The 137,003-nt window shown below is 38.0% G+C and overlaps 20 protein-coding genes, 3 long non-coding RNA genes and 4 other non-coding genes across 46 annotated transcripts in view; 10 read left to right on the top strand and 17 right to left on the bottom strand.

The window, feature by feature from the left end:
* The window catches only part of LOC105159644 (acyltransferase GLAUCE), a 1,795-nt gene extending 466 nt beyond the window's left edge, over positions 1–1,329 (bottom strand). The window contains exons 1-2 of the mRNA XM_011076769.3: positions 839–1,329; positions 1–654 (exon numbers count right to left, since the gene is read on the bottom strand). The exon at positions 1–654 is cut by the window's left edge and continues 466 nt beyond it. Coding sequence (XP_011075071.1) covers positions 1–654; positions 839–1,306 — 1,122 coding nt within the window. The 5' untranslated portion in view covers positions 1,307–1,329. The remainder of the gene's footprint in view (positions 655–838) is intronic.
* A 14,569-nt stretch (positions 1,330–15,898) lies between these two features.
* LOC105159642 (NADPH-dependent aldehyde reductase-like protein, chloroplastic) lies at positions 15,899–17,126 on the bottom strand. Its single transcript, XM_011076766.3, has one exon. It carries the CDS (start codon positions 16,826–16,828, stop codon positions 16,025–16,027), a length of 804 nt encoding a protein of 267 aa, XP_011075068.1. The 5' UTR covers positions 16,829–17,126; the 3' UTR covers positions 15,899–16,024.
* Positions 17,127–17,265: 139 nt separating this feature from the next.
* LOC105159643 (lipase (DUF620)) lies at positions 17,266–20,087 on the bottom strand. 2 transcript variants are annotated; one of them, XM_011076767.3, is made up of 3 exons: positions 19,773–20,087; positions 18,709–19,053; positions 17,266–18,099 (listed from the first exon to the last, which is right to left on the bottom strand). In XM_011076767.3, exons 1-3 carry the CDS (start codon positions 19,992–19,994, stop codon positions 17,572–17,574), a joined length of 1,095 nt encoding a protein of 364 aa, XP_011075069.1. In that variant the 5' UTR covers positions 19,995–20,087; the 3' UTR covers positions 17,266–17,571. The 2 variants fall into 2 exon arrangements, with proteins under 2 accessions (XP_011075069.1, XP_011075070.1); XM_011076768.3 differs by lacking the exon at positions 19,773–20,087 and adding an exon at positions 19,198–19,741.
* A 3,544-nt stretch (positions 20,088–23,631) lies between these two features.
* Positions 23,632–25,175, top strand: LOC105159641 (F-box/kelch-repeat protein At2g44130). The gene has a single exon (XM_011076765.3). It carries the CDS (start codon positions 23,922–23,924, stop codon positions 24,984–24,986), a length of 1,065 nt encoding a protein of 354 aa, XP_011075067.1. The 5' UTR covers positions 23,632–23,921; the 3' UTR covers positions 24,987–25,175.
* Positions 25,176–26,586: 1,411 nt separating this feature from the next.
* LOC148788229 (uncharacterized) lies at positions 26,587–27,330 on the bottom strand. The gene is made up of 2 exons (XR_016065366.1): positions 26,722–27,330; positions 26,587–26,633 (listed from the first exon to the last, which is right to left on the bottom strand). It is a non-coding gene; the product is annotated as an uncharacterized LOC148788229 (long non-coding RNA).
* A 919-nt stretch (positions 27,331–28,249) lies between these two features.
* On the bottom strand, positions 28,250–40,507 carry LOC105159640 (Cleavage and polyadenylation specificity factor (CPSF) A subunit protein). 8 transcript variants are annotated; one of them, XM_088879562.1, is made up of 15 exons: positions 40,087–40,501; positions 39,414–39,548; positions 39,242–39,324; positions 39,044–39,127; positions 38,830–38,917; positions 38,543–38,697; positions 36,379–38,383; positions 35,559–35,869; positions 35,120–35,399; positions 34,876–35,031; positions 34,535–34,676; positions 32,275–32,351; positions 31,411–31,550; positions 30,148–30,256; positions 28,250–29,005 (listed from the first exon to the last, which is right to left on the bottom strand). In XM_088879562.1, the coding sequence occupies exons 1-15, from the start codon at positions 40,276–40,278 to the stop codon at positions 28,811–28,813; spliced, it is 4,152 nt and encodes a 1,383-aa protein (XP_088735688.1). In that variant the 5' UTR covers positions 40,279–40,501; the 3' UTR covers positions 28,250–28,810. The 8 variants fall into 8 exon arrangements, 7 of the variants coding, with proteins under 7 accessions (XP_088735688.1, XP_011075061.2, XP_011075063.2 ...); XM_011076759.3 differs by having other exon boundaries at positions 39,252–39,331; positions 40,087–40,500; XR_016065159.1 differs by lacking the exon at positions 28,250–29,005 and adding an exon at positions 31,088–31,244 and having other exon boundaries at positions 39,252–39,331; positions 40,087–40,505.
* A 10,023-nt stretch (positions 40,508–50,530) lies between these two features.
* On the top strand, positions 50,531–54,175 carry LOC105159768 (IQ domain-containing protein IQM6). Its single transcript, XM_011076954.3, has 9 exons — positions 50,531–50,790; positions 51,258–51,748; positions 51,847–51,961; positions 52,047–52,112; positions 52,197–52,285; positions 52,368–52,455; positions 52,590–52,829; positions 52,938–53,039; positions 53,129–54,175. The coding sequence occupies exons 2-9, from the start codon at positions 51,279–51,281 to the stop codon at positions 53,825–53,827; spliced, it is 1,869 nt and encodes a 622-aa protein (XP_011075256.1). The 5' UTR covers positions 50,531–50,790; positions 51,258–51,278; the 3' UTR covers positions 53,828–54,175.
* Positions 54,132–59,629, bottom strand: LOC105159639 (homogentisate prenyltransferase). Of its 2 annotated transcripts, XM_088879591.1 has the most exons (10): positions 59,057–59,622; positions 58,566–58,687; positions 58,311–58,457; positions 57,891–58,116; positions 57,326–57,399; positions 57,052–57,144; positions 56,660–56,777; positions 56,485–56,547; positions 55,541–55,573; positions 54,132–54,499 (listed from the first exon to the last, which is right to left on the bottom strand). In XM_088879591.1, exons 1-10 carry the CDS (start codon positions 59,264–59,266, stop codon positions 54,425–54,427), a joined length of 1,161 nt encoding a protein of 386 aa, XP_088735717.1. In that variant the 5' UTR covers positions 59,267–59,622; the 3' UTR covers positions 54,132–54,424. The 2 variants fall into 2 exon arrangements, with proteins under 2 accessions (XP_088735717.1, XP_088735718.1); XM_088879592.1 differs by lacking the exon at positions 58,311–58,457 and having other exon boundaries at positions 59,057–59,629.
* A 1,021-nt stretch (positions 59,630–60,650) lies between these two features.
* On the top strand, positions 60,651–61,830 carry LOC105159638 (ethylene-responsive transcription factor ERN1-like). Its single transcript, XM_011076757.3, has one exon. The coding sequence runs from the start codon at positions 60,771–60,773 to the stop codon at positions 61,611–61,613; it is 843 nt and encodes a 280-aa protein (XP_011075059.1). The 5' UTR covers positions 60,651–60,770; the 3' UTR covers positions 61,614–61,830.
* A 591-nt stretch (positions 61,831–62,421) lies between these two features.
* LOC105159636 (tubulin alpha-5 chain) lies at positions 62,422–65,744 on the bottom strand. The gene is made up of 5 exons (XM_011076752.3): positions 65,495–65,744; positions 64,295–64,509; positions 64,007–64,206; positions 63,376–63,884; positions 62,422–62,901 (listed from the first exon to the last, which is right to left on the bottom strand). Exons 1-5 carry the CDS (start codon positions 65,605–65,607, stop codon positions 62,589–62,591), a joined length of 1,350 nt encoding a protein of 449 aa, XP_011075054.1. The 5' UTR covers positions 65,608–65,744; the 3' UTR covers positions 62,422–62,588.
* Positions 65,745–65,909: 165 nt separating this feature from the next.
* CSD3 (copper/zinc superoxide dismutase 3) lies at positions 65,910–68,476 on the top strand. Of its 4 annotated transcripts, none has more exons than XM_011076755.3 (7): positions 65,910–66,202; positions 66,310–66,429; positions 66,558–66,653; positions 66,743–66,774; positions 67,479–67,554; positions 67,654–67,707; positions 68,282–68,476. In XM_011076755.3, the coding sequence occupies exons 1-7, from the start codon at positions 66,115–66,117 to the stop codon at positions 68,308–68,310; spliced, it is 495 nt and encodes a 164-aa protein (XP_011075057.1). In that variant the 5' UTR covers positions 65,910–66,114; the 3' UTR covers positions 68,311–68,476. The 4 variants fall into 4 exon arrangements, with proteins under 4 accessions (XP_011075057.1, XP_020548926.1, XP_011075055.1 ...); XM_020693267.2 differs by having other exon boundaries at positions 66,307–66,429; positions 67,654–67,702; XM_011076753.3 differs by having other exon boundaries at positions 66,307–66,429.
* A 296-nt stretch (positions 68,477–68,772) lies between these two features.
* Positions 68,773–71,590, bottom strand: NCBP (Putative cap-binding protein). The gene is made up of 6 exons (XM_011076751.3): positions 71,384–71,590; positions 70,177–70,272; positions 69,949–70,053; positions 69,774–69,851; positions 69,180–69,299; positions 68,773–69,101 (listed from the first exon to the last, which is right to left on the bottom strand). The coding sequence occupies exons 1-6, from the start codon at positions 71,501–71,503 to the stop codon at positions 68,970–68,972; spliced, it is 651 nt and encodes a 216-aa protein (XP_011075053.1). The 5' UTR covers positions 71,504–71,590; the 3' UTR covers positions 68,773–68,969.
* A 608-nt stretch (positions 71,591–72,198) lies between these two features.
* Positions 72,199–73,262, top strand: LOC105159767 (uncharacterized). The gene is made up of 3 exons (XM_088879621.1): positions 72,199–72,837; positions 72,991–73,018; positions 73,231–73,262. The coding sequence occupies exons 1-3, from the start codon at positions 72,199–72,201 to the stop codon at positions 73,260–73,262; spliced, it is 699 nt and encodes a 232-aa protein (XP_088735747.1).
* Positions 73,263–73,299: 37 nt separating this feature from the next.
* LOC110011862 (uncharacterized) lies at positions 73,300–76,516 on the bottom strand. Its single transcript, XR_002286922.2, has 2 exons — positions 76,030–76,516; positions 73,300–74,607 (listed from the first exon to the last, which is right to left on the bottom strand). It is a non-coding gene; the product is annotated as an uncharacterized LOC110011862 (long non-coding RNA).
* On the bottom strand, positions 74,898–75,027 carry LOC148788228 (small nucleolar RNA snoR74). The gene has a single exon (XR_016065398.1). It is a non-coding gene; the product is annotated as a small nucleolar RNA snoR74 (small nucleolar RNA).
* Positions 75,175–75,254, bottom strand: LOC148788227 (small nucleolar RNA SNORD36). The gene has a single exon (XR_016065392.1). It is a non-coding gene; the product is annotated as a small nucleolar RNA SNORD36 (small nucleolar RNA).
* Positions 75,976–76,113, bottom strand: LOC148788226 (small nucleolar RNA snoR138). Its single transcript, XR_016065407.1, has one exon. It is a non-coding gene; the product is annotated as a small nucleolar RNA snoR138 (small nucleolar RNA).
* LOC148788225 (small nucleolar RNA U19) lies at positions 76,183–76,278 on the bottom strand. The gene has a single exon (XR_016065402.1). It is a non-coding gene; the product is annotated as a small nucleolar RNA U19 (small nucleolar RNA).
* Positions 76,517–78,539: 2,023 nt separating the features above from the next.
* LOC105159634 (uncharacterized) lies at positions 78,540–80,294 on the top strand. 2 transcript variants are annotated; one of them, XM_020693183.2, is made up of 5 exons: positions 78,540–78,656; positions 79,017–79,255; positions 79,465–79,825; positions 79,912–79,989; positions 80,108–80,294. In XM_020693183.2, exons 1-5 carry the CDS (start codon positions 78,555–78,557, stop codon positions 80,159–80,161), a joined length of 834 nt encoding a protein of 277 aa, XP_020548842.1. In that variant the 5' UTR covers positions 78,540–78,554; the 3' UTR covers positions 80,162–80,294. The 2 variants fall into 2 exon arrangements, with proteins under 2 accessions (XP_020548842.1, XP_088735951.1); XM_088879825.1 differs by having other exon boundaries at positions 78,576–78,914.
* A 492-nt stretch (positions 80,295–80,786) lies between these two features.
* On the bottom strand, positions 80,787–86,622 carry LOC105159633 (non-canonical heme oxygenase HOZ, chloroplastic). Of its 4 annotated transcripts, none has more exons than XM_011076747.3 (12): positions 83,886–84,121; positions 83,720–83,773; positions 83,403–83,588; positions 83,231–83,326; positions 83,042–83,107; positions 82,858–82,948; positions 82,165–82,232; positions 81,993–82,058; positions 81,849–81,899; positions 81,603–81,667; positions 81,098–81,167; positions 80,787–80,998 (listed from the first exon to the last, which is right to left on the bottom strand). In XM_011076747.3, exons 1-11 carry the CDS (start codon positions 83,898–83,900, stop codon positions 81,104–81,106), a joined length of 822 nt encoding a protein of 273 aa, XP_011075049.1. In that variant the 5' UTR covers positions 83,901–84,121; the 3' UTR covers positions 80,787–80,998; positions 81,098–81,103. The 4 variants fall into 4 exon arrangements, with proteins under 4 accessions (XP_011075049.1, XP_011075048.1, XP_011075050.1 ...); XM_011076746.3 differs by having other exon boundaries at positions 81,088–81,167; positions 83,886–84,110; XM_011076748.3 differs by lacking the exon at positions 81,603–81,667 and having other exon boundaries at positions 81,088–81,167; positions 83,886–86,622.
* Positions 86,623–86,759: 137 nt separating this feature from the next.
* Positions 86,760–89,193, bottom strand: LOC105159632 (Methyltransferase-related protein). The gene is made up of 2 exons (XM_011076743.3): positions 88,904–89,193; positions 86,760–88,790 (listed from the first exon to the last, which is right to left on the bottom strand). Exons 1-2 carry the CDS (start codon positions 89,069–89,071, stop codon positions 88,701–88,703), a joined length of 258 nt encoding a protein of 85 aa, XP_011075045.3. The 5' UTR covers positions 89,072–89,193; the 3' UTR covers positions 86,760–88,700.
* Positions 89,194–93,909: 4,716 nt separating this feature from the next.
* On the top strand, positions 93,910–94,729 carry LOC148788224 (uncharacterized). Its single transcript, XM_088879620.1, has 3 exons — positions 93,910–93,988; positions 94,132–94,261; positions 94,378–94,729. The coding sequence occupies exons 1-3, from the start codon at positions 93,910–93,912 to the stop codon at positions 94,727–94,729; spliced, it is 561 nt and encodes a 186-aa protein (XP_088735746.1).
* A 2,142-nt stretch (positions 94,730–96,871) lies between these two features.
* On the top strand, positions 96,872–100,644 carry GDH1 (glutamate dehydrogenase 1). Of its 3 annotated transcripts, none has more exons than XM_011076742.3 (10): positions 96,872–97,387; positions 98,166–98,291; positions 98,457–98,570; positions 98,719–98,940; positions 99,037–99,111; positions 99,232–99,348; positions 99,484–99,734; positions 99,837–99,912; positions 100,013–100,099; positions 100,185–100,644. In XM_011076742.3, exons 2-10 carry the CDS (start codon positions 98,184–98,186, stop codon positions 100,368–100,370), a joined length of 1,236 nt encoding a protein of 411 aa, XP_011075044.1. In that variant the 5' UTR covers positions 96,872–97,387; positions 98,166–98,183; the 3' UTR covers positions 100,371–100,644. The 3 variants fall into 3 exon arrangements, with proteins under 3 accessions (XP_011075044.1, XP_020548750.1, XP_020548751.1); XM_020693091.2 differs by having other exon boundaries at positions 98,153–98,291; XM_020693092.2 differs by lacking the exon at positions 96,872–97,387 and adding an exon at positions 97,699–97,886.
* A 12,348-nt stretch (positions 100,645–112,992) lies between these two features.
* Positions 112,993–114,835, top strand: LOC105159629 (H/ACA ribonucleoprotein complex subunit 1-like protein 2). The gene is made up of 4 exons (XM_011076741.3): positions 112,993–113,175; positions 113,291–113,439; positions 113,546–113,661; positions 114,547–114,835. Exons 1-4 carry the CDS (start codon positions 113,037–113,039, stop codon positions 114,707–114,709), a joined length of 567 nt encoding a protein of 188 aa, XP_011075043.1. The 5' UTR covers positions 112,993–113,036; the 3' UTR covers positions 114,710–114,835.
* Positions 114,836–119,471: 4,636 nt separating this feature from the next.
* LOC105159628 (patatin-like protein 7) lies at positions 119,472–121,857 on the top strand. The gene is made up of 2 exons (XM_011076740.3): positions 119,472–120,639; positions 121,053–121,857. The coding sequence occupies exons 1-2, from the start codon at positions 119,710–119,712 to the stop codon at positions 121,413–121,415; spliced, it is 1,293 nt and encodes a 430-aa protein (XP_011075042.2). The 5' UTR covers positions 119,472–119,709; the 3' UTR covers positions 121,416–121,857.
* Positions 121,858–123,615: 1,758 nt separating this feature from the next.
* Positions 123,616–130,529, bottom strand: LOC105159627 (casein kinase 1-like protein HD16). 2 transcript variants are annotated; one of them, XM_011076739.3, is made up of 17 exons: positions 130,121–130,529; positions 129,016–129,471; positions 128,740–128,865; positions 128,567–128,640; positions 128,413–128,482; positions 128,290–128,345; positions 128,078–128,149; positions 127,749–127,843; positions 127,485–127,551; positions 127,276–127,405; positions 126,966–127,184; positions 126,625–126,755; positions 124,955–125,129; positions 124,763–124,853; positions 124,400–124,557; positions 124,111–124,299; positions 123,616–123,861 (listed from the first exon to the last, which is right to left on the bottom strand). In XM_011076739.3, the coding sequence occupies exons 2-17, from the start codon at positions 129,418–129,420 to the stop codon at positions 123,802–123,804; spliced, it is 2,118 nt and encodes a 705-aa protein (XP_011075041.1). In that variant the 5' UTR covers positions 129,421–129,471; positions 130,121–130,529; the 3' UTR covers positions 123,616–123,801. The 2 variants fall into 2 exon arrangements, with proteins under 2 accessions (XP_011075041.1, XP_020548919.1); XM_020693260.2 differs by having other exon boundaries at positions 130,243–130,529.
* Positions 130,530–133,370: 2,841 nt separating this feature from the next.
* LOC148788223 (uncharacterized) lies at positions 133,371–134,978 on the bottom strand. Its single transcript, XR_016065321.1, has 3 exons — positions 134,908–134,978; positions 134,330–134,395; positions 133,371–133,589 (listed from the first exon to the last, which is right to left on the bottom strand). It is a non-coding gene; the product is annotated as an uncharacterized LOC148788223 (long non-coding RNA).
* Between the last annotated feature and the right edge of the window lie 2,025 nt (positions 134,979–137,003).

Below are 137,003 nucleotides of genomic sequence, written 5' to 3'. Positions count from 1 at the left end.
GTTTATCTCCAACCAGTCTATCACAGATTTTGAATACTCATCACTCACCCTTTTTGGCGCTTCTGACACCATCTCCACCAGCTTCGAAAATGGCCATTTTTCAATATCTTCGCATGTTGCCGACGAATATGCAACTAGTACTGCGTTGCCGCTGTATGAATCTGGCAATGGTGGATTCAGCCTTGACCTTAAGTCCACAACATTAAGCAGAGTGGAAACTCTATCTTTATTGTATTCAGCATCATTTGACAAAGCTTTGCACCGCCATATGAGCGCTGCCACCACGTTAAAGCTGGTGATCTTGGTGGTGCTATAACTAATATTCTCCTTTGCTTTGCCCTTTAAATAATTGATAGCTTTCGAAGTTAGGCTGAAAGTTGTATAATCCAATTCCTCCCTTTTGCAGTCGAACACTGGTGGCCCCACAACTTCAGGGAGATCGGGTTTGAAAAACTCGGGGTGCGGGAACTCCACATGGGGCGGAGATCTGGCGGCTAGGAGGTGGCGGTTGTTGCATGGGATGACCGCCAAGGGCTTGTCGTCGAAGGCTTGGGTGGCTAGATTTTCAATGAAGATTTGGGCGCTTGCGCCGTCCAACAATACATGATTTGTCGACATGCCGATGCAGAAACCCCCACACTTGAATGATGTTACCTACGAACCACAAATTAACAAAATATATATTACTTATAGTACGATCGAAGACTGTTCTCCTGAAATTATATATACACGGTAGAACTCAAGCTTTATAACATGTTATGTTATGTCTAAGGTTTCAGTAAACAATAGAATTTTGGCTGGGCCATCTACAATTTGGTTAAGAAGTAGTTTGTTTAACCTGAAAAACACATAGTGGCTGCTCAACCTCTGGTCCCAAATTATCCAAGGTTTGGACCGCAAGCTGCCGGAATCCGAGGTTGGGATAAACAAAGTCACCCAAGTCATCAAGTGAATAATCCGAAGAAGCCACCACAAAACCAGCTCCTGCGGAGTTACAGTCGATCTCAAGGCGGCCCAATTGCTGGTTCAGTTTGAATCTTCCAGCCATGAAATGATAGTGCACCTGCAGAACTCTTTGTAGTGCCATTTTGAGCCTTTTGGGCACAATTTGGGGAGGAAAATCAGGGTTGGCTTTGAAGAAATGGACAGTGGGAATATTGTAGTTGAGGATTTGGTCTATGTTAGACAGGAAGATGGATTTGTTCGGATCATCATCATCAGTTTGTTTTGATGGAGAAACAAGGATGGATTCTTGAAATGTGATCTTAAGATCTTGCATGGGTGGAATGGGCAAGATGAATGCCATATTGTGAATTTCTTTTGTGATGAATTATAGTTAGTCTCATATATACAGCGCGTTGAAGCTGCCTTGAGAAGAAATTAATTAATTAATTTACATGCATTTGTTTAACACGCGTGTGAAATTATGACTTTTTTGCAACTTATAATATTATAGGTGTAGGAGTGGGGAGAATGCCAGCACTACTTTGGCGTAGTCAACTATCTAACTACCATTAATTAATTAGGCATTAGGACCTTAAAAAAGTTCGTATACACCCCATAATTATATATATTAACATTGGATTATTAATTTTAAATGGTAGGGTGGGGACATTCATGCTTGCATCTGAAAATAAGTTACTTTTGTGGAACCAAGTTGTTGGGTCAAAAACTGAATTATTATCCAAATTATACTGAAAAAAGAAAAAAAAAAGTTAGTCAACCATGCGACATTATCATATTTAATTATTGATACACGTAGGTTGAATAAGAAAAATTTTAATTTAAATTGAATTTAATTGAATTTGAATCAGTTATACAGTAAGCACAATATATATACACTAATTTAAAAAAATAATTAATTATATAATAAATATATTATAATTATTTTAATTTGATAAAAAATATACAATCTTAAGTGATATCGGTAACAACCATGTACATGACATATATATATGATGTGGAGTAAGAAAAGGAAAAAGATTGAAGAAATGGGAGAAACTCCTTCTCCCTTTATCTAATTATCACATACAACTTACATAAATATATATGCACGATGATTGCATGTTCAACGCCAACACTTTGATAATTACTTGTGTGCAGATGTTTATCTCTTTCGTTTGGTTGTTTGTCTTTTGTCTCAACACCAACTCCTCCTCATCTCTATCTACATCACTCTTCCTTTCTGGATTCAATTACTGAACTGGGCTTGGGTTGTAACTTGTAATTGTATAGTGTATACTGCAGTCAACACTTAGACTATATCATAATGTTTGTTTTTAGTTTTGCTTTATTTTTGAGATGGCTCAAAGCATAATAATATTTATTTTGATTTCTTTTGGAAGTTTTGATAGTGTTTTAAAATGTTTTGAAACAATGCCTCATTTATTTTTTGTCAAATAAGTTTACACTAATTATAGGCCCTACATCTAAAAAAATTATATACATACTCATACATATATATAAATATATATATATAAGAGAAATAATTTGACAATGAACAGTAATTTTTGTTTCCTACTAAACAACATCAAACATAACATACTTATTTTGTATTATCTCCAAAAATAAATTCAAATATACAAACTATCTCTAATACATATTTATTTATCTTTATTTTTATCTCTTGATTTCCACAAAAAAAATTAAAATAAGTTAAAAATAAAATCAAACATAGTGTATATGTTTAGTTTAAGTGAGAAGAAAAAGGAAAGTAAAAGGTCGAGGGAAAGTTAAAGAGGGAGAGGGAGAAAAAGAATAATGATTTTCTATCAAATTATTTGGTATGAGAATATATCTCAAATATTTTTATTTGTTTGGTACGAAAAAAATAGATTGAAAAGAAAAAATTATATTTTATAATTTTACTGAACAACCCTTATGATTTGCATAAAAATAAGATGAGTCAAAAAGGCCTAAGCAGCCCAAAAAGAAGAAAAAAATGCAAGGCCTATGGTGTCCCGCACAGGCCCAGTTCGGAAGAAGGCTCAGACAAATGTCCCCTAGAAAATAGAAGTCCCACCAACCCAATCCGAGAGGGCCCTGATCCAAGAGGCTTAATATGTAGCACCCCCTACAACATTATACATAATTACCACTAATTATCATACACTTTCCTTATTACAACCCCTCTTATAAGATATTTTTATTTATCGATATAACATATAAACGTCACACGACATAATAGGCATATTCAAAAGATATATTTAATCTCTCCACATGTCCTCGTAAACAAAATCTCAAATGAAAATAGCACCACAACCAGCTGTACAAATTTTAAATGCAAACCAGGAAAGAGACTAGTATATTTAATATTCTCATAACCAAAAGTCTTGGCTTCAGATGTAATGCTGACCTACCTATTCACAAAAACGACACGACTCAAAATCTAATGTGACTAGTCAGTGTGATATATCTCCTGAAAAGTACATGACAAGGAGTGAGTTGTCTACTCAGTAAGTATAGCCAATCAATCTATATATATACATACATCACAATCACAAGTCAAACATAATACAATCATATCAACCAACCAATATTCGTCAAATAATATCAGCAGGTAAAAGAATAACATATGCTCTTAATCATATATCAGCTTATGTCATAATAGTGATATTTTAATTTATTTTTTTAGGGCCCTGCTTACCTAAAGTGGAGTGTATCACTCAATGGCCTTGCCAGCTGTCATCATAATCTCAATCATAATATTTGTTTTTTTTTTCTTCGATGTCACACAGCACACAACTCGTATGATATCTCATCACCAATCATATCACACAACACATAACTCGTATAATATGTCACATCATCTCCACTATCAATTACAACACACAGCTCGTCATTAATCATATCATCATAAGCCATTGCAGTATGCCCCTTCCCAATCAGGTAATCCATCTCTTATTTAAATTCACGAGAACAATATCATTAACTTTATCCTGCAATTCTATTTAATAATTATCTTCTCATCAATAAATTTCCTATTCAATTTCATTCACTAATCAATTTTATAATCACATAATCATTCATCTCACATCAATACAATACTATCACATATAACACATAATAACAATTTTACAAATATCAAGGTAACCAACAAGTAATCAACGATCAAATATATAAATAACCAATATACATTCTCCATATATATAAATATAAATCCAAGTGCATGATCAAATATATATAAGCATGAAAGCACCTCGAAGTGCGAGTGGATCGACTCGGGAACGCGCAAGCAAAAGCGGCAATAATAAAATGCATAAATTAAAATGAAAGCGTAATAAAACCATACGGAGGGATGTACCCTTGGAGTTCTCGGGTGTTCAATGTAATTAATAAAAATAAACGACAATGAAATTAACGGGGCTAATGGTTGAATGTAAAACAAGAGGTGCATAAATCATAAATCAAGAATTACCTTTGATTTGATTTATTTCGAACCTCCTTCGTCTTATCCGTTCATGCAAGGTTTCAATGTAGAAATCCTCTACAGTTGCGGCCGCACCACACCGGAACTTCGGACTCCTCAACTCAATTTGCTAGAAAAGAATTGAGGAGAAAAATAGATCAAGTGTGCACAATAGGTGGTTCGGCTGAGTGGAGTAATTGGAGAGAGGAAAATTATTTTCTTGCTTTGTTATGTATTCATTAGTTATTCCAAATAACTAACATACATATATATACCTTGTATGGATGCATTAAAATATGTCTAGGTTCATTTAACCATCCATAAGGTAATAAAATCCTTTATTCTGAATAAAGGATCACTAACATGACACCTTTTAAAAGTGAATTTGTTAGTCAATAATTTTCTTTTCTAATCATTTCCACCAACTTAATTAATGAATTTGGGCCAATTTTAATTAATTAAAATACAAGGCCCAATCAATCTTAATTAACTCCAATGTAATTAAAATTCACTTAATTAAGTCCATTATATATTTAATCCAATTAAATATATGAACCCAATAAGCATTTATTAAATAATAAGGGCAAGCCCAATATAAATTATTCTAATTAATTTATCATTGGGCTTATCCATCCAATGGATCCCTCTCATATATAAGTAATCCAATTACTTATGGAATTAATTCTCAATTAATTCCAATTAATTCCTCGTCCCTTCTCGGTGATTTATGTGTGGCTCTTGAGGTTCACATTTCAGCTAGACTTGGGCTAGTGCCCAACACTAGTATTAATTAAATTCAATTTAATTAAGAATTTTTTATCAATTCTTGATTAAGAAAGCCTGTCACCATGGTGGCCGTCTAGCAACGGTCTATGGCACTAGAGACTAGGCGAAAATCCATGTGAACTTTTAGGCTCCCGAGTCCATAAGGGTATGATCCTTCCATCTACCATTTTTCGATCTTAGTCTAGAGCATGAAATTGGGTGTCGGTTTTCATCCTGGATTAGGCGTCTATGCTTAATACTTGAGAGATTGCGTTACACCAAATTCCTGAAACTAGGAACCTCTTTTTCATATTCGACCAATGACTGTGACCACAGATTTATAGAGCGTTAACGCATCTCCAAGTGCATAGAAAATGCCTCTGTCACGTTTTGACAGGGGATGGATCCTCTTCTTGGAACTCACCGTCCTCGCTACATACTTTGAATGCACTAGACAAAGCTTATGATGACCATGTTTGAGATACGATCACCTCTCGCACAAATCTAAGATTCGCATGCACGTAACTGCCGTTATTCCTCTAGTCTGAGGACTACTCTCATAGTATCAGAGCCGGGGACTTGAGTATACCGATCAAGCCTATAAGGCTTCCATATAACGATCCCTGCATGTTAGTTCAGGCAATTCGACACCTAGTCAATCGACCTATTAAGATCGCATAGATGTCTCGCATCTGAAGCCAATGAAACACGACACTCATTAGATGAATGTGACTCTTAATACAAGTCTCCATAGGATACTTTGATGTCCATTTTCGAGGTCCTCGACTTGGAATATTCAAACCCAATCCTAAATAGTTTGGTTTCATGACCGCCATCCAATGCGCAGTCCAACTGTTGCACTGTTGTTCAAGGTGATCTGTGGGCTTTGTTGTGATGTTTGAAAAAAATGCAAACATAAATGTAATGAGCACGACAAATGAAATGCCAATAGCAATACTCATTTTATTCATTGAATAATATTACATAAAATCGAGTTATTGTCAGAATAGATTACAAGTATGCCAATCTAATTGGCTTTTAAGTCACATATTCTAACAAAGCAACCAATATATATATAATATATAAATAGGGCTTGCAATTTTGGTCCTCTATCTATAAGGGGTTGGCAATTTTGGTCCTCTAACTATGGAGTTGGCAATTTTAGTCCTATAACTTTTAAATATTCACAATTTTGGTCATTTGGCCCATTTTATGACCATTTTGCCCTTCTAGCTAAAATTAACCGTAGTCCATTACATGCTCCAAGTCATGTGCAACATGCTTTCGGTATAAATTAAGTCCTCATAAGTTCGTACTTTTTTTTTACCGCCTTGCTTCTAAGTATTCTGAGTCCTCGATTTTATGGACTTCTTCCAACCACACTACCATAACAGATGGTTCGCATGTACTTGGCTCCTTCAGCAACAAACAGCACAACCCTATTTCGTTTCCTACCTTAAGGCGTAGTTTTATTGAAGAGATATATGGAATATTACATAAATGTTATTTCCTCCATTGGAGGAGATAACTATTTAGTCTCTCAAATGATAGAGGACTTGCCTCGTTGGGAAATCCCCCATAAACTAAGAATTCAAAAATTTACAAAGATTTGGACACTCAAATATTATGTTTTGAAGAGTAGGAGAAAATTTCTGATGATCCCCATCTGCTTCATTGCTTTCTTATTTATAAGCGTCCGCGGACTTCAAACCCGAACTCCAAACTTGTTTTTTGATGACGTCACTACGTTCATCATCATCTTGTCTTTTTCGAATAACGTCATTGCGTTCATCATCACTGTATCCTTTCCAGCTATTGGTTATAATGGCTTGTCGGCCATGTGATTGCTAGCTGACTTTCCTGCTTTGCTGAGTGTTGGTCTTTGTCATTTTCTATCGACAGTCTTATTCTTGATTTTTACATTCTCCAACTTTTACTTCATTTTTTAAAAATTATTTCTTTTACCCTTGTCCTAATTTGGTTCCAGTTTCTTTTGAGTAACCCGAATTTTTATCCCGAATAGGGATTTCTCTTGTTTCTCACAGCAAGGGCATACACGATTATGCCATTGCCCAATATGCAGCATGTTGCACGTCTTCGTTCTTGTTGCTTTAGTCGCTGGTAGCTTATTTACCAAGATCAATATCCTTGTCTTTTCAAATAAGCTTTCTATGAACTTAGTACTTTTTCCCGTCATGGAGTTTAACAGGAATGATCTATCCACTTTATTTGAAAAAAATTTGAATGGATAATTGACTTTGTCCATCTTAGTGAGATAGACCCATAATCCCCAAGCTCTTCTAGTGAAGATATCGTCTTCACTAATAGTTGATACCAAGGGAACTTCTCTTAGGAAAGGTTTTAGTAATGGTAAAGAAATGTTACAAATCTAAATAAATGACCGTTCTAAATACCATTACCAAAACAGGTCTAAAAGTGTGTTCCTAAACTGCATTGATCACTCCAAATTCCATTGCTATAACCATTAAGTGTTCCTAAATAGTGGTTGACTGTTTCTAATACTATTGCTATTTCAGTTTTAAGTACGTATTCCAAACTCATAATGACCGTTCCTAATACCACAACTAAAACAATTTTATATACGTGTTTCTAAATAAGACTAGTCGTTTCTAAAATTGTTCCAATTAAAAAAATATTTTTTCTACAAATTCAATAATAGGAATTATTTTCATAGAGTGTTACAGTTTCCATCCCAAATAGGAACAGTCTTGCCTGAACCATTCCTAAAATTTTGTAACGCCATTCGTGAGCATGGATTTCCAAGCGTTCCAAAAAACTGCTCCATATAAGTTCGGTATCCTACAAACCGTTCCAAAGAAACACAAAAAAAAAAGTTCCTAAGCCCGCTTCAAATTCTAGTTTTTTTTTTTTTTTTTTTTTTTTTTGTAGCGATAGTCATCACTTCACCCCAAAGAGAAGATCTGGAATTCGCTGTCAAGTTCGGGTTTAAGGCCTCCAACAACGAAGCCGAATACGAAGCATGCATAACGGGACTCAAAGTGGCACATGAAGTGGGAGCTAGACACTTAATATCTTATTTAGATTCGTAGCTAATAGTCAAACAAGTGGAGCGCTCATACGAAGCGAAAGAAGAAAATATGATCCAATATCTACAATAGATAGCAGAATTAAAGATGGGGTTGAAAGTTTTCAAATTATCCGAATCCCAAGGGAAGAAAACGTCAAAGTTGACTGCCTCTCCAAATTCGCTAGTGCTGTAGAAGATTGTAGGACGAGGCATATTACCTCCCCAAGCCAAGAGCTCCAATTCAAATTCAAGCCATATCCTCCTCAGGAGATTGGAGGACCCATGTTATCCGATGGCTTGAAGAGGGGCACTTCTCAGACAAAAGATGGGAGGCCGCAAGACTTAGGGCTCAAGTTGCCCGCTTCCTACTACAAGGAGGGGTCCTTTACAAGAAATCTTACACACCCTCTACTCCGATGTTTGTCTCAACCAGAAGGATTGTATATTCTTAAAGAAATACACAATGGCTGCTGTGGAGTGCATGCAGGAACCTGGGTTCTCCCCAATAAAGTGTTGCAGGCGGAATACTTTTGGCTTTCCATGAAACAAGATGCGAGACAACTAGTGAGAAAAGCTAAAAACACTCTTCCCTCATACACCAACCTGTGGAGCCCCTCACAACTATGTTATCGCCATGTCTTTTCACACAATGAGGGATAGATATCGTGAGACCTTTCCCCTAGCTCCTAGGCAAAGGAACTTCCCTCTAGTAACCATTGACTTCTTTACCAAGCTGAGCTACGTTCCTGAAACATACACAACCTCAAGAAATATTATGCATGAAGAAGGGCGTCCTTCGCATTCAAAGAATCCTCCAGTAAGTCTTCTTGAAAAACTCCCTCTAAAAGTGTCTTCCTCAAGGGCATCCTCGAATAAGTCCTCCTAAAGGACTCCCTTTAAAAATGTCTCCTGAAAAACTCCCTCTAGAAATGTCTTCCTGAAAGACATCCCCCAACAAATCTTTTGGGAGACTCCCTCTAAAAGGGCTGCCTATAGACATCCAAAGTCAGATAATCATTCTCTTTTGGGGTCACCCTCTGAAAAGGTACTCTATATTAAATTTCTTGAGGCAAGACACAAAAACAACATAGGAGTAAGCCTGCTAAAATTCATGCAGACCTCCATTATCAAAGGAGCCTTTAGGAATCCCATTTTAAGCCCTCGTACGCCTCTCATTCATTTCTTTTCACGTAAGTATATTTCACGATATACATTATGGGCAGTAACCCTATGTCTAGTACTCAGGTACAACTAGGGTAAAGGAAGCATCCCCTACAATAGCTAAAAAGGACCTCCCACAAGAAGGGCAAAAGAGGCCTCCCCCAGGATAAGTCTCTCTAGTGTTGTGTCACTTTAAACAAAGCTTAAGGATTCCATCATATCAAGAAAGCAGTGCAAGCATAATGACGAACATCAAACACAAAGTGAAGAACTAAAAGCATCGTATTTCAACCCCTAGCCTAAAACCGTGGGCAGGAGTAGAGAGAAAAAGAAAGCAGTATCCAACAAAGCAAGGAAAGATAAATTATCTCATCTCTATTATGAATGGGGGTAAAAAAGAAGAGAAAGAAAATTAAAATTATTTCGACCAACATCCATGAGGAACAATTCAAACAACATCAATTTTTTTCTCCCCACAGGCGGGGTTTTCTTTCTCCTTCTCAAGGGGGGGCATCAGCAACATGCGCAGGGGTGGTAGGAGGCTCAGCATTGGCGGCCAAGGGAACTTCTTCTTCCTCTAATTTTAGGGCACCTTCACCCTGGAGATCCCCGGTATGGAATCAATTGTTGCTTTGTTAGGGGGACTCCTCACCTTTTCCTCGACCTCCCCCAATAAATTGTCTAAATCTCCTTCTGCAAAATTTTGGTCCCACTAGATAGGGTCCTTCTCACTTGCAGTCCCATGCTTTACGTGTTCAACACCTTTAGTCCCAAAATCCTATTTTTTTTAACAGAAATGGTCCTGTTCCGTTAAAAACTAATGGAAATGGCATGTGACAAGTCATGTGTTGTTAGTCAACTGGCAGCTAGCGAAAAAAACAAGAGGTAAAATATCACTTTTGGTCCCACTAGATAGGGTCCTTCTCACTTGTAGTCCCACATTTACGTGTTCAACACCTTTAGTCCCAAAATCCTATTTTTTTAACAAAAATAATCCTGTTTCGTTAACAACTAAAGAAAACGGCATGTGAGTTGTCACGTGCCGTTAGTCAATTGGCAGCTGGCGAAAAAAATAAAGACAGGCTTGTGTTCAGTTTTTGGAGGGAAAAAAAGGCGCCAAAAAATATTTTTTTGCTATTTATATATGTAGATAACCCACAAACACCACACAACATTTTCATCTTATTTCATCACTTAATGTTGATAGCAATAGTCCAAAAGATGTCACAAACATCTCAAACTACTTCAAATATTGAATGCTATTGTAATGGTGAATTATGTGTAAAAGGATATTCTTATATATTACTAGATGACCTTTTAGTAATGGTGAATTATGTGTAAAAGGACTAATGGATATGCCTAGTCTTTTTTTGCAAGTAATTATAGTTTATGTTATGTTTAAATGTGTAAGCATAAATCTTGAAAGCAATAAAAATATAAACTAAAATTGCACACCAGCAGTTGTAGTATCATTGCATGCTCCAACACCTTGAATAACCAGTGGTTGTTCACTATAGCAGCGGCTATATATCTCCAGCTGGAAATAAAGTTCGTTACTGATGTATTCAGAATGGTTTCCATACTAGTAAGGATTTTGGAGAGCAAATAATCATTAATTCTAGACTACTAATAGTAATAAATTTAGCAAGAGATAATTATAACAAAAAAGTAGTGTTTCTGGATTTATTATGGCTAGATTCAGTATAATCCTTTTTCACAAAAAGAAAATAAAATCAAGTTACGTCAATAGAACTTTATTATTACAAATATAACCAAATACAGAACACATCACGCAAACAAGAGCTACGCATGCAAGAAATCTTCCATTTAATCTTACTACGTTGTGTTTGAGAAAAATCATTTTCAGAACCTTTTGTTGAAATAGGAGATAGAGTCCTGGAGGTAGGTCAAATCTGGGAGTCAATCCTAATGACTTGGTGCTTGGAAATAATATCTTTTAGAGCTTTTCCATCGTCATTCTACCACATTTTGCAATCCCAATTTCCATTATTTTAGTTAATTGGAATGGTATAATTTACATTAACTTGTGACTCAAATTAAAAAAAAAACTATATCAAGAGTAGACATAATACAAGAATGTGGCAACATGACTGCCTGACAATAGGAAAGTGCATAATAAACAAAAATATCTTTACCACATTATCGCTTCCCTTCAATCTACCCAGAGCCGAGTCTTTTGCAACTTCTTGTATGCCAACTTCCCACCTAGCAGAGGTGCAAAAGGCATGTCATATGATGAAACTGGTTTTATTATAATCAAAGCATATAACTACTATGCCAGTTGCACAGACAAATAGACTTGATTCTTTACCAGCTAATCTATGCTGACTAGATTATAAGAACTAATTGATACAACATTCTATCTTGTAGCATTATCCAAGACTATAAACATAGAAAGCATATATGCATATCTAGTTATAAGTTAGTTTCTATATTTATTCATCCAACTGCAACACCTAATACGAAAAGATGAGATACCTGGACTAAAGGTGTTGAACACGTAAAGCGTGGGACTGCAAGTGAGAAGGGCCCTATCTAGTGGGACCAAAAAGTGATATTTTGCCTCTATTTTTTTTCCCTAGCTGCCAGTTGACTAACGGTACGTGACTTGTCACGTGTGCCGTTTCATTTAGTTGTTAACGAAACAGGACCATTTCTGTTAAAAAAATAGGGTTTGGGGATTAAAGGTGTTGAATACGTAAAGCGTGGGATTGCAAGTGAGAAGGGCCCTATCTAATGGGATCAAAAGTGATATTTTGCCATCTCCTTCTGCAAAACTTTGCAGAGTCAGCATAAAATAGGAAAAAAATACAAATAGAGGACAAAGGAGAAACCAACTTGAATCAGGGGGGTGGGGAGCTTCCATCCCTAGGGATGGAGGGCTCTGCAAAGGGATCAAGCGCATTATACAAGGTTGTAGCAAGGTCAAGGAAGGTAGGCTCCTCTCTTGAAGGGGGTGCCCTTGACCCAGAAGCTGCTCCTTACAAGCTATAAAACCATGTTTAAAGTAAGGGCTCGCTATCTTGGCCGCCTCCAGCTGATAACACTCAGACTTCTTGAACTCCTTAAGGCACCTTAAGCCTCCAAATAGTTCTTGCCTTCCTCCGAATGGGGAAAATCCATTAGCGCGTTCTCCACAGCTTTCTTAAGGACACCCTCATGGTTGGCCACCTCCTTCTGCAGTTTCCTCATATCTTTCTCCAGCTGTTGATAATGGCTTGTGACCTCCTTCTTCGCTTCCCGTAATTTGGCATTCTCATCTTCTAGGGGTTCCACCTTATCCTCCAACTTTCACTTCTAAGCATTGTTTGGAGAAATTGGGGGAACCCCCTAAAGCTTAGAAGAAAGCTTTTCATACATGGAGGCCGCCTACAGAAAACATGAAGCTTTAGAAAAAGTGTTGCATGAAGGAAAGAAACATAGCGAGAGAACAGTATCTTGAACAAATAATAAGCCCCCATTCCCTCAACCTCCTTGAGAAGAGGGCCTAGAAAGTGTTTGTCCCAGGAGATAAAATCCTCGTTCTCAGGTTAGCCACTAGGGGATTTCTCCCCCTCTATTGATCTAATGATTGGCGGTTGGGAAGACAGGCAGAGGGAGGTGCACGAAGACCTGGGGGGTATTCATCTCTTCTTTAAAGGAGGGGGCAGAAGAGGCAAAGATGAAGGACGTGAGGGGGAGCCCCCATAGAACCTGTACGAGGTCTTTTTGAAGAACTCCCAACTACTGGACCCGGAGAAAAGGAGGAGGAAGGCATTTACCTTTTGATTCGCTAGAGGCGCGGGTGCTCCTTTGAAGACTTTGGAGTAGGGGTCCCTCCAGCACGACCCCTCAACATATGGTCTCTCATGAGTTTACAAAACATGATGTTCTCTGCAAACATACAAAGGAGAAATTAATACTTCAAGAAGGCACAAGAAAGAAGATGCATCAACAAGCAAAAAAACAAATACCTAAAGAATCCCCTAAAAGTTTCGTTTGAGGGGCCAAGCCAAAATGCCCTAAAAGCCTCTCGTTAATGAGGGATTGGCGGTCATAAGGGGCTTCATTCAATCTAGCAGCAAAGAAGACAGAGTTGTTGTTCTTGGCCCTACATGTACAAGGGGTGGTGTCTCTTGAACCCACTGGCTAGGAAAGGACCAAGTATGAGGAGAAAGTACATAAAAAAATAGCTATTTTCCAGTACTTGGGAGGATTAGAAGGCGACAAGAAGGACACCCCCTTTCAGGGAACAAAACAGAAAAAACCTTTCTCAACCCGCTTAAGACAATAGCACTTAGCAAAGACATGTGTTGTTACAGGGGTACCATTCAAACGAAAAACTATAAAAAAAGGAGTTGTGAACTAATTGGTTCAGAAGAACTTGAAAAAGACGGGCGACTTCCAAATAAAAGAGGGGAACATGGAAACACAAACCTGAGCGTAACTGTGCAGCTAAGAAACATAAACAACTGGGAGGATGATGGAAAGGACAACTTGTTGGACAAGGAGTATATACAACGAAAGAAGGGGGGACGTAAAATTCTTGTAGCAACAGGTCTATAGAGGTGGTCTTCAGAGTAGAGGACCCCTAGTCTATCGGTGACTAGGGAACTCTATCCTCCTACTCCTCCTCTTCCTGGAGAGTCCTCCTCTTCTCTTCCATAGGAGGAGATCCAGACACCTTGTCCTCCTTAAAGGAAGACCTAGGCGTCCTTTCTTCCTCCACAGGGGACTTTGACTCCCTCTTTTCTTCCGGAGAATAACCCTCACCCTCGTTCTCCCCTGCCTCCTCATCAGTATCCTCATCTATCAAACGTCTGGCAGCAGTTGTGGCCTGTCTCAGGCTCCTCCTCTGGCCCAAGGCGAAGCGAGGTAAGACAGGGTCTATCTTCCTAGAGGTGACTTCAGAGGGATCATCGCCCAGAAAAGTTTTTTTTAAGGAAACACAAGAATTCACTAGAAGAAGACATTTGAGAAAAGATGATCCTTAGGAAAAAGGGAGAAGAATACTTACAAGAAACAAAGACGGAAAAACTTTGTGCTTCAAAAATGAACTTTTGAGAGAAGAGGATAGAGGATCAGAATTAGCCAGAGATAATGGCTGAAGGAGTTAACTCGACGTGCCTCTACTAATAGCTTGGATGAGGGCGGTTACAACGCACGTGGGAGGATGGTTACCAAACGCGACCTCAGCGGTTACCCAAACGTCGCCTGCCCTTGCCATTATTACGGTTACCAGGTCAATCTGACAAAAGTTGAGATACACTTTCCTAAAAATTGCAGAAGGAGCAGAAAGGAACAAACACCAGAGTAGTGAAGAAGGGTCTTTTTTTTCTCGCGCTACAAAGGTTCCTACTCTAAGGAGTTAGGGGGCCATCCTTCCTCCTTAAAGTGGGAGGGACTGAATGATCTGTATGGCTCAAAAGCTGTCCCAAAAATAGGTTTAAAGCCCGAACTAGGCTCACCAACCCATGATGTGGGCGACTTGCTGGAAGATTTCCAAGCTCGGCCCAAGAGGGAAGTCTAGTACAAGGCTTGCCAAACCTCAGGCCTGCTTTCCAAGCCCAAGGGAGAAGGGAAGCGCCCTTAAGGCTTTGGACTCCTTGCAGAATAAGAGTCCTCATGTAAAAGGAGTCATCTTCCAAACAAAAACGTGCTGATCAAGCTAAGGATAAGATGAAATTGTGCCTTATCCATAGGTTTCTTGCCTTTTTTCTCGAAAATACAGGTAATGGTTAGAGTCCTAACGAACGGGGGCGCCTTCTCTATAAATACAAGCAACATCCCCCAACGGGGACACCTTCAAGAAGCTGGAAATTACTTTGCTATTTTTGCTGCAGCTCTTAACTCTTGCTCTGACCATATTTTGCTTACGAAATTCTTGTTGTTATCTCAATTTCTCATTATAATTTATTTCTACAATTATTTATTTTTAAATTCGAAACTAACTTGGCGTCGGAGTGCTAACATATTGTTTTGCAGATCCTATTTCTCAAGTTCTTTTGCTCAATCAGTCCAAATCTATCGTCAAGACCCAAGGACATTGGAGTCATATTAAAATCACACACATCACACAAATCGTATACTTACACTTTTTACCCCCAAACCAATATACTTTAAAGCTCATTCATTGGGCCAACTACACTAAGTCCACTTCTAGCCATCATATGGGCCCTCAGCATCCGAGCCCACACTATAAAAACAGAGCTTGAATTCAATGATATGTACCATGTTGGCAGTTGTTCTGCATTGCTCTAAATCAAAACCCTTCATCCAATTTCAAGTTTGATTGATTGAATTAGTCACATAATAATAATTGTAACATTCTTATGAAGTGATTTTTTTTTTCTTTATTTTTTCTGAATCATAAATTATCACATCAGCATGCCAATTCTATTATACTTATTGTACTTGTAATATGTTCAAATCTAATAGATTCAATTTGGGTAAGGATTTCTCAGCTATGAAGTAATATTTTTCGATAGAGGCCAACTATAAATTACAAACACAAATGCATAATTGGACTCATACTCATAATCACTCACTTATTTCAGCAGTGGAGATACAAATACAATACACACAAACCCAGAAGAATCGGAAAAACAGAAAAATAAAATAAAATGGTGTTTTTTAAAAGTTTAAACAATAAATCCACCATTGACTCGAATGACCTGCCCATTAACCCACTCCCCACTATCACTAACCAAAAACCCAATTATCTGGGCCACATCATTGGGCTCAGCCAATCGGCCCAGTGGACACGCCTCCACCAATCTCTGCACCATTTCTTCACTTTTCCCCGCGAAGAATAGCTCCGTCGCCACCGGCCCCGGCGCCACACAATTTACCGTTATTCCACTCCCCTTCAACTCCTTCGCCGCTATCTTCGTCATTGTCTCCACCGCCGCTTTCGACGCCGCGTACGCACCGTATCCCGGCAGCGACGCCCCCACTATTGAAGTCGATATCAGTACTATTCTCCCGCCGCCTCCGCGCGCCAGCCGATTCGCCGCCTCACGGCATGTCAAAAACGCACCCTTCGTGTTCACATTAAATGTCGTTTCCCACTCCTCCACCGTCGTATTTGCGAGGGTTGGGTACTTCGGATCTAAAACCCCGGCGCAGTTGACCAGGATGTGAGCCGGAGTATTGAATTCCTGTTCTGCTCGATCGAACAGCAATTTGACGTCGTCTGGAGTCGATACGTCGGCTTTGACTGCTATGGCCACTGGAGAAGTATCACTTCTGTCAGCGGCTTTAGAGTTGAGCTCAGAGGCCAAAAGATCGGCTTGGCTTGAGCTGGAAGCGTAGTTGATGACGAGCTTCGCGCCGAGGGAACGGAGGTGGATTGCGATTGCGCGGCCGATCCCGCGAGAAGCTCCAGTTACTATTGCTACGCGGCCGCTGAGGGCTAAAGTAGCTGCGGTGGTGTTTGCTGCCATGGAAAGTTTCTGATGCAGAATCCAAACAGGTACTCCTCTATTTATGCACAAATCCAAGTAGTATATTTCCTTTGGATCCAAATAAGATATATATTGTAGTTGTTTTGACTAAAGGAAGATGATGTTCCAATAAAATCATTATTGTTGTAGTTTCAGAACATGTCCTTTACTGATCATGTAATATAATAGAGTGGATGTAGCTGAGGTAAGTGAATACGTTAAAGCGTCAGTCGATGATGCCAGAATATATAAATGGTGATGACAATGGATTGTAGTGGACTGAATCCTTACCTAGAATAGAAAATAGGCCTGTCCCAATTGCTATAATCCTTACCCAGAATAGAAAATAGGCCTGTCCCAATTGATGTACTTTGCCCAAAGATAGTCCACCTAGTTATCAATAATGTATTGTTGGATGAGGTAATTGGATAAAGATATGAAACAGCCCAACAATGAACTTAAATATTCATGGGCCACCAACTACATATGCCCCAACCCCTGCTCTAAGACATATTTGCTATTTCACTGTTTCACAAATTGGAAGACATTTTTTTGCTATGTTGGGCTCTTTGCAGATTGTGTTTACAGACAAAAAGCAAAAAGACTGCTGTCCTTTAACAGGCATAACGCATATTATGTATACAGTATACACCAAAGGAAGAGTCCAATGTTCACACCAAGCTCTTATGTGAACTCACAGCAGTTCAAAAATTAGTGAGAATCCCACAGTACTTAATTAATTCTCATCGATGTAAAGGCCATCTCCAGTCAAGATTTTTTTGCGGATAATCTTTCTGTAGCTCTTGGGGAGGAAGAAAAGAGTCCACGGAAAGGCCAGGGACATTGAATGCTAGATCATCAATTGCATACGTCTCTTCCATCCTCGTAACTCCAGCCCCGGCCCTCAAATTGTCTCCAAACCTGGTGATGATCACGCTTGATTGGCCGGAATGCGCGATCATGATCCCCTCCACAGACCGATAGTCCTCTACCTTGGTGCTCATGGTAGTTTCCCAGTATGTGGGCCGGGAACCAGGGGTCTGGATTCTGGTTAAGTATGAGTCCTCTAAGTAAACAAGCAACCCACTCCTTTGGCTGAAGTAACCAAGGGTTACATGCTTGATCATCTCGGCTGTGCTGTCGCTACGCTCCGCAAGATCAGCATGCGCTGCTGATAGTTTTAGCACAAAGCAGTCGACTCCTGATATTTGCTTTTCTCCCATGTACTCTGCTGTGGAGAATATCGATGATATGGCAACTGGATCGAGTCCCTGGAAGGGGAAGTGTTGCTATTGATTTCGTTAACAATTTACATAAATTGATATTCAATGTTAATGCAAAACATCAAAGGTGCTGTTCGTAGCCATTGTTTAGTAAAGAGAGAAAACGTGTTGGTATTTTTGTGAGCAAAATGTCCTATTCTCAGTGGGGATGCCGACAGTTGGAGAGATAGCTAGCTTTGCCCTTTTCCCAAAAAGAGTAAAGTTTGGGTCCGGAGTTATGATCAGTGGTTGGTGAAGTATACCAGCAAGCCAGTATGCAAGTGAAGAGTAAATGCTTTGATGATTAATAGTCCACTGGGAAAGGTGGCAAACCAACTATACCAGAAAAAAGCTAAACCGCAGTTGAAGTAATAAAATTTCATTGAGCAAAGACTTGTCAAAAAAAAAAAAAAAAGGTAATTTTGGCGTGCAAGTGATGGAAGGTTGGAAATATACACCAGCAATGAAAAAGAAGGTGAAGTTGAGGTACCCTTCTCCGGCGGAATACTCCAACTCCAAGTTTATAATTGACTTAAAAGTAAAATCTTGCTTGTTTTAAATTTGAAACTACCAAACTCTGATCAAATACATAAAAAGATGAGTTGACAGATGACTTGCCTGGAGAGCACGTCGGAGAGGTCGAACACCGCCTTTAGCAGCGTGAGCACCGAGCCAAGGAGTATGCCGCCATGCTACATTCCCATCACTGCCAGCCACAACTTTGTGACCACCCACAACTAGCTCAATCAACCATTTATTAGGTACCATTTGCCATATCACAAAGCAACCCTTCTGCTGCGACACACCAGAAATATTAGTAGCTCCGGCAGCCGAGCTGAGCTCATCCACCATGCCCATCGCCACTTTCCCTGTTGCATACATATTCTTCACCACTCCCTCCAGCTTCCGACAGCCAGTCGCCGCAGAGAAGTGCTGAATTATGTATTGTGCCGACGAAGATACCTACGTAGTATGAAGTCATTCAATTCTGAATTAAAAACGGGCGCAGTAAATATTTGACGACTTTTTTAAGTTTTTGGCAGAGTGGATTAAATGTAAAATGCGAGTTAATTGTCCGTTGAAAATGTAGAATAAGAACAAACTCACCCCTTCCCTCGAGATCTGACTGGGATCCAATAATTTAACAGGAAGAAAATTGAAATGAATGGTTGGAAAGTGCAGTAGGCGCATGCATTTAATTAGTATGGTAGTGGCATAATTAAGATTGGTATGATCTTAGTGTTGATGAATGTGGTAGTTGGAGAAATGAATTGGAATTAGATGGTTGAAAGTGAAAGGTAAATTTGGTAGGGAAGCATGTAGATATTAGTGTAGTACTAGTGCAATCTTAAATTCCGCCTAGGTTATTATTATTATTATTTTAGTAAGATGCATGGTAGAGGGAAAATGTAGAGTGGGGTGGGGGTCGACCACCTAAAACCTAAAAGCAATAAATATTAATGTTGTGGGAGGTGGTGCAGAATTATATTAATTAAAATGGAGATGGAGTAATGAAACTAAATTAACCTACAAAACAGCTTGTGCACTGCAATATATACTTAATATAAGTAATTAGCTTGGAAAAAGCAAAATATGTAGTAATTAAAGCAGAAAATAAGATGTTGAAGTTGAAAAGAATGATTTAAGTAGGAAGAGGAGAAGGAATATATAGATATAGTTACTTGAGAAAAATTAGAAATGGAGGTGGTGGGATGGAGAGAAACAGGAAAGAGAGGGCAGCCCACAACACTGAGAAGAATCTTGAGGTCTGATTTCTTGTGGAAAAGGTTGAGGGTGAGGATGAGCCAGTTTCTCCATGTTTGGGATTTCTTGATGGTGGTGGTGGTGGTTGAGTTATCGTCGGTGATGGGCTCTTCTGATACTGGTGCAAGACGAGGATTCATCTCATTCACTACCTGCTGCTGCGAATTGTGATAGATGGAAAGAGGGAATGCAGAAATGGGGGGGTGTGTGTGTTGTGAAGAATGAAGACTTCTTAAAGAGAGAGAGAGAGAGAAAGAGCACCTGCAGGGTGCAACTTGGGCTGGGTGTGGTGGTTGCTTTTTTGCTTTCAGCACGTGCGAATCATGCTCGTGTGACTCCCCAAAAGAGAAAGAAAAATAGCTCCACCTTTTTTTTTAAAAACTCAGACAATTTATTTATTTATTTATTTGATCTAGAGACAATTTATTTATATATGTCCAAGATGAAGAGTGCTTGTTGCTTCTCTTTGATTAATATTATATAATTACTAATCATCATTATCAAAAGTATTAAAAAGATGGATATATATATATATATAGCAATTTATATATGCTACGGAACTGATCAGAAGTAATTAATTAAGAATGCATGGGGTGTGTGTGTGTGTGAGAGAGAGAGAGAGATTTTGACAACACAACACATACAACAATATATTCCAATTAAGTTAGAAGAGGGAAAGAGAGGGAATGATGTTGATGGTTGATGGTTGATGGTTGATGGTCGATGGTTGGTGTTGGTTTGTGGAAGAAGGGGAAGGGAGCTTTGAAGGGAGGCAAAGACGACCACCAATGCGTCTCTATCTAATTATATATATATCCTTTCTACTAACTTTGGTTGCTCTCTCTATATATTTCAACTCTAAATATTTAATCATATACTTTTTCCCCTTCCATTTTCTTCAATTCAATTAATATTTACCAACAACTTCATTTCTACGTTATGTATATATATATATAAATAATTGGTCTCCATCTCAAATTTTGCACCAATTTACTATTAATTGTTGTTGTTGTTCAACCAAAACATTGGTGATCATAACATAGGCATAAGTTTTGACTTTAAAGTCATTGCGTTAGAATTATTATATGTAAAGTTGGGAGGGCAGTCAATGTCGTATTTGAGGCCGACTAGTATCAATTTTACCAGAAAAACCACTTCTTGTATTGCCCCAACATGTTTAAGTTGTCTATGGGCGTTGTATGTTATCAGCCCAACTAGCTACAGGCTGAGCCATCCTCAATTAACAATCCAATATGCCACTCTCATGGGCTACCCCATTTTAAGAACTGATCCAAAGCAGCAGCTATATATATATATATATATATATTAATAAAAGGTGGTGACAATTGACATGAATATTATATGTAATGCGACCAAAAAATTAGTGTTTGGGTCCATTTACAGTACAAAGTAGTGAAATAGAATGCTAGCTACTGCGAGCAAAAAGTAGGATTTATTTGAAGTAGAAAGTTGTCACACAAAATACTAGAAATAAAAGAGTATAAATTAGTGAAAATCAGAGCGTTATTCTCATTTTTTGTGTACAAATCATTGATTGAAATTGAAGTTCAACTCTTAGTACGAATTAAGGTGCTCTTTTTAGCTAAGATATAATATGAAGGAGAACATTTATTATACTATTGGGGGAACTCTTTATTTATAAGTAATCAATCAATCGGCGAGAAAATTGAGTCCTCTGCATATTTGCTAGAGCTTAATCCCTACGAATTCAGTGGAAGTTCATCTCTTAATAGTTGGGGATCCCCCTAATTTAGAGCAGGTTATCTCCCAGTGGTTGGAGGATCCACGATTCTCAGGGGCGATTGTTGTGGATGAATGTATTTTGGGGATAGGATGCCTTCCTAATTTTTCGGTGAGTTGGTTGAGGTGACGTCTTTCCCTACCTGAGGTCCAAATTTTTAAGGTTTAAGGATTACTTCCGATTAGGGGCTCCACGTGTCCCATAGAAAGCGGCTAGTTCTTATAGGATTCTGCGGGTTGTCCTTTTAGTGGTCCTACGTGGATGCCACCTAGACCATTCATGGACACCACATGAATATGAGCTTTGTTAGTTAGAAAATTCCAAGTCCCTAAACTTTTTTGTAGGCTTGTGATGCCCTCTTGGTTTTGAACCTTCTAGAATTTGAGTCGATTGGGCTTCTTTTAGCTAATTTATTTATGTGAACCCTTTTTGCTGGACTCCCAAGAGGCTCTATCAAAATTGGGGTGCTTGGGGCCACCCTAAGCCCTTACTCGTTTAAGCCTTCTAGTGGGTACCTTAAGTTTTGCATGCTTTTGGATTCTTACGATCTCTTTCTTCTTTTAGCACTACTTGAGCGTCTTTGGACTGACCATTATAATGGACATCAATATGATTAAGCGGCCATGTGGTACATAATTGTGAATCATCATTGATGTGGATGTAGTTTTGAGTAATGGAGTGCTAGAAAAAAAAGTACCCTCAATACACTAATACTTTTCAAGTCCAGTTTTTTTAGAAAGGAAATTTTTATGTTAAATTATGAATAATGGAGTTGTGTTGAGTATTTATAATGGTGTTAAGAATTTTATAATATGATAAAGTATATATAATTATTATGTTTGTATATAAAAATTACTTTACATCCTTATAAATAATGAAAATAATTAGTATATACATGAATCATCATTTAATTTTTTGATTGATTAGTTAAGGTTATGAACAATTGGGATGAGGTTTGTGAGCATCTGTGCATGGTTACGTGTGTTGTTGGGAAAGAATTGGAGGAAAGTCAAATGTGTCATTATTCAAATTTTGGGAGAGAGGTCGTTGGGTGACCGCATGTTTGGGATAAGTGATAAGGTTTGAGTTGTGTAACCAAAAACAAAGATAAGGTTCAACTTTAAATGTGATGGCTGTTGTTGCATGCAATTTTTGCAAAATTATATTTTGAGATGAAAAAAATAGAAAATGTAGTGAAGTGAGAAAACGTTAACAGTTTATTGGGAGTTGGGGGGATAGTTGTTGGGGAGGCATGTAAATAGATGAATGGTCGCCAACGCCAAAGCAAAAGAAAAAGAGATGATGATTGATGAATGCATGTTCCATTATTCCACTTTGTTCATACATGTAATAGATAATTTCAAAAGTGGGGCATGTCTCCGAGTCATCACGCCCCCCCCCCCCCCTAGACTTTATCTACTCATCCCAATTCCCATATATATAAAATATCCACTCCTATACATATAACTCACTCATAATACTAAAATATCAACATTACGTGGGGCTCTGTTTAGGCCCACCACTGCCACCGCCCTCCCTTATCTCAGTCTCTCTCTCTCTCCTATACTTGTAACTTCACTTCTGTTGGTGTGCAAACAACAAATTTATTATCCTTTTTCAACACTTGATTACTTAATGCTCAAAACTGAAATTGGATCAACACACACTAATAACTCCTTCATTCTCTTCTCACTATTATTATTATTATTATAACCATTAAAGATACATAATCATTACAAAAACAAAGAAATATATATTTAAATTTTTGTAATATATTTTAGTCGCGTGGAAGACCACTCATACAAATTATTAAAGATGCTCCAAAATTTGTATTTATATTATTGTTATTATTATAATATAAGATTATAATATTTGTATTGTATGAATATTTTGTCGTAATGGATGTAGATAGAGATAGAGGAGACATAATTTTAATGTCGTAGGAAAAAAGAAAGCCGACAGGCATTCAAAGTGATACATACATATATGTATATTGTATTGTATTCTCTCTCTCAATATCTCACCCCTCACCCCAATCAACACATCAACTTGCAACTTCTTCATCTCTACAACTACAGAGCTAGAAGCCCAATTCCAATTTGCAAGAACCAAATCCCAACCCTGTCTGCCACGTCTGATTTCTCTATCTTCTTCGCTTCTTCTACACCCGCCCCCCACTCCCCCTATAAATTCTTGAACCCCTCCCCCAATCTCACATCACTTATCATCATCTTTCCAAAAATTTCCCATTTTTAACCCAAACCCAATACCAAAAGGAGCTTAGTTATTCCTTCTCTCCATAATAATGGATGATGATCTAGAAGAGTTCACTGAGCTCATACCCGGTTTGCCAGAAGAACTCGCTCTCGAATGCCTCTCTCGACTCCACTACTCCGCCCACCGATTATCTTCCCGCGTCTGCAAACGCTGGCGCCATCTTCTCCTAAGTAACGACTTCTACTACCACCGAAAGCAATCCGGGTTTACCCACAAAGCCGCATGCTTGGTTCAGGCGCTTCCCGCCCACTCCCACAACAAACCAGTGGGTCAACCCAGGTACGGGATTTCTTTATTTGACCCGGTGACTATGAGCTGGGACCGACTCCCCCCGGTTCCCAAATACCCAGATGGTTTGCCCTTGTTCTGTCAAGTGGTGAGCACGGAAGGGAAGCTTATACTAATGGGTGGGTGGGATCCATCGAGTTGGGATCCGGTGAGGGACGTTTTCGTTTACGAGTTCACGACTCAGAAGTGGACTCAGTGTGCTGATATGCCTTCGACTCGGTCCTTTTTCGCGGTGGGGGCAGTTGAAGGCAAAGTTTTAGTGGCTGGGGGGCACGACGAGAGCAAAAACGCGTTGAACTCGGCGTGGGTTTTGGACATCAAGAAGAAGGAGTGGTGTGAGTTGGGGAGGATGAGGGAGGAGCGAGACGAGTGCGAGGGTGTGATTATAGGGTCGGAGTTCTGGGTGGTGAGTGGGTACGGGACGGAGACGCAAGGCGTGTTCAAGAGCAGCGCGGAGGTGTATGGAATGGGGAGGGGTGAGTGGAGGGTGGAGGAGGAGGCGTGGGGGGTGAGTCGATGCCCGAGGTCATGCGTGGGGGTGGAGAAGGGTAAAAAGGGGAATGCATTGATATGCTGGGGGGATGTAGAGTCGGGGGTACAAGTGGGGGCTTGCGCGGTGGAAGTTGGGGAGAGGACGGTGGTGACGGGGTCAGCGTACCAGGGTGCACCACATGGCTTCTATGTGAATGTGAACGGGAATGGGAATGGGAATGGAAAGGGAGGGCAAAATGGTAAACTGGTGAAGGTAAATGTGGATGTGGAATACAGTGGAATAGTGCAAGGTGGGTGCTGCGTGGAAATTTGATCAATGTACGCCCGCCGGCCCTCACAACCTCCTTTACTGTAAATTTTAGTTTACTCACTATTCCACCCCCTGAGGGAATGTCATATATATATATATGTATGTAGATGTGCAATGTAATATGGGGTGGGGGGTGCCCCCAACCAACTTTTAGTATTATTAATGAAAATGAAATGCAGAAGAGTTTTGTAATGTTTGATTTGCGGGGTCGGGCCATTGGCAATTGGGCATTCATTCAATTCCACTCCAATCACTCTCTGAATACACTCTAGCCTATAGTAGCGGTATTGTTGAATTTGATTTTTAATTGAAAATGGTGTGCCTTCTTTTCTTGCTCATTGCCATACATGAATCATGATAAGATGTGGGATGTACCATTCCATTCGGACAGCTTTATTAAGATTTTATTAAAATTTAAAAGTGGGGTGGGGTGGGGTCGGCGGTATGGTTTTTGAACTGATCAGTAGTACCAAAATGCTGTCTGTAGCTGCGCACTTCATCATTGCAAACACCACACTTTCCCACCCCTCACTTTACACTACAACACAATCATCAACCCTAACAACCAACTATTTTGATTGCTTTTTCTTAGAGATTTCATGTCTGAAAACAAGTATGGAGATGTATGTAATGCATATAAATTCCTATCCCTTGCACAAGAAGAGAAGAGGGCTCCTACAATGAACCCGAACCCCCATTTTCTCTCAATATTTACTCAACCGCCCCACCTTTAATACAATTCCATTCAGACCACTAGAGAGTAGATAGTAAGTAAATCACCAAAAAACACAATGCCTATTCTCCACATTACCTTCAGTGTAGGTAGTAGTGTTGGCTATGGCTGTCTGAGCCTCCAACTCCAACTCCTACTCCTGCCCCCCTCCTATCAGCCCATAAGGATTAAGGAAAGACCTTCTCCCTTACCTTCTGTCTCAACCCCAGTTTACTGCATCAGCCCATCTCATCTACCCAGCAATACTACAACTCTTGACTCCTGCCCATCCATCTCATACTTGGCTTCAGCATATCAACACACTGCACTATACCAAACCCATGCACTTCCCACCATAATTCTTTGCAATTCCCAGTCGGAATTGTAGCTCAAATGATGCAGACTTCAGCAAACTCCAGCCCACTATTATGCAGCTCCACATTAGTTATCGTAAAAGATACCAAAATCTGAGACAGGAATAACTCTGGCTTATCCCATGAGAATGCAATAAGTTACATAGTACCTTCCAAACTTGTGAGAGCAAAGTTAAGACTTGAAACTCTTCATAATTTATACTTGCTTTAATCTAATTCATGTTCATTAACATGATCCTGACCTCTAATTATCTCAACCAGAGTTACTTCAGTCTGGTCTTCACCAATTTCAGACAATTTTCATTTCACTTGATGGTGTTCCTTTTATCCCCGCCAAATTCAGTCCTATTCCCAATCCCATAAATGACTAAACTGATCCTATGTGATACCGACGGGGCAGGTCCACATCCTTAAGAGGACCAAATTCCCCCAAACGGCCTACCTACGCATATCTTGAGGTATGCAAAACAGCAAATTTAGCAGCAACCACTCTCTAAATATCATATTACACACAACATGATAAAGTTGACAGGCAGTCAATAACACATCTTTCCCAGTATTAACCTGAAATGAAACATCAAGCAGCAGCCATATTTACAAAAAGATTAGATATGCGTTCTGATTAAACACATAATTATGGGAAATGACCTACACTCGTTGCGGGCATTGGTAGTAGTAGAGCGATCTCGTCCGCGGCAGCGTCTTCGCCTTGGGCTTCCACCTCTCCTGCCATAACCTACAACCCGCAAATGCTTCCATATCTAAAACCGGGTCAGACAACGCCTATCTATCGACAGAATACGGGTTTCCCTATTCTGTATATATATACATATTCCCTGATTCCCAGTATATAGTTACGTTCTGTTTGTACGGCTACTTTGAACATCGTACATCATTTAACTTGTTGGCTGACGTGTTTTTCATTTACCTGACTCGCCCAGAAGTTGATATATTAATTTTGGTTTTGTCTTACTCTAAGATACTTATTAATATCCTCATCTACCTAATCTAACTCTATGTGTTCGTTCATCATATAATATATATTAACATGCGTGATGGAATATGGATGCCACTAATAACAATCTAGAAGATTCGGTTATTATGTAGATAGTAGTATTAATTGCAGATTAATACTAGTAATTCAGCTGGCCTGCCCTATCCTGCCTCTCACCAACCATCACACTCTCTTCTGATTCATACTCATTTATCAACGTGTAAAGTATTTCCCTTTGCTTGTGGTCATAATTTGCCAACTGCCCGGCTCTCCTTTCTGCATTTAAACAGAGTTTGCTTCCGCTGCCTGCTTACTGACCTCTACTCCTCATGCTACTTTAATGCACGAAAAGGTTTAGGATAAGCATAATTACATCACCACCCAAATGTTTTTATAATACACTAAACCCCTGCTTCTCATTCTCTCTCTCTTGTAAATTCCGGAGTTGCACCGAAATAAGAAATAAGCATTTGGACTCTTACATTTTTTTTTCTGGAAGCAGCGCACCTTGATTTTAACAAATTTATTCTTTACTTTTTCTTAATTTTTTCTCTTCATCTACATGTTGCTTCAGCTGAAATAGAGCATTGGGAACTTTTATATCCGTTTACTCATTCCTTATGATACACCGTCAAAGATTCCAAATATGTTGCAATTAATCAAAGCATATGAAAGAAAGAAACTAGTTACAACCTTCATATGAGCTTAAAACTCAAGTCAAATTAGTGATTCGTTACATGTTAATGACAGTTCTTCAACTTTTTCAACCATATATTTAACTCATCTAATTTAGAATTTCCCATCACTTTCACATCTAGAGGTATTCAATTATGGTTTCACTTTTTTATTACTATATGCATGCATCTAACTTCTATGATTATTTGCAACTACTCAATCTTATCTGTCTGATGATCAATGATTACAACTAATATATCAAATCCAAACTTTAAAAAAATAGACAATTCAATATGAAATAATTATAACAGAGAATTAATATTCATTCAAATACGTACTTATTTGCATCTATGGAAAAAACTCGAATATGGTTATAGTCTATAGAAACTCATACATCACTTTTTACATTAATAACAAGATTCACGCACGAATTAGATCAAGAATGTTCCAATTTATGTGCATACAAAAGAATAAGAACACCAATGGAAGCATATTTACAAGCAAGACTCCCTTTGCCGTAAGAAGGTAGATTTAAGAGATAATGTTCAACAACTGTACGGTCACAATTAAATACAAACTGTCTGGCCCGCCCTTTACCCTATTTACAGTTCACATCATATAACCATATTATAATGCACAGCTTTATGACAAACATTTGACACAACCAATGGGCATGATAGCCCACCCCAAACAGTCTGGCGTATGAACACTAAAATATCCAATAAAACACTACTGTGTGCTAATTCTGACAAAATTGTACATGACTTGGGGTATATTACAACCACCTACACCACCAAGAGTGTGAAGGAGAATGATGCAATCATTTGTTCATCTCGTTCATTCGACTGGACGCCAGTCCTCAACCAGGTAGTGCAGAGAGAAGAAAGAGAACCAGAGTGGAGGGTGGAGGGTTCTTTTACGTTGTTGCTTCCAAAATCTTTTACGTGCTTTGTCCCCAGGATCAGCTTAAATATAATTCTGTAATTCAACTTGCAATCACTCCATTTATGATTATAACCCAAGAAGATCATTGTGGCATGGAAGCAGAGAGAGGAGGGACGGCTATGGATACTTAATTCAGAGCATAATGTACTCGTTCAAGCAGTCGAACAACCTGATTAACCTTAGCAGGCATAGATGGCTTCATGCTTAACATAGCAGTGTTTGGTGTGCCAAGTGGTAATGCTAATACTGCCTCTTGTTGCATGCTTGTAAGCTCCAAGAATTGAGCCAAAATGTCACCATCGAGTATCTTAGGTGTTCCGACCTGTTCATTGGATCGATAAACAAAATAGAAACCTGAGTTCTCTCTCTCTCTCCCAACATACACACAGCGGAAGGAAATGCTAGTACTCTAAGCATGAAAAAGATGAAAAATGGAAGGATGATAACACAGGGAACATAATTTATAGGGCTAATTACACTTAGACCCCCTTTAAAAGTGCCAAATTACACTCTCCCAAAAAAGTTTCAAAATTACACTTATACCCCTTCCAAAAGTTCTGTGTTTATACATGACCCCCTTCCATTAGGTACATAAATTTTCAATTTTGTCCCTCGTTTGACATTCTCATATATGTTTTTGTACTTATAAGGATAAATGTATCACATATATATAGAGTAAGGTGAACATTATTACATTTTTTTTCTCTTATAATTACCAAATTATTACATGGGAATGCTAAAGGAAGGCAAAAATTGGAGATTTTATGTAATTTTTTTGCTAACATCATCATTTTTTATTCAAACCATAACGAAATGGGGTCAGGTGTAAACGGTGAATTTTCAGATTTGGTGTAAGTGTAATTTTTTGAAACTTTTTTGAGGGAAGTTTAATTTGCATTTCTAGAGGGGGTCTAAGTGTAATTAACCCTAATTTAAAGTCATCAAAGGGGGTAAGCAAAAGCTTATAGCCAAAATGGAAGAGGGAATTGGCTTTCTTCATTTGTAAGTTTTCTACTCAAAGTACTATGTATTCCAGGGTGTACAGCACATATTCCAACTTACCAGCAGTTTGGCACAAAGAATTATGTCCAAAAGTCACTAAACCATGTCTTGAGAAGATGATCATAAAGAATAAAAGTGCCAGACCTAAATTCACATCAAACTAGTACTGGAGGGGAGATTAACCTGTTTCTAAGAAGAAACTTCAACTACTCAAAGCTCCAAATATTCCATAACCACCCAGTTTGAGCAAAGGAATTCACAACCCACAGTTCCCTAACCCTTTTATATCAGAAAGCATTACTCTAGCTAAAATGTTCAAATAGGTAAAACCCACACAGGTGTCAAAGCCACTGTGATTCAAGATTGAGAGGAAAATAGAAAAAGTAGGATACAGGGATCAGACCGGTAGGCATTTCATTAAACACCATTACAAGACTATCAAAGAAGTCCAGGAAGGCTCACCCGACTTTCACGGCTTCGAAACTCATTGTGATCATTCCCCAAAATAGGAGCAGTAAGTGGGTCAACCACCAGCCTAGCCTGAACATCTTCTAATAGCTCATATTCCTCCCTACAAAATACATCAATCAAGAAAGGCTTCATGATACAATTTAACACAAATTTGATTAACAAATACACCTATCCCATACTTTGTGGGCAAAAAAGGAACCTTAACAACATCATTGAACAACACTATATTACTCATCAAAATTTGAATGACAATGGCCTCTAGACCGAATCAACATATTGAGGAAACATCCCTTGTAGCATTTATAATGATAAATTGTCCCAGTTCAAAGAGGTCAGGATCAACTAATTATTTAAATAGTTTACAGTCATTTGACGAGCCATAGGCTAGTCAGAGGGAACAGCCTCAGCATAAGAATGGAAAAATAAATATTAGTCAACCATGATCAAGTACTTACACTTATCATTATAACAATAATGCTAAAACACCTCATGCTGGACCATAACCAATTATACATCATATTTTCAAGCTAGGTACAAAAACATGAATTGTCAACAACACCGTAGAATTCAGTGAAAGTGTAACAAACTAAATGATACTATAACTGAACACTAATAACACATCAGTCCATGCAATGACTCCCCAATTGATGCTCAAAGGACCAGAAAAATATAAGAATATAGTTTAGGTTTTATTTTTGCTTTCCCCAGGACAATAGTTTTGTGAATATATGAAGGATGACTTTTTCCTATACAGAAGAGTAAAAGTTGCATGAGATTACACATAATTAACGAAAAGTTTTCATTTTAATCGTTGTTTTTATGTCACTTAAAGGTTTATTTAACATATGAATTGATTATTATATGTTTATAAGTGCCACAAGCATATTTTTGGTTATATAGAACTCTGGAAGAGGAAATGCAGAAAGAGGACTTGGTTCTTAAGGAATTGGTCTTGAAGAAAGTATAAGGTTCCCATCCACTAACTCAGAGAGTCAAACCAGACAGCAGTTCCACTCTTTCAAACACTTCATCGTGTGATAATGTTCAGCCAGAAGTTATTTACTACCAGAGGCATGCAAATTCCACCCCTGCAACATTCCAAGTAGTTCATTCCAGATAGACACCTTTAATTGAATAGCTAGAAGAGATAGATAACATATAAAAATACATTTACGATGGTCTTATTTAAGGGACATATATGATGTATCTATGGTTCACACGAAGAAATGTAAAAGAAAGAACAAATAAATATACCTTGTCATTGGAATGAAGATTATTATACTCCCTAACAGCGTAGATGCCATGATACAGTTTCTTGACGAGTTAATGTTATTACCAGCAGCATCAGAGTCCTTCAACATGTCATCTGCTGGGAGTTTGTATGAAAATGATCCCTGAAGGAGGAAATAAGAAGATGGAGGTCATGTACATAGAAAATACTTGACAACTAACCGAAAAAATTACCAGTTGCAGCTTCCAGTCAATAATCCATAGAATTGTCCAAAAGATGCAAGCGCACAAATTCGATAGCTCATAGACCCGCAAAATTATTTTATTAATCTTAATAATTGACCAACTTTTGTTGACTCCAGGATAGACTTCAGGTTAGTTTATATAATACTGACTCCTTTAGCAAGCTCAATATATACAGTAAATGGTTCCAGAACTACTTATTCCACTTATATTTCTTCTGTCTATTCCTTCCTATGCGGGTTTATATCCCAGTACCAAAAGTATGTGCTCAATAAAGCGAGTTGCTGGCCACATTAATAACAGAAAGAAAGTGAGAGACCTAGTCGATACATGTACTCCTTCATGATGCAAGAATAATAATTTTATCTTGTTACTTGCACATTCTAAAAAGCAGTTTTAGGTTCCAATCAAAGCTGAATCTAGGCTCTAGCCATGCCATATGGCACTCTGTCTATAATTAGTGTTTCAAGATGTCTTCTGTCAGCAGCAATCACCAAATTGAATCATATAGAGCTCAATCTTTGAAAAGCTAGATATAAATTAGAATCACAAACCATCTTGCATACTCCTGCATTGATTTACCTTCCATTCCAGGAAGCATGCTTAAAACTACTTTTAGTACTATAGACTCTTAAGAGACATTACCTTCCTCATGCTCATGGCAATCTCGCCCATATAATACGAGCAACATAGAGTTAAATTGCGTTCGGGACTTGCATTATCTGTAACATGAAGTTTAGCAATCATGTGAATGAGTAAAAATACATCTCTAGAAAAAATTAACAATAATAAAAAGTAATCATCACATATTCAACTTCATTGAAGCCACAAAAGGGCATCCTGAAACAGATTTACCAGATAAACATTAACTTGCTTATTCTACATATAAAAAATTTAGTTTAAAATATGCATTCTAAATTTTCCAAGTTTACCATGTTGGTAGGGGCGATCAGCATTTTACAAAGAATCTCAAGTTTCCATTTATACTAATTGGAAGGATTAATAAAGAGAAGATGAGGTTTATCAGATGCAGAGATACATCCCATGCCATATGTTGAATTGCATTTACCTCCCATTACAAGATATTATCCGAGTGAATAGCGAGATCTTCATATTCCGTTTTATTTTACTGTATAGGACTATAGGTACAACCAATACATTGTAACCAACACGTTAGACAAAGTGACTCATTTACCGAGTGTTAAAAGCTGAAAACCTTCCGTAAGGTTTGTCCAACAAACATGGACCTCTTGTGCGGTATGTTCAATTACAACTACATCCCCTATAGATAACTGACTCATTTTACTGCTTGTTAAAACTTGAAAACCTTCCTTGCGGCTTGCCCAATGCACATTGACCTCTTACTACATCCATGAGATTTTTGTCCAGTGTACATGTAACCCCTTGTAGTTTATCCAAGAACATAATACAATAAGCTTTAACAATAGAGACCTGTTTAGGCTTCAAACGAAATCTAAGTTTGTATCATTGGCAATATACTCCAGTCAAGCTCAAATTTAGATCAAGGAGTACTCTCCACCCCTTTCCATCATATTTGTCAATTTAGATGACAAATAGCTTACATGTGCCCGAATTGCAAGATTTAAGCACTTAATAATAATGGCAAGGGCAAACAAAAGGAAATCCATGCAGCAGTAGTTATATAAAAGGGTCATAATCTGGGCTTCTGAGTTAGGAGAATATAATTAAAATTTAAAACTAAAAAAATTCAAGAACACAGCATTTCCTTGTATTTTCATCTAACTTGTTGGTTTAAAAAAGAAGGCGGTATTTCAAAAATTACAAAAATCATAGTAGAAAACAGAATACATAAGTACTTAATTTTTCTGGATAAAAGAATTCTTTTGTGGCACAAAGGATGCTACCAGTGACTTTTCAAGAAAAACAAGAAAAAATCAACATATTCTTCTTGTTGACCAACATTACCCTCTGTGGCAATTCTAAGCATTTGAAAATTCTACCTAAGGTGGAAAAACATTTCACCAATGATGTATATAGATGTGAATTTTTTTTTATCTCCACCACAAATGCAAAAATCATAAGGCAATCCATCTTCCACTTAACCATGTCCAAGCAACTTAAAACATGGAACACATGTGAAAATAAGTTACAAATCTTATTACTCAAACTTAAAGAGGCGGTAAATAAAAAACAAAAATAATTATTTCTGGGAACAAATAAAATTTGAAATCTAAACATAGTTTGCAGAGAACAGAAAGCACACACTCAAAAGCATTTAAAAGAAAACAAAGAGAAAGAGCTCTCCCTGCACTTTAAAAGTAAATAGTAGTAATATCTCACAATATACAAGTTATACGGTAGAGATAAATCTCAATTTTGTCATAAAGGAAATATTACACCTCAAATGAGGATTTTGTATTTTGGAAATACTTTAGGGGGCTTTTCGGACAAACGTAATGCAAAATTGTAAATTCACCATTGGCACGAGGCATAACGCCGAAGATAAAATCAAATTTCAACTATCTTATTTGGGATTCTACCTTTTCCATTTGTGGTGGCTAACATAAGGGGGAATCATTAAACTAACATCAAACTCTTAAAGAGACACAAATGTAATTAACTGATCATACCGGACATATCCCACAAGGACAGCACAGACCTCAGGGAATAAAAGATAATTAGCACCAGTTGGAAATAATCAGACCATCTGAATCAAGGAGGAGAATCGTTATCGATCATAACCAGAATTAACTTTGGTCACTATTTTTTCCAGTACTTTGATAGTCCTAGAGTACAATATCCTTGTCAAAACTTGATCATTTTAAGAGAAGGAGCTTAAGCTGGTAAAATAATTTACAATTATTCATAAGGACATTAGAATGCATAGATCAGATAACGGAACTAGGTGCACAATTCAGTTTACCTTCTACATGATTCACGCATGACAAGACAACAACACTTCCCTTACGGTCTGAAACAAATGCAGTATCAACATCCATAAGAACACAATCAGCAACTAGCCTCTGGACGGGATCACAATAAACCTGCTCTAATTTTCTCGAGTCCTGCATGCACAGGTAGTAAATGGTAGTGTATAATAATCCCACAAAAATATGCAACAGTTTTCCACCCACACTGGATTCTTTTTGTTCTTCCAAATTTCATATGGACTTTGACCTCCAACTGAGTTTTGCATAAGACCATCTACCAAAAGTAATGGAGAACAAATAAGTCTATCACAGGAAACTGAAGTTAACTACTGACCTCATGGTATGAATAGAAAAGAATTCCATCACGGCAATCACCAACAGCTATCCTGGTGAAGTGCGCAGTCAGAGTCATGATAGTAAAACGTGTTCTTCCAACAGCCAATCTTCTCACTCTTTGAGAGTTATCATTTGGAAAACCACATACATAAAACTGAAAAAACCAAATGTATCTCTTCAGATGATCACCAACAATAAACCTCACTGGATCATTTGAGCGGCTTAAAATTTTTGTGACTTACAGAATTACCAGCAGAAGCTAAGAAATATCGATCAAGGTAAGTGCAGACAGCAACAACCATTCCAGGCCAGATGGTTGAATAAGCTAAGCGCAAGTGCCATGCTTCAGTTTCTTCAAGTTTAATTCCATCACAGCTATTGTCATCTGGGCTGCTGCAGAGACTACTGCTAGAGAGCTGTTCTGCAGCATAGCCACCAATAGGTGAACTACGTTGGGTTACAGAACCACTGTCTGAATTTTGCATGTGTTCAATGCAGAGAACCACCAGCCGACCTTTTGTACTGTAAAACACACCATAGAATTGTAAATGCATAGACAGATCCAGAGGCCCCTGACAAAAGTATATACCAAACCAAAATTTCACAAAATCAACCAGTTAAACACCAGGGACCATTATCTGAAATTAAGAAATACAATGGGTAGAACTCAAGATATATAACCTTTCAGCTTCACCACTTGGCATTATTGCTGGCCCAGCAGATAGGCTAGTTCCAATCACCAACACATGCTCATTTCCAACCTTTACTAACTCCATGCATTTCCCTGTCTCCCCAGGTTCAAATTTGAAAGATGATAACACTGAGCCGCTTAGAGGATCCACACAACAAACATCAGATGAACATGAATCATTATCTAATTCCGTCCTCATGACAAGCAACAATCTACTCTCATTATGATACAACACTTTCCTCGGAGTGCCCCCAAGATGAAATTTTTGTACATTAAGCCTCTTACTTGGCACCATTTCCACCTTCACAAAACAAGACAAAATGATGATATCAAGAGCTAATGGCATTTATATAAACAAATGAAATCATTTATTAGCTAAAAGATTTAAACTAAAATGAAACTTTAGTTTTGCCAACTAATGTGCATTTGATACGAGAAGAAGATTAGACCATGTGCATGCAACCAGTGGAAAACCGACAATACTAGGACTTTTTCAAGAGTGAAGTTGTACAGATGCTAGATTGGCAGGTAGCGTAGATTTACCCAGAAAGGATGTCCGAATTCAAGTTTCAATGATCTTTTACTAGTAATTGACTAAGAGAGTAATTTAGAAGAATGCATTATTCTATGAATCAAATGCAGCTTGCTCTGCTAGTGGATATATGTAATCCTCCAAATACCAAAAAGAGACACCTCTATAGGAGGCACCCGTCACCCCTCTTTGGATGATATATGGCACATCAAAAATATATGAAGAAGGATGAAAGGAAGAATACAGGCGCAAATACAATAGGCAGATGGTCGCATTACCAAATGAAGACTATTCTCGGCAACAAATAGAATTCCTCTGGGGCATTCACTTGAACACACAGGAGTGACGTGAGTAGAAGGTTGAAAGGAGATGGATGTATAAGAGAGGCTGTGTCTTGCAGTCTGCAATAACCAAGGCCTATCACTGAGAGCAATCATATCAGCATCAGGGGAATCACTCAGTGAAACCAAGAAAACAGGTGTAATACCAATACGGCGTACGGCAATCAGCTGAAGATTAACTGGAAACTCTCCTTCACTCTTTCCAGATGCATTGGACATGAACATTGGTCGGTCTTTATTGTTTGAAGACATAGAATTTGACAAGACATGGAAGTTGACTGTACAAGAACTGCCAAGAGTGTGTTGACCAGGTGGCCCTGTTGAGGACAGTGTAGAGGCACTAGGCCACTCAAACCTAAGTAACATTCCATTCCTCAATCCTGAAAGAACATATAGACGATCAACTAACACAAGCCTTACATCTTGAGGAACACATCCACTAATAGTAGTTCCCATGGTGTTAGTCAACGAAATGACCCCTATGGCAAGAACTTGTAGTCCCTTATCATGTGTAAAGGATACAACTTCTACTGAAGGCTTATGAGTACCAATAACAAACAAATTGTCAACACGATTTCCATATGGAAGACCTGCCATAGGGCTGTCAGCTGCATAGTCCATCAAAATTCTATTCAACTCGAGGTGCTTCTGCGGAATGGAAATACAAGACAACTCATTCTGCAATTTAACACAGTGCGTTTGATATACTTCATAATGATATTGTGATGAAGATCTAAGACCAAGGATGAACAAGAAGCATGGACTGGATGTCGCTACCACTATCATGCCTTGCCCAACAGCTCCGAGACTTATAGTCATATTATCAGGGAACCACGACGTGCATATTGGAGATGACAGAGGAATACCTTCCGGATGCACAGTTCTAACAGGCAAACAAAGCCTAACTCCGCATTGGTGAATTTGGACCATCGCACCATCAGCCACAATACCACAAGCCAAAGTACAGACATCAGGCTTAAAACCAACTGATTCAGTTACATCTGAAAAGCTGACGCCGACAGACAGAACCCTGGTCTCTTCAACAAATGATAGTACAAGAAAAGAATGATAGGGATCAGAAACTTTCATTTTGACTGTCCAGGTACCAGTTACACCTTGATAAATAGGAGCAGTTTTTAACAATTTCTCCACACTGATACCACTCCGAATAATCCGCAAGGACCCCTCAGATGCCATACCAGAGCAGGCAAACATTTGATCATGTTTCTCATCGGGATAATCAACAATGCACATATCCAAGATTGGTGCTATGTTTTGAATCGAACTTCTGTATTGTAGAAACCCATCTTCAAATTTTAAGACCATTCCATCAGCCATGTCAACGATAGCTGCAACAAACCCACCATCAAGCCATAACAGAGCATTTGAAGGTAGACCTTTGTAAAGAGAATCAGACAAATTTACCCTGACACCATCAGACTCAAAAAGGACTTCAATAACATAAAGATCTCCAGAATCAGCACTAAATAATATCCTAGGACTATTTGTCACACCAGGTTCCCAACTCCATGAGCAGACATAATTGGAACCAGGTTGTATACAACTATAATCATCAATATTCATTGGATCATCACTTTTATTTATGTCGCCAAGCTCCAACAGAGCAGAAGCAGCAAAGCTAGAAATGCCATCTTCATCCATAATATCTGGTATTCTAATAATATTTTTAAAACTTTGTTCCTCCAACGGTGTGAAATTTAAACTTCTCCTATAGACACACGAAGGGCTGTGAACGTTCCTGAAATCCATTAGGACAATATCACCAGCCCTAAACAAGAAGGCAAATCCATGAGAATGAGGGACTTCAACTATATTATATGCTAATGGTCCAGCTTCTGCAAATTGATATATAACATTGACAGCTTCTTCCTCAATATTCCATTCCAACAACAGAAGCTCATTCCGGTAAAAAGATCCCCGCCTGCAGATCAATAAATTAATCTTTTTTTAAGGGTATGAAATAAATTTGCTTAGACTAGAGTATTTGTCAAATAAAATAGAAGCACAAATAACGAAAAGTTTTAAACAGATAGCAATTTGAACAATGTAGCTCTCATTCTCAATGCAGATGATAGGGTACCTATTCAGAAGAATGGCCAGTACAGGCTTGCGCACCTTGCTAGCCTGATGGTAATCTTCCGAGATGAAGCACATACTCCATATAGTACCAGAAATATTAGTAGAACCTCTTGCAGTTTTCAAGCGCCCATCTTTTTCAGGAGGACAGAAAATTCTCTGAAATGAATGAAAGAACATTTTCCAAAAAGTTAGTACAGCAAGTTACAAATAAATTTAAATAGAGGCTAGAGCTTTTGGAGGTGTGAAATAAAGCAGAAATCCAGAGTGAAGTACTAGCTCAAACTCAACCTTATCAATGATATCACCAGTAGAGGACAGTGAGAGTGAGAAAATAGCCAGTTGGTCCTCGTACGCACTAGCAGCCAGAAAACAGCCACTGTATAGAGCAAGCAATAAACAACCTACATGAATAGCCATCCTACACGCTCTGAGTGGCAGTAGAGTGACGGTTTATTTTGCATAAAAACTCTAGCATGTAAGACTATACAAGAAGCAATATCACCTGGACTCAACAGCCAGCATCCTTCCAAGTTGATGCCTTGAATTTCCAGGAGCAGAAAGTTCAACATGGGTTAAGGGGAAAAACCTAAAAAAGAAATAGGGTTAAGCCACTAACCTAGCAAGACTTTTGGCTGAAATAATCCTGAAGGCTTCAAACTAGTAAAACTAATGTCAAGCAAAAGACAATGTTACATGTGACTGAACAAAACCTGTGCATTTCATTGCAAAAAGTGAGAAACGACAGCTTTCCTGAATCAGAAATGACAACCAACATATCCTTCCCTGTTATCTAGAAAACAACAGGCAGATGATGTTTAATACAACACGCAATTCCAAACCATGAATTGAGTAAATGAATGAGCCAGACAAACCTTCGGACTCTGCACTTGAAGCTTCTCATTCCAGGGAAGGACTACAAGATCTTTTATGGTACCGAACACAGGTTGTTCACAAATAGATTGAACAATCCCATCTTCATCAATTATAACTAACTCTACTGATGTCTCCTGGAACAAGCATGATTATGTCAGATGTGTAAGTCTGGTAGAAATAACATACGAACTGTATCTCAAAAATATATTTTACAAGCCAAGTAATATGTTTATCTTTCAGTTTAAAAGCATGTATGAGTAGTAAAAGAGTAATACAGCTTTTACTTTTTCATGTTTCAACATTATGATATCAAATCACAGGATTACAATGCAACAGTCGCTATCATCCACAGCCTACTGAATTGGCGTCAATCATTCTACATTGAGGGCAGGGAAAATTTAGAAGAAAGAAATTCAAGAAATAGTTGAACTTAAGTTATTAGTTAGTAATGTAATTCTGCTTAAGAAACCAAAGGCTAGCGGAAACTTTGAATGTAGACACATAACCTAGTCTTGCTTAAACAGATTAAGATGGTAATATACGCTAAATTAGTCTAGCTAACAAATGCAACTGTTGTGCATAATCAGCAGAAAGAATAGATTAATTTTCATAGCGACGCGATCAGGAAACAGCACAAAATAATCGAAGGGGAAGGGGAAGTGGAAAACAAACCTTGCCAAACACGACGTCGTAGGAGGAGGTGGAGCGAAAGTGGCCGCAGACAGCTTGAAGAACGACGCTGCCTCTGAGGACTGTTTTGGCCAAATAATAAGCATCAGCGTTGTGCTTTGGTGGTGATCGCGAATTACTGTGAGAGTTGGATGTGTTTGGGCGGGATGAGGAGGATTCTTCTGAAACTGCCATTATTGTGTAGTGATGGGGGAGGGTTAGGGTTTTATGGAAGTAATTATTGATGATTAGTTTGAGATTTGGGAGAGAAGGGAAGTTGAGTTAAGGCAGGCACTCCATCTCAAATGTGTGTATGGCAGTGAAACCAGAAGAAGAGTCTTTGATAATAATAATTTATGGGAGCCTCAGCCCTCAGGTGATTGATTACTCTACTTGCCAAAATTACTCAACTGGGTCTGCCTCGCCTGCCTGCTAAACTGAAAACAACATTGAGTAAGCGCATGTGGTGGTGTTCAATAAACAGAAGGTTGGGATATGTCAAAATTCTTGGACTTGGCCCAAAAAGATTGTGGGTCAGCATCTGCTATTTATGAAACCCTAAGACCCTGTTTATGAGGCCAGATTAAGTCAAGTATTTTCATTAATTTAGTATAATGGTTTGTTTACTTGTAATCTGCATAACTTAATTTTTGTCACATGTACAACCCCTGCTTCCTGTTACAAAATTCTCCCACCACTTGAGATGTGATAAGTAATCTCACTTGCCTCACAAGCTCGCATATAACTTAAAATTACAATTTTAATCTTAAAATTAGATTAAACATTATTTATTTTGATCCTATTATTTTCGAGCCCACCAAATATTATGTGAGATTTTGTCCAAAGAAAATGTGTTATCTTATGTAAGATGTTATCAAACAACTATATATTCATACGCATACTTGTTCACTTTACAAGTAAACATAATATACAATAATTTTTGTCTTATTCCATCCGGATATAGATTATGCATTAATCAATTTTACGGATCCTTAAACATAAACATGGTCTCAGTATTCAATTTAGGTGTATATAGAGTGATTTTATTGGTGAGTGATATATTAGTGAATAGATTTATGGGGTTTATAAAGAAGGGAGAATTAGGTAAGTATAAACATCTTCTATTCCATAAGGGGTCATTCATTTTGAGTTATTAGCCAACATATCATACATAATTTTGCGTTTTTTTTTTTTTTTTTTACTTTCTTTTGCAACGGCCCATTATAACTAGCCATAGCCCATCACTTGTTCTTATTGTTCCTTGACTGCATTAAGGGCCATGAGGCTGGTCTTAATGTATCATGCCAACCCATCATATTTTGATTAAAAATGAATTCTAATTTTGCCCTCAAATATTATAAATAATTTACCTATTGTCCCCACTTGTACATAAAATAACAAATTGATCTGCCGATGAAAGGCAGATTTCTTGAAGAAAGAAACACAACCTCTCAAACTCCATCTTTGAAGAAGAGACGACAACGGCGGCCGAGCTAAAATCCTGTGGATGTGGTTGTTTTGGAAAAATGCACATATTCTATTCTTTAATTTAAAATTCATTTTACCGTAAAGTTTTTTCGTTGGATTTGCTATGTTCTAGCTTGCTGCTTGATTTTTGAAAAAAAAAAAAAAAAAATCTCTTGTTCTATTTATAAGAAAAAAGGCGGAGAGGGAGGTGGAGGGGGCATTGTTGGGGGCGAGAAGGGGGCTGAGGCCACAACGAAGGTTTGGGTTTTTGGTGGAATCGAGGAGGGGAGGCGAGGAACTCCTTCTTCTTTCTTCTTTGCTTAACTTGAGATTTCATTTTGTTGCAACGCCTATGCTCCATCGGAAAAACTAGGTTGGAGATACTACAAAAAAAACAAGGGATTTATCATGGTTCGAACTACAGTTCCAAAGCTCGTTCCATATAGGAACGGTTTTTGGAACACATCAGGAACGGATACTGAAATATGACGTCAGATGGAATATTTTTTTGGGTTATAAATTTGAAATGGTTGGGAGTTCCAAAATAACAGTTACTACACGCGTTCCACCATCCATGCTAAAATAGTAACGAAAAATCGGTAGAACTCAGTTTGGAACATTATATTAAATTTAGGAATGGTCACAACTAAATCATTCCTACATCGGGTGCAATATATATACCAAATATGACAGTTTGAAAATGTTATCCCAAAATGAGGTACGAATTTGGAACAATTCTTGTATACTCTTAATAAAATATGCCAACAACCGTTCCAAAATGTGAGTTTTATTTAAGAATGTTTTTAAAACCCTTCTAAAAAGTTGTACAAATTGGAAAGGCTCTTTTATTTTATTTCCAATGTGTTACTGAGTCCATTCCAACTGATCATCAATGGTTATATTTCAATGGTCCAACTGACAGTTCCAAAAACCGACTCAATGACATCCCTAAAGTAGGAATTAATGGCTAGATATGTGTTCCTATCCCCATTCCAAAAATCATATAAATGTGTTATTCTCTTTCCATTTAATCTACTATCTTCTTATTTTCTCTCTATTTTCTCAATTTCTCTCAAATTTCTTTATACTCTTAGTATCCTACGTAAATATTTTCGTACTCTTGTTCGTGATTTCGATCTCAAACTTTCATTGATATTTTTGGAGTTATTTTGATCAGTAACAACTTTAACCCTTTATTTGTCAATTGATTATATATTTGTTATAATTTTGTAATAATTAATTAAAATTAATGTTATAATAACATATATGTGTGTGTAGGATTAATCATCATGTTGAGATAATTGAGAGATGGATGTATGAGAAGAACCTTCCGAATAAGGCAGGTCTTACTGAGGAGTTTCATAATGGTGTTGCTACATTTATAGCATGGGCGAAGTCTCAACATCCATATATGGACGGTGAGAAAATTAAGTGTCCTTGTCGGAAGTACAAAAATGAAGTTTTTAAAATCACGAACAAGGTAAATTTCGATCTATTTATGAAAGATTTTATGTCGGAATAATATAATTGGACTTCTCATGGCGAGGAGAGGGTGCAAGAGTATTTTGAGGCCAACACGGCGACCCCATTGGGGTAGGAGCAAACTCCCATTTCTCATGTTAGGCAGGGGCATACGCCTTGGGGTGATGAGGTGCAGATAGATTGGGCGCAAAGGATGGTTTTTTATGCCGCTTTGGGCCAGCTGTCTAGTCTTCTAATTATAACCAGAATGGTGTGACTAATGATGGTACGAAAGTTGTATCCTACTGATGTAGGGCCTAGTTCATATTACGGTGGGGGAACACTATAATTATATATCTGGGCTGGCAGATCAGTTTCACGATATAGTGCATGCTACCGAGCGACCGTTGTAGAACGATTGCACCCAATCTCAATTGGGGGTTGTAGCTGAGTTGGTGAATATCAAAGCCGAGGGTCATATTTCTCAGTGTATATATGATTGAATATCGCAGTGGGTTGATCATATATTGCCGCACGACCACACCCTTCTCCAAGATTACTATAGTACGAGGAAATTGATAAAAGACTTGGGCTTACCTATTGAGAAGATTAATGCGTGTAAGTTTATGCAATTTATATGTAATTTATGCAATTTTATAAATTCATGCAATTTATGTGTAATTTACACAAATTTCTGTAATTAATGCAATTTAATAAAATTTTACATAATAATCATATTAATAAAGAATTTTGGAACAATTTATGCAACATTAACAATAATACAGTAATAAATGTAAATCATCATAAGTTACATAATAATTATAAAAATTAAAATAAATTACAACAATATTCCTAATATATACTAACATTGTTACATAATAATGTACATAATCAGAAAATTAATTTAGACCAATTTCTCCAATATTAACATTTTTTCATAATAATAAAAAAATTAAAATAAATTACAACGATATTCCCATAATATTTTTACATAATAATGTAAAGAATCACAAAATTAATTTAGCCTAATTTTCCCAATATTAATATTTTGCATATTAATCAAAAAATTAAAATAAATTAGAATAATATTCCCAATACATACTAAAATTTTTACATAATAATGTAAATAATCACAAAATTAATTTAGACTAATTTACCCAATATTAACATTTCTACATATTAATCAAAAAATTAAAATAAATTAGAATAATATTCCCAATACATACTACATTTTTACATAATAATGTAATCATCACAAAATTAATTTAGACCAAATTTTCCAAATTAGAACAATATTCCCAATATATACTAACATTTTTACATAATAATGTATATAATCACAAAATTAATTAGGACCAATTTCCCCAATATTAATATTTTTACATAATAATAAAAAAATTAGTATATTCTTTTTTTTATTAACATATTAATATCAATAATCCAAAAAATTAGACTAATACTTTTATATAATTTGTGTAGATAATGTCAGTGGTATGCCGTCTCTACCGCGTGGTCAACGGCGTGGTCGTGGTCGCGGCCTGTCACTACCACTAGTACCGTCAGATGCTTCCCAGGTTGGGAAAGCATCCCCTCGACCACCCACACCACCGGATACTCCCACATCGTCCCCCGCCCTCAAAACTCCATGCTGGTACATATGGAACTGCATGTATGGCTGCAGATGACACGTTACAGCAACCTGCCACATCGACAGCTGCTCCACCACCACCACAGTTCCCCCACCATCAGTGTGACAGTACATCAGCCTTGATGACGCGAGGTAAGTTTGTCTACTTTTCTATTATTAATTATGTTATCTTGAATATGTTAAATATTTAATATCAAATTAATTTAAGGTTTGATCCGCGGTTCCGCGAGTGCATCAATGAGGTCGTGCAGGGACATTTTCCCCACCCGTAGCCGTGTCTGAGGCAGGTGCCGCCAGAGCACCAGCATTTATGGTCCGAGAGTATGAAAGTAATTACTTTTAAATTAATTTAGTTTTATCTAATTTATAATCTAGTTATTTATTTATTTTATTAATTTTGTTTAATCTTATTACTGCAGATGACCTACTGCTGGGACTGTGATGATGAGTCCATGCTTCAGGTCTTCTACATGTGGGCTGGGAAGTACATTTGGAAGATCTTTTTCATCGCCCGGTCCAGCCTAGTCAGGCCACTATGACTGCCAATGAGGTTTGGTTCCAGCTCCAGGCATACTGGGCCAGCAAGGACTTCCAGTAGGAGTCCTCCAAGAATAAGGCGAACTGAGCGACGAACCACACAGCGTCATCAATTGTGTACTAGGGAGGGTCTTCATCAGTCGGCATACACAAGAGGAAGTTGGTAAATAAATAATAATTTCTGTTTGTTAAAATATTATTTTTTAAATATAATGCTAATTAACTATTTTTTCCTTGGAGACAAAGCTTGGACAACCGTCCAAACAAATGAAATTATTCAAGCGCTGCTATAAAAAGAAAGAGGATGGGGGTTGGAGCGAACCGAGGGCAGCGGAGGTGGAGGTAAGTAGCTAAATTCTTCATTTAATAAAAAAATTAATTTAGACCAATTTCTCTAATATTAATATTTTTTCATAATAATAAAAAAATTAAAATAAATTACAACGACATTTCCATAATATATTTACATAATAATGTAAAGAATCACAAAATTAATTTAGCCTAATTTCCCCAATATTAATATTTTTGCATATTAATAAAAAAAATTAAAATAAATTAGAATAATATTCCCAATACATACTAAAACTTTTACATAATAATGTAAATAATCACAAAATTAATTTAGACTAATTTTTCCAAAATTAACATTTCTACATCAATCAAAAAATTAAAATAAATTAGAATAATATTCCCAATACATACTACATTTTTACATAATAATGTAATCATCACAAAATTAATTTAGACCAAATTTTCCAAATTAGAACAATATTCCCAATATATGCTAACATTTTTACATAATAATGTAAATAATCACAAAGTTAATTTGGACCAATTTTCCCAATATTAATATCTTTACATAATAATAAAAAAAATTAGTATATTCTTTTTTATTAACATATTAATATCAATAATCCAAAAGATTAGACTTAACACTTTTATATAATTTGTGTAGATAATGTCTAGTATGCCGTCTCTACCGTGTGGTCAAGAGCGTGGTCGTGGTCGCGACCTGTCACTACCACCAGAACCGTCAGATGCTTTCCAGGTTAGTGAAGCATCCCCTCGACCACCCACACCACTGGATACGCCCACACCGTCCCCCGCCCCCTAAACTCCAAATGATGCTGGTACATATGGAGCTGCATGTATGGCTGCGGATGACACGTTACAGCAACCTGCCACATCGACAGCTGCTCCACCACCACCATCAGTATGACAGTACATCAGCCTCGATGACGTGAGGTAAGTTTGTCTACTTTTTTATTATTAATTATTTTATCTTGAATATGTTAAATATTTAATATCAAATTAATTTAAAGTCTGATTGGCGGTTCCGCGATCGCATTAATGCGGTCGTGCAGGGACATTTTCCCCACCCGTAGCCGTGTCTGAGGCAGGTGCTGCCAGAGCACCAGCATTTATGGTCCGAGAGTATGAAAGTAATTAATTTTAAATTAATTTAGTTTTATCTAATATATAATCTAATTATTTAATTTATTTTATTAATTTTTTTTAATCTTATTACTGTAGGTAACCTACTGGTAAGACTGTGATGATGAGTCCATATTTCGGGTCTTCTACATGTGGGCTGGAAAAGTACGTTCGGAAGATCTTTTTCATTGCCCGGTCCAGCTTAGTTAGGCCACTATGACTGGCCAATAAGGTCTGGCTCCAACTCCAGGCATATTGGGCCAGCGAGGACTTCCAGCAGGAGTCTTCCAAGAATAAGGCGAACTGGGCGATGAACCCCATGGCGTCATCAATTGTGTACTAGAGAGGGTCTTCATCAGTCGACATACACAAGAGGAAGTTGGTAAATGAATAATAATTTTTGTTTGTTAAAATATTATTTTTAAAATATAATGCTAATTAACTATTTTTTCCTCGGAGACAAAGCTTGGACAACTGCCCAAACAAATGAAATTATTCAAGTGCTGCTATAAAAAGAAAGAGGATGGGGGTTGGAACGGACCGAGGGCAACGGAGGTGGAGGTAAGTAGCTAAATTCTTCATTTAATAAAATTACTAACAATTTTGTTTGTTTTACAGGAGACGTTTCAGAAGATATTAGAGGATCGTCAGCCCTAGCCTACGACCGACGACCTCAATGCCCCCGCCGAGTTCAAGGCTTTAGTGGCAATGATAGATTAGCAAATGTGGCTGGCTGCAGTCCGGGATAAGAACAAGGGCCGATTATTCAGCCTTGGTTCTGAGCACCACGTCTCCAGCCGCATATTCACACCACCATCGCCACCGCCAAACCTAGTCATGGAGGACCGCATCGGCCACCTCGAGACGATAACGACCGACATGATGGATATGATGAGGGAGATGTGGGTCTCCTCGTCGACTGCAGCACCGCCTCCGACGAATCCACCAGCCGAGAATCAGAACGCTGACGAGGAGTGTTTAGATTAGATTTTACATTTTTTTTTATTTTTGTAATTAAATACTCTTTCATATTAAGATAATATTTCTTTTAACTATTCATGTTTTATAATATTTATTAAATTCCATTACTTTATATTTATTCAATTAATTAAATTTATAGATAAAAATAATTAAAATTTCATTAAATTAATTTAATTATATATAAAATTTATCAAAATATATAAATTTATTTATTTATTCAATTTATTAAATATATTAATAAATTATAAAATTTAAAAATTAAGAACAATTTTAGTAATGCTAAAGAAAATATTACAAATTTTATTAGGACCTGTTCCGAAAACCGTTTCAAAGACTATCCTATATAAGTATTCCTAAACTGGATGAACCGTTCCAAATTAATGAATAACATTTCCAAATACAATTACTAATCAATATCTAATATGTGTTGCAAATTACATAATCGTTCCTAATACTATTACTGAAACAGTTCTACAAACGTGTTTCTAATTCAATAATCCGTTGCAAATAACAGTTCAAAATACCGTCTCAATTTGATCCCAATTAAAAAAAAAAACAGTTCCAAGATTAAAACAGGAGTATTACAAATTCCATTCTAAAATTTCAGTGATAAAAATGAATTGTCCGTTCCAAAAATCGTCACTAACTGTTCCAATTCTTAAATTAAAATTTTTTTGGATAAAAACAACATTAGGAACAGTTTACTACGACTGATACAGTTACTGTCCCAAGTGGGAACGGTCTTCCCTGAACCATTCCTAAATTTTTGTAACGCTGACTTTAAGGACGTATTTCTAACCGTTTCAAATTCCACTCCAAATAAGTTATGTGTTCGGCTGATCGTTCTAAAGTAAAAATAAACCGTTTCAAAATTCGCCCCGAATCTCGCTTTATTTTATAGTGAGAAGAGTTTGACAAAGAATATGGAAAATTCTAATTTCACAAATAGTAAATTGATGTAGATTTATTTAGCATTATTCTAGGGTTTTTGGGTCTTTTCCAATATTTATCAATATTTTAGTTATGATAGTAAAGAACCCAACAACACAATCACTAGCGTATGCAATGTCTAATGTTTTCATGTAAACAAAAAATTAAATAGGCACCAACAATATAATACTAATTCTAATTACAATTTAGTTTGATGTCCAATAAAATAAAGGAGGCCTAAGTACATAGTAATAATCAGGTATCCTAATCAATTAGCCCATTATCATATAATACTGTATTAGTACGTACATAGTTGTGGGATTTTTACTTGAAGGCTTTTCTAATACATACATAATATAATAATAATAATGAAATTCGAAAACAAGTAAAGTCAGCCAGCCCATAAGTGTAGGTGTGGGTGTCGGTGTGGGGCTGGAGCAGAAGCGCGTACGTGGAAACCCGTAAACTTTCTCATCTCTCCTCATTTATTGCTTTCTCTTTCGACTTTTAAAGTGTAAATATTAAATACTGCTTACGTGGAGGAATATTTATTATAAAATGATGAATATTTTGTTTGAATTAAAATCAAATTAATTATATAAAAATATATTTAATTGATATATAGTTTTAAAAAAATGATTGAGGATCCGCCTAAACAAGTTCGGACAAGAATTGTTCTATAATTAGTATATGGATGCATGGTGTTGGTGGGTAATGCATTAGATGTAGATGAGTATGATAAAATATATGGTGATATTATTATTTTTTAAAGAAAATGAAGGTAGTTAATTATTATTAATATTATATATATTAGTTACGGAGTAGTAGTGTTGAATGGTGGTGCAGAGTATGCAGAGAGAGTAGGTAGGCAGAAAAGGATTTTGGGAACCGTACAGACAAAGTACCTTAGCTGTTTGCAATTGCTGCATCGATCGTTGGGTGTCCACTGTCACTGTCCATATATATATATATATATATATACCCTTCCTTCCTACTAGAGTACTAATGTTTGACTTAAGCCCAATGAATATTAATGTGATGAATGATTGGGCAAAGGCAGAGACAGAGTGGAATGAGATTTTGAAATATGAATATTGAATGAAGGTGGTAGGGCGGTCATTTAGAATTAAGGCTGCGTAGGTACGTACGTAGGTAAGTAGTAGCTACCGACTGAGTGATGAGTACATGACTTGTGCTGCATGAGTTTCCGGACAACGTCAGACCACCTAATTGCTGTTATTATTATTAGGAGGACACACACAAGAATAAAGCAAAAGAGGCAAGTGGCGGTGCGGTGTTGCACTTTCCGACATTCAAACTTATTTTGCTATTTTCTGACCTGGAAATCATACAAAACTTCAAATTTATGTATATATAGTGGTGGGAATCATAAAAGGTGTAGTACGTAGAGAATTAATTAAATTAAAAGTATATTTAGAAATATTAATTATTTTGGTAGTTGCATGCAGTGAGAGTTAATTAATACCTTGTTCAACTCCTGAAATTGCACCGGAACTTGTCTTTTTTTTTTAATCTTCTTCGATCAACCCACTTTAACTAGCTAGTGTTAGTGCATGTATGAGTATGAGCAGTGGCACCCACCAACTCTAGCTAGCTACTTCAATAACTAATCAATTCTTTTTTTCTTTTATTTCATGACGCCACGAATTAACTCTAATGTCAAAAACCAAATAATATATCAAATGAATTAGAAGAATTAATATATATGGCACAAGTGTTAATGGAAATGAATTAAAATTAAGAGTAGAGAATTATGCAGGTACGGAAGATTAACATAATTTCTTCAAGGACATAATGAACATTAATGATAGAGAGAGATAGATAGATAGATAGATTTGGTGGAAAGAATTTATTGATGAAACTTCCCCATGTTTATGAAGCACAACACGCGGTTGGAATACTGTCTACTTTGTCTGTATCTACTCTCTCTCTCGCTTGCCTCTCTTCTCTTTTCTATATATAGATTGTTCCCAAGGACAGCTAACAAAAGTTTTATAGGTTTAGGTTTCTGAATTAATTTGTTTGAGAGACAGACGGAGTGGCTGAAGCTGAGCCTAATCTGCGTGTTTCATTATTATTTCAAGAAACAAACAAAGACAACTTAATACATTGATTCAGGGGCGCCTGCAGGGTTCTACTTCTACCCCCATTGCGGTTTTCAGCTCCTCTCTATTGATTTTCAGTCATATTGCATTTCTATCCAGGATTTCTAATTGCATTTAGACCAGGTTCGTCAGATTCCACTACTGCACAAACAATCCCATCTTTTCTCACTCATTGCTGTTGTTTATCATCTTCTTTTCTCTTTTCCCAACTCCACATTCTTGCTTATTCCTCGTATATTTTTGTTTAATTTGGAGATTTTCATATTGACACCTTCAGTTATTGTAATGATAGTCATGAGCTGCATCCTGCCTCGTGCATTTGATAGAAATGTCGAGCTTCTGAGTTTGCTGCTTCTTTGATCTGAATCTTATGTCATTGAGAGTTCTTGTTGATGTTCAGCTTGCTCCATATATATATATATATATATATATATATGGTTAAGATCTGTTTGGCCGAATAATGATTCATCAGTATTGTTATTTTTTATATTGTCAGCCCAGTTAAAGTTATTCTTGTTATCGTTCCAACTTTTTAATTTTCTTTTGGATTGGGCATTAGTTTTAACAATAAATTAGCCTATTTTTTTCAGACTCTGGTGGTTTGGAGAGGAATGGGAGTGACATTTTCTGTTCCATTTGTCAACGATTTGGATGAGAAGCTGGAGTCTGTCTTAGTTAGATCAATTAGCTTTGGAAGTCATAATGCCAACGATTCCGAGTCGGTCGGTTTTAATGGTAGAGATTCTAAACCTGCTAAGTTGAAATCTTTTGGTTCCGGAAAGATGATTCTTGAAGGCACCCTTAGCTTTCAAGGGAAAGAATTGGAGGCCAAGATCTCACTGCAGCCTTCCCCTTCAAATTCAGAGGACCATACTACGTTCCGATCGTTCAGCTTCAGAAGCAGAAATGCCCCTGACAAATTGCCTGCAGCTGATACCGTGCCCGAGAAAAATGTCCAAACACCTTTGCCTGAATCTGGTAGCAGTAGACATCTAGCTGCCTTAAAGTTGCAAAAGACATACAAAAGTTTTCGGACACGAAGGCAACTTGCAGATTGTGCAGTTCTGGTGGAACAAAGATGGTAGGTATCTTTTTAGTTGCCACCACAATTTTGAGGGAATAACTCTTTTCAGAATTTAATTTTTATTACTAAGAAGGGGTGTTATGTGTTGAATTTAGGTGGAAGCTCTTGGATTTTGCAGAGCTGAAGCGTAGTTCTATATCGTTCTTTGAGATTGAGAAACCTGAAACAGCTGTATCGCGCTGGTCGAGAGCAAGAACCAGGGCTGCTAAGGTAAATATGGTGACTATTTTACATGTTTCTTCATTGCATTTGTTTTCAAGTTTCTGAAGACTAAGGCTTTTACTTCAAATGTAAGGTGGGGAAAGGTTTGTCGAAGGATGACAAGGCACGTAAACTTGCTTTGCAGCATTGGCTCGAGGCTGTAAGTTGTTGTACTCTTTGAGAAATTTCCATATCTGTGGCGTGCAGACCTTCCCTGATTCTCATTTCCACACTTCTTCCTTAGATTGATCCGAGACACCGGTATGGTCACAACCTACAATTTTATTATGCCCATTGGCTCCAATGTGACAGTAAACAGCCTTTCTTCTACTGGTAAGATTTGTAAAACGACACATTTTGAATGATGTTGGAGTTGCCGTAGTTTCTTTACCATACCTTGAACTTTGAACTGCAGGCTAGACATTGGCGAAGGTCGGGATGTAAATCTAGAGAGATGCCCTAGATCGAAACTTCAACAACAATGTATAAAATATCTTGGTCCGGTGAGCTCCACACTCACTCAAAGAGAGACTTTTAAATGTTTCTAGGATTTTGCTAATGACCTACGCATGCACATAGCCTAGAATGTTTATCTCAATCCAGTTGATCAACTACTTCGTCTGATATTATTATGCAGACCGAGAGAAGTGCATATGAAGTTATCATAACAAACGGAAAGTTGGTATACAAGCAGGGCGGGAAGCTTCTGGATACAAGGGAAGGGCCGGAAGATGTAAAATGGATCTTTGTTCTCAGTGTGTCCAAGATTCTGTATGTTGGACAGAAGAAGAAAGGCACGTTTCAACATTCAAGTTTCTTGGCTGGTGGTGCAACATTATCAGCTGGACGCTTAGTTGTAGAAGATGGTGTTCTTAAGGTGAACCAAGCATTTGTTTTTCTTTCTCTTCTCCGTCTGAAATCTAAATATAAGTTCAATCTGATTGGAAAGGATGATGATAAATGAACCTGTTATATTGGAACTTAGGCGGTTTGGCCTCACAGTGGGCACTACCTCCCAACAGAAGAAAATTTTGAAGCATTTATGGCGTTTCTTTTGGAACACAATGTTGATCTGAGTGTCGTTCAGGTAAGATATTGCTCCTTGCTTTGCTGAAGATTACAAGCATTAATTAACTTCTATGAAACGATAAGAATTATCTTCTGGCTAATTTGCAGAGAGCTCCCTGTAATGGAGAGGAGGAAGTTGTTTTTGGCTTCCGAAATAGCATCTCAGTACCAGATATCAGGAGCGCCAGAAACGAAAGCAACAACAAGAATGAAGAGGATGAGAAAACTGATTCAAGCAAAAAGTATTGCATCGATGCTGAAAATATACATCCACCTGTATCGAGATGGTCCAGGAAGTTACATTCGAAAATCGCTCTACTTCAAATACCAAGAAGGGACGACGTGCTTGAGTTATTCTCCACTCCAAAACCAGGGCCTCCGGAAAGTCCATCAGATGGATATGAGACAGCAGACGAGTGTTTATCAGACTCAGAATTTTCTGTCTCCAAGCAGAATTTATTCAACCAAGATCAGGAACAAGAATATGAAGAGCCCATCCCCAGGGAAAAGATCATGAAGAGAATAAACTCACATAAAGGCATGAAGTCTTATCAGTTGGCCAATCAACTGTCATGCAGATGGACCACGGGAGCCGGCCCACGAATCGGATGTGTGAGGGATTATCCTTCTGAGCTCCAATTCAGGGTGATGGAGGAGGTTTGTTTGTCTCCAAGAAGCACATTCTCCTCCCCTCGTGGAAGTAGTAGGAGCCCAACTACGGCCACCGCTACTCCTACCAGCTCACTGAGAGAAAGAAGTCCACTTGGTACAGAGTCACCAAATGCCGCTGAGATTGTCATACCATAAAAACTGATTGTCCAATTCCTTACAGGAGAGAATGGAGAAGATGCTGTCTATATACATCAATCGGAAATGCAATTTTCCTACTTTTTTTGGGACTAGGAAAATTGTTTTAGGAATTCTTTCATTTTTTCTACAATTCTTTTGTATATCTTTCGATAGAAAGATGGAGATCTTGTTAGGTTTCCGTTTCATGTGTTTGCTTTGAAGCGCTGTTGGGCATTAAGAAGAATGCTTTGAAGCGCTGAATTATTATAGCCTACATGCATTTGGTTACGAGGAAAGTTAGTCGAGTTGCACTCAACCTTCATTGTAGCCACTGAAGCAGTGAATGATATTACACAGATTCTGATATAGTCTGTTAGTATACAAAAATTGAATAGATTTGTCTACAAAAGGAAATAATATCGCCTCCCTCCTATGCAGCTTACTTGTCCGCAAATATAAAATCCATGTTCACCACGCTGAGGAGCTCCTCCGCTACTTCTTCATGTACATAATAAGTCTACTGCATCAGGAGAGAATTCCCAAACCCTATAGCGACTAGCCAATTCTGAAGTTGTTACACTAGTTGATTTGCCGCCTCATCAAGAACAACTTTTACTATATAAAGGGGAATATTATATACTCAGCATAAAACAAATTCCATATGAAACGATAAAATTCAGAGATCGCTTCCTGCAAGATTCAAATAATTGCATTAAGATCAACAAGTTTATTGTTTTCCTTACTACGTATTCTGGACAACGACGTTAATATACTAAAGCTAAAACACAGAACTATAGCTCCTCATTAACATCTGACTATAAGGAGAACCCTTGGGAATTGGAAACATAATTTGTGAGGGTGGCGACATGATAAAATCCTTTAATCCACATCTGCAGATGCTTATCAGTCAGTGAGATGAATCATGAGACGACCACTATAGCATAATCCTGGATGCCATCTAAGGAGAGGGGGGAAAGGATAAAAGCAACAACATGCCAAGAAGAGCTATGTGGGAAAGAAAAGAGAAAACAACATTCCAAAGTGGAAATTCAACATAGTAAATCTGAGATTTAAGATATATAGGTGAAGCTGAACAAAGTATAATCAAGCATCAAGCTCAACTACAGACACAACTCAGAGGGTGAAATTTAAACGCTCTACACAACTGGTATCTGATAACTGATCTGTTATCACCAGTCATGTTTCAGTCTTACAGATGCTAATCTTACACGGATCAGATTCATTACATTAGTTGAATTGTTATCTGAATCAGTTACTTCATTGACAGGGCATGTTTTCAAGATAAATAGAGGATTAATTATTTGGATTGAAGATGATACTCTGTTCCTTTGCAGGCAGAAGCAGAAAAAGCTTACACAATCAGAACACCGTGCAAGCACATTCTCATAGAACTATTACGAGGACATGATCACAAGTGAGGTCCTCAAAGATGAAAAGATTGGTCGCAGCTTGATGAATGTAGGACATCCTTTTTAAATGATGCTAGGTGCTAAAGTCAACTTAACAAAAAACACATAAAGCACCACTGTAGCAACTTTTATGTGTATTGAAGAGAATAGATCCGACTCTGCTAGTTATTTCACAAGGAAGAAACAATCATGTTTTAGTTGAGAAAAGTTCTTCATATCATGTCATTTGAAAACAGTTCAAGAGTTGTGCTGAAGCATGTAAAGAACAAAACTATAATACAAAACAATTAATATGCATTACCTGGGTATAATTTGCTCTTTCTAGTACCCATGCCTGCAAGACAGAGCAATACCAAATCATTAAACCTATGATTCAGACATATGTTCACATGACTTGAATCTTTTGCCTTGCAATGTCGTGAAAGGGTTGATCTCAACTTTATTGCCCCTAGATTTTGATAAACTTACAAGGATTTCCCCCAGAAACAAGTAAGGAGACTGCAACTATCCTGAACTGGGGATTGATACGCTAATGAAAAAGCATAAAGCAGAAATGAAGAATTTGATAACATGAAGTATAAACCAGAAGGGCATGGAGGACATTGGGACTTGCAGTAAAGGGAAATATACTACAGATTAAGCTTTGAGTTTTGAAGGAAAGAAGGTGGGAAATGAAGGTTATGGAAAGGAAATTCTGAAAAGAAATATATATATATATATATATATATATATGAACTTCTTTTCCGGTGCTTATCTGGAAACGTAAACCCACACCACTAAGAAGCAAATAATGCTGTTGGGGATAGACCGACGGCTTTGGTTAATTTCAAAAAACTTATCAAGTATTTCCCTTGACATCATATGGGTAGTGCAGTCTTTGCTGAGAGGCACTGGCAACCTTATAATTAGAGCTCAAAGAGCAATTAATTAACTAAGATGTTGTCAACACTCAATTCTTAAAAGAGAATTTTTTCCTTGTCATGGTAAAGAAACATTTACAGAAAAGTCAGCAGTATTTTGGTTTTCATCCTTCCAATATAAACAAATAGTCCAACTAACATACCAATATATGGATCTCTACCATTGATCAGTGAACTGGAAGTTTAAAAAAGTATACCTATGCCAATTACTCAAAACCAAGTAACATAGCAGAAGAATAATCTTTTATGATCATCTTTGGAGAAGAAAGAGTAAAACCAAGCAGATAAATTATATGGTTAAAGGAATTTAATTCAGACAACCAACCTGGAACGTTAAACCTAATGCCAAGATAACATGTGAAGGTATCATGAAGTTTCTCTTAAAGGCCTGCAATATATAAAAGGTAGAATTATTATATTCTGGATCATCACTTGCTGAGTGCACCATTGATAATGAGGAATGACAATTGCAAATGAGTTTGAAAAGATGGCACTGTTACCTGAGGCATGTAAATTGCCGCAAGAACAGAACCAATGTAATTTATCAACAGAAGTCCAGATCCAAGCAGCGCAATATTTCTCACACCAAGTTTTGTTGCCAACGTAGATATCTGAAACCTAACAATATGTATCGAATCATGAAGATTTTAGTAATCAGATAGGCACCTTATATGTGGGAGGAATCAGTAAAAGATGTCTAGAAACAGATGGCCCACTCTAGAGTCTAAAATTTATGAAGGACAACCAGTAGAAAATTGCAATATAACGGAAATTCACCCAAACAAAAATTGATATTTACATGGTGTTACCATAATATGGGTATAGATAGATAAAACCCAAAGAAATAACCCAGTCCAGCAGCAATCTGAAAAAAGTGGGTCCTAGAACTTACTTGCGATCACCTTCCACATCTGGGAGATCTTTAGTTATGGCAATAACAAGAGCAAATAATGTGACAAATGTGGTGATGAATGCAACTGGTAAACTGCATTTGGAAATATTAACATCGAAATCATAATATAATCAGCAAACAAACAGAAATCTCCGAAAAACAGCACCAGAGACCTGAGTTGACATCATCTTCATTTCAACTGTTGAAATCCAAAATTAGGTTTTAATCTATATCTGTGTGTGAGCATGATTGTTTTTTCATATAAAAAATTTACCTCCATTCAAATGTTAGGCCAAGAGCAGCCCTTGTGGCATAATACACTCCATAATTCAGCAGGAAACCTCGAACCTGCAAAATGATATCATGCATAATATTTCTACAAATAACTAAACCATAATCTAAATAAGGAGATAAGTTATGTTAATGATAAGGGATCATTTATCAGGAGATATGTTAATAGCAAGGGATCGTTTATCAGGAAACACGAGAATCAGTTTTTTTCTTTTGGGTCCAAAGTCACCAGAATAAAAATTCACTGTAATAGTATTTTCGCCAAGTTGGTGGATGCAACCCATTTCTATGCCTTTGCAAGGAGTTCAATCAGATTTTTAATTCACCTCTCCTAAAGACCCTGCATCCCTATTAGAACATTCTTTTGAAAGTCATTTTGATATAGGTTCCTCTTCGTCCCAGAAGCGTTGCAAGGAGTTTCGTCATGTCAACCATATAAATGATTATTTGAGTGTTTATACTCATACAACTAGCATAACAAGAACAATAGTGCTAGTAATCCCTCAGGATATCCTAAGAAATGCATCATACATTAGATAAAACCTTACTGTGGCTATTATAAGAAATGCTGCGACAGGAAATCTCTTCATCCGAAATGGAGGAACAGAATAGATGGTGCCAAGGAAAAGACCAAGGCAGTAAAGAGAAGTAATGAAAGGACCAAAATTGAATCCAACAATCAGAAGACCAGCAGCAGCAAGCAATAACACCAAAAACCACGCAGACTTTTCTGAAAGATCTCCAGCAGCTATAGGCAAGTAAGGTTTGTTCACCCTGCAAGTTGAACCAGAAAATGAAACAACGAAAAGTTGATGTAAAGGAGTGCACTATGTTATCCAGGTGGTAGACATTAAATCCAGGAAAATTCTTTGCACTGTAGAGCAAGATTGATAACTACAAGAAGCATAACTATTAGACCGAGGTATGATGATGCACTAAATTAAATGGAACATAACATCATCTCTTACTTGTCAATACCAACATCATATATCTGATTAATGCCGACTATGTAACCATTTCCACATATGAGTGCTAGAAGTCCAGAAAATGCCTTCAGCAACAATGACCACCTTATGAGATTTGGATTCTCGATTAAAGCTCTGGTTACTAAAGAACTGTCAAACATTTGATCTTAAATCAGATGTTATCTCTAACAAAATTATACTCCCTAAAAGTCAAGAGTCACGCTGAAAGTAGAAAAAAGCAATTTGGTGATTGCTCACATAGATCCTAATGTTGTTCCACGTATTGTGTGGGGCCTCAGAAATCTCCAGAAGGCATCCCTGAACTGGGAAACTTTATTCAACAGTGGATCAGTTCCAGCAGCATCAACTTTAGAGCAGGCCTGACAAGATAATCTTTCATGTAAACTCCGTTAATCAGCATTTGTATTCTGGTGATCAGTACAAATGAAATTGTTGATCTCGACCACAAGACAAATAGTTGTGTCAGGCAATGTTATCCAAAGAGGAAGCTTCATTTGACTGATAAACATGATTATTATAAGGAGTACCACAGTCGACTTTGGACTAAAACCTAAAACGAATGTTCTTTTGGCAATGGCTAAATCACATTCCCCCTCGTCAATTCTCACAATTTCCAAATGTTCATACTTGAAAGGAGCTCTAAGCATCAAAGATGGAATTTTTAATTTAATTGCATAAATCAAATAGTTGAGGTATAAGGTAGTTAAAAATAGATGAACAGAGCATACCCAGATGGAATGGCGGGTGTAGGTTTTGATGGAGAGGCTTGGGAAGGAGAATTGGGGAGTGTGGAAGCCAGTTGAAGAAGGAAAGTAGTTGGAAGAGTTGAGGAATACGGAGGGAGTCCTGAAAGGGGGCAGCTTGTTTCTGCAGCTGGAACTTAAGGGAGAAGAATGAAGAGAAATCCTGAGTGTGAGGGATGAGACTGAAAGCTCCATGCCCGTGCAAGACTGGAATCTACTTAGCTGTGTTTGTTGTTGGTTGGTTTGGTGTGGAGTAGAAGGAGATGGGTGGGAGTAATGGTATTGTTCAAGTTGAAGACTTGTGGTGGGTGAGCTGTGAGGAGCAAGGCAGGGCCAAGGGGCGATGGAATCTCCCTCACTTGCCTCAAATTCATATCCTAAGAGTTAGTAGAGGAGATTTTGGGGTCATGTCCAATCCAAACACACTATCCATTTTGTCTATAACAACATAACAAAAGGCCCATTCTAGCTACAACGTAATGAGGACGGGCTAAAAGGGATGGCCCGTTCAGGCAAACATACAATAAACAGTAGCCCATACACCCACCACCACCACCATCGCCTTGTCTTGCAATGCTGATAAGATGAGAATGATATACAAACTTACACCGACTGACCCACTCCTCTCCAGTCTTCACTTATGACTATTGCAATGCATTAAACAACTTCCAAAAGATTCTTCGTCCAACAATAATCAAACAACCACATATTTCAATATACAACTCAAAAACAAAAACTCCACCATAGAGCATACTGCCAAATTAGCCCTTTTACACTACCCCACCCTTCATTTTAAAACATATATATTAACACTACCACACCTCTACATGAAAATGACATTTAACAGCATCTTCCTTAATTTCTCCTCCAGATGCTTTCTTTGGATGTTGACACAAAAATTAATCAGTCAGACAGACAAGGACACAACAACTCCCAACCATTTTTCATATATATAATATGGTTGTTGATTATTGTATAAACGTGTTTTGGATAGTGATGCAAAAGGAGGTTAGAGCAGGATAGATAGAATTATTCTGGGTTGATGATGTCATGACTTAGTTAAACCTTAGCATTTGGAGCATCTGCACTTGTGTTTTGCCTCCAAGTGGCAACCTTTCCTGCTCTCTCAATTTTACCATTTGACTTCACTTCATCCCCAGCACTATCAGTATTATTAGGACAAACAGTAAAGACCAACTTCTTCTTCTTGCAGTCTAATGCTCCAAACACAAATTATCCTAATCATTTTTACCCACTTCTCTACCTAATTCATTCCAAATCACTTAATCTAATCAATTATATTTGAAAAAGGTTCGGTAATTGGACTGACTGTTTGAGCAGGGTTGAGTTGAGACAACTAATAATCCAATTCATCTTCTCCTACACTTGGTTAGAGTTGGGACTTGGCTTTAGGTATATGTTAATAATCATTTCAACTTGTTAGTTTAAAATTAGCAACTTGCTTCCACATATTACTTAAACTGATGTTGACTGCCTTAAGAAAATCGAACAAATACAAAACGACACAAGAAATTGGTATGCTCATTCATGACTGCCACTGTTTGTATAAGTATAGAGCTATAGCCTATTTAACAAGTAAATACAAAGGCATCTTGACGGCACTTGTCCAACAATTTAGGCCCTTCAACATTCCCCCCAACTCCTCTACTCCTCAATTCCATCTTTCTGTAAACCCACAATGGAAATTCACTTTCAACAGCACCAGAAACTAAACATCCCACCATCAAAAACAACCAAAACGAAATCAAGGAACAAGAGTACCAACAATAACAAATTTGTTGGAGTGCGTCAAAGGCCTTCTGGGAGGTGGGTTGCTGAGATCAAGGACACAACACAGAAGATCAGAATGTGGCTTGGAACTTTTGAAACCGCTGAAGAAGCTGCTCGTGCCTATGATGAAGCTGCCTGCCTCCTGCGCGGCTCAAATACGCGCACCAATTTCATTACTCATGTCTCTTCCAATTCCCCTCTTGCATCCCGCATCAGAAATCTTCTCAACAGCAAGAAAAATGCAAATGCAAACACAAAAGCTAAGCCACAGAGCCAAGAATCATGCCCCTCTACTAGTCAAGACATTGATGCAAGTATTAGCAGCGATAACAGCACGGTGACTTCCTCAACTAGTCCAACTAGCACTGCTGATACCAACACAAGTTGTGAGTCCTTTTCATCTCATGAGATGCAAGATCGCGGCCAATTGTTTGATGATGTGTATAAACCTGATCTGACCAATTGTATGGTTGAACTTGATGTGGGCTTGGCCCACTCTGGCTCAGAATGGGGTTTTGATCATGGCCCCGATCAGTTTTCATTCACGCAAGAACTGTTAGACTTGCCTAAGAATGTGATCCTGAGTGAGAATTCTGACATGGAGTTATCAGAATTTGAGCGCATGAAGGTTGAAAGACAGATTTCAGCCTCGCTTTACGCAATGAATGGTCTGCAAGAGTATATGGAGACGGTGTATGATCCCATGGAAACCCTGTGGGATCTTCCTCCTCTGTATCCCCTGTTAAGCTAAAAGGAAAGACAATCATTTTCTGCTAAATTCTCACCTGGTGTTCTTCTGTTACTTCTTATTTGTTTCTCTTTCTTTACTCACTTTGTCCGGTTAGAAACATTGAGAGTGATATTTGGTTGAGGACAGGTTGAAAGTTTCCAAGTTATCAGCAAACCTTTTCCCAATGATGCGGGGATGAATTCTCCTTTACCAGTCAAACATTGTGATATGTTCAGAATCGGGGCAAAAGAGTAAAACTGCAAAGCTGCATCTGTATTCTCTGGCTGCAATTTTTGCTCTACATAGAACAACAAGACAAATCAACAAGATTAACTTAAAAGTTGGAAAATGAAGACTTGATGACTCGTATCAATCACATAATTTCCAGCTGCTACTTGTTGCGCACCCCTTCAATTCTACTTCTTTCCTTCTACAAATGCAATGGTATGCAGCCGCTTAATACTACAAACTGTCCTTTTAGATGACACAGTGAATTGTCACTGTATGGAAACAAATAAGCTAAACACTTGTCCTACATTTCGAGAAATGCGTACTCCTTTACTACACTGGCGGCCAATCAGTCTGCAAAGCAACTTTAATTTAACTTATTATACAATAATAATTTTTGTGCAATGAAAAATATAATGATCACTTATTGATAAGTAGGATCTAAGCCTAACCGTATGCTTGACTCTTCTTGCTCATCGGGGCGAGCATTAACAATGGAAGAAATAGTCATTGACTTGCTTAATTCTGATACGAGGTTTCACAAGAAGGAAAATGAAACTCATGATTTTAGCAATGACATCAAATGAATTGGGAAAGATCATAATAGCAATAACAAATTTCTTTTATTTTGGAATATAACTCCAAACAATCATAAGATACACAACGTAGGATAAGAGATGAAAAGAATGGTGACAGGAAACAAGTTATAACGTGAAGAGGAATGCATAAATTCACAGAACATATCATACATTAAGCACAAAACTACTTTCAGTACTCTTCCCCTTCATCTTCCTCATCCGCACCTTCTGCACCCACTTCTTCATAGTCCTTTTCGAGGGCAGCAAGATCCTCACGGGCTTCAGAGAACTCACCTTCCTCCATGCCTTCACCCACATACCAGTGAACAAATGCTCGCTTAGCGTACATGAGATCAAATTTGTGATCAATACGAGAGAAGACTTCTGCTACAGCTGTGTTGTTGCTTATCATGCAGACAGCACGCTGCACACGGGCGAGATCACCCCCAGGCACCACTGTAGGTGGTTGGTAGTTGATGCCACACTTGAAACCAGTTGGGCACCTGTATGTATAACCATGCAGATCAGTCAAGAACAAGACCAACTAAAATATCAGACGGCAAAATTATATTTCCTTTCCCCATCATGCAAATAAAAAAATGTCAATCAAGAACATACCAATCAAATACCTTAAACCATAAGACTATACCCCAAGAATGTCTAGATAGTTCTCAGGAAGAAACAGAATGGATGTTAGAGATACAAAATACAGAAAGAAGGGTATAAACTAAATACCAAAACTTAACTTTCACATAAAGTTTCTAAGTGATTGTTCGTACCAAATATTCATATTTGGATAAAATTTATCCGGGCAAACCGTAGCCTGGGGTCTTTGCATTCCTTTATCTTAGATATACTCGAGAAATTAAAACCTTAATATAATTGGGGGGTAATTCTTAGCTATAAAAGTATACTATTCTTGGAGTAATTGAAGCTTCAAGTAACAACTTTTTTGTGAGTTTAACATTGGAACTCACCAGTCAACAAACTGAACAGTCCGCTTTGTTTTAATACTAGCAACAGCAGCATTAACATCTTTAGGAACAACATCACCTCGATACATCAGACAACATGCCATATATTTCCCATGCCGTGGGTCACACTTGGCCATCATACTTGAAGGTTCAAATACAGCATTTGTGATCTCGGGAACAGATAATTGTTCGTGGTAAGCTTTAGCTGCTGAGATAACGGGTGCATAAGATGAAAGCATGAAATGGATGCGAGGATAAGGTACAAGGTTTGTTTGAAACTCGGTGATGTCTACATTAATGGCACCATCAAACCTCAAGGAAGTGGTCAAAGATGAGATGATTTGAGAAATTAGACGGTTCAAGTTTGTGTAAGTTGGCCTCTCAATGTCCAAGGCTCTCCTGCAGATGTCATATATAGCTTCATTGTCCAAAAGGACCACAACATCTGTATGTTCCAGTAGGGAGTGAGTAGACAAGACACTGTTATAAGGCTCCACCACTGCAGTAGAAACCTGAATACACAGGAAAGGAGATCAAGTCAATAAAACAAACTGTTGGAAGAATCAGGTTATTGAATATGCAGTACTGACTCCAACAAAATTACTTGAAAAGGAAAAGAAAAGAGAATAAAAACCTGCGGAGATGGATAAATAGTAAAACCAAGTTTGGACTTTTTTCCATAATCTACAGAGAGGCGCTCAAGAAGCAAGGACCCCAAACCAGAGCCGGTGCCACCACCAACAGCATTGAACACCAAAAAGCCTTGCAGACCAGTGCAGTTGTCAGCCAGCTTTCTAACCCGATCAAGACATAGGTCAATGATATCCCTACCCACTGCAACATTACATTATTATTGAGATGCAAATTAACACATGTTACAGAGTTGTCTGAAACATTGAATAATTACACCATAAGAACATACCTGTATAGTGTCCTCGGGCAAAGTTATTGGCAGCATCCTCCTTACCAGAAATAAGTTGCTCAGGATGAAAGAGTTGTCTGTATGTGCCAGTTCTTACTTCATCAACAACAGTGGGTTCAAGATCTACAAAAACAGCCCTAGGTACATGCTTGCCAGCCCTGGTTTCACTGAAGAAGGTATTGAAAGAATCGTTTTCGGTGCCAACGGATGTGTCACTGCAAGCAAAATCAGTTGTGCATTAGATTCCAGGGAATGAACATACAAAACACAATTTCTTCCGTTGTGGTATATTAGAAAAAAGGAAAATTAAAATGTTTTCAAAATGCACAACGGAAGTCATATACCTTGATTTCTGTAATTTAAATTGAAGAAACCTTTTTGTTTTGTTACTGGACAGTTTGGGCTCCTCAAGTTAATAACAAGAAACAACAAAGACAAAACATTCACCTTAACCTAACAGATACAAGGTCGTAAAATGTTGTAAGTTGTCAAAAGTACTATCCACAACAATGGCACTTTCATCTTTCCAGAAAAGCAAAGTTGACATAATCTGAAATTTGGACGCAAAGCTAGGCCAAAATGTTCTTTGAGTTCACAGTGTCACTAAGTGGCAAACCCACTTTCAACTTCAAAGTGCTCACTCAGTAGGTGAGCTACTTCCTAGTTCCTAAACTGTCAGATTTTCCTTTTTGGCATAATATTTAGGTTCCTGCAACCCGGTCTTATAGATAGAGTGACGAAGCAACGCCCAAAACTAACAATTTCATGCCCCAGTTTCTTTCCCTTTCAGGGTACACTGTTAGAGTTGCAAGCATCTCCTTCCGAGAGCCAAAGTTGCAAAATAAAATTCAAAAGAAAATGATATTAATAAAATAGAACAGTACAGATGGATCCAACAATCTTTCACAGCATGAAATACAAGTATATGGGATCAAACAACGGGATACACATGAAAATTCTATACCAGCAAATGCCTAGACAGAAACAGTTGGGGGGGGGGGGGGGAAGCAAAAAAAATGCATTAATTAGAACATAATCAGGCTGTAGGCGCTGGATCTACGAAATAGAAGTTAAAAGAAGTAGCAGCATTGGGCGTGGGCATGGGCGTGTGATTAAAAACTAAGAGTGCATCCACATTAGAAAGAAATCATAAATCCAAAGAGAAAATAGTTTATAAAATGTAAGAAGAGAATAGTGTACCTAGGCATCATGCCATCAGGCTGAATGCCATGCTCAAGGCAGTAGAGCTCCCAGCAGGAGTTGCCGACCTGAATTCCGGCCTGGCCTATGTGTATGCTTATGATTTCTCTCATCCCTGGAATTCAATTGAATTGAATTCAGTTGGTTGTGGGTTCTCGTCTCTATCTGGAAGAAATTTGAGAGAAGAGAAGTTGAAATGAAAGTTTGAAAAGAGTGAAGTGAGTGGAATAATGGGTGTGGGAGAGAGAGAGAGATCATAAGCGGGCAGGAAGGATAGATGAAAGTGGATTTAATGGAAGTTTTGGAGTCCGGATGATAGGCTAAGGCTATGCGGGACCAAAAACAGCTTTTAGTGGGCCTCTAAACAGCTGCGCTATCGTCGCTTCTTCTGCCCCACTTCCATTTTCGCCCATTTTGCAAGCCTAAATTATTCATCATCTCTCAATTACACCAAAGATTTGGTTGGTTGTGGTACCTAAGAATATCTATTAACTCTACTTTTATAATAGTAGCTTTAGGATGAAGTCCGGCTGAAGCTGAACAGTGAACTGAACCCAAAAACAAAAACAAACAAACAAAGCGGGCGGCTGAAACTCAAACAGCAACAGGAATCAGAGGACATGGGCACAGTAAAAGCGGTGGCCGTCATCTCCTCCTCTACCCACAACAACCTCAAAGGCTCCATCCACTTCATCCAACACACTCCCCGTAATTTCATCTCAACTCCCCTTCTTCTTTCTTTTGATTTCTTTTTCATTTCATTCGATTCTTCCCTTACTCCATCCATCCATGTTCTCTCCCAAATTACACAGCAGCAGCACCAGGAGGAGTTAGTGTTACTCATGTGAAAGGAAGAATTTGTGGGCTCACTCCCGGACTCCATGCCTTTCATATTCATGCTCTTGGGGACACCACCAACGGCTGCAATTCCACTGGTCCCAACTCAACCAACCTACTCCTCTCTTCACTAAATTCACTTCTAATCCTATTCCCATGCCACACACTTCGTTTCCAGTCATTCAGATTTTAAATTTGTTCAACTTATTTCCCATTCAATTTTCAGGACCTCATTTCAATCCCTTAAACAAGGATCATGGATCTCCCATAGATGACGAGCGTCATGCCGGTGATCTGGGGAACATTGTGGCTGGCTCAGATGGTGTGTACCTCATTCATTTTCTTGTTTTCTCCTGGAATTTATTACTCAGTAAACAATCAGGTAGATTCAGTCAGCTTTTCACGTTTCAGGGGTTGCTGAGATTTCAATTACAGATAGGCAGGTAATAATTTCTCTGAGGTTCACTGTTTTCCGGAGTATATGTCTTCTTCCAAGTAATGAATTCTCGATGTTGAATGAAATGATTTATTTGTTCCCAATTTTCCTGGTACTCCAAACTAGGTGTTTTGTGCGCAAGGCTGCAACTTTAAATTATGTATAGTTGATAGCGCCTTTAAGTTATTGAATTTTTGCGTATACTTTTAGAGCATTTTATTTGTACTCTAGAACATGTTTTCCTAATGCCAAGCAAATGTATCTAAATATCTGAAATAGAAGCATTGTGACCCATCAGTTTTTCACTTAACCTGTTAGTCATTTGCATCAGTTGTTTTCATGGAGCCTATCACATGGGGCATGAGTTGTATGTTTTCTATGGTGTTGTAACTTGTAAAGCATCATCTGCTGCTGCGGATAGTACCAGCTGCTTGCGGTTGAAATTGATATAAAAATTTAACGTTTTTTGTTGTCAATGGTCTAATAACACTATTTTTCCATAGTCACTTGAAGATTTTACTTGGAGAGCATCTTGATCGCATGGGCTGTCCTGGTCCAGTTTGGTGACTCCTGTGAGGTCACGAACTATTTGATCTAGATGTTGATACAGCTTCTCATGTGATGATTTTGTTAGGAGAATATGGTTATGTCATATAAATGTTATTATTCAAAACTCATCTTTCCACTACTCAAACCATATCTTATTCGCAGATTCCACTAAGTGGTGAGCATTCCATTTTGGGAAGAGCTGTTGTTGTGCATGCTGATCCTGATGACCTGGGGAGAGGTATCATTCACTGAATATAATGATCTCCCAGAGGGAACCCTTGACCCTAGTTTATGTCTTGTACTATATGAACCAATTCATTGAGCTGCTGTTTAACAGGTGGACATGAACTCAGCAAGACAACTGGCAATGCTGGTGCAAGAGTGGGGTGTGGTAGTCTCTAATATGCATATAAATATTGTGTTTCTCCTATATATCCGGCCCATTCTAATTATGGATGGCAGTATATGACATAGTGGGCAAAATACTAGAATACTGTAGAGGAGGATTATCTTCAGCAGATCTTCTTTAATATATTATGATGCACTATTAGATTTTTGATCTATAAAGTAGCTCTAATTTCCCTACTTGAGCAATATGGTAATGTTCGATGAAAACATATAACTAATGGCTCCCATGGTAAGATCAAAGAAAACAAAATCAGAAAGAAGAATAAAGAGTGATTTGTGGTTGTATCCACCCATGGATGTTATTATATATCCTTGGATGATTTTTTCTTTCAGCCACTTTAGGTCCAGTGGCAATAAAAGATTTGTGCGGTGTTTCAAAGAACAGTACCCTTGTATGGCTTGCTTTTTACTCCACAAGTACTACAATCATGTGTCTGGTTTTTATTCACTTGTAAAGCTGTTTGCTTCGTGTTTTCAATTTTATTGGCTGCATTGCTTTGGACAAATGCTAACAAGTGGAAAAGAATCTATGCGCTGACCTCTTTCTTATTTTGCAGGTATCATTGGCCTTCAGTCATCTGTGTAGAGTGAATGCCAATAACATGTAACATCACTTGGAAATCAAATAATTTCTTTTTTTTTTATTGATAGTCAAAATGTGTTATTGCTCAACAATGGAATATTTCTGTTTAAGTTTCTTGATTGAGATTTAAATGCTTGAAATTTTATGACACGGACACTTTTATGGGGTAGGTCAAATTGTTTGTTCTCGCGCTCCCCCTCATTTGGATCCAACCATGTTTCTACGCCTGTAAAGTTCTCAAGAAAAACTGTGGTGTGATTCTCTGCAGGATACTCATGTCGTTAGGCTCACAGTTTGTGATTGCACTCCGTTTCTATTAGTTAAGTACTACCCGTCAAAATGACCTACGAATGTTAGAGACAAACAGGCCAGACTATAAAACTCCATGGCAGTACTTGAATCATTCTGAAACTCATGAAATGACGAGATACCAGACCAGAAAAGTGCTTGCAAACTACAGCAATGGGCATCAGTAATTGACAGAATTGAAAAGTGCAATGGAAAACCATTGCATCAGTAGTACAGAGAATGCAAACGGTTAGGTTAGTCAAACATCCATACATGGCGCCGGTTAGCTTCCATTGAAGGGCTAACTGGGTAAACAGGATACTCATATGAAGTAACTGGATGCAGCACGCAACGTCTTTATGGGCTACTCTTATCTATCCTCTCAACCAAGTGTTGCGATATGAGGAGTTGTCTCGTAGTGAAGCATCATGGGGCTTGTACTCCATTACATAGCTGGCGGGAAGCTTCAAATGTCTCTTGATAGAATCCCTCAGTGCCATCACAGCCTGCAAGAAACAAAAATGAACATGCTTGTTACGACGCTCATTACAGAAGAGATATTTAATACAACCAAAACGGCAAACCTGATGATCAGATGCATTCCGGTTCCACACGCTCAATATATCCTCATTAAAACGGATGCTTAATACTGCTCCACAAATATTATCACCATAATCGAGTTGATCTCCTATTAATGCTAGAACCTGCAAGTAAGTTCCATGAAAGAACTAATAGTCAAATTGGAACACACTAATGATACAAATGGCTGAAATATACCATATTGAATCCTGAACGGCTTATCATGCATAGCTAATAAGAAAATAAAGCAAAGAGGTAAGAAAAGGTTCTTATAGCTCTCTCTCCAGCTATTCAAACAAAAATAAAGCACAGAACTAACTATTAATAGACAGCCTAGCAACAATCAAAGATTCTAATGTACAAGTTTTAGTCAATTAAATAACTGATGGGAGCTAGCAGCAGCAATAAACACAACTGAATATCTGAAATAGTCTTGATAATCATGCATGGACATCGACGTTCTAGAGTTGGGTGAGTCAACAAATTAAAGCAGAGAGAAACAAGGGAACTGGAGTATATGACATCAACTAATGCACACACAAAGAAGATTCAATATACTTAGATGATTCAAATCACGTTATTAAGTGATAATTCCATACCAGGTCCTCCCAAAAACGGCCTGACACAACCTTTTTAAATCTAATGATCCATTTCCCACCATTGCAGTTAGCAGAATCCTGATAAAAATACATATATAAAAGTAAGAAGAGTCGTATACTTTATCCTGAAAAAAGTAGAAGCGACTAATTACTGACTCAGCCTGCAAATACATACCTCCCACAGTGGACGAATACCCTCCTTGAACAGATGCAAATCAGTTGGGCTTGGTAACGTGGAGGGGCGAGCTAAGTGACAATAGCAGACCCAAAAGGCTTCAACCTGAACCCAGTCAATACGTAATAAGGATGAATTAGAGGATACAGAAAACTGAAAGCTAAGGTGAAGGCTAAGACAACTATATAACCTCCTTATATCATTCATACTGCAGAGGGAAGTACATACTGTGCTGAAGTCCACAATCTTCTTGATATTATCCTCGTATGACGTCTGAGTTCTAACTCCAGGAGTTCGACGAGTGTACCAAAATACAAATTTGTTCTGAAGATCACATGTGTACAATGTGATAAGATAGCAGCAACCAAAACAAAATTTGGAAAGCACATTATAACAACATTTGTTACATTTCAACAATAATTCAACCATTATCAAAATCCCATTCACTTATTGCAAAGAATTGTTTGAGATGGTTTAGGGAAAATTCTATGGAGGCTTTTAGTCAACAAGATAGAAGCATTTGACAATCAATACTCGTGACAAAGTAGATGAAGAGAATAGCAATATACAGCATTGTACAAAACAGAATTTGAGCCTCTTATTAATGGTGTAAATAAGACTAGCTATTTCTTAAAACCTTACTCATTGACAGTCTTTTTGGTCATTCAAACGTTCTGTTTATCAAGCCCCCTACCTTTGGACCTGGCATACTGGTGAATAAGACACTAATGAAGGAGATACGCTCATAAATTTGTTCCATTTTCTTTTTTTATCATGATACTCATTTATATTTGAGAGGGAAAACAAAAGTGAAAAAATTAGAAATCAAACTTGTTGGACAAGGAAAAAGTTATGCAATTTGACTTCCATTATTTTTCTTATTCTTTTCAGTTTTATTAGGTGCTTGGAACAAAGTCATAACATTACAGTTTGGTCATTCAACTGATAAGAGGGGTTATGGCATTGCCTTTGAAGCTATCTTCAGGTTTCTCGGTAATTATGGGTAAGGTACATGTCCCAGAATAACGAATCAATTTCTCAATCAAAAGACTGAGAAGAAATCAGAGCATAATATAAGTGAATCGAGAACATCAAATTGGGGATCGTTGCTTTACTGAACTAGTTTTATGTACTGTAATTCCACAAATCACTTAAATATGAATCAGGAATAAAAAAAAAAGACACCTTTCCTTGGTTGGAAATGCAAACAGAAGCAGGAATCTTTTACTCATCAAACTAAGCAAATCGTTTTAATTTAATAACGAGAAAGGCATAAGCCAGAAAACCGTAAGTTGTCCACAGAAAAGAGCCAAAAAGGAAAGATTGAAAAAGATAAACGAAAACAGGTAAATAAGATTTGTATACATGAAAAAGCGAGATAGAGAATAGGGTATGAAAGAGTGATGGGCAGAGAGAGGGAGGGAAGGGGACGAACTTTGAGAGGGTGGAGACCGGCCTTAAGATCGAGGGCAACACGGTCCCTGTCTTCGTCGGAGGGCGGGGGCAGCTGCTGGTTGTTGTTATCGTGTTCTTTTTTGTCTGCTGGGAGTTCCATGTCAGGTGAGCCCTACGTTGCAATGAGCGTGTGTTTGGGGGCAGATAGAGTAATATTTACAGAGTGAGAGGAGGAGAAGGAAGAAGAGAAATGAGTTATATGTAAATGTTAGGTGTTGGAGAGGAAGTCCAAGAGATGATGAGGAATTGGGCTATTTTATTTTATTATAGCCCAAGAAAGAAGGATACAAAGAGGAGTGTGTGTGAAGCCCAAAGAGAAAGAGGGTTTCTAATTCTGTGTGAGACTATTATTATTATTATTATTATTTACATTTCCCTTCTTTCTTCCTGTCTTGTCTATATTATTATTATATCAAAAAATATTAGTAGCGGTAGAAGACCATACATACACGAAAATGACCTTCATTTTATCCCAATTGTCATTGTGTTTGTGTCGGTGAAGTGAAGACTCTTTCATCTTTCTCTACCCGCTCCCACATTGGGTTTATTTATTAATTATTATTATAGCTTTTGCCTCATCTTTATCCAAACTAGTAAATTAGTTTTCAAAACTACCATTTCTATTAAAAACTAAACAAATATATGCGAATTATGGGAGAAGGGCTGTTGGTGAGCCAACAACAGTAATGAGTAGCCCAGACCCCCCCTCTCTTTCAATCCAATAATTCACCACCACTTGGATGCCTCAATTCATTCATAATAATATCTCCCCCTCCCCCCCTCCCCACTCGAGAAATGGCTCTTCTTCAAGGATGGGAACTTCTCCCTGACCCTGATGACCACGGATCTCTTCAAATCCATGATCATGGACTCAACACTTCTCTTCTCCACATGGATTACTTCATCTGCCCTCCCCAATCAATTCATCCTCATCAACCTCCTCCACCTATTCCCAACCTACAACTACAAGATCATCACCCACTCATCACCAAAACTCCCCTCCCCATCATCAATATCACTCCTCCAGATGCATCACCAAAGATTAATAAATCTTTTACCACTACTCAAGCTGATCAACAACACCACAAATTCAACGAAACTGGATTCATGATGAGATTAGACTCCAACACCACTTGGGTGATCATGCCTCAGCCTCAGATTGACGGTGCCGCACTCCTTCATTCCCAGGAAAACCAAGACCCTTGTAAAGCCGATTCAAAAACGCCGGTGATCAAGAAAAACAACACGAAGCTGCCATTCGAACTTGAAGGTGGTTTCAACATATGGAAATGGAGTTTTAATGGGTTGGGTGCAATTTGCTCATTTGGAGTAGCTGCTGCCACTTTTTGCCTCATCATTTTCAGCACCCACCGGAACAAGAAACATCCTCACCGGAATCAGAGCCTTCAATTTCAGATTTACAACACTAACAAGGTTAGTATATATTATATCTCAACATCCATCCTGTTTCCTCAGGCACTACTTTTTTCCATCCCATTCTATTGGATTGGATGTAATTACATAGAATGGGTATATATAGCAATGATAGATTAACTCTTTATGGCGTTAACTGTTTTGTGATAGCAGAGGATGAAGCAAGTAATTCACCAGGCAAGTAAGCTAAATGAAGCAGGCAGAGGAGATGGCTCCACCACTTTTCGGGGGGGGGGGGGGGGGGATTCTATAATGATGCAGCTGTCTGAAAGCATGGTTTAAGAAACTCTCTGTAAATATTAATGAGGCCCTATTTGTTCATAGGATCTTGTATTACACTTGAATATTATTTGTATTGTGCATATATACAGAATTAATTAACATTGAATGTAGACTTAGGTTCTGCGGCCCAGGATGTCCGCTAGGAAACATGATCACAGCATCAAACTTCTTGTTCATCTGTTCAAACAAAAAAAGCTGGTTGATATATGATACAAGCTGGCTCACGCAGTAGTGAGTGATACAATTAAGGGACTGACTGAACAATCCAACAGTACAATATATATTTTTGTGACCCATCATTGAAGAATGCATCCACGTTACACAGACAACTGGGCAGCATTGAACTCTCAACCGCGTCTTCATGAGACTAACCAATTTGATGAATTCATGGAGCATAACATGTAATCATATTTGATGAATTCATGGAGCACAACATCTACATCTAGAAGAAACCAAAAAAATCGACAATAAAACCATATCTTTCATAAGAGCACAACATCACATGAACACAATTATAGCTCCGCGATTTCATCTGTTGAACTATTGGAGAGACCAATTCACGTCCTTACAAACAGAATATGACATGATATGAGGCACTCTAGAACCTCCCTTCCTAGAATATCCTGCAAGCTAAAAAGGGGGAAATTATTTAAAAATTGTGAAAAAAAAAAAAGAAAAGTTAAAGAATTACAACGGATTTGAGGGATTTAAAAAATTGAGTGGAACCGCATTTTTAAACTGCGGTGCCTCAATTTTTTTATTAAAAAAAATAAAAATTATATATCGCCGCAGTCACAAACAGCGAAGACAAAATTTATAAAAAAGAAAAGTTAATTTTTTAAGCATTGACCGCGGTGGCTGCTTTTATTTAATTGCATATTTTGATTTGGTTTCAATTGCAATTGCAATTCACATTGTGAATTGCAATTAATATTTGTGAATTGGGCCAAATTGGCCCAATTCACAAATTATATTTTTTTATAAATTAATTATATTTAATTAATTTTAAAAATACAATAAAATATATAAATGTAATAATGTATATTATTTATATAATTTTAAAAAAATACAACAAACTATACGATAAGTTTACGACAATATTGAAACCCTTTGATTGAAACTCGAAGCCAAATTTAAAATTTAAAAAAAAAATGCAAATAATTCTTGTAATACTTTCAATGTATAAATTATTATCTTATATAAAAAATTAACAATCTACTTTCATTTATTTTTAAAATACATATAATTTTTATTTTTTTTTATAGAAAAATTTAGGCACCGGTATAAAAACGCGGTGCCACTCAATTTTTTAAATCCTCCAAATCCACGGCAATTCTTTAATTTCCTTTTTTTTTCACAATTTTTAAATAATTTCCCCGCTAAAAAAGGGATGCTCCAACATCTCTTATTAAGCAGTTGCATGTTCCACTGTGCATCTCTTTGCAATAGACATCCACTCAGCTTTTCCGCACTTTCATAAGCCATAGCCTGCATATTGTCAATTCTATGTTCTGAAAACCTAAAGAAGACATCCAATATAAATGAAAATGCCATTTTAGTAGCACCAGTCAAAAGAGCAGCTGGAATGTATTATCAATTAAACAGAATTATCTACACTATCAACAAAACAGCAACAACTTGTTTGCAATCTGTAGAATATAATGTCATATAATTATGAATTCTTGATTTAAGTACCCAATAACAAAATTATAAACTTTCTAAAACAGAAAGAGCAACCAATTCAAGTCTCCAGAAGAGTGTATAAGAACTTTGCAATACAATTTTGCATCATTTACTGAACCTCGAGTAAAACAAAAAACACTAGAGGCTCACCCAAAAATAATGCGACTGATATCCCTGACTTATACGAGAGACTTATTCACAAGGGCAATAAGCCTCTGGCCTTCTAGACTCGTCAGGTTACAGGGCATACAAACCAAATAATAAATTGCTCTATTTATTTAGTTAATTATGAGAATCACATAATTCATCTTACTATTTAATTACATTCTAAAGTAGCTTGAAATTTGTGTACAAACAGGATCAGAAAGGTTAAGGGCATCAGTTTTAAAAAGCTCGATTATTGTAGCTTCATGGTTTGATAAGCACAATCTCATAGTTCTCATCATCTGCCCCACAAGTGTAAAACGGAATTGAGAATGTGAAGCAGAAATCCCCAAATTCTCAAAGCAAGACACAACAATAAAAAAACAGGAGGATAAATGATGAAATCAGGGAGGAAACTACTCTTTCTAATCTCAAACTGCAAAGTCGTTCTCACTGAACACCAGCCCAACGAATTAAATTCAAAATTCCATTCTCCTGAAGTAGGCAGTTTACTTTAATGAAATAAAATACCATCATAGACATTTTCAAAAGTTCCATAGGAAATGAACACACAGCACTGATAAAGCCATCAGATAACCCTAAACCAATAGTTGGTGCTTTATGGCTTAATCAGCGCAAAAACATAAAAAATTCCAATCATCTTCCCTGAAACATGAGATGCCAGATACAATTCAGAAAATAGAGGTTAAGCAAATTTGTTAACTAGCAAACGAAGTAGTACAGAGTGAAAATGTATCGTATCGAGACAAAAGTGAGGACAGTAATAAAAAAACCCCACTTGGTCAGATGATCGACCACCATAGTGGTACTATAGCTGATCTCAGGATGCATCTTATCATTATACACATGCAGCATGTGCATCGAAGACGCTGCTAAACCAGCATGTCTGCCAAGTCTTTAAACGATTCCTCAAGTAAAAATTATATATATTTTCTGAATCCAAAATACTCAATAATCGATCTGAACAAATAAGGAAGTTGGAAAGCCCAAGATGGAATATAGTTTTGAGAATGTATGAAGCAAACTAGGAAAGGAACAGAAAAGGAAAGCAGCGTCCCTTACCCTCAAACAGATTCAGTTTACTGTGCGCCCCTGTCTGAACCAAATGGTTAAGGGTATCATCCATTCAGTTATTCGAGAGGCTTCCATCAAATTAATTGAGCACCCCAATAAAAGATTTCCAGGAATTGAGTAGTGAAATTGAAGAAGGGAGAGAGATGTTAAAGGCTGCTTGGAGGACAGTTGACGGAAAGCACAAGAGTCCACTCAAAAGGCCTTAAGTTTATTGTTGGCCTCCTAACTAAGCCAACTAAGAGATTAGCATAAGCTCTTCATGTGGCTACTCAAAGAGGCACCGTCATTTCACTCATTCGTCGTAGAAGAAGAAGAAGAAGAAGAAAAAGAAAAAGAAAAAGAGAGTGTTGCTGCTTGTTGAATCAGCTCAGCTCACTCCACAGCTGCGTTTGCGTGCCTTATAAATAAATACAAGAAAAGAAGAAAGAGGGTGTTCAGTGTTGTTCTTCTAATCTAGGGTTTTGAAAGAGGGCGGTACCGGGCCCGGCCCACAGAGTACTCTTTTGGGCAGTGGGTGAGATTGAGATTCCATGTCCAGCCCAGATCATAAGCCTGTCATGATTTTGGAGCCCATTTCATTTGTTTTTGCTGTCCAAATATTTCTCGATTACTGACATTTTTTTATTAGCTTGTTCCAGATCAGTTCGTTTTCTTTTTTAAAATCACATTAATAAACAAGAAATTAAGCTGCTTCGGTCAAAAGTTGAGTGAACTGGGAATTTCAAATTTATCTGCATAAGATGATGGGTGACCATCCTCTGTAATATTTTTTACACTCACACACACACACACACACACATATATATACTGTTTTATTTTAAAATGTTACATCTAAACTAGTTTTATACTTTTTAATTGTGTAAATTAATCATTGGTGTAACACTAATTCATTAGGGGCAGAATGCATATTATAGGATTAGGTGAGGATGGAAGAAGCAACTATTATCAGACTCTGATATATTTTAGATGAACTTGTGTGGTGCCTATAATTTGTGATACAACTCAATTGATCCAACCATCTCAGGTTGAGCTGCCTGCCACCATATCTCCATGCCCATGCCCACCCTCACTATTCATTCATCATCTTCTTGATGTGTGTGTATATATGTATATATACAGCATCAACATTCCCATTATTAATTCACCTCAAATGAGTTTCTGAACTTGATCCATTAACACATACCCATTTTCTAAACGCAGATGAAAAGAAATTCACCAAAGAATTATACTCCATATCTTATATAATTAATAATTAATAATAAAAGCGATGGGTTACATATATGATCCATTAATATATAGATAGATAGATAGATGTTGAAAGAATTTTCCTTTACCAAAAAACAAAAAAGAGGATGAGAAAGGTTTCTCTTGCGAGACAACAGAAACAGCAACGTCATCATCTCCTGATTCAGAAAAGCATTCCCAAGCCCATTGCACCAACCGAAGCCAACACAGCCGGTACGAAAGTCGTGGCCTCAGATGCCGGACTCGGGGCAGGGGCCTCCTGCGCCGCCACATTTAATTGCATGCCGGCCAGCTCCATGACTGCCACGAACAGCATCTTAATCTTCAATGCCTCCATTTGTCTGTCTGGCCTTCCATGCTTTATTTCTGCAAACAAGAGATTGATTGATTTCTATGACATATATATGCTTTTGTAGTGTTTAGAGAGGAGGAACTGGATAGTGGACATTGGTGGTGAGTCCTTATTTATATATATAAATATGGGCAGTGGGGGGTGGGGGGTGGTGGTGTGCTGCCCCTGCCCCAAGTGACCGTTGGTTGGTTTGGTCCACCCACAACCACAATGCCCTCTTTCTGCTTTTGCTTTTGAAATTTTTTTAAAAGAACACAGAGGGAGCTAGGGAAGGCTGCAATTACAGGGTGTACGTAGTGGTTGTATCGATGCCATACAGACAGCTTTGGCCAACGGTTTGATGGGACCGAGCAATCATGTTGCCTGTCTATCATCATCATCATCATGATCGAGTCTCCCTTCTCACTTCCTTGCGGGCGTTTTAGACAATATTTTCATCCATCAGATATTTTTTCTCGTATAGGATGAACCATGCATGGGGATGGGAGGTGAACCAACTGCCTCAGTGATGATATGATGTTTGTGTTGGAAAAATGGTGGAACAGACAGATAACTACTTGTTGTTTGTGTTGTGAAAGATGGTTGAATTCAATCATAGCCTGATAATAATATTATTATTATCAGTTATAAAGTCCTCTTCCTCTTCGTACCAATATTCTGGTTCTGCTCTCCTAATTCCTAATTCATGTGGACCTCAACTCAACTCAACCACACTACACTTCTCTCTAACGTGAAAGTTTGGGTCCAATAACTTAATGGACCATATATGTCTTCCTAGATAATGGGCCGTTTAGTCCATGATAAATGGGCTTATGTCTTCTGGCAAAAGACTTCTTGACCGTAGATTTACGATTCATCATCCACCAACGAAAGGAATATATACATATATATATTATATATATTAATAAATAAATAAATGGAAGAGAGTGACTGTGAGGCTGGCCTACCGTACCAACACAAGGAAGATAAATGCAGAGAGGAAGCAAGAAAAGTAGGGTGTCTGCTTCACAATAACTCTGTAAGAAATTTCATCACATACAACTTCTCATTTCTGCTCCGCAATACAAATCTCAATACACTAGTCTTTCTTGGCCATCTTGGAACTAACGCGAAATTGCCAAGTATATTTCTCCCTCATCATCTTCTTTCCTTCATCTCATACACGATTTTGCTTAGTTTACGTCCGGTTTGTATGTGTTCAAGATGTATTTGTAGTGTACTTGACTAAAGTCCTTCTCTGGATTTCTCTTTAACATCACCCACCACAGATCTTACGGTATTTCCGCCTATTTCCTCTTGTTCTTTTTGATTACTCAACAAAAGTTGGAATGATTATCTGAAAATACCACAATATCTCATTTTTGTTTTCTGTACTCAGTTTTTGGCAGATATGGAGAAAGAAGAGAGGACCATCCCCAGGATACTGAAACCGCCGGCGGAAACCGAGTTTTTCTTGCAGTGGGGAAGCAGAAAGCGGCTGAGATGTGTGAGAGTTAGAGGTCATAATCCGGCAGAAGTTTCTTCTTCCTCTAGAATACGCCGCAGAATCACCTCCCGATTTCTCACCCTTTCTCAGAAAGATGCTTGTTTTTCTCAACCTTCCTCCCGTTACACAAGGTATTCATGGCTGGATTAACCAAGCCCCTGAGTTTTTTGTTTTTTTTTTTTCCTGTTGAAGATTTTCTTTTTCAATTTTCCCCGGTAATCATTCACCCTAACAAACTGAACTCAAGGTATGAAGTGAGACAGAGTATTTTGTTTGGAGTCTACTTGGAACAGAGGATTTGGGGTTGAAGATTTCTGATGTGGGATTTGTTTGGTTGCAGGAATTCAGAGGCAGTAACGCATAGATCGGAAAGCCGGAAGTCATCATCGGGTTCTTTGGAGAAGGAGGAGAGATGCTACACGACAAGAGGAGGGGAAGAGAATGGGAAGATTACAGTGGAGAGGGATGCAGGGAATGAAGTTGGGGATGAGGAGAATCCCCATAAGCATAACAACAATAATAATAATAATAAGAAGAAGAAGGGTGATGTGATGAGTGGTGTTATCAAGAAAATTGTATGGCCAAAGGTGTGTATTGGTCTGTCAAGCAAAGAGAAAGAGGAAGATTTCATGGCCATGAAAGGTTGCAAGCTTCCCCAGCGGCCAAAGAAAAGAGCCAAACTCATACAGAGAACATTGCTGGTAAGTGTTGTTTCTGTTTAATCCCTTTTGGGAAATAAATAAAAAAAAAAATGATTTGGGTTTGGATGTTTGTTTAAATGGAGCAGCTGGTGAGTCCTGGGGCATGGCTGACCGATATGTCTTTGGAGAGGTATGAAGTGAGGGAAAAGAAGAGTTGCAAGAAGGTATGTGCTGCTGCGCTGTGCACTGTTACTGCCACTGCTGCTTGCTTTCTTGCTTTGTGTTTTTATTGGGGGAGACTACTGAACTCCGAGCAGTTGACTAATGTTATTGGTAATGCAGAAATTAGCGAGAGGGCTGAAGGGAATGGGGAGCATAGAGAGCGATTCAGACTGACTGAGAGAGAGTTTCCTTTCCGGGTTTGCTTTTTTAACTGGTACTTGCATATATTTTTGGCATGTCTGCTCTGGTGTACAAACTTGAAATGATGAAGGATTGTTTAGAAAGTGAATGATTATTATTATTATTATATAGGGTGTGTGAATGAGGAGCGGGTTGCTCTATGACAAAGGGACTAGAACGGAGATAGGGTGTTTTGTTGATGAAAAATTGAACCACCAGTCCCACCCGCAATTTCTTTTCTGAATTGGGAACCCCACCCTTATCAAAACACCAACCTCTCCTAACATTCCTATCAAAGTAAATATAAGATAGTGGGACCAGTAAATCCCTTTATTTGAATTCAGTGTTCGCGTGGGGCTGGGGCAGAAGAAGCAGCCCTTGCTCCCACTAAAATGTTACTTCACTCCACCTGTGTTACCTTGTTTATGTTCACTTCTTCCTCTTATAATCTATCCAAGCCAAGCTCCATACTATTAACCCCCTTGAAACTCTTTTTTGTTTCCAGCACCCGCAGGCCAACGGGAAGAAATTATATTTAGAAAATCTTGGACGGGTTGGAGCAAAGACAAGTCCATTGCCCACAATGGTAACATCAGGAAAATTTATGTGAAACGCAATAGAATCAACAATTTAATGCCAGAATAACCCCTACATGCAGAAACTGACGGAAAGAGTATTCAGAAAGAGTGATCATAAGTTTGAAAATGCAAACCACACATACGAAATAAAATCTCTACACTGGGCACTATACTTACATTTATGGTCCATTTCCCACATACAACCTTTTCTTTACATGAAAATCATACACTCAGAGCTGTATCCGTCTTGTATCTGCATGGAAATGACAAAAGTTCAACTAGATTCAGCACACCACCTAGAGATGGACCAGTGAAACATACGAGAACTAGTTATTAACTTACATAACCAAACCTATTTTCAGCTTGCTTGGGCTTGGCTTTGGGCCACTTGAAGCATTTCTATTATCAGCATCTTCACGTCCCTAAACGAGTTAATAAAAGAATAACAAAAAAAATTAAGAAATAGGAGCTGTATGACAGGCAAGTGTGCAAGAAATAATAATGCAAGTGACAATAGCAAATGTTCAACCTAGGCACAGAAGATGCATCCATGGAGGTGGATTATGGAAGTTTTCGATGTGATTCTTTTCCTCTATTTCTTCCGTGGGGATATTATTCCTGTTGATCCTATCTCTGACCACGTTGCCCAAGTGAACAACCATAATTATGCTACTTCAATAAATTGGACGTAGGTCTATATTTCCATTTATGCATCAGCTTAATATATTTGCATCGGTCCATATGATTTTTAGCAAAACACATGTACCATAAGCTCTAAATGTGTCCTATATAAAGACGCAATACCAAATATGATTCTTAACATACTTTTAGCAACTAATTTAAAATTGATTACTCACTTTCTCTCTGTTGCACGCCTTGTAAAAGGAATTCGAAGCTTGAAAGTCTTTCCTTGATAGCCAGCCTAGGAAAATAGTGAAAATATTTTTAAAAGAATTATAGGCTGTCTTATGGAACAAAACACAACATTTATAAAAATAGTATGCAACTGAAAACCTAGAAAAGTGAAGAAAGCAAATTTTCTTTAGGTGAATGGACAGGAGAGACATGTTAATATAAATAGAGCATTGAGATGTCAATATTACCTTCACATTGAAACCAAGACTATCCACGTCCAGCATGTACGCAAATTCCACCTAAAAATTAAGAATTCAAAAATTCTTGAAATCATGATCCATTTTCAGGATATTATTAAGGAGAATCAATGACGAAGTAGATGTAAAAAGTACCAGCACAGATGTAGAGTGCTGCACAATCAGCTTTGTCTCTCCTGCATGATCCTTATTCATGTGGGACTGGAAGCGAAGTTAAAAAGCTAGCAGAATTTAGAAAAAGTAATCACCCAAAGATGACCCGGGAAAGAAAAAGAGGATATCGCTGATAAACAAAGGATCGTCATACCGTTATAGGCTTAGAAAATTGATATATAGGATCCACTTTTGCTGCTCTAAACTCCTCATTGCTGAATTCTGAAATTATTTGAACAAAGGATACTAAGCAATGATAGTGGGAACAACATGAAAATTATTATGCAACCATCTCGAGATGGAGAAACGAAAATGTTTGTGTTATGATATCAGCAAAACAGGCTACAAGTCCACAGTAGAGTGCAGGTTGAAGACGATGCTCAGCTGGATGTCACCGTACCACGTGGCGCTGAGGTGGACTCCAGCACTTAATTTTAAAGCTGTGGCGCTTCTATGTATTTTGCGTTTCGATTAGTTGAAACACGCTTTCTTCATTATTCTGTTTACGAGTTAGTTAGTAGCAGTTTTGTTAGTTTCAACCTCTTTCTTCCTTGTGTATATAGCTTGCTGTACATCTCTGTTCAAACTGATGAAATACAAGTATCTGAAAAAATATTCTTCTGCTTCCTTGAGCTTTGTTTATGGATTTTTTCTCTGCAAACTTGGAAGTTCTACAGTTTGTTTCCATCTTAGGCGGTCTGTAATATATAAAAGTTGGTGATGGTGCTTTTATAAGCTGTTCTCAAAGTTCATTCCTCAATTGCTAACCACATAATATGCATTTAATTGAGAGAATCAAAAGCATGCAGTGGAAAAGAAATTGAAAACGGCTTCTAAGTATACAAACCTCCTGATCTTAATGTAGCTGTTGCAACACCAGACACACATCGTATAACCTTAGGTTCTAAGCGCAGAAATTGGAAGTCACCAAAGTCAACCTTCATAATAGTTAATGTGAAACTTTAGCAAATTATTAAAGTCTCGGAACAATAAAAAAACACGTAGTAGAAATAAGTAAAGCCAAAATCTACCCAGAATGCATCAGGATGTCTAGTCATGTATGCAGTACGAGAAGCTTCCATATTGCTCTCAGCGACCTATGTAAATCATAAAGTTCCAAGTCTAATGAAGCTAATAGGCAAAAACAACTGTGAGAAGAGATGAAGATCTATTCACCAAGAAGCCAAAAAGTGAAATTTATAGGAGGAGGTGATAATTACAGGAAGGGCATCACCGTGCACTGTAATCACTAGGTCAGTCCTGTCATCAGGATCTTTTGCTACAAGCAAAGAGCATTTTGGGTTGGCTAAAAGGTCCTGCACCAACAAGCAAAGTTTTAAATTTAAAATGCACCAGATTGATAGCAAGTTGGGGATAGTGAGACTGAGGGACCTTTGTATGAAGTGCTAAATTACTAAGAGCTAGTATTGGAGATCCATAAGCATCACAAGCAAAGTCAACCATGGAGCCTGATGGATACCCCTCGTGCTTCTGAGAGAAAGTGGAGAGGATTCCTCGTAAGCTGTAATGAAGTAGTGTCCTTACTTCCTCTACAGGTGGAAGCCTGGTCGCTTTTTCCTGACAAACAAATAACCACAATTCAGAAAAATATCCATCTGTGGCTTTTTATTATACATTACAGCAATAGAAAGATGAGTTCTTCTCTTTCTCTCTCTCTCTCTCTTTTCTTTTTAATATATATATATAACCTGGTGAGCTTGGATGACATCGAGTACAGCATCGACATGGGGAGACGAGGAACCCTATGCAGAAACAACAACAACAAAAAGAAATCGTACATGAGAAACAAATAAAGTGGAAGAAGAGGGATGGAGCGACGCAAGAATGCAAAAGGAAATGAGTGAATCCAAAAACCTGGGTTGCCGCCATGGATAGTAGAGATCGAGGGAAGAGTAGTGCGAATATTTAGAACAAAAGAAAGTTATGGGAAGGGAAGAGAGGAATAGTAGAGAAACGAGAGGGGTGGGGGTTGGTAGAGGTATTAGAAAGTCTACAACACTCTTCAACAACATTATTATATTATTTTCACATTTTGCTTTCCTAAATTCATATTTCTATACATTACTTACTACTTACTACACACAATAAGTAATATATATATATATATATCAAAGACTCGTAGCTCTTTTGTTGTTTCTTTATTGTTATACCTAATAGTAATAACAAACTAAATACTCCTCTTATCTTATGGAGTAAATTTTAAATATTTATTACAATAATGGCAAGTTGAGGGACTGATAATGGTGGGCCGAGGAGGACTACTCTACACTCTTGAGTCTGTGAGTGGCCGGTCTGCCTCGCTTCACCCACTTTCATACATACGCGCAATTGTTAAAAGACAGATTACGGCTTTTCGTTTTCTTTTCTTACACATACACTGTTGTTTGATTATGTTGGAAGTACACTTGTGTGTGTGCACCTACCAGTGGCCCTCCCACAGCCGTCGCCCCATCTTTCTCTTTCCCAAGTTATACCAACTCAACTCAACAATGCTCCCCTCTCTCCCTCCCGTAAACAAATTGCTGCTTCTCAAATCATAATTAAAAAGAAGCAATATGGTTCATGTTCTGATTAAACTACAACTCCTGTTGGTATGCACAAATGTACAAGCAACAACTTCCGCATCATGGGTACCTGATATTGAACTGTGAATTAAGAATATGATTGTCTTTTCGGTTTTTATGAATTTGGCCTTTCTCAGATCCTCCCAACCTTTCTTCTCTGTTGTAAACCCATATCTCTCATCACATATGAGTTGCTATATTACAGCATCTTGCAAATTCATAACCGATTCACTACTGTAGATTACATAAATTATGCCCTATTTTCCTGAAACCATCCATCTGCACATATATTTACATGCATGGAACCTTGAAATCATGGCTGCCACAATAATTTGTATTCATTCCCTTTGTAAACCAGCAAGTAACATAGCAGGTCAGACAAGAGCATACATATATGCATCAATTCTGATATTCTATAACCCCCACAATTTATGTCTAGCAGATTACTCGCCACTCTATCCTCATCATCCTGAAACCACATCATAAACACTTCTTCTGTAACATTCTACAATGTACCAACCACCATTTTGCCCGAGAAATTCAACTTCTCAAATCACCATCACTTACAAGTTCCCAACCAAACTAGCATCACTTATCAAAACAAAAACATTAAATAATACCTGAGATAACAGAAGGAAACCATAAATTCAGTGCCAAGGCATGAGAATAGTAGGATTCAGTGAATGACACAAATCTAATATCTCTTCCAGATAGCTGCTTCAGCGGAGGTGCCAACATGATAATTTCTTATTGAATTTAGAATATAAAGCAAGCTAGACAAGTGCTCTTCTTCAAACACTGCTCTGTACATAGTTAATGGTACAGGAGTATCAACAAAATAAATGCACCAAGCATAACACAAACACTTTAAAATACTTCTTCATGCCAATGCCAACTGAACGGCTCATCACTTCCTTTAACACATTTCCTCTACAGAAGTGATATCAGCAGGTTTGAAGCAGGCAAGCCAACATTTCCAAAGGAAGGAAGAGGCAACTTCTAGCAATTCATGCCCTTCTGGATCCACAGTGGCACACAACTAGGACTATTAAACGGCAAGCTTCAGATAGCAGCTATAACTGTAGCATGTTGGTCTCAGTACATCTCTTACACATGTTCTAGACTTCTGGAAAGAATTCCATGGTTTCTTTTCTTTCCTCTCCACTTCGCTCTTTCATGTGCAAATTCTAAATTTTGATGTATCCAACTCTAGTATAGTTGTAAAAAGTTCATACATTAGAAACCTGAATTATGTTTCACGAAATTATGTAGAGATGAATCATCACCAACTTAAGAAGTCGATAATCATGGCTTACAGTTAATTTGCACCACATATTACCTATAGGTACAACAACGAAAAAACTATAGACATCCCACATCCATCCTTACCATTCTGTAGAAAAACAATCTAGTGATAAACACAGATTAGAATATTAAGTGTATAAAGATTTACTGTCATGTTATTCTGGTTGTTCTAGTCTTGATGCCTTCAACCAACTAATCATTGTAAAATTAAGCAGAGTACAAGTGTGAAAAAAAGTGTAGGCTTCTTAGCTCTGTAAAAGCAATAAATGGATACAGTTCAAGCTACCAAGATATTGTTATCTCTCCAAATGATGCAAAAGAGAAAATTTCCTAGAAGAAGTGTAGGAGGAATCCTTATTCTGGAACCTAAAAACAAGTGGATTCTTATGCATCATTAGTTTTCAACTCTGTTTTGCATCCATAGAGTAGCTTCTTTGTTGAATACGAACTTGCTTTGACAGAATTGAATTAAAAACTGATTTAACTGGTGGTACAAAACCATCAAATTGTTTAAAAATTAAAGTGAATTAGCAGGTAGAGAGCAGATCAGATGCAGAGTTGGACGTCAGGAGTGGAAGGGGATAGGTTGCTCAAGCTAATTTACTAACGTTTGAAATGTTAGAAAATGGGATCGGAATCTCAACACGACAAGTAAAGCAAACTTTTTGCTACACCAACTTATTGGTGGAACACATGAAATTGTGTGTGCTCGCCAATAGCATGAGTCCCCATTGAAAACAGAAGTCCCATTACAATGGCACATATGAGTCATGAATAAAAGGCAAATAAAGATGGAGGTTGGAACTTAATGTTAAGGTTCCCGAATCCATATCATTGTTATCGCCAAAAAAAACACATGTTCAGAAGCAACGATACACTAATTCACAGCATGCCCACAACAGGGTAACCCCAATACAATCATCCTTCTTCCGACAATGAAATTGAGCATAATAATATCCATCCATCAAAAAATATTTGAAACTCAGACAGGTCCGCCATAGATCTTCAGAAATACAAAAAAGACATAATTAAATAAGAAAAAGAAAACCATGCCAAGCGACGACGATGATTGCCATTTCAGAATCATCTTCTCTTGTTGGACATCAGATGATGCGCGTACGTGCACGAGCTGAAGAACTAGACCAACTTCACATTCGAAGGGTAAAACTTAACGATGAGAAAAGAAGGAAATAGGAAAAGGAAATAGAATGAAACTGTACAAGAGGTTGGGGGAAGGGAGGAAGAATCAATCGGAGTGTAGGTGTTGGTCGAGATCATAGAGGAGATCGGAATCGGAGGATGAAGAAGAGGAGGAAGAAGAAGAGATGAGATAGGGGTTGTTGGGCGGGGGGAAGCAGAAGAATGTCCAGAGGCAGAAGGCGAGGCGGCGGAGCTGCTGAAAGGGGAAACAGAAGAGGAGGTGGAGGACTTGATCGGCGCTGAGGCGTTCAGGGTTGCAAGCTATGTATTGGCAAGCATGGGCGGAGAGCTTGGCAACCCCCACCAGAAGTGGGCTGTTGAACACCATTCTTAACCCTAACGCTATAGATGATATGAATTTCAAGGTAATGGATTGGCGAATGTCATATGTTTGTCTTGTGCAATTAAATGGGATTGGTGTTGGGATTAATTTCAACCCCAAGACGATGACTTTTTTTTTTTTTTTATTATTGTTTCTTGGGTTGTAAACCAATAAAATATAAATATTAATTAGGAGGGATTGGAATTAGAAGATGGATTTGTGTGAGGGAAAGGGTGAAGAGGTGGCAAGTGCAACTACGTACTCCTACAATATTACATACATCACATAATCGGACCTCTATTAAATGGGTTGTGAGAATTTTGGTTTTTACAAACCTCACACTTTAATTAATTAACCTCAACCAATAGAACTCACTTTAATTAATCTTATATCTAATATTAATTCATAATGAAGGGATTGAAGCGGTTTCCATTCCAACACACTGAACTGAACGGCATTCAATTGGAATTGGGTATTATAGTATACTACTAGTATTGCTGCTGGTCCCTGCAGGCCATACACAAACAACCAAGTAGCTAGCTAGTGTGGTAGTGGTGAAGTGAAATTAATCTTGCAGCTCCACCAACTGCTTCTATAACATTGCACAAAACTATCCTCTTGTTTCTGGTCAAGAAACTTCAAGATCTGTCCTTCATTAGTTTCTGGTTTGAGTTCTTGTCGTTTTAGTTTGGTTAAGCCATCTGCTGACTCGGTAGCTCATTTCATTGCTCAATCAGCTTGTGGCTTTGTTGAGGGTGGTCATGTTTTGCCCCCTGTTGTTGCTGCTCTTGTATCTCTCGATTGAAAGTTTGTTGGTTTTCCTTGTCAAAAAAAAAAAATAATCCTCTTGTTCAATTAAACCACAACAGATAAAAACCAAAAATCTGGATTGCATCTCAATTTTATGTAGTTAGAATTACGTACGCATATGGTTGGTTGGTTATATATATCTGGATATTGAAACTTTAGAGTTTTTTTGGGTGGAAATTGACAAGTTACTGATTTGTTGACATGAGTTATGTACGAGTGTGAACAAGGGTAGGTGCGTACTTGGGCAGATCAGGAACTTGAGATCCATGGGGATTATACAAGCAAAGATTAAAAGAATTCAGATTCCAATTATCATGTCCATGTTGCTGCTGGAATTAGAATAACTGTTACATATACATATATATATATATATATATTATCTGCAGTGAATGAGGTAGATGAGAGAGGAGAGAGTGGGTTTACAGGAACAGATTAAAATTAGTCATCAGAACTAGCTAATATTAATTTCTAGCTGGTGGTCTTGAATTGTTTGATGTTCCTCCACAGGTATCGCCCGCTTGCCATATCAATCAACACCCAGAACCCATTTTCTACACTCTGAAATTAATAAGAGAGTTTTAAAATATTAATACGTGAGATAAATAATTAAAGCGAGTAGGTAGGAGGAAATAAAGACCATCTCAAAGGACAAAAATCAACAAACTAGGTACCTTGAGAAACTGAAGTTGCTGTTTCTCTATTGTGGAAGTGGAAGTGTTTTCTTCCTGATCTGATGTGATGGAGTTGGCCTCCGGGGAAGTGGCGATGGTCGACTTCCATGCGAAATAACCAGCCAAGACAGCCGAAAAGAAGACCAAGATGAATCTCAGAGGGCACATATTGATATTATTTCTGGAAGGAGTAGAGGGAAATGGGGATGATTTGATGGTGGTGTTGTATTTCTTATCTTTACATACATGAGAAACGCGTAGGCTGGTTTGGTGGGGTTGTGACTAGTTTGGGTTTGAGTCGTGTGTTTCTTTATGGGTTGGCATACCCAGTCAAACCAACTCCCTCCAACTGGCATACTGCATTCATGAAAGAATTTTCCAATAAGGTAGGCGAAGGCCAAGTCCAAGGCGATTCTAATTCTAGAAAAACATTATTAGCTAGTGCTCCTTTTCCTTTGATTTTGATATGGTCATCGTCAATGCATTCCTATCCTAATTTGGAGAAAGAGTAGGTAAGGCTGCACCTATATCACATGTATGGAGTGGAGGCAGATGAATATTTTCTCAATTCAAGCTGGGAAGGAAGAAACAAGAAATTGCCAAATTTCCTCGTCTCATATATAGCTAATTAATACATGAGAGATAGATATGTAGCAAATACAAAGATGTGCTGACAATTGAATTGTAATGATTTCAGCATTCTATAATGTAACTAACTGCTTTTGTGTCTCATGCTCCTATTTTATTTTCAACATGAATCCTTCATCCAATAAGTGGGGTTGATGGGCTGGCGTTTGGATTTTCTTGGGCTGAATTTGCTTTGGTCTTGAATATGAATTGGGTGTTCATGATAAGGGAACAGAAGGGTAGGAGTACTGTAGGCCTTATCAACTTGTATAGTTATTGGGCTGTACGGACTGAGATCCTAGAGTAATGAATGTGAGTTGTATATATATATATATATGGGGCGATGGAATGGAATCCCAGTGTGTCAAGGGCCACCTGCGTACTCGGCACTCTTGACGTGCATTTCGGCCACTCAACCATTCTATATGGCTGACCACTCAGCCTTCATCGACAGACGTTGGACATCCGCAGTCTTAGAGTCTTAGGTGTTGGTCTTTTATTGCTTTATTATTTGCTTTCTATTGTTTAGATTGCTGAGGGAGACGTTACGCCTCCTGAGGTGCATTTTTCAGCTATTTCAATATCTAGTACTTTCAATATGATTTTTTTTAAGCCTATTATAGGGGGGAATGAGTATAAGAAGCTTGGCTTAGTGACGTGTTAGAGTCCCCCTCAAGGCGATCCCCTTACTCTAGCATCGTTGATCATTGTATTCGTACTTTTCAGTTTAATGCAATCTACTTTCTAAAATTGTGCGTTCGAATTGCTGTCGTTGTGTTATTGCTTTCGTATTGTGATTCCTATCGGCGCGCTGCGTTAGTGCCGAGCGGGAGTGTGTGTTGAGATTAGTGGAAGTAGTCAACAAACTATTAGCCACACGTTGCGCTTTGCGGAAGGCACCTCGTGAGAGGTGGTATCAGAGCCTCGTGCCGAGACGGGGGCGAGGCGGGTTGCGGTGACCCAAGCGAATGCTGCTGCTGCGAGAGTGTCGGGGCAAGATGTGGAGAGCCCGCGACACGCAGCCTGGCCTAGCGAGCGAGCTGAGAACCCGGAGGACAGACACTCTCGGTTGACGGAATTGGAGGAGAAGGTCTCTTCCCTAGAATCTGAGATCACGGTGTTGAATTCGGAGTTGGACGAATGTCGTCAGGTGATTCAAGAGATGGCTGGTGCCTTTGGAGGCGATGGCTTCGCCGATATGCGGCGTGACATGGAGCAAATGTCCATTCAGATTGATTTGCTCCAACGTATTGTGAGTAGCACCCATGTTGTTGCTTAGAACGGTGCTCGTGAAGCGAAGGAGGTCGAGAACTTCCTCTTTGACATGGAACAGTACTTCCTTGCGGTACATGTGCAGGACGAGGTAAGAAAGGTGTCGACTGCAACCATGTATCTGACTGGTGACGCTAAGTTGTGGTGGCGTGCCAAGTATGCGGAGATCCAGGCCCATCAAATGCAGCTTGATACGTAGGTTCTTCTTTGGGAGGCGATCCGAGAGCAGTTCTTCTCGAAGAATGTTGAGTACAATGCCAAGCGGGCATTACGGAAGCTTTAGCATACAGGTTTCGTGCAGAAATATGTGAAAGCTTTCTCAGCATTATGCTGAACATCTGAGACATATCGGAGAAGGACAAGCTGTTCACTTTCATGGAAGGCTTGAAACCGTGGGCGAGACTTGAGTTGCAGCACCAATGGGTGACTGATTTGAGTTCGGCTATGACAGCGGCCGAACGCTTGGCAGATTTCAACTCAGAGACTTGGAGAGATAGGCAGACGACGCCTAGTCCCGCGCAGAATAAGCCGGGTGGGACGAGATCGTTCATGAGTAATTCCAATAGAGGTGGGAGAGAAAAGCCCCACGAGCAGAGTAGCTCACAGGACAGTTCAGGAAGGAACAAGCCCCAGGAGAACAAATAGGGGGCACCACAGAGGAGCAGCGGGTGCTTCCTATGCATTGGTCCGCATAAATTTCGGAAGTGCCCGAAGAAACAATTGCTGAATGCACTGGCGACCTTTACCGATAAGGCGTCGCCCTCGAAAGTATGGAGCCACAAGCATCGACAGGTGGCGAGAATGACTCGGAGGAGGATGAGGATAATTTTGGGTGCCGTATCCCAATAGTGTACTACATTGTCCATGATGGCGGCAAAGAGAGTTGTGCCACCCCTTGTGAGAAAGATTGCCCGGGCTCTTACTGTGAAACAACCGGAAAAAGAAGAAGAAGTTCAGCCCCTGAATTCTAGGAAGAAAGGGTTGATGTTGGTTGATGTAAGGATTCATGGCAAGCCGATCCGTGCCATGATTGATACAGGAACCTCTCATAACTACCTTGCGAGCACCAAAGTGGCGAGACTCGGGCTCGTGCTGGAGAAGGGAGTTGGGTGAGTGAAGGCGATCAACTCGGCCGCACAACCCATTGCTGGTGTGGCCAAGTCTGTGCTGATTAAAATTGGTGCTTATGAGGGCAAGACCAATCTTTCTGTCGTGGTGATGGACGACTTCAAGATTATCCTCGGTCTTGAATTTTTGCAGGACACGCGAACAACGATCTTGCTGCGCATTGATTCGCTGATGATGTTGGGGCCCAAACCTTTCATCATCCCCACATTGGCCGGACACACATGGAGAGAAAAATTTTTCGGCCATGCAGTTTGAGAATGGGCGCAAGGCGGAATAAGCCATCCTACTTGTGCACTCTTCATTTTAAGGAGATGGAGGAGATGTTAGGGCCCATCCTCTGCGATATAAAGAAGCTGTTGAAAGAGTTTGAGGACGTGATGCCAGATGAGCTGCCTCGGAACCTACCGCTGAAGAGTGCAGCGGATCACGAGATCGAGTTGGTGCCTGGCACGAGACCTCCCACCAGGGCACCATATAGGATGTCGCAACCTGAGCTTGTGGACCTTAGGAAGCAGTTGAAGGATATGCTGGAGAGCGGAATCATCAAACCCGCTAAGTCGCCGTATGAAGCGCCAGTTCTGTTTCAGAAGAAGGCCGATGGCTCCCTACTTTTGTGTTGTGACTATCGGGCGCTGAACAAGATCACTGTGAAGAACAAGTACTAGATACCGTTGGTGGCAGACTGCTTCGACCGTTTAAGTCAGGCGAACTATTTTACAAAGATAGACTTGAGGGCAGGCTATTGGCAGGTCTGTATCAAGGAGGGCGATGAGGCGAAGATGACAATTGTCACGAGGTACGGAGTTTTCGAGTTTCTTGTCATGCCTTTTGGCCTGACTAACGCTCCCGCAACCTTCAAGACCCTAATGAACCAAGTACTTGACGGTTTTCTTGATGAGTTTGTGGTGGTGTACTTAGACGACATTGTGGTGTACAACAGAACCTTGGTCGAGCATGAGGACCATTTGCGGTATGTTTTGACGAGACTCCACAAGCACGAGTTATATGTGAAGGTGTCGAAGTGCTCGTTTGCTCGGGAGAGTATCGATTTCTTGGGGCACATTGTGGAGAGAGGACGCATTCGAATAGACCTAAAGAAAGTTCAAGCTATTGAGGAGTGGAGACCACCGAGCGATGTTCATGATTTGTGCTCATTTCTCGGCTTGGCGAATTATTATCGGCGCTTTGTGAAGGGCTACTCCGCAACAGCACGGCCTTTGACAGACTTATTGAAGAAGACTGGGACTTGGAATTGGACGCCCCAATGCCAAGTTGCCTTCGATGATTTGAAGAAAGCGATGGTGACAAATCCTGTGGTGGCCTTACCAGATATGTCGAAACCATTCGTGGTGGAGACAGATGCTTCAGACTTTGCTTTAAAAGGGGTTCTAATGCAAGACGGCCATCCATCCAGTTGCCTTTGAGAGCAGAAAGCTTAAGGATGTTGAACGGCGTTATTCAGTGGACGAGAAAGAATTGCTAGCCGTAGTTCATTGTGTTCGGCTTTGGCGACATTATTTGTTGGGCTCTCCCTTCGTGGTCAGGACGGACAACACTGCAGTGAGTCATTTCATGTCGCAGCCGAAGCTGACCAGTAGGCAGGCATATTGGCAGGAGTTACTATCAGAGTTTCATTTTGTGATGGAGTATCGGGCCGGCTCCAGCAACCATGCAGCAGACGCCTTGAGCCGCAGGGCGGATTTGGAGTCGATAACAGCGCTCTCCTCTAGCGCAGTTGCTATCTCTGTGAATGATCAGGTGCGGGAGTTACTGCCGAGAGATCCCACAGCGCAGGGCCTTATTTGGCAATTTTGGGTCAAAGATGGATTGTTGATGACCAAAGAAAACTGCGTACATGTGCCGAGAGGCGGGGACCTAAGCAAATCACTCATTTCGGAATGCCACGATACTCTTTGAGCGGGACACCAAGAACAGGAGTGCACGTATCCCTTGGTACAGAGGGCCTATATTGGCCATAGATGCGGGACGATGTCGAGACATATGTCCGCACCTGCTTGATATGCCAAAAGGACAAGGCAGACCATCAGAAGAAGGCTGGTTTGCTGCAACCACTTTCCATCCCTAAGCGTCTATGGGAGAGCGTTTCCATGGATTATATCACAGGGCAGCCTAAGATCGGGGACTTAGGCTCTATTATCGTCGTGGTGGACTGATTGTCAAAATATGCTACATCTACGCAGCTCCCAAACATGTTACAGCAGAAGGGACGACTCATCTCTTCTTCAAGCACATTATCAAGTACTGGGACTTGCCGAAGGACATCGTTAGTGATCGAGACTCCCGTTTCACTGGCGTCTTCTGGATCGAGCTGTTCAAACTCCTCGGGTCCACATTCTCTATGAGCTCGAGCTATCATCCACAGTCCGATGGCCAGACAAAATGCTTTAATTCTATGTTGGAGGACTACCTTCGGCACTTTATTCAAGGTACCCAGAAGGATTGGGTGAAGCTCCTAATGTCGTTCAGTTGTATTTCAATGCTCAAAAGAGCTCTTCCACCAACAAGAGCGCTTTTGAAATCGTTACTGGGCAACAGCCGCTCCTTCCTCACACTCTTAACACCCCACAAAGTGTGAGATCCCCTCTTGCTCGAAGTTTCTCCCAGGAGTGGAAGCAGAACGTCGATATCGCTAGAAGTTGCCTGGAGACAGCCTTAAAGCGGATGAAGAAGTATGCAGATCAGAATCGCCGCTTCATCGAGTTCAATGTGGAAAACGTGATGCTGGTGAAGGTCCCGGATCCGAGATTATCAAAGTCATCAAGGGGGAGAGATCCTTGATTGATGCAGAAGTATGTTGGCCCTTTGCCTATCGTTAGTTGTATTGGAACGATAGTGTACAAGGGGGAGTTGTCACCCTGATGGAAGATCCACAACGTCTTCTATGTGAGCCAATTGAAGAAGTATTCAGCAGATAAGGAGGATAAAACCTGCAATCAATCCAGCTACCCACAGCTTGAATTGATGAAGACTAAGGAGAAGGTAGCTGAAGCAATCCTGAATCACAAAGTGACGAGTACCGCGAAGAGAGACCACATAGAGTACTTGGTGAAATGGAGGGGATGCGACAGAGAGGAGACACTTGGGAACGAGTGACAAACCTAAAGGCGTTTCTACCTCTTGTTGAAGCGTACCATGCTTCCATAGATCTGGGGATGTAGCTATCTCAGGTGGGGGAGAATGTCAAGGGCCGCCCGCGTACTCGGCACCCTTGACGTGCATTTCGGCCACTCAATCGTTCTACATGGCCGACCACTCAGCCTTCATCGACAGACGCTGGACATCCACAATCTTAGAGTCTTAGGTGTTGGTCTTTTACTGCTTTGTTATTTACTTTCTGTTGTTTAGATTGCTTAGGGGGACGTTACGCCTCCTGAGGTGCATTTTTCAGCTATTTCAATATCTAGTGCTTTCAATAGGATTTATTTTTTTAAGTCTATTATAGGGGGAATGAGTATAAGAAGTTTGGCTTAGTGACGTGTTAGAGTCCTCCTCAATGCGATCCCCTTGCTCTAGCATTGTTGATCATTGTATTTGCACTTTTCAGTTTAATGCAATCTACTTTATGAAATCGTGCGTTTAAATTGCTGTCGTTGCTTTATTGCTTTCGTATTGTGGTTTCTGTCGGCGCGCTGCGTTAGTACCGAGCGGGAGTGTGTGTTGAGATTGGCAGAAGTAGTCAGCAGACTACTAACCACACATTGCGCTTTGCGAAAGGCACCTCGTGAGACAGTGACAGTCTTGGAATTCTTCTTGTTACTACTTAAAGATGAGAATGAGATTATTATGCTATGATGGTGGAGTTTCTGATCTAACTTGCATTTATTATTACATCATATGTTTTATGCTAAGGAGCCATTGCCATTAATTATATGAACAATTGGAAACTAGTCAAAGGAGGTACGGATGTAGATACATATATTACATATATATTATTAATAGGAGGGAGGAAGGGAGACAATAATTATTGATATTATTATTAATAATTGTTTTAAAAGGGAATCTTTTATGTGGTTGCAGTGGTGGATTCCAAAGATTAATAAAGATTCTGAGGAGGATTCCATCCATCTATACGGAATTCCATTATCATCCATCCATCTATATATCTTTTAGATTAAGAAGATGATGTTGTTGTGTTTTTGTTGTTGGTATATTAATACACATTTATATATAAAAGCAGAAAATGAAGTGGGTGGAGGCTAATGTGCATGTTGGTGTTCTTTTGATCGCAATTTTGTCCTGCTACAGCTACAGCTACAGCTACCAACTACATCTACCTATGTAATTGTAATAAAGAAGATAAAGGAAAAAAGCAAAAGCAAAAAGCCGTTTCATTCAATTGGTGATATTGTTATAATGGAATTCGCTTTTCCTATGTAAATCAACTTCAGTCTTCAGCATATATATATACATACAGTTGTGAAATTAAATAGCTATAGGTAACAAAATCAAGAATCAAATCCTTTAACATCTACTATTTTTTACAATTATGGTAGTTAATTAATATTATTAACTAATTTAGTATTAACTGTATTGATCCATATGGTTCTCTCCTTCCTTAATTGTTAGTTTACCATTAATAACTTGGCAGTTGGTAGTGGTATTGATGAGCAACTACGTACGCACCTACGTAATAATTAAGTAGAAAAAATGAGGATTGTTAATTATGTGATGGAGGAAACAGTATATATATATACTAATAATAATAGTTGATGAGAATATTGGTGGGATTGGCGTCGGATTCTACCAACAAGTTGGCCGGTTGCAGTGTTTAAGAGACAAAATGATTTGGGTTTGAACCTTCCACATCGTCACCACCACCACTACTACTGCTACTGCCTAGTGGTGAAGCAATTTAATAAAGTTGATTCTGCTGCTCATGTTTATATATATAGCATAGCCAGGGTTGGGTACGTCGTATAATAACTAATAACGTAAGCACCAACTCGTAATGCATGTCTGATGCCTCTCTCCCAGAATAAAAAGCTTCAACAGAATCATATTCAATTCTTCCTCCTATTCCCAGGGCATAATACATCACAATCACCTTCTTTACTTTTTGTCCACTACCCAATATCATTCTATTCATTCTACATAGATACACCTGCATGTGAATTAAAGATATTCTTATATATATGCATGCATGTCCCCAGCCCAGCAGCCACCAATTCAGTTGATATATATATATATATATATATATATATATATATATTCCTGATCCATCGGAGGCAGCAGGAATTGATTCTCCATTTTGATTGATTTATATATATATTCCCTTTCTATTGCACTGCTACCTAATTTCATTTATGTGTTTTTGTTTAAATATATATGCATGGATTTTGATTTATCAGAGTAATTGTTCAAGTTCCAGCTAATTTGGCCGCGCGTCCAACAACACTACTACTGCAATTCATCATTCTGCCTCTCCTCAATTTTCAGGTATCAGTATGACATATGATGCATCTCATTTCCACTTACTGCTTCTCCACCTATACATCACATCATCTATTTTATTCATATTCAGAGAAACAATTTTATACACATCACCTACCTGTCGTAGGATTTGCAATTAAGTCAAATCCACTCTTACTCCATCCCTTGGCTGGGAAAAGAAGGCTGAACAATAACTCCTCATCACCCTTTACTTACTTGTTATTGTGGGACCAAATTACATATCAGACTTCTATTTGAGGGAGTTGAGTGGCAGCAGGTTTATAGTATAGGGCCTTCTGGATAAGCTCAGAAGTTGATACCAGCATAAATTAACTTAAGCAGAATATGAGTAAACATATATACATGTGTATATGTTCATATTATTTTGGTCATCTTGCTACCGTTTTTTATACAATAATCCATCAACCGCTCAATTAAACCTCCATACCCAACATTTAAATACGATTACACGTCTACCATGCCTTAATTCCATGTCTAATTATTGGTAATTCCTCAGCTTCCCATTGATCTAATTTATGATCAACAAACCATATTTACTTTACAAGGACGACAAATGATATTTGTTTATATATATATATCTGTAATGGAGTAATGGTGAAATTTGAAGGATAAGATGACTGGAACGGATGATGACTACGTAACTCTGCTAGGATATATTTTCATTTATATGAAAGATGTTTAGACACTTATATAATCAAGATTCTCTTCATCTCCTGCTTTCTCTCTCTCGAATTTGTTTCCTTACTGCAGGTTTTATTTTCAGGCAACCACTTAAAGAATCATGAACGCCTTAGCCGCAACCAACAGAAACTTCAAGCTGGCAGCTCGCCTCTTGGGGTTGGACTCGAAGCTCGAGAAGAGTTTACTCATCCCATTTAGAGAAATCAAGGTTCATTTGCGCCCCAGAATGAAGCAGTCTATCTAGATTCCTCATCATTTTTGTTTCTGAATGTTATGGTGTTCTTGACAGACATCCCCAACATAAGTTGAAAATTATTGTAAATCTCTTAATCCACATAGGTAAATTCTGCTTCCTCTCTCAAAATGATCTCAGGTAGAGTGCACCATTCCAAAAGATGATGGCAGCTTGGCATCCTTTGTTGGATTCAGGGTTCAGCACGACAATGCTCGAGGGCCGATGAAAGGAGGCATTAGATACCACCCTGAGGTTCGTTAGTAGATTTTAAATAACCAGAAAGCATCCCCGATAGAGAGATAATGCAAAAGTATTTCTTTTTTATCAGAGGAGATTGTGCAAACAGCAGTAAGGCCAGCCTTTTCTTTTTGTGTTTCTTATTGTATATGAAAAAATGCAGGTTGACCCGGATGAAGTGAATGCTTTGGCACAATTGATGACTTGGAAGACTGCTGTGGCCAACATACCTTATGGAGGTGCTAAAGGAGGAATAGGATGCAATCCATCAGATTTGAGCATCTCAGAGCTGGAAAGACTGACTAGAGTTTTCACTCAGAAGTTACATGATCTCATTGGAGTTCACACAGATGTCCCAGCACCAGATATGGGCACAGGTCCACAGGTCTGTTAACACAATATTACTGAAAATTTTGATAGTTTCTATACTCATCCAGTTGAGACATCTTATAATTTCATCCCTGTTGCTGTACCATGACAGACAATGGCTTGGATACTAGACGAGTACTCAAAGTTTCATGGGTATTCACCTGCAGTAGTAACAGGAAAGCCAACTGTAAGTATGATAAATATTTTCACTTCTTCCAGAGCATCTCAGCAACTCTCTACTGCATTAATACTTGACTAGTTTCTGCATATAACATTTGAGATTAAAAAGAGAAATTAACTCCATCAGGATCTCGGAGGATCGCTCGGCAGAGATGCAGCTACGGGAAGAGGTGTACTTTTCGCAACAGAAGCCCTTCTTAAGGAATATGGGAAGAGCATTGCTGGGCAACGAGTAGTTGTACAGGTACAGAAAGAGTGCTGGTTGAGTATGGATGACTGGATTAAATGAGTTGCAAGTTGACCATAATTTATGCATTATGGAGAATATTAAGTAGTTCGTATTGCCATATCCATTAAGGGAAATTTCAAATGTAATCAGGGGTTTGGAAATGTTGGTTCTTGGGCTGCTCAACTCATCAGCGAGCAAGGGGGAATAATAGTTGCTGTAAGTGACATCACAGGAGCTATAAAGAACAGCAATGGAATAGACATACCGAGCCTTCTCAAACATGTCAAAGTAAACCGGGGAGTAAAGGGATTCAGTGGCGGGGATTACATGGACCCCAATTCAATCTTGGTTGAGGACTGCGATATTCTCATCCCTGCAGCTCTTGGAGGAGTGATCAACAGGTGCCACAATATGTCATTTATTGACCAGTCATAATTAGGAACTCAATTATTAACATTCTACTGTGGTTTTAACTCCCCACCGTCCTGTGCTTCTTGTTGAAGGGATAATGCAAAAGATGTCAAAGCCAAATTCATTATCGAAGCAGCTAACCATCCTACAGATCCAGAGGCTGATGAGGTTAGCAACAGTTGCGGTGCAGTTTTTATTAGTAACCTCTTGATTCTTGAACATAAAGAGTGTTTAAATATATATAGATCTCATGGAAATCTTGACACAGATCTTGTCAAAGAAGGGAGTGGTTGTTCTTCCAGACATATACGCAAACTCGGGGGGTGTTACTGTGAGTTACTTTGAGTGGGTTCAGGTACGTAGACATACATAATCCGTTTCTCTTAATAAGTGTTGGCGGAAAATGAGAAGTGAAGGTGGATGAAATTAATTGCCTGCAGAACATACAAGGATTCATGTGGGATGAGGAGAAAGTCAACGCAGAGCTTAAGACATACATGACCAATGGTTTCAAAGATGTAAAAGCGATGTGCAAGAGTCACAACTGCGATCTGAGAATGGGAGCATTCAGCTTGGGCGTCAATCGCGTTGCCAGGGCCACACTCCTCAGGGGATGGGAAGCCTGACGACTACAAACACATGATTTACCTAGGAATATAGTATATGTATGTTCTGAGACTTGCAAGTTTTGTTCAATAAAATAAAAAGGCGGATTGGATGGCATCAGATCCCTACTCCCTAGTCCCTACCTCAATGCTAGCTATTTTTGGTGGAGACCTTCACATTTGTGTTTGTAAGCTTGGTTGTTTCTTTTAAACAGTCCATTATGTTTGAATTTAATATACACATCTTTTTGAAGAATACGTATTCTTCTTCATTATAAGATGGAATTTTCACTTACTCTGTCTCCGGCTTTTTGTTATATACTACGGCAATGTTTACTAGCTATGATTATAGTGGATATCCCAATTAATCAAGCCTGATAGTCCATTTACTTTTTTTGTTTTACTAGCCCGTAATTAATTAGGATGGCCCGGTACAAATGCTATATCATTGGCTGATTCTAATCCTCCCAAAAAGGGTGAGACTCTAATCCTGATCAGCTCCATCAAAGCTTCTTTTTACCATTACCTTTTTTTATGCTCAAACATTCATTTTTATTATCAATTATACCCTTAAGTTTTCATAAAATTATCAATAACCGGTGGAGGAAGGAGCCATGCCTGCAGATCTTGAGAGGTTGTGGTGGAGGGAAGGTGAGTATTTGATAGATGTTATCGAATGAATTCATGGAACCTCTATTTATAGGCTTTCGTAGAGTAAAATTAGAGAGTTTTGAGTGAATTCGGTGCTAATGGATATCTACATGAGTTAGCTGAATAACAAAAAATAAATATCAGAAGTTGGACTTATCTTGAAAGAGTTATGGTCTTTTCACTGAGTCTTGCCAGTTTGTATGAGTCTTCCAAGATTCGATTACTTGTTGGTTATTAGTAGGGTTGCCACTAGATGACTAGGAGTTTGTTGGAGATAGTTTAGAGTGATGTATCCCAATATGTTGGCGAGCGAGCTGTATGACGTGTACGTTTAACTGTACGATGACATGTCAGGCTGAAATGTGCTTGATTGTTGGGTCTACCAGTTCAGTAAAGTTGAGAGAAAGAGCTTTGTGAGTCTTACTTACCAACTCCAGAGCCAATCGGTTGGGTACCAGTTCGGCTGGTGTGTATGCCTTGGGCCAGCTTCATTAACTTTGGGCTTTGAAAGAAAGAATATTTGAGGGGGCATCATCCCCCCCCCCCCCGACTCCAGGAGTGCAAGACTTTATGTTGGACTGTTGGAATAGGAAGAAATAGCCCTGCAAAAGAAAAAATATTCGTCTGTGCTTCTTTAGCAAAGGAAGTCATGCTGCACTATTTTGTTATTTCACCTTGTTGTGTTGCCGAAGGATAGTTCTGTTGGATAAAGACAATTTGGACGTGCATGCAGATCTGGGGGGATCATGCATATCTGCACAAAAGGTAAGTGGTGATTGCAATAGAGAGATAGACAAACCTAGCGGTGCTCGAAAGATCTGCTCAGTGATTTGGAGAAGAGAAGACGGGTAGAAGAGGGGGCGTCGAGTCTTGCATTAACGTGAACTCTCGGCTGTCCTCCTACTTAAGGCATATTTGCCTTTTTTTATCCACACCTTCCTGCACTTGAGTAAATAATAAAAGAAGAGAATCGGGCGATGCTGGTCTTATTAAGGCCATGGTCAAACCCGCAATAATAACTTTGTTTAGGAGATAAAAATTGCACCCTATTGGTAGAGCAAGGCTAATGTATTCATGTTGCATATCAGTTACTCCCTTGTTACTAAGAGGGGAATAAATTCTCTCTATGTGAAAAAGTATCAGTATAACTGGTTTAGCCAAAAATAAAAAAGCTAGAAAGTAAATCATCTTATTGGTAGAGCCAGATTATTTTTATCGTGCTAGGGCCAGTTAAAGCCTGCTGGACTAGAGCAAGTTAAATCCTGCAATAGCATTATTCCTTACAAGTCATAGAGAGGAGCATGAGATTATCCTGCTAAAGGAAGGATGAGCTAGGGACCCTTCAAAAGGTCCTCTTTTCAGATAGGTAAAATAAGTGGATACTTGTTAGCAATGCAGGTTAGGACTTGCTGAGTAATGATAATTCTGCATCTGTGAGTAGTTTATTTAATAGAACAAGTTAGATAATAATAAGAAGGCCAACTAATGTCAGTCCTCTATTCAGATTGGCAAACATAATGCATAGTGATAACGAGATAGCGCTCTTTTAGGGTAGGATAAAAAATCCTCCCGAAAGGTGAGATGGGGCCCTACTGATGAATCAAGGCGAACACACACATGCTCTAGATGATCATGTAATTTCCTGCATCTGTTAGTGAGTTCCATTTAATAAGTATGCCAAGACATAAGTATTATCCTTGTTGAGTTTGCCAAATATATAAGAGCTTGTTTGGTTGTGTTTTCAATGAGATTTTTTCTACTTTTCACTGTTTGGGTAGGTAGGAATTTGTTTAGTCAAATCATTTTTAGTGAGAATGCATTCCTATTTTAATTCTCAATTTTAAATTTATATAAGTCACATGGGCTTGTCATAGTTGTCTTTCTGTCACATCAAAAATACATATACCTATATTTAACATTCTCACACCTATATATCTATATTTGGAAACAACTAATCCAAACATATTCTCAGTTTTCACACAAAAACCAATAAAGCATTTCTACACATTTTCAATTGTTGGAAACTGAAAATAAAAATGAAAACACAATCAAACGGGCTCTAAGTATGCTAAAAGGCAAAGCATCCTAATGATATAGTAACGTTATTTCTTTCGTGTTGTGACTTGTAAAGGGCCGGCCAGTTGTGCCTAAAGTAGGTCAAAACCTACCTTTATGGAACAACTACTATTCTTTGCAGACACTTAATTTGCATTAGAAGTCATCAAGCTACATTGCTGGAGAAAGAGACAATATAAAGCCTCTAGAAGTCATTTAATTTGTTTGAGTTAAGCAGGGACTGGGTACCAAACTAGTAATTGACGTGAGCTAAGTGTTGATGATTCATTGTCAAGTAGTACGTTGCTTTGAAAATCATTTACCTAGTAGGGCAAGGCATGACCTGCATATTAATCGAAACGGGGAGTCGTTCTTTATGAGTCGCCGCAAAGCATGGGCGTTGCAGACCACTTATTCTAATATAGTCATCCTGCTTATAAGATGAGAAGAATACAACCCACTGCGGGTCATTGCTTAAAGCAAAGAATGAATTACGAAATAAAAAATGAAATACCAGTCTGCTGCGAGTAGGTTATTTCTGTGAAGAAGGTGAGGGATGCCTAACTGTTGATGTAGTGAATGTTAAGCCTGTTTATGTAACCAATGTTGAAGGAAGGTTAAGATCTTAATGCAAGTGGTGGTTCAGCAGGGCAGGATGCTACCAGATAATGAGTAGTACAAGATGTAGCTGGCTAGGAACTAGTTACTCGATGGAGAAAGGTATGACTTGCATGGAGCTGTGCACAACGCGACCTGTTGTGGGTCGATTTGTTAAGTAGAGCAGGGTGTGACCTGCTGATAAGTAATGCCATAAGAGATAGGCCGAGTATTGATGCATGAGAGCCATTTTGTTAGCCAATGAACGTCCATTGACTAACTCTGTAATTAATAAACAACCTTGGGAACGTTTTCAAAATTTAATTTACCAATAGCATTAATAACTAGAAATACCCAATTCTGACCAATAAATTCATACAATGATTTATTTAAACTAGATTGTGCATCCCCTACAACATAATTGACCACTACGACACGATAAATTATGTTACTTTACCACTAGTTATTGAACTAAACAAATAATTATGAATTTGCAGTTCAATTAACTAAGCAAATATTCTGGACAATGAAAAACAGACTCTATCATTCATAAATCAGATTAATTGGTGATGAAACCACAAATTATATCTGACAATGATGTGCATCAAGCATTAACTGTGTCTTTAATCGAAAATAAAAGGACTAACCCACATGTTAATGAGAGAATGTATAAAAGAAGAGAGAATGTTATAAAGAAAATATAGAGAATAAAAGATGAGATGATGGATTATATCATCCCTATGTCTTGGATTGCATCACCTATTTATACTAATAAGTTTTCTAAGAAAGCTAGATACTAAAAAATTAGATTCCTATTAAAACTCTAAGTCCTACTTAATTAAAACTTAAATCTTAATAAGACTCCTTAAGAAAGGAAGCTTCTAAATCTAAGAAGTCATTATAATCCATATGTGAACCAATTTTTCTCTATGTTGTGCATGAACATTTGAGTCGGATAGGGACTCTTCTTCTCCCTTATCTCTTGTAATAATTAATTATTATCCTTTTTGCAAATGAAAATTCAAAATCTTCTAGGTCTGCGTGTTCTAGTTCCTTCGGATGGAAGGAGTCTCCAACTGGACGACGTTATTTAGGAGGCACAATAGGATTCTCACTACTGATTTGCATGGAACTTTTTTTGTTTTTTGCAAAATATTCTATCTACTCCAGCAGTTCAGCTCTACAATTTGCACACCTGAAGTGGTGGGTAGTAATGATACCCCCTAAGGCCTTTCATATCCACAAGTGCGCATTAACCCATCTAGTTGCAACTCCAATTGGCCCATCAGCAGGTGGTAACACCCATAAGATTATCTCCTTTAACTTCACTAGACTGGCAGTCGCAAGAAACAAGCTCATTCCAATTGGACACATAATCATACAGCTAGGTGAACATGTCATTATAACTTGCCAACACATTAAGATATGTCATGTTAAAATATCTTCAACTGACTCTTAGTAGATTGAAGGCAAATGAACTAGGAATCCACGAGCAACAGGTTCCTGGATATTCAGGTAGATTTGGCAAGACTTAGTCAATCTTGTATATCTTAGCTAATTTAAGTCCAAATCATGCACGGATTTTTCTAATTGTTACCAAAAAATACGAGAATCCATTACTCGTGGATTCCCACCTTATTTGTCATCAATCTACTAGGAGCTACCTGAAGATATTTTAAGATAACGTGTTTGGTGTGTTGGCATGCTATATAATGTATCTATCCAGTTATATGATGATTGTCCGGCTGAAATGGGCTCATTCATTGGGCGTGCTAGTTCAATAAAACAGAAAGTAAGTTTGTGGCTCTAACCTCCTTACTGATGGATTAGCTGGGTTCTTAGCCAGCTAAGCTGATGTAATGGAATGGGTGACCAAAAATCAATTAGATTGGTTGTTGCCATTCGCCAATTTTTATCAAATAATATTAGATTGATGAATACGATAAGAATTCATCAAGTTGGCAGTGCATTTCGTTGTGCTTACCGCTAATATTGAATGGAATTTCAATGTCACAACGAGATGCCCACAGATCGAAAAAGTTAAACCCATGGAGTTGGGCCGCGTATAAGTTTGGCAGCTATGAAACCAATTCCTGAGGGTCAGACTGAAACATTCCAAGTCGAGGACCTCGAAACAGGGCATCGAGGGCCATATAGAGACTTGCACTAAGTATTGCAGCCGTGTTTCATTGATAGGAGATATAGGTCGTTTATGCAGTTTTAGTAAATTAGTTGGCAAGGTAGTCAACTAACTGAACTGACTCATTGGAATCATCATATAGAAGCCTCTGAAGGCTTGGTCGTATGACTGGGATTTTTTGTTCCAATAGTACGAGATTAGTCCTCGGACTTAAGGAATCATGGAAGTCACGTGAATACAAAGACTTTATCTCGGATATGGCTAGCGGTCGCTGTATCGTGAGGCATGATCATCATAAGCCTTATCCAGTGCAATTGGAGTATGTAGTGAGGACGTTGGATTCCAAGAGATGATTTGTCCCCTGCCAACATATGACAGAGAGTTCTTCTATGCGCTTTGAGATGGTTTAGACTCTAAAATTTTTTGGCCAAAGCGCTTGATCAATCAGGGATAGATTTCCTAGATCAAATTAGTAGAGTAAACGCATCTAAAGTATTAAGCATAGTTGTCTAGTAAAGGATGGGAACCCACGCCCAATTCCATGCTCTAGACTAAGGCCGAAAGATGGTTGACAGAAGAACCATACTCGTATGAATTCAGAGCCTAAATGTTCACACCATATTTCACCTAATGTCTAGTGCCATGGACTATTGCTAAATACTCATCCATGGTAACAAGCCATTTTTGGTTATGGGATAATTAAAATTCTATTAATTATGTTGGTCACACACGAAGTTTAGTTGAGAGCGAATCTAAAGAGTCACACCCTACCAATGTAATAGGATGTAATTAATTTAAAATTAATTCCAGAAGAGTAGGATTAATTAATTGGATTAAATTAATCTTTAGAGAGAATAAATGATTGGATCATTTATTTAGATCAATCCATTGGATAGATGACTTGAAATTTAATAAATTAGACTAATTAAAATTTTAAGTTAGCCATTAAAATTAATTGGATTAATATTATTGGGCCTAACCCGATTTATAAATTGGATTTTTATGAATTGAAATAGAGGTGATAAAAGGCTTGGATCGTTTAATTGGATTAAAGGATATTCTAATATTGGGCTTATAAATTAAACTAGGTGTGATTTAAAGTCCATTCGACATGGGCTTGATTTAATTTAGTTAATCAAGCCCGGTCCATTAAAATGCAAGCCCAAAGCCTTAGTTAGACCATAGCTTGGTTATGGAGGAGCTTTGGTCTGGTATGGACGAAATGGAGCCTTTGGATGCACCAAAATCAGCCACAAGGTGGTTTAGAGGTGTTAGATGGATGTTGGAATCTTGCTAGGTCAAGATTCCTTGGTGTGGTGTGAGTAGGTCACATATAAAATACCTAAAAACAACCCTAGCCGTCCAAGAATCAGCAGACACACAATACCCATCGATTTCTTTCTGATTTTCTCTCCAAAAATTCTCTCAAGATCTTAAAGATTGAAAGAGGAACAGAGGATCCAATTTTAATCAATAACGTTGTTGATTCTTTGCACTTCTGTAACACGAAATCTCCACATCCATTAGTGGTGGTGTGTTAGCCTTTGGAGGGTCTCTAGATTGATATCTCGTTGTGGATAAATCAGAAACAAAAATGGAGAGGAATCAACACTTGTAGGCAAACAAGAAAGACGATGAGGATAAATTCCATTTTCTTTTCTTGCTTATCTTTTTTCTTGTATTTATTCTATGGCCTATGTTTTTATTTTACACTGAACGCCGGGAAAAGGATCAAGGGTACACCCCATGATTGGGATTTAATTGCTTGCATTTATCATTTTTTTTTTTTCGCGTTTCAGTCGGTAGCAACTTACGTAAGTGCATGCACCAGCTAAGGCTGAATTATTGGAAGTGTGCACCAGCTAGAGGAGACTTGTCAAGAGGGTGCGCCAGTTGGTGTCGACTTATTAAGAGCATGCACCGGCTGGTAGCAACTTACATAAGTGGGTAAGTATGCGCCAGCTGGTAGCAACGGCTTATCTAGAGTTAGCTACGAGCTGAAAACTAAGCTTGTGAATAACATAAGATAGGAAGCAAGAATTTCCATTATTCATGTGAGATAATGCTTGATTATAAGAATAGCAAGCTGTAAATGGAGAGTAGGGATTCCAAGAATAAAACTTCCTGAGGTTATAAGCATTCCATGGTCGAGAAACCTCCTAGAGATCCTCTACTTGCTCCTTGCTCCTGCAGGAGCTGTAGTGGCTAGAGTATTCTTTCTTCTGCTCGCGCTTTTTTTCTTTATCCACGTAGTGTTTTCGGTACCGGCTTGTACAAGCCTTTCTATCTCTTGCCTCAGTTGGTGGCACCGGTTGGTGTCATGCTCATACTCTCTATGATACCTACAAAAATGTATAGATTTCGGGAGCCGGGGTCTTCCTCTAAGCCTTTAGGCCATTTTAAGGCGAGATGTTGGCCAATTGCCATGAGCATTCTAGTAGGGTCAGTGATGAGTGCGGTATAATACTCGTTCTTCAAAACTGGGGGGTTGAAGCGTCCTTTGGGCTGCCCCCTGCTCCTGTTGGAAGAAGGCAGCTTATGCTCCCTTCGTCTATCATTGTTGCTCTTTTTCACCAGCTAGACATCTTCCACGTTCATGCACTTTCCAGCCCGAGCCAGTATCTCTAGGAAGTCAGTGGCTGGTTTATTAGCTAGAGACTTGAAAAGAGGGCCTCCATTGAGTCCTTGGGTGAATGCATTGAACATAATCCCCTGATGAGCTGCTAAGCCTCAAATATGGTTGTATTGAAGAGTTGAACCTAGGCCCTTAGAGCCTCATTCTCTTCCTGCTTGACCCCGAAAAGACTGATAGCTGATTTTCGATACTTTTTGCTGCTTGTGAATTGGTGCTGGAAGAGGGAGATAAATTCTGCAAAAGATCTAACTGATCTAGTTATAAGCTGGTCGAACTATTACTGGGGAAAATTGATTAGTCTAGTAAGGAAAACACAACAATTAATGTCATCAATATACTTATGCAGCAGGCCTGCATTTTCAAACTTAGGGATATGCTCAGTTGGATCAGTGGTACCATCATAAGCAAGTAGGTGTGAAGGTGCTAAAAAAATGAGCAGGGAGTTCCTCCGCCATGATGTGTTCGCTAAAAGAAGTGTCACGCTCAGCAGACATGGTCTCTTAGTCACTTCCGGGGTAGCTCCACATTTCTTTCCTCGGTTATTGCTATATTCCAAGATGTTGAAGGAAGGCAGCTTCATTACCCACAAAGTCAGCAGGTGCGGATCGATTCTACTAAAGCCCGGTAGGAATTTATTCGTCGATACTCTGGCTTCCCGATGTTCCATCTCTTTCTAGTTGGGAAGAGGGTCATATTGTCTTGCGAACCGCAGAGAATTGAGTTGATGATCTCCATGATGAATTGACGAAGCTGTTCATAGAAGAACGGGTTTAAAAACAGCAAGTCTAGCTAGAGCTGGTGCATCGTCGACTCCTGCAATAGGATCTGCAGATGGAACAATAGAACCAGCTACAGTAGGGAGGAAAGAATTTCCCTAGTAGGATCCATTATCACCTCCATTGTCTGAATTCATCATTTTTCACATCAAAACTCAAATGTTCTCACACACGGTATTAATGATCCATACCAAATTTTTTGCCACACCACAAAGTTGAAGGATCTTCAAGAAAAATTCTAAGATCAATGGGGACTAAACCTACAAAGCAAATATTAATACTCTCATGTTTAAGTCAGTAAAGGTTTTAAAAAAAAAAGAGTAAAGAGAACTTGAATTAAAGTGAGAATAATGATATAAAGTATATAAATTCGTGTGGAGTACGAAAGCTTAGAATAGCTTAAAAGCTGAGAGAAAATAATTAGAATAAGTGAGAATTTGAGAATAAGGGTTGATGTTACCAAATGACTACACAAGACGTCTATTTATAGACATGTAAAAACAGGATACAGGGGTTGTTGTATAGTGTCATACGCAGTTGGAAAATCCTTTGATTTGGCTATCATCTAGAATAAAAAAAAACATGTTTGTAATTCAGATCAATATTGAAAGAGATATGACTGTTTTCCCAAGATATGTTAGGTCTACCTAAAAATCAGCAAATCCGTTATTCATGGATTCCCAGCTCATTTGTTGTTAATCTATTAGGAGCCACTTGGAGATATTTTAGAAAAATGTATCTTGATGTGTTGGCAAGCTATATGACATGTCCAACTGAAATGGACTCGTTTCTTGGGTCCGCCAGTTCAATAATACAAAAAAAAAGAAAGTTTGTGGGCCTAACCTCCCTACTGAAGGGCCAACTGGGCTGATGTGCCTTTCTTATAGGCTTGGTCGATTAAAGTTTTAGGGGGCATCATTTTCTATAAATAATATTTGTATTTAAATTAGTGTGATATGTATTTAAAATAAAAGAGGAATTTTAGTATATGTATTAGATAATAATTATTATAATTTTCTAAACTATTTTTTATTAGCTAAAAATATATATTTAATTTTTATTGATGCGTTCAAAAAATACACGGGTCCAATTTATATAGACTATACTCAAAGCTTGGGCCGAAACGAATGCAAATTTTGAAGAGGGGACCTGCAAAAGAGGCGTTAGCACTTTGGGGTCCTAGTTAGTATTAGATTTGAGATTGATAAAATCAAAAAATAAATAAATGTAATTGAAATCGCAATATAATGAATAAAGTCGGTAAAAAGTACAAGAACACGTAATAATGTGCTTGTAGAGTACTTAGAAAATGTTTAAAGAATGAGAGGAATGATTTAGAGAGTAAGAGAAGTGTGAGGAACATCCAGAGAATGAGAAAGATGTTAGGAATGTCTCAGGAAGTACCCTCAGTATGGAAGAGTAAACCTGTATTTATAAGGGGGTGCCTTCTTCCGATAGGGCTATACACATTACCTCTATTTGTGGAAAAGGTGGATGAATGCCGTTTGGATAGGTCATAATTTGTTCTCATCTTCTGTTAATATTGTTGTTGAATGTTTATCTCGGATTTCGGCAGCCGATAAGTCATCGAAGGGTTTGTGTGAATAATATAATGGTAAACATTATTCATTTTAAAGTGTCCCATGATGATATAATATCTTTTCATGAAAATGATGCGAGAACCCGCGGTGAAGAAATAAGGAGATCTTTTTATATCGAAATATCAGTTGAAAAATTCATAGAAAAATTTATGGATCTCCCGGTCAAAATGTGGAGAAGAACCAAAACAGAATGGTTCCGAAAGCTCAAGACTAAGAAGGAATGCCGCCTACTATTAAAATCCCAATTTTTGCAACAATTGCGTTCTTCTATGCAAGAAGAAGACAGAAAGAAGGGGACCCTTCATTAGCTAGAACTCATAACCGTTAGGGAGTCCAAGCTGCCAAGGGGTCCAAGACCTTAGGGGACCTCCCTCATCTACAAGAGTCCCAGCCGTTAGGGAGTCCTTTCTTACTTACTTTGTCTTGGAAAATCCCTCACCTGTGACTAGGGGTGGGCAAACGGGTCGAGTTAGTCGAGTCTTGACCCAACCCGATCGGATGTAGATGAAACAAGTCGGGCTTCTCAGGTTTTTTTGGCGCGTTCGGATAACCCAAAATCCAATCTATTTTTAATCAAGTTGGGTTTGGGTTTTAAAACCCAATTCGAATAACCCAATCGGGTACCCGATTAGGAAAGGGGCAAAATTGGGGAGGGTTTATTTCATAAAACTATAGGTCTAAGTTTGTGCATTTTGCTAATGGAAAAATTGAGTTTATTATTGCTAACTTGCTATTTATGAAATTATATGCTTAAAATGAGTTTATAAATTATAAGTGTTGGACTATTGGTTATGTTTTCAGTTGGGTCAATGGGCTTTTGTGATTCTTTACAATTGCAATTTATTTTGTGAATAAAATTGTATTGCTTCATAATAAAAATAATAATAGAAAAAAATTCTAACCTGCAGAAACTACTCGAACCCAACAATCGGGTACCCGACTAATCGGGTCCTCGCCCTACTCGGGTTTGGGATCGAGTACCAGTCCCAGTTAACCCGACTCGACGCCCACCCCTACTTGTGAGGAATCCCAGCCACCAGGGGGAGTCCTCCTAAGGTTAATGCGGTTCAAGGTGGCTGTTGATATTGGGATTGACGAGATGACACATAGGAGAGTGGGCTACCACGTGTGTGGCCTTTTGGGACAAATATTTTATTGGGCTTTGATCATGGTCTGAGTAAGGGGATACCTTTAGCCTTCTCCCTTTGCCAATCGATTTTTTGGGGGACACCCATCAAGACCGCCTGTCAAGTCCTCTTGCGCCTCTTAGAATGTTACAAGCCTCTCATTTCTTTCTTCTTTTTAAATTGCTTGAGTCTCTTTGGGCCGACCTATTTTTATACACATCAAATATAATTAATTTAATTAAAAAAAATTAAGGGCAAAGACTACGGGGAATGACACCCCCTACTCTGTTGTCCCCATCTGCGAGGGCAATGTCGTCATTCCCCCATTTGTGGGGGAAGACGGCGGCTAGGGGGTGGCGTAGTGGGCGGGAAAGGGGTTAGGTAGTAGGGTTGGGGGTGGCCGGGGGGGGGGGGGGGGAACTAGGGTTATTTTTAATTTTTTTATATAATTTTTAATGATTTGTATATATTATATAAGTTAAATAATTTATTGAATCCAGTCTTCATTTTTTAAAATCGAAGAGTTGAGGTTAATTGATTAAATTTGACAATTATTATGTAATCAAAAAAGATCCAACTATTATTAAAATATAAAATAATATACAATAAAAAAGTATAAAGATCATATGAAAAAAAGTTAACGCCGTTAAGTGAATTTAATGGAGAGAGACATGTAAGCTATCTCAAATAAAATAGAGGGGGTATTCACTTATTTTTAAAATATATACAAAAAATTTTGTAGTCGAACTTTTAAAATATAGGAGGGTTTTATATATTTATCCTTTATTTTTTTTTTCTCTGTCTATTCGAACTCCGAAAACAATTTGAGATATCCGACCGCGTTTATCTTTTGATGAAGTAAGTTTCAAAGAACTAGTGAGCAGAGTAACGACCATAATGATAAGAGCATTCAGTATGGTGGGCTGAGGGTCAACAGCCCCCCAAATCATTTATGGAAAATTAAACACAGTCCAAATGAGCCATAGGCCCATAGTATGCTCAAATCTCAAGGCCCAAATTAAGTCCAACCCCTTCCTCTTCTCTTTCCCACTCCGCTTAAAACCCTAAACCCCTAACTCCCACCTTTCCCTATCCAGCTGCAAACATGAGACCTCCCAGGGGACGCGGCGGGGGCTTCAGGGGTGGCAGAGACGGAGGCGGCCGTGGCGGTCGCTTTGGAGGCCGTTTCGGTGGGGGTGGCCGCGGCCCGCCTCGTGACGAAGGCCCTCCTTCCGAAGTCGTTGGTCCGCCCTCTCTCTGTCTGCTTTTGTGTATCTGTATGTCCGTGCACACACCTATTATACGTAAATGCGCTCTAAAGCTAACTCCTTTTTTATAATACGTTCCAATTCCTTGCAGAGATTTCGACATTTCTTCATGCTTGTGAGGGAGATGCTGTCACAAAGCTTACAAATGAGAAAATACCCTACTTTAATGCTCCTATTTACCTTCAGAACAAGACCCAGATTGGTAAAGTAGATGAAATCTTCGGCCCCATTAATGAATCTGTGAGTGCATCCCTCTAATTGTTTGGTGTTCATGCAGTTCCTGTTCCTTCTAGTATGGCCCGTTGCTTTCTACTTTCTTATTCTGCTCTCCGTTGTGGTATTGTAGTATTTTTCCATTAAGATGATGGAGGGCATTGTGGCAACGTCGTATTCTCCGGGTGAAAAGTTCTTCATTGACCCAGCTAAACTTCTGCCACTCTCAAGATTTCTTCCTCAGCCCAAGTATGTTATTTGTGCTCTAGTTTCCGGACATCAAGTTAACCCTACAGTATTTATGTCTTGGTTAAAACACCTTGTGTAAACAATATTTCTTGGTAAAGTTCAAGACTTCTGCCGTTTCCTGATTATATCTGACAAAAGGAATTTACTGCAAGGTATTTAAGAACCACTGCTGATCGAATATGATTTAGTGAGGTTGGCATCATTATATCCTATGAATGATAGGGGTTTCAATTTGATCTTTTCACAAGGAAATGATTTGATTCTTATTTGTTCCCTTACGGAGTACACGTTTTATATCCGTGGAGAATTGGAGATTCATTTACCTCATAGACATTTGAGCTGATGCTTGACATGGAGTTTCATGGAGGTTGCTTATTCCACTTTCTGCAGTTGGACCCTCATAACTTGAAAACATTTATTTACATATTTGAGATGGCTCATGGATGTGTTGCAGAGTAAAACCTAAATCCGCGAACTTTCATTCTAGAAGTCTGCCTATGTGTCTCTACCAAATGCTTGCTTGCATGTGGGCTATGCCTTTCTTGTGGTATGGAGATCATGTGCTTTTTACTTCTGTAGGATTGGTTTGATGCATACTTGTATATTCTTAACAAAGATTTATACCACTTAATATAATCATCATTTCCAGATCTTGTTTTTAGTGTGTGGTGGACATATTTGATGCATATAAGAGCTATTATTGCAGGCAGGCGATTAGACTCCTTAAAAATGTTCTTCCTTGATAGACACATTGTTTTTCCAACCATCAGTTGATACATTCATGTCTGATGATGTTCTGCTGTTACTTCATCCAGTTACAGCTCTATTTGCTTTATTTTCATTTGCATATCCCACTTATATTTAATGTACCATTATTTTTTGCAGGGGACAAGCACAGGCAGGACGTGGTGGAGGACGTGGGGGAGGAAGAGGTGGTGGAAGAGGTGGTCGTGGAGGATTTCGTGGAAGGGGTGCTCCTAGAGGTGGTCGTGGTGGTCCCCGAGGTGGTGGTCGTGGTGGTGGATTCAGAGGAAGAGGAAGATCATAGAATGTTTGGGTGCTTAATAGAGTTATGTCTTCCTTATTTTGGGTAGTCGTTTCAGGGTGCTAAATCAATCAGAACAATGCATGTTGTTGGTGTCTTCTGTATACTAATGGAAACTAATTTCCTGCATATGATTTCGAGTTATTGACATTGGTTTATATCATCTTCCTACATCCCCAAACGCCAAACAGAATCTGTGTTTGAAATGAGAATTGGGTTAAGGATGGGAGTATGAATGTGCTGGGTGGTTTGGTGATAAAAAAGAGTTGTTAAACTTGTAGAAAACTGCTTTGTTCATCCCCCATTTCTAATCTTGATGATTGTGGTCGTGTTGCTGTGTAGCTGGAGGCGATTAAGGTCTGAGTGGTGTGTCTAGCACCAATATTGTGCTGTAGAAGTGGCTTTTTCCTGTGCTGTCAAGGCAACATGTATGGTGTTGGTTGTTTGCTTATGGAACTTGGGCCTTTGTAAATACGAGCAAATGCCTTTTGTTGCTCCAATCGCATATAATGCTTACAATATTTGAAGGTTGAAGGTGTAGTTAACCACAACTGAAATGTGAGTGCGTGGAAGTGAAGGCAAATTTAACTATGTTGAGGTGAATCGATATGGAGAGAATAATGTTGCTTGTCCTTGAATTGAGGGGGCAATGTAGCCTAAAATTGATATGCATATTGGAGAAAGGGAGGGGAATATGTTTCCAATTTTAGAGGAATGCCAGCCTAACTGGAGAGAGAGAGAGAGAGGAGAAGTCTGTATAGTAAATAAAATCATTAAATTAACAAATGAATTTGGAGATGTAGGTAGGGTGTGGAGGTGTGAAGTGCAATGTATCTGGAGGAAAGGCAAGTGAAGCGAAGTTTCGGTCGTACTCGTACTGCAGCCATCCTATGGGGGACATAGCGCACGCACGGAGGCGGAGGCTTCTGTTTTTTTGGGTTAAGAATTAAAATATAAGGGGGGGGGGGGGGTGGGGGTGTTATTCTGGTAGGGGCCAGTTGAGTTGTGCAAATGAACAATGGAGAAGGTGGTTGGCAACAAAAAAAGTTGACGCCTTCCGCTCTAATCTTTCTTTAAAATTTGTCAACTTATATGAAGTATGTATATATTGGTGAGGCCAAAGAAAAGAAAGAAAGAAGGTTTTACAACCACCGCAAACTAAACAAAACATTTTCATCCAACGCCAACACACTTTCTCTTAAACTTTGACACCACCTAATCTATATTCTTTCTATCTCCACACTGCTTTAACTCTCGACTCCATCTCGCATCACACCTTTTATGTAAAGCAACACAAATCAATTCCACCCCTAAATTAATATTTGTTATATGATCATTCATTACACTAATATCCGTAGCTAGAAATAGAGACTCAAACTAATATGATTCTTATGTTTTTCTCAATTAATATAAGGAGCTGGATATGTGTAGCTAGCTGTGGGTGGTATTTTGAGTTCCATGTCCACCATCAACTCATCAATCATCTTGCAATGGGCAAGGCTAGCTAGCTACCTACACTCACAAATGACAAAACGGATACTAAACCACAAATCAAGTAGTAGTAATAATAATAATAATGTCATAAGATGTTCTGTCCTATCCATAATCCATCCATATTAATTAACGCCACACCATCAGACAAATTGGAGTATGCTAAAACGATAACGAATTAAGATGATTGATGATGACATAACTAACCTAATAATAATAATAATTAAAGGGTGGGAATGGAAATGCATGATTAGGATTAGGAATTCTTTCCAAATAATATAATAAAAGAAAAATGGAGAATTTAGGGTGGGAGGTGGAGGAAGGGAGTCCGACAATGTTGGTGTGGATGGCTTCATGTACATTAATGTTTATTGTTTTGGGCCACTCATTCATTCATTCTTTCACACCCACACCCACACCCACTGCCCAATTTTAAAATTAATTCTCATGTCCCCACTTTGCCCAACACAAATATCCTCATTTCCTTGACCATTTTTGTTTCTATGATGCATGTATCATATATCACATATCATGTATCATGTATCATGGATCATCTTGTTGTTGGATGTAAATTAATGGTATGCACTACACTACATAGCCCTCCATTACCATACATGAATAGGAATGACCTTGCTTTCGTCGGTGATCCATTTCTTGCACACTTGTCATCATATCCACAATTTCCTATTACTTATATCACCATCACCGCCCACCGCTCTCTAATTATTATAACTAGCATACAAAATGTTTAACATAAACTTAATTTATACATCAAAACTTATCATCCCGAATACTGACAACCACCTTGTTACGTTTTCAGGTATTTATTTTAAGCGTATATATGTGTGTGTGGAGCATCATCCAGCACCATATTAATTATATAGCTGCCTACCACATTAATTGTTACAAGACTAATTAATTTCTTATAGGTTAATTGTGAGTACGTAGCGGGCAGGTGGGATATATTACCTTTGGATCTGATGATGATTTTCGCAAATAAGATGTATGGTGCGGATATTAATGCTAATCCCCCAATTCCAATTGATACAGTAGCGCATGTTATGAGACAAATTTAAGATTGTTTCTTATTGATTGTCGGGCCATATATATATATATATATATATTGATTACATGATTAAAATATGGGAAAATATAAGATGGAGAAATATGAATCCTATCCTAGCTAATATATATTTGGCCGGACCGGATATCTTTTGTCAATTAAGTAAATTATACTAGTTAATTTGTTAATTATATATTTATTAACTACAGTATTAATTACGTGAATATCTATATCTATGTATGCATGTGTGTGAGGAAATTACTTGAAGAAAGTAGGTAGCTAGATGGGGATATGACACAATATTAATTAATATTTGCATACGTACACCATAATTAATTGAAAAAAAATGAATGCATCCTAATTAGGAGCTTACGTTGTGAGGCAGTGAAACATAAATATTAGTGGAGGTGAGGTGAGGTCCCCTACAAAAATATCCATTCCAGGCCCTATGTATATGAGTATGAATATGATTGTGAGGAGTTAATGTTGCACTGCATCCACTGGCCTCTTCTTCCTTAATTTCATAATAATTAATGAAAAGTCCATTTATGGATAAAATTGCATTTTTTATATTACATTATAATATTTTTTAATTTATTTACATTTGTGATGTATTTTATATAAGTTGAAAACATTTTTAATTTTAGTCTTCACATCCAATAATTTACCAATGTGTAATCTTGAAAGAAACTTTAGTGTGACTATACCTGAGCTATGAAGAAAGGTGAAAATCATGGAACAAGAAATTATAAAGATTCAAGGAGTTGTTATAAATGATGGGTTATGTATTGCTTTAAGAAAGAGCATGAAAGAAGCGATTTTCCCAGTTGCTCTTTCACTGCCGCACTTAATCTGCATTGTTATGGTGAATCTTTTTTATTTGTTAAGGACAGCTGAGATTATTAGGTTTTGGGTTTGGGGAGATTAGGACAGAATAGAGATGGAAAATGAAACATAATCACCCTATTTAAATTAACGATCATATATACGTGATTTTTACGTACTGAATTTTTCATTCAAATTCCACCAGTTTCAACTGGCACACATATGACACGTGATTTCACGTCAATCAGTGGAGGGATTCATCTCTCCATTTATGTAACAGTAAAAGAAAAGACGGTCAACAATATTTAAGAAGGTGGGTGGATTCATCTCTTGCATTGCATGCCACTGCCACCTTTAATTTTACCTACTGCCACAACCATTCATTGACCCATGCACACTTGCACACACCCAACACTACACAAACATCAAACCATACAGATACAGATACAGTAATTATAATTAAGTAACATTTGGAATTGAAGAAGATTTTCAATTTTAATTGGAGAATTAGGAGAGTAATTGGTATTGAGAAAATGTCGGTAGGCAGGCGATGCAATATTGGTGGCAGGTCCCCAAGCGTTATTGACAAAGAAAGAAAATAGAGAAAAAGGACATGTACGGTAAAGAGAAAGACAAGTGAGAGGAGAGGGCAGTAACACATTAAAATTAGGACCTATTTCTACTTCTACTTGGATTTTTATTTTCAATTCACTCCTCAACAACAGTCAACACTATACAACCTCTCTCTCACCCAACAACTTTGAAACATTCTCTCTCTTTTTTATTTTTTTATCAATGATAAGAAACCCAAAATAAAAAAACAGTAAATGTAATGATTGTTGATTATCTTAATGTTGTGGTAAAGAAGCAGGTGGGAGTGATGAAGTTTGCGTGCATAAGCACAATGAGTCCCATTTTAGGGGTTGGTTCATATATAAGGACCACATTATACACTAACACTTTACATACATTAAACATTAAACATCATTCATCATTTGTGTTGTGTTAATTAGAAGAAAAGCAAGCAAGCAAAAGCCATATATATATATATATATATATTTATGAGAAAGAAAGAAACAATTAATATTGGATTTGGGTGCAACTTCAACTTTAAAAAAGTTGGGGTGGGCAATGGGCAATGGGCATGCATGCATGATATAATGTTGTTAATAATTAATAATTATAATGATGAGGGTTAAAAAAAGTAGAAAGAAATAGCCGGTGGGAAATAGGTATGAAATATTGGTGTGGTCCGGCCGCAAGCCAACACTGTCCCCACCCTCATTCCATTTAAATTAAACCCCACGCCCGCCAACGCCCTTCCTTCCTGTTTTTTCTTTCCCTTTTACATTAAACTTTTAACCCTCAATTCATTATTATTCTTAAACAACAACATTATATTATTATGTGTTGTCTGCAGTTTGCATAGTTGAGATTAGAGCATGTCTTCCTCCTCCTCCCAAGTCCCTTCTCAGTTTATATATAGCACTCCACTATCCCACCCCTCTCTCCACCTCCTCTCCTGCCTCTCATTAATCATTTCTTATTCTTTTCCTTCTCAATCACTACTGCCGCTGCTGCTACGCATTTCTCTCTACCTATTAATCTTCATTTTGCTCCGACAATGGCCTCCGCCGCACTCTCTTCTACTACACCGCCCATGCTGCACCAGATCCATCATTCCAACATGGACGTTGACAAACTCACCAACCAAATCTTCTCCATTCTTGAAAATAAGTTTCTCTTCGGTTACCAAGATCACCATCACTCCCTCAATAACCACCCATTATCCTCCCCCGCCAAAGTTAGAATTCTCAGCATTGATGCCGCCCCCTCCACCCATGCCCTCCTCGCCGCCAAAACTTTGCTCCATTTCCAATCCATTCTCAGGCGTAAATCCGGCAACCCTAACGCCCAAATTGCTGATTTCTTCGACGTCGTCACTGGAGCCGGCGCCGGAGGGGTCCTCGCTGCATTGCTCTTCACTCGGGGCAAAAACGGTTCCCCCATGTTCTCCGCCGACGACTCTCTCAAATTCATGGTCGATAACTGCCGCCAGTTGACTCATTATTCACCTTCCCGACTTTTCAGGCGACCCTCCAAGGCGGATAAGGTGCTCAAAAAACTGTTTGGGGATTTGACGCTGAAAGACACTCTAAAACCGGTTTTGATCCCGTGTTACGATCTGAGGACCGGTGCGCCATTTCTGTTTTCGCGGGCTGACGCTTTGGAAATGGAGGGTTGCGATTTCAGGATGGCGGGAGTATGTAGGGCCACGGTAGCTGATCGAGCTATGGAGCTGAAGTCAACCGACGGGACAAAGAAGATCCTGGCGGTGGGTGCTGGGGTGGGGATGAGCAATCCGACAGCCGCTGCAATCACCCACGTGCTGAATAACAAGCAAGAATTCCCACTTTGTAGAGGAGTGGAAGATTTGTTGGTGTTGTCACTAGGAAATTACGGGGAATCTCACTCTCATTCCGTAGCCCCCAATCGCGCAATGTCATCGCCGGCGTCATTCCTTAAAATTGCTGCAGATGGAGCTGCCGACATGGTAATTTTCCATTACATAACAACTTTTCCATTAATTAGTATATATATATATATATATATATGATCAAAGGACAAATCTTACCACTAAAATATTCGTGACTTATGGCCCCAATCCCGGCAGGCTTAATTTATTATTGGGCATAATTTTGTCCAATGGTGGTGTGGTGGTAGCAAAAGCAATTTCACCCAACTACTACCATCTTTATAAGCTTTAAAGTCAGCAAAAGAAAACAAAGTGAAGGAATCTTGGCCTCTGTATCTATAGCCAAATAATAAACTACAAAAGCTTATTATTTATTAAACTTCTTTTGAGTCAATAATTAGAAATGGATTCCATATTAAATTGATCATCTATACTCATATTGGTAAAAGTAATTATTAGCTTATAATGTGATATTAATTTATAATGTGTAGGTTGATCAAGCAGTATCGATGGCATTTGGTGAATGGAGAAGGACTAACTACGTTCGTGTTCAGGGAAATGGAAGAGTAGGGGGCGGGGAGGAAAAGAGAAGGATGTTGAGAATAGTGGAGGTGGATGAAATTTTAGGAGAGAAGAATGTGGAATCTATATTATTTAAAGGAAAGAAAATGGTGGAGTTCACAAATATGGAGAAAGTGGAGATGTTTGCAGGAGAGGTAATCAAAGAGCAAGAGAGAAGAAACAACAGCCCTTTCCCGACTGTTGTGTTGAAGCAGCACTCAACTAATATCTATTCCATTTCCCCAAGAAGATCTTCCTCTGCCACTACTCTATCCACTCTTTCTTCCTATTAATAATCATTATACAACTTATTCTGGTATATATATCAATACATTGCTGATGCTGCCAGTATATTTATGGTGAATGTTATATATGACTGGTATTGTTTTTCTTTTTTTTTTTTTTTTTCTTTGAGAGTGAGAGATACATTTAGGGAGACAGAGAAAGAAAGAGAGAGAGAGAGAGAAGGATATATAACTGGCTGCCACTCGGCATGGCTGAATGTTACACATCCGAGTTTGTGCAGAGCTCTTATGACACTTGTTTCTTTTATCTTTGTTTAATTCCTCTTGTTTTTTGGGCGGTTTTAGTTTACATGTTTGACTCTGGATATGCTGATATTCCATGAGCAATCTTCTGTGATGCTGAAATGCATACTATGTATTAAATCTAGGTGTAGCTAAGCATGGAGCTTTCCAGAATTGATCATTCAACTACTAAGTTTCTCCTTTTCCACTTTTTTCAATTTCATACAGTTTTGCTTCCATAAGAGTGCCTATAAGCTTTCGCGTTATTTGTTTATTCAGCACGATAGAAAATAATGGAAAAGAAAGGCCGAAGGTGTTAGATATATACATAATATATATATATATATATATGATATCACTCATTTTTAATAATTGAAAGTGTAAATTAAGTCAGAAATCCCCTGATCTAATGACAAAACAACCCTCAACTATTCACAAAATTATAAGTATGCCCTACAAAATTATAATTTCAATTTGCATCAACACCTTTTCAAGGGCAAAAACTTACAAATTCACCCTTGAGTAAATTACGTCGACACCCCGTTGGGGTGTAACAGAAATTATGAAAAAATTTAAATTTATTTATGTAATTAGACCTAACTTGAAAAGCGTCTATATGATTTGTGCTAATTTATGGGTGCATTTGGACTTGAAGAAAAAATTTGATAAAAAAATTTCAAATGATTCAATTTGAAAGAAATTTAAAATACATCAGTACTAAATAAAATATATTTTAAAATTAGAATCCAATGATTTGAATGCCCAATTCAAAGCAAAAAGAAAAAAGGTTTACTTATAAAATATAGTATTCTAAAAAGATTTTGCATTGTATTTAGTATCATCGAGTTCCACCAGGTTAATTACTGAAATATGGTAATTGTTAGCTAAAGATAAGCACGAATGACAGCATTGTAGGTTAAAAGCAAAAGGGAATATTTGGGTACTTCACTACAGTAAGACAGGAAAACAGTGTGGCTATCCCTTCACTTTTAAATTTTGAATTTGAATATTGAAATTGAAACAAAAAGAAAGTGTATCTACGGTTAAAAAGAAGAAATCCATAGTTGAATTCAAGACGAAAAACACTGAAAACGCGCTGAAGATTGTATGTACTTGTAAGGTTAGAGAAGCCAATGAAACATGTAGTGAAAGTGAGGGCAATAATGCGTATTGCAGTTATCTTCTTATTAGGGAGGAAGATGAACAAATCATTTATACTTAACTACTTCTGGAGATACTTGAGGACCTTGTCTCTCCCTCTTGGCTTTCACATGGAACTCCTCCAAGTTACCGGTGGCATTTCAACTGAAGATTTGGTTATTTATCATAGCAGCGGTGTGTGTGTTATTAGCACTGCACGATAGTTGAATTCAACCCACTTTAATAAAAGAGCCATATCTCGTGTCTAAAATTATTGATTAGATAAATTAGCATGTTAACGCTCGGATTTGAAAATACAAGACCCCTGTTGTACAGTCCTGAACTAAGGTAGGCTAGGCAGCAGAGCAAGCCACCACAAACAGAAATAACACTTATCCACACTCCACCCATGACTTGGTTCAACAAACAAGATTTAACTCTTATTTCGAACAATAATTGTTTTCAACGAACAAGAACAACTCTGACTCATCTCATTTTTGTCACATCTTCTACCACTCCTCCTCCAAGTCTAACGCAAGAGTCAAGACCCCCTACTCACTTTTATTACTCCCTCAGTATGGCATGATGACACAGTTGCGCCCCTTGCCCAGATCGACACAAAGGGCTTTTGTTCACAACATTTCCCAGAACTAAATAATCATATAATTGGTCACCAAGAATCTATGACATAAAAAGTCGAACCCCATTGTAAGATTTTAGCGTAAATGGCAAGCTTATGGAAACTCTATTCCCTCCCCCCAATTCAATTATTTTTTCCCTCCGCCAACTCATGCTCATTTCAGGCTACTATTTGGCAGCTTCCGTGTTATTTTCCTAGGTTGCTTTTGAATTTTACAGAAGCACAAGAGGTAACTTTTACAAACTAGAAACATGGTCTTCGGCACAAACAAGAAAGCAATTTTTCCCAGTGTAATCGACCTGAGCTGGATAACCTCAGCTTTCAAAATTTTACCCCCATCATCTTCAACACAAATACAATATTACAACATCTTCAGCAAACAGTACGACCATAACATATTGATGCAATGTAGAGATTCTTGGACCACTTTTCCTGCATAAGAAATAGCAACAATCAGCTGGCACTCAGCAGTACCTTGCACTTTTTGTGAATGGAGAAAACTGATGGAATATCAAAAGTATGACAAATGCAACACCAAGACCTCCAATGTTAACTATTTCCTACTCTGAATGTAAAATAATGTAAGGTACAGAACAATGAAAACATGGTGTGACAAGAGTTGCATCATTTATTCTGCCCCCACTTCTGCAAATGGACAAAAGGGGAAAGAGGAGCTAGTACCTTTACATGGGTGCTAGGAAATGCAGATGTACGAAGGGTCTCCTGAGTCTCATCCATCATTTTACGTCTGGGTATGCTAAGTATGAAGGCCGCTTGATCAGCAGTTGCAGCCATGGAGGTTATTCTATAGCCACTTTCCCATCGGCGATGTATTCCCTCACTTGGATAAAGAAAATCAAGCTCTACGACCTAAGAACACCAGTCATATTATGTGTAAACTGCTTACAGAACATCCATGTGTCACATGGTTCGACAAGAGCAACCCATTTAACCAATAAGTGAGTTTTACCTGTTCAGAATATCCGGAATTTCTAGACATGACTACACCCCAGCGACTGCCAGCAGTAGTCATGGATGTGACGTGGAAACCTTCTTTCCACTTTTTATTGATCCACTTAAATGGAAATGATTCACTAACTTTATATGACTGTTGGGTATAAGGAGTTCCTAAAGAACACAAAGTACAAAACAAACATTGTTAGCCCTGTATATATGTTAATGTAATCACACCAAAAATTTCAATGCTTTTCGTTCAGCAGATGATAGACAAGAATATAACAAAAAGATGATCTCCACACTGTAAGGAAAATGCATGAGATGGTGACGCATGTAAACATAAACAACACGCAGCAGAATAGAAACTTCGACCAACCTTTAGACATAACCACCAGTGAACTTCCATTAGCTGCACCAGCAATAGAACTGATGTAATAGTTTTTTTCCCATTGTTCCATGATCCAATCCTAATGAAAAACCCAAAAGATATTATTATTTGCATGTGCAAGTATGTCCAGCCAGAAAGGAGAAACAACAAAACTAACAAATCAAAAGTAGAGTAAACAACCTTGTGAAGAAAGACAGCTGAAAGCTCATACACCTGCGAAGTGAAACCTGTTCCGGCATCCATGATCAAGGCCCAAAGATTTGCTGCTGAAGCTACACAGCTAATGTACAAGCCGTCTTCATTACCCTTCTCTACATGTTGACGGAGTCTTGAATCTGCAACATTATAGTGGTACCTACAAAAGCAACAATCTCATGCTAATGACTATAGTGAGTACAGATGAGAGAAAAGAAGATCCATCCACAACAAACATATAAATCTTTTATTTCAATTCAAATGTTGCATGATGTATCAGTTAAGAAAAGACACTAACAGTTGTCTCAGTTTCTAGAGATTGCCAACTTTCATAAACTTAAATTCTCCAGAAAGATTTTGCATCTACACTGAATGCGCAGAGATGAAAAAACCTCCAACTCAACTTCGTATTTAGAGAAAGGGACAAATGCACAAATTCACAGCAGAGTGCAGATAAACAGACAAAATCAGAAATAAATCTAATCTCCCTAGTTCAGTCAAGACAATGAATTGCTCAAACATTTTTGTATATCCAGTGTGAACTCACAGATTGTAATTGCTGAAGGTTCTCCATCGTAAGGAATAAAAAATTGCATTAGCATTTTATACAAGGGAATTTGAAAGTTCGACTGCTTTAATCAACTTCCGAAAGGGGGAAGCACTCGTGTCTTTCCACTCATTTTCCAAGAAAGATTTGTTTCCAAACTTAGTGTTAGATATTTTTGTACTCAGTACCAACTTTTATCTTTCTACTTGTTTTTACCAAAGATTCAACATCAGAAAATACAAATTAAATCAATATTTCATAATACAATCATCTTAAATAGGAAAATATGTTTTATATGGCAAAAAGCTAAAACGTAAAATTAGAACTCAAGTCATGCCTTACATTTTGGAAGGTCATTTCACTTTTTCTAAATCCAACAATAAATCTCCAAAGTTATTTCCTTAACTTAAGAAGCTTAGATGGAAATAGTTTTTTTTCCCTTTTAGTAAATTGGAATTTTTTTAACCATTTAATGATTCAAATTAATAATTTATTACTTTATTTTGATGAATGAAGGGTTGTTATGGCAGAATGATTAAATGTTTCACTTTTCCCACTCTTATAAAAAGTCAAAAAGGAGATGTTTTACAATACGTTGAGATTATTAATTATCATTGATAGAAGGTTTGGCTGGATCCAGCTCAACTTAAAGCTTGTTTTGGTTTTGGTTTTGGTTTCAGTAGAAACGCTCAAACAAATTCAAGCCTCTGAGAACAAAAGTTCATGCAAAAGCAAGTCAAGTGAGCGTAAGTGGCTCAGCCCACTCAGCTTCATTGACAGGTCTAACTGCTAGAATGTCTTCCACAGAATACAGAATGTGTCAGATGAAAATCCAATAATTACGGAGGTATGAGAAAATCTATTCCCCCTAGCTTTACAACATCAAAGAAGAGGCAGCTGGAACAAGGTTCAATGGTAAGTTGACTTAAAGCTTCAGAAATCATTTTTCCAGATCCAATCCCAACATAAGCCAAATCAGTAACTTGTATCATTTTTTCTTCACCCATTTGCTAAGTCATCAAATGTGCACAGACAAAATGACAATAAAAAAATTGGGTCCATAAGAAAATATGCATACAACATCAAATAAACCTCTATAAGTAATCACCTCTGTTTCATTGGGCGTCGTGCATTGTACACTGAAATCCACTGAGTAGCAGGGCTACCCAGCCGTACTTTCTTCTTAGGTTGCTCATCCTCCTCCAAGTTAATGAGCAACCTCCCGCGCTTTTGCCCAACCTGTGCAAAAGAACATAGAAAGTTCAAGATAACAGATCTTCCAACTAAAGATATACATTCAAAAGATTAACGTTAAATGTGTTTTTCTTGGTCTGCTAGTCAGTTGTGCTGCAAGCCTTTCGCAAACCTTTGTCCAATAGAATGTAATGGATTATAATAGGATATATGTCTACAAGCCTAGCTCCTTTCTACAAATAGTTTTTATGTTACCTTAAGAGCTCCATCAATTCTTATTGGTCTTAATGTCGTGCATGGTTCAATGAGACTTTCAAAAAAGGATATCAGCTTAGAATAGTTTGGCTCCTCATCGAACTTCATATTAGTAACCGCCTCAAGGAACTGTTTGAACGGAGGAGGACAAAAGCAACACATCAACTCTGGAGAAGTGGCCATTTTCTTTTTACAGACAAGAAAACTCTTGTTGTCACCCTGTCATCATCACAAACAAGAAGGGAATAAAATAAATTCAAGTCCACTCACATACGCTTCCATAAGTTACTGATGCAATGATGTCAGTCACCTGATAGCCTTGCCATGGCAACCTTCCCTTTATGAGAAATATCAGGGTGTATGCGAGCGACTCAAGATCGTCCCTCCTACTTCCCGTGCGGCCCAAGTGAGCATGCACACTTGCATACCTTATGGTTCCTCTGTGGATGGACCAATGGAGTTCTATTAGAACAAACTAATCAAGGATTATGCAACAAAATTTATGTCAACTTCACAAACCTAAATATATCTGGTCTCTGATCATACTCGACATGCTGACCAGAAGATGCATCTTTCCACCTAGAAGCTGCATCATAAACGTATTAAAAACAAGAGCAGATTATAGACAAAGAGAATGAAAGTGGATAAAAAATGGAAGCTGCTGCAAAGATTAAGGCCAAGAACTTAAATGGTTTTATTATTGTCTTTCAATGTCTTGCTAGTCCAATTATCAATTCAAGGTAGCCAAGACAGAGAAAGGCGAATAAGATTGGAGCATCATACCCAAACCAAGATCAATGAGATATAGCTTTTTCTCATCAGCTGTTCCAGGCTGACCAAGCAAAAAGTTCTCTGGCTTCACATCTCCATGCACAAATCTAGATTAGCGACAGAGACGTACTGATAATCAATAGTGTACTCAAGTAAAGAAAGTAAATGAAAGTAATGTAAAAACAAATAATTATAAAGAAACATCTTTTTGGATAGATAAAGACAGACTTCATAAATGAAAGCAATTGAAAGTGAATAATGCAAAAACAATTATTATGAAGACATCTTTCTAGGAAAGATAACGATCAGACTTCATAGGGATAATATCAAGTAGGTTTTACCCCTTCATATGGAGCTTTTCAAGAATTGAGATAGCCTCCACAGCGATGCAAGCCACCATACTTGGAGACATCCTGTTTTAGGTGTTCATTACAAACAAGGACACATTAGCATAAGAAGGAGAATACAATGGCGACATTAATTTTGACATTCTGCCCATGATTCAGGGCTCATGAGCAAGTTCATATGAACTAGGGTTCAGGGAGGGTCTTACGACTGGCCCAAAGAATTCCAAACATCCCAAAGACTGGGTCCAAGCATGTCCATGACCTGACACAATATTCATTAGAACAACATAGAAAATTCTGAAATCAAAGAGCAAGAAATCAAAACTCACCAGAATGTAAAAATCTCCTTGGCGACCCTTGTAGTGAACCCATGGGATCCCATAACATCCGTTCAGGGTGCTTTTCATAAGGCAAATACCAAGGCATGAACATTTAAAACCAACATAAATGAGAACATCCTCAAACTACGAATAGAGGACTTACTTGTACACCTGCCACTCATATGGAGGTCCATAATTGCAACCCTTACTATTTCGGTGTTCAAACTTCAATGCAACCTACAAAAGAGATAATCCATATTAATCAAAATTCAGATAGCGACAAGACAAATTTAGACAGCATTTATACGCAGAAAATCCCCAAGTAGCAAGGGATACCTCAATTGCATCCGGTCCAGTTCTTTCGGTGCCACCACTTACCCTTCGGCCAACATAAACTTGGCCAAATCCACCCTTACCTAACTTCCTTTCTGTCTTATACATCGGAGAATTGCCCACTTGTACCTTCACCAACAAAACCGAATTTAGTTACCATATTTTATTCAGAACACATAAATATATCAAAGCGCAATTAAGCAATATTAATTGCGCCTGCAACCACAAGAAGTTCTAGATGCCTGTATAAATTTGAGAATAACAAGAAAGATTAATTACCCTCTCAGGCACTGGAGTTGTGCTTGCTTCTTCTTCAACTCCCATTGCTTTATCAGCGCTCCCACCATCCATGGCAATTTCCTTATCTGCAACCCCCTCTATTCTATTAAAACCAGGTTCCCCAGCCCCAACACCAACAGCTTGTGGAAGAACTTCACAAGGAGGCTCTGGGTCTAAATCTATCAATCTAATCCCCCTGCCTCTCCCAGCGGCAGTGGGCCTAGTGGGTGTTGCTGCAGAAGGCCCTTTTGCTACAGCAGCTGCATTGCCTCTCCCTCTTCCCCTCCTTCTGGTTCTATTCTGCGCAGGTGCAAGAAAATTTTCTTCTTGATTAGTAGGCTGAGGGGCAGGCTGGAGATCACCAAGCCGTTTTGATCTCCTTGCTCCGCTACGCAATTCTGGCATCGTCACCCATGCAAATCACCTCCCACTCACTTTCCACCTTCTGCTCAGAATCTTCAGTCAAGTAAAACAACCACGAAAAGGCAAAAAACATCAGTCTTTAATTTATTGAGAGCGAAAATAAACCACCAAAGCTCAAAACTTTTTCAGATTGTAGAGAAGAAATTCCAAGTAAACACAACGTATCAAACCGAGTCAAAACTACAATAACAGCAAATTCAAAAGAACAGGTGGCATAAAAGACACTTGTGTAAACAAACTTTTATACATCTAAGCACATTCACTTAGTCCTTACTTGTACGGCTTCAAAATCAGGATTTTTAGAACACAGAACTAAATTGCACTCAGTGAAGACAATAGATAAAAGAAGACACAATGGATAAAACATGATAAAAATCTTCACAGCGCATTCTTTAGTTACTCAACATTCACAAGATATGGAGCAGGATCACCAGAAAGCACCGGCAAGTATAAATTACTAATGCAAAAATAGCAAGAAAGAAATAAATAAACCAGGAGCACAAATGGGGAATAGGATAAAAAATAACAAAATAATAAATAACAGTCATCTTGCGGGGAATAGCCTCAGCCATAATCAAAGAAGTCTGAAAAGTTCAGTCATCCAACATTGAATGAAAACAAAAACAATAATAAATTTGAATTAGATAAAAGAAAAAAAAAGACAAGCAGCAACAGATCGCACCTGACAAACAGCAAAAACAGGAGGATCGGAGATAAAACACGGAAAAATCCAGTTGAAGAACCCAATTCGATCAACCGATCAATAACAGATCTTCAGTGAAAATACCCATGACATATTCTTACCAGAGGAAGTATTTCTCCTTTCTCGAAAAAATAAAAGATGTATTATTGAAAATCTGGAGCTTGAATCGAAAATTTTTGAAGTGACGGTTGCTGAATCCCGGTCTGAAAATCGAAGAAAAGGATAAAGAAGGTAAGGTAAAAATCGGGGGGGGGGGGGGGGGGAGTTGTATATTGTAATGTATCGTGTGTATCTATAGATTCTATGGCTATCCTCTTCGTTTCTCTCTCCACACAAAACATCCACTGCCTGCCTGCCCTCTCCCTCTCTCTCTCTCGCTCTCTCTCTCTCTCTGGATATATATATATATGCGTGCGCTAGAGTGTGTTTCTGTGTAGGTCTTTTCTTTTCCTCTCTTTCCTTTTTACTTTTTTATTTAAATCTAATTATAATTTAAGGGAAACAATATAGGTATTTCATTATTTTTTTATTTTAAAATAAGAGGAATAAATTAAAATGTCTATTTATCCTGAAGAATCACACTGTTGTATCGTTTCTCCATCATGACAAACACGATTCTTTTTACTATTAGTTCACAAGCACCTAGACTTTTGAATTGTCCTAGAGTATCATGTAACCACATAAATTTAAATTATACACCATAATTGTTATTTAATCTTTTATATTATATATTTTATATATATATACGGATGCAGGTCGCTAGATTCGAGTCGGGTCGTGATTGTAGATGTCTAATAGGACCACATTTTGTGCTTATTTCATTTGATATTTTGACCTATTTTGTAACCAAAATGCTCCTAATTAAATATTATTTTGCAGCATTAGGACAAATAAAATAAAAAATTAAGAAAAGAACCAAAAAAGAAATTCGGACAAGACTCAAACTCGATTTTTTACAAGAATTTGGAGTTGATTGGACTACCTTTTGATGAATGGGGAGTTTAATTAGGATAATAATTTTATTTTCATTAGTCTTTTAGTTCAATTACAAATCTACCTTTTAATCCTGGTAGAATTAGGTATCTAGTTAGTATAAATATATGTGATGTAATTCATTTTAAGATTCAACTTTTGAACTCTTGCGAATTTCAGACATTGAATTCTCGTCTCTCTATTTCTCTACGTTTTTATGATATTTTCTTACTTTATTTTTCATGCGTTCTTCCATGAGCATGTCTAACTAGTTCTCTCATTCCGGTTGAAAACTTGGTGAATGCTTAATTTCAACAAGTTGTGAAATCTAATTTATGTTTTCTACTTTTATTCATATTGGTATTTGTGTTGTTCTCTGTGCTTTTATTACTAATAATCTGATTTATGAATGATAGGTACAGTTATTCATTGTCAAGAATATTTGCGTAACCAATTGAACTTGCAAATCTGTAATTGTTTGTTTAGTTCAATAACCAGTGGTAACGTAGCATACTTGATTATGTAGAAGTTTTTTATTATATTGTAGGGAATGAACAATCTAACTTAAATAAATTCTCGTAAGAATTTATTGGTTAGAATTTGGCGTTTCTAGTTCTTAATGTTGTCTGTAAATTAAATTTTGAGGATGTTTTCAAGGTTATTTATTGATTAGGGATTTAGTCAACTGACGTTACTTGACTATCCACAAGATAAGGAAATGTGGGGTCATTAGGTCGTATCAATGGCCGTAACCAATTTATGTATCATGAATGATTCTCATCTTTGCATATATGATCAACTGTGAAATTAAGTATGATCATGTCTTTAACTAGAATATTCTTCTCATATTTACTTCTATTTGAAATACTATTTTCTTCTCTTTAATTTTAAATCTAGATTTTTAATCAAAACCCCCTTATTTTTGTTTTAGTTTTACTCTTGAAGGAATTAATTTAAAATCAATTATTGTGTATTCGACCCTGCTTATCACTTTCACAAGTTTTTAATAGGATAGTATTTTTGGTGGATTCAATGCTCATCACTTCCTTTGGCCTCTCCATACTCCTGGACCTTTCCCTTACCGAAAAAGTGATTCTTCTACTCTTGTTACCTGTCAATATATTAGCGAACTTGGCTAAAGCGTTGGCTTTCTCATTGTCCAGTCTAGGTACCTACTAGAAATTAAACTTAGAAATTTCCAAACTCAACCCTTAGGGAGCATTTCATTCTCTCATCTCTTGTTTCATACATCCACAAGTATTGATTTGCCACCATTGTGAGTCAGTCAAAGTCCACACTTCTTGTGCTCTAAGTCGTTTTTAGCATCTTAAGTCCCGATATCAAGGCCTCGTATTCTGCTTCATTGTTTGTGACCTGAAAGTTCAATTTTATTGCAAACTCATGTTCATCTCCCCTCAGGTCTCTCCATACTACCGCACCTCATTAGCCTGGCATTGATGACCCATCAACGTGCATTACCCACCTCTCTGACTTGCTCACCACCTCTTTTATTTCCAAGACCTCAGTTTTTTTGACCCAAAACATCTAGCTTAGCTAAAACTTGCTTCAATTGCTAACTAGAGGTGGCATCGAGGTAGGTTTAGGTGGACTCAAGACCTACTCCGTTTACCTACCAAAGCACGTCTAACCCGGTAAACTCGATTATTTTTATTTTCTTATTTGTTCTACAAATATATATATATATATATATAAGAAAATTGAACATATCGATTACAAATAAAATTGTTCATAGCTTAACTCAAATATAAATTCAGAAAATAAATTCTCAAGTACAAATGAAATTATTCATAACAAAACAATCAAAATAATTCATAGCAATTATATATATATATATATATATGTTTATTTATTTATTTATTTACTCTTCGTCAAGTATAACGGAAAATTTTTCAATTCATCAACTGTTAAAAAAAGTACATAATAATAAATAAATAAAATTATATAATATTTTGTTTGTGTTTATTCTTCCAAGATAAATAAAATTAATTATATATATAATTATACCAAGGGCGGGTCCCGCCACTCGCCCCCCATTCAATTTTATGGATCCGAACTCGCCTCATTAGGGATGGGTTAGGGGCGAAATCTAGCGGGTGTGGATCCAATTGCAACCCATATGGCTTACTAGTCAACACCACTATATGGTGTTACTGAACGTTTGAGGTGTAGCACCCCCTTTGATACAAGATCGTCATACTTATAGTAATCCCTGTGTTCATATATATACATTTGCAGATAACCATCTAATTAATTTGCATACGTAATTTCAACGTCATAATGACATAATCAACCCACAACATCATATATACAAATCAAACTCCACAAGTAATCCGCCACAGTGAATCTCTACGCCTACGTTCTCTTTATACAATAAAATGTGTTTTGTCTGGCCCAACCTGCCTGAGTATAACAGGTAGACCTAGTCTTCAACAATCAGTCGCCTCAAAGTCTACTCCTGAAAGAAAATGTCAGCAGGGGAGTGAGTCTGCCACTCAGTAAGCAAATATCTAGCCCTATCTATATATGTGTACCACATATAACCTCAAACAAGATAAATAGGCAAGATGCATAGAATAAATAGTCAATTTGCTTCCACATAATCATCTTTATTATACCACGCAGTTATCTCGCAATAAGATAATCAAATTAAACTTCATTTTTTCCTAATTTGCTTATTAGAAGGTGATATTGTGTTTTTTTCCCTCCCACTCAATCTCACCATTATATAAATTTAAGTGAACCCCCTTGACAGCCGGCTCATCAATCTCATTTCGCACATAGCATTTTCTTTTCGCACATAGTTGTTTCATTTCGCACATAGCACTTTCTTTTCGCACATAGCACTTTTCATATCGCCTTATAGGCTTTTCAACACATCAAGGGGTATTCACACCACAATTATATTCAATTTCCACCACTCCCTCATTTTCACATATCACTATTTTTGTAAGCAACTAGTAACGTAAAATAATATATCAACATATTCTCATTCCAGATTACCACAGTACATCAAACAACAAACATAATATCTCAACGCATTTCCTCATTCTACGTACACAATATCGTCAATCAAATCAAATCATCCATCACTCATATACTTCAGATAAATCAATGTCAGCACGAACCACAAAATCATATAACAGTAATACCACAAATAAAGAGGACATATATAGATAATACTAATTATTTACTTACCTCGACCTTACAACGCTTTTATCTATCCAATAGGTAGTGATTCGGTCTTTCACTCTACCCCGTATCCTATTATGAGTTATACCACACACAATTAATATATCGAGAATATCATAATTTCTTTTAAATATAATATTGACTATCATTTGTACAATTTCTAATAATTCTTTAATATTCCATTTCTATCGAAATACAAATCTTCATTTTTCCTCTTTATTAACATACCATTTATTAAATATAATTCTCGAAATATTTCTATGAATTTTCTATCAATTTCTTGCTAATATACAATTTAATTAAACAATAATACATAGAATTATATATTTGATTAATCATTCCGACGAAATTGTATAAATTAGCTATAATAATAATTAAATCTAACAAATCTAATATTTTAATTACCCAGCTATATTATTTTTATAGCAATTGTGAGAGTTAATACGACACTAATTTAAATAGCTAAACTCGTAAAATACTCCAATTATATAATACATCACTTAGTATAAATAATATTTAATAAATGAACTAATTAAATAATATAATTATATAAATTAATAAAAATTAAAATTACATTTTCGTACCTCGGTTTCTCTCTTCCGTTTTCGGCCGAACAATTGCAATTTCCACTACTTGTATTGTGTGTGTGTGTAATGTGTATGTGTGTGTGGACAAAATAAGAGAGAAGAGAGTGAGGCGGTGGGGGGATGGCCCACCTCCCACTCTCAATTCTCTCTCTCTTCATATATATATATATATATATATATATTTATTAATATATATATAAATATTATTTACATATGTATAATATTAGTATTATTATTATTTTTATTTAATTATTTTTTTCTTAAAATACCCATTACGTCCCTCCTAAATTTCTTTAATTAATATAAATTGTCCCAAAATATTATAATGAACTCCAATTTAATCCGTTCAAATTTTATTATATTCCAATTATGGAGCATAATTTATTTATTAATAAACTAAGTTTTATAAAAATTTACCAATTAAGCCCCCAATTATATATTATAATTTTTTGGGCGTTACATGAGGTGCTTGGTAAAGTATGTTTCCAACTCCTGGGAAACATGTTCACATTCATTGGTCCATTTGAATTCTTTCATCTTCCTTAAAATTTTGAAAAAGGGAAGGCTTCTACCCGCCGATCTGGACAAGAATCTCCCATGCAAGGCTATCCGACCCGTCAATTGTTATATCTCCTTGATCGACTTAGGAGACTCCATTTCCATGATGGCTTTCACTTTTTCTAGATTCACTTCAATTCCTCGTACTGTGACTAAATAGCCTACGGACTTTCAGCCTTTGACCCCAAATGTACACGTGGTCTAGTTGAGCTTCATACATACTATTTGATAATGGTGAAACATTTTCCCTGATGCCCCAAATGATCCTCTTGTTTTTCACTGTTTACTACCATATCATCAACATATACCTACATCATATTATCAATTAAACTATCAAACATCTTGTTAACCAATCTTTGATATGTAGCTCTTGTGTTCTTCAGCTCGAACAACATCACTTTATAGCAAAATATGCCCTTTTTCTATGATAAAAGACATTTTTATATGATCCTCTTCCGTTAAGCCGATCTGGTGATACTCTTGGAAATCGTCTATCATATTGAGTAGAGCACACTCGATTGTAGAATCCAACCAAACTTTCAATGAGTGTTAACGAGTATAGGTCTTTAGAGCACGCCTTATTAATATCCATGAAGTATGTGCACGTACGCCATTTTCCCTACTCTTTAGAGACGACCACGATATTGGTTAACCAGTCCATGTACTGCACTTCGACAAACATATCTAGATTCCAACAATTTTTATACCTCATTTGTTATAATTTTGTTCCACTCAACACCAAAATTTCTCTTTTTTGTTGAACCGGTCGCGTTTTTGGTTCTACATTCAAGCTATGCATAATGACTTTAGAATCTATCCCTTACAAATCTATAGGCTCTCAAGCGAATATGTCCGCATTGGCTCTCAAGAAGTCTACAATCAGAGTCTCCATTCTTGTGCTCATTTCTACCCCAATCCTAGTTACTTTGCTCGAGTTCCCTGTAAACAATTGAATTGCTTTATTCTCCATAGGTACTATCCTTTGATTCTCTATATTCTCTTCCTTGCATAATTTTTTCCCTATTTTGTTTGGTTTTTTTTCTATTGTTACAACCATGTTATAGCATTCTCTAGATACCCTTTGATCCCCATGAACTAGTCCTACCCTTCCTTTGTCATGAATTTGATTTTTTGATGAAAGATAAAAATAAATGTCCGAAAAAGGTTCAATTCCGAATGACCAAGTATACTATTGTATGTAAAAGGTTCATTAGACTTGAGGAACCACTGCAATCACGTGCAAACGATAGTTGTATCTTGGATCTGAAGAGAAATGATCATGTTACTAATATGATCATTATAAGTCTTGTCAAGTGCAGTCAACATGTGTAGTGAAGATGATGGGTTTCAAGAAGAAGATCCGTCCCTCATCAGTATGTGATAGCAGTATCTCCTATGCACTTGTAGCAGCATTCATGCTTTCTGAACTTGTGGCTATAGTGGTTGGTCTAATAGAGAATAGTTCTCTATGTTGAGTAATGGAGCAAAATGCAGTCTCAAGTATTAAAGTTTAGATGCCTAATCTAGGATAATAA

This window comes from Sesamum indicum, linkage group LG4, assembly GCF_026168435.1.
Source record: "Sesamum indicum cultivar Baizhima isolate 11 linkage group LG4, ASM2616843v1, whole genome shotgun sequence".
Taxonomy (NCBI): domain Eukaryota; kingdom Viridiplantae; phylum Streptophyta; class Magnoliopsida; order Lamiales; family Pedaliaceae; genus Sesamum; species Sesamum indicum.
Note: the sequence above shows the minus strand (reverse complement) of the source record. Positions and strands in the feature narration are given on the sequence as shown.

Coding starts and splice junctions, on each gene's coding strand:
- LOC105159768 (XM_011076954.3), top strand. CDS start 51,279: ATGGGAGTGACATTTTCTGTTCCATTTGTCAACGATTTGGATGAGAAG. Junction 52,456..52,589: donor GTATAAAATATCTTGGTCCG/GTGAGCTCCACA, acceptor ATTATTATGCAG/ACCGAGAGAAGTGCATATGA. Junction 52,830..52,937: donor TAGAAGATGGTGTTCTTAAG/GTGAACCAAGCA, acceptor ATTGGAACTTAG/GCGGTTTGGCCTCACAGTGG.
- LOC105159642 (XM_011076766.3), bottom strand. CDS start 16,828: ATGGCAGCAAACACCACCGCAGCTACTTTAGCCCTCAGCGGCCGCGTA.
- LOC105159633 (XM_011076747.3), bottom strand. Junction 83,589..83,719: donor ATGTCATCCAAGCTCACCAG/GTTATATATATA, acceptor TTTGTTTGTCAG/GAAAAAGCGACCAGGCTTCC. Junction 83,327..83,402: donor ATTTAGCACTTCATACAAAG/GTCCCTCAGTCT, acceptor TTGTTGGTGCAG/GACCTTTTAGCCAACCCAAA.
- LOC105159643 (XM_011076767.3), bottom strand. CDS start 19,994: ATGAATCCTCGTCTTGCACCAGTATCAGAAGAGCCCATCACCGACGAT. Junction 19,054..19,772: donor CCATTTCTAATTTTTCTCAA/GTAACTATATCT, acceptor CATACTACGTAG/GTATCTTCGTCGGCACAATA. Junction 18,100..18,708: donor CTCTCCGACGTGCTCTCCAG/GCAAGTCATCTG, acceptor TTCCCCTTCCAG/GGACTCGATCCAGTTGCCAT.
- GDH1 (XM_011076742.3), top strand. CDS start 98,184: ATGAACGCCTTAGCCGCAACCAACAGAAACTTCAAGCTGGCAGCTCGC. Junction 98,292..98,456: donor TCCCATTTAGAGAAATCAAG/GTTCATTTGCGC, acceptor AAATGATCTCAG/GTAGAGTGCACCATTCCAAA. Junction 98,941..99,036: donor ATATGGGCACAGGTCCACAG/GTCTGTTAACAC, acceptor GTACCATGACAG/ACAATGGCTTGGATACTAGA.
- CSD3 (XM_020693267.2), top strand. CDS start 66,115: ATGGGCACAGTAAAAGCGGTGGCCGTCATCTCCTCCTCTACCCACAAC. Junction 66,203..66,306: donor CTTCATCCAACACACTCCCC/GTAATTTCATCT, acceptor CAAATTACACAG/CAGCAGCACCAGGAGGAGTT. Junction 67,703..68,281: donor AATGCTGGTGCAAGAGTGGG/GTGTGGTAGTCT, acceptor CTTATTTTGCAG/GTATCATTGGCCTTCAGTCA.
- LOC105159639 (XM_088879591.1), bottom strand. CDS start 59,266: ATGGAGCTTTCAGTCTCATCCCTCACACTCAGGATTTCTCTTCATTCT. Junction 58,688..59,056: donor ACACCCGCCATTCCATCTGG/GTATGCTCTGTT, acceptor TTATCTTGTCAG/GCCTGCTCTAAAGTTGATGC. Junction 58,458..58,565: donor GGAACAACATTAGGATCTAT/GTGAGCAATCAC, acceptor AATGTTTGACAG/TTCTTTAGTAACCAGAGCTT.
- LOC105159628 (XM_011076740.3), top strand. CDS start 119,710: ATGGCCTCCGCCGCACTCTCTTCTACTACACCGCCCATGCTGCACCAG. Junction 120,640..121,052: donor CAGATGGAGCTGCCGACATG/GTAATTTTCCAT, acceptor TATAATGTGTAG/GTTGATCAAGCAGTATCGAT.
- LOC105159632 (XM_011076743.3), bottom strand. CDS start 89,071: ATGTGCCCTCTGAGATTCATCTTGGTCTTCTTTTCGGCTGTCTTGGCT. Junction 88,791..88,903: donor AGCAACTTCAGTTTCTCAAG/GTACCTAGTTTG, acceptor TATTAATTTCAG/AGTGTAGAAAATGGGTTCTG.
- NCBP (XM_011076751.3), bottom strand. CDS start 71,503: ATGGAACTCCCAGCAGACAAAAAAGAACACGATAACAACAACCAGCAG. Junction 70,273..71,383: donor CCGGTCTCCACCCTCTCAAA/GTTCGTCCCCTT, acceptor TGTGATCTTCAG/AACAAATTTGTATTTTGGTA. Junction 69,102..69,179: donor GGAATGCATCTGATCATCAG/GTTTGCCGTTTT, acceptor TGTTTCTTGCAG/GCTGTGATGGCACTGAGGGA.
- LOC148788224 (XM_088879620.1), top strand. CDS start 93,910: ATGCGGGACGATGTCGAGACATATGTCCGCACCTGCTTGATATGCCAA. Junction 93,989..94,131: donor AGACCATCAGAAGAAGGCTG/GTTTGCTGCAAC, acceptor ACATCTACGCAG/CTCCCAAACATGTTACAGCA. Junction 94,262..94,377: donor GGCGTCTTCTGGATCGAGCT/GTTCAAACTCCT, acceptor ACTTTATTCAAG/GTACCCAGAAGGATTGGGTG.
- LOC105159640 (XM_088879562.1), bottom strand. CDS start 40,278: ATGGCAGTTTCAGAAGAATCCTCCTCATCCCGCCCAAACACATCCAAC. Junction 35,870..36,378: donor CCGAGAATAGTCTTCATTTG/GTAATGCGACCA, acceptor TGTTTTGTGAAG/GTGGAAATGGTGCCAAGTAA. Junction 34,677..34,875: donor TTTTCTATTCATACCATGAG/GTCAGTAGTTAA, acceptor CTGTGCATGCAG/GACTCGAGAAAATTAGAGCA.
- LOC105159641 (XM_011076765.3), top strand. CDS start 23,922: ATGGATGATGATCTAGAAGAGTTCACTGAGCTCATACCCGGTTTGCCA.
- LOC105159629 (XM_011076741.3), top strand. CDS start 113,037: ATGAGACCTCCCAGGGGACGCGGCGGGGGCTTCAGGGGTGGCAGAGAC. Junction 113,176..113,290: donor CCCTCCTTCCGAAGTCGTTG/GTCCGCCCTCTC, acceptor AATTCCTTGCAG/AGATTTCGACATTTCTTCAT. Junction 113,440..113,545: donor TCGGCCCCATTAATGAATCT/GTGAGTGCATCC, acceptor GTGGTATTGTAG/TATTTTTCCATTAAGATGAT.
- LOC105159636 (XM_011076752.3), bottom strand. CDS start 65,607: ATGAGAGAAATCATAAGCATACACATAGGCCAGGCCGGAATTCAGGTC. Junction 64,510..65,494: donor CCTGATGGCATGATGCCTAG/GTACACTATTCT, acceptor TTTTGCTTGCAG/TGACACATCCGTTGGCACCG. Junction 63,885..64,006: donor CTATTTATCCATCTCCGCAG/GTTTTTATTCTC, acceptor CTGTGTATTCAG/GTTTCTACTGCAGTGGTGGA.
- LOC105159767 (XM_088879621.1), top strand. CDS start 72,199: ATGGCTCTTCTTCAAGGATGGGAACTTCTCCCTGACCCTGATGACCAC. Junction 72,838..72,990: donor AGATTTACAACACTAACAAG/GTTAGTATATAT, acceptor TTGTGATAGCAG/AGGATGAAGCAAGTAATTCA. Junction 73,019..73,230: donor GCAAGTAATTCACCAGGCAA/GTAAGCTAAATG, acceptor CATTGAATGTAG/ACTTAGGTTCTGCGGCCCAG.
- LOC105159634 (XM_020693183.2), top strand. CDS start 78,555: ATGGAAGAGAGTGACTGTGAGGCTGGCCTACCGTACCAACACAAGGAA. Junction 78,657..79,016: donor GTCTGCTTCACAATAACTCT/GTAAGAAATTTC, acceptor TTCTGTACTCAG/TTTTTGGCAGATATGGAGAA. Junction 79,256..79,464: donor CCTTCCTCCCGTTACACAAG/GTATTCATGGCT, acceptor GTTTGGTTGCAG/GAATTCAGAGGCAGTAACGC.
- LOC105159638 (XM_011076757.3), top strand. CDS start 60,771: ATGGAAATTCACTTTCAACAGCACCAGAAACTAAACATCCCACCATCA.
- LOC105159627 (XM_011076739.3), bottom strand. CDS start 129,420: ATGCCAGAATTGCGTAGCGGAGCAAGGAGATCAAAACGGCTTGGTGAT. Junction 128,150..128,289: donor TGGAATTCTTTGGGCCAGTC/GTAAGACCCTCC, acceptor CACCTAAAACAG/GATGTCTCCAAGTATGGTGG. Junction 124,854..124,954: donor CAGCTGTCTTTCTTCACAAG/GTTGTTTACTCT, acceptor GTTTTTCATTAG/GATTGGATCATGGAACAATG.